The sequence below is a fragment of the Mytilus californianus genome, unplaced genomic scaffold, assembly GCF_021869535.1.
Source record: "Mytilus californianus isolate M0D057914Y unplaced genomic scaffold, xbMytCali1.0.p SCAF_2, whole genome shotgun sequence".
Classification (NCBI taxonomy): Eukaryota; Metazoa; Mollusca; class Bivalvia; order Mytilida; family Mytilidae; genus Mytilus; species Mytilus californianus.
In genome coordinates, this window is record NW_026262668.1 from 68,048,635 (window position 1) to 68,172,477 (window position 123,843).

The 123,843-nt window shown below is 32.5% G+C and overlaps 2 protein-coding genes across 3 annotated transcripts; one reads left to right on the top strand and one right to left on the bottom strand.

Annotated features, from left to right (window-relative positions):
- Nucleotides 1-44,936: 44,936 nt before the first annotated feature.
- LOC127728065 (uncharacterized) lies at nt 44,937-68,091 on the top strand. Of its 2 annotated transcripts, none has more exons than XM_052235257.1 (2): nt 44,937-45,037; nt 66,029-68,091. In XM_052235257.1, the coding sequence occupies exon 2, from the start codon at nt 66,034-66,036 to the stop codon at nt 67,894-67,896; it is 1,863 nt and encodes a 620-aa protein (XP_052091217.1). In that variant the 5' UTR covers nt 44,937-45,037; nt 66,029-66,033; the 3' UTR covers nt 67,897-68,091. The 2 variants fall into 2 exon arrangements, with proteins under 2 accessions (XP_052091217.1, XP_052091216.1); XM_052235256.1 differs by lacking the exon at nt 44,937-45,037 and adding an exon at nt 60,851-60,913.
- Nucleotides 68,092-74,028: 5,937 nt separating this feature from the next.
- LOC127728094 (F-box/LRR-repeat protein 2-like) lies at nt 74,029-121,363 on the bottom strand. Its single transcript, XM_052235318.1, has 15 exons — nt 121,227-121,363; nt 111,267-111,337; nt 100,867-100,921; nt 98,770-98,844; nt 97,016-97,110; nt 95,871-95,939; nt 93,129-93,224; nt 90,290-90,416; nt 89,261-89,335; nt 87,203-87,333; nt 86,590-86,650; nt 83,497-83,541; nt 81,518-81,574; nt 80,484-80,696; nt 74,029-78,628 (listed from the first exon to the last, which is right to left on the bottom strand). Exons 1-15 carry the CDS (start codon nt 121,272-121,274, stop codon nt 78,521-78,523), a joined length of 1,326 nt encoding a protein of 441 aa, XP_052091278.1. The 5' UTR covers nt 121,275-121,363; the 3' UTR covers nt 74,029-78,520.
- Nucleotides 121,364-123,843: the final 2,480 nt, after the last annotated feature.

The window sequence follows — 123,843 nt, forward strand, 5'->3', positions numbered from 1 at the left end:
ACGATTTAAATATTTGACACAATTTCATTTTTTCATAACTGTCTAAATATGTTACCTTAGTGCTTGAAATTTAGTTGTACAATCTATTATATATTTGATACTTACATTTCTGTATAACTATCTATATATGAAAGCTTATTGCAAGAAGTTCAGTTGTACAATCTATTTCACTGCAAAGTCGATTTTCCAATGATTAGCTAGACATTTTGACGTTCTTTTCGAGTGGTCAGCAAAAAAAAATTGTCTGTGTTTGGTCAGCAGACAATTAAGCATTTCCCAACAAGATGATGAAAGGAATCTTCACGTTAAAATCGAAATTCCGATTATCAAGATGCTTCGAACAAGCAAATCACACAGTGACTCGTACTTTAAGATATATATATATAGCCAGTCAAGATAAAACAGACTTGTTATTGTTACATTTTGTAGCTGTTTGAGTTTTTTTAATTGCCTTTTAAGATAAACTGTTCTTTTTTTCCAGTTAAATGAATCTTCTATATAGTTTTTACTTCAGTCTAGGTAGTCAAATTTGCATCACGAAATGAAAAATCTAATATGCATATTTAAATTGAAAACAACATTTAATAAATTTCATGCGTCCGACGCGCTTTTTATAGATCGACCTTCATCAGGAACGCAAAAAGTAGAATATTTGAAAGCAAAGGATGTATAATTACCGGAACACATTTGGAGTTAAATGACCAAAAGGGACTTAAATATTTAAAATGTAACTGTCGAGAGTGGGGAAATGTCTTATTGCATGGTGTCGGAATTTATCTTTGTAATTATTTCTATACAATGCATTTTTCTTTTTCTATTATCTTCAAAAATATGTGTTCCGTCTTTGTGGCATCATCAGATAGGGCAGCCGTTTTAGTGACGTCACAATAACAATGAAAGGTTAAGATTAAATTAAACTTTGAATATAAAAAATATAATCAACCAACTGGTCATGGAAAGTATAAATCGAAAAAATTAGAAAAGAAAAAATAAACTTCCGGTCATGGAAAATGGAAAAAAAATTTGCTAAGAATTTGAGACAAAATATTAACTACCGGTGGGGGAAAGTGTAAATAAACTAAGCACAACAGAGAAAAAATAAACTACCGGTCGTGGAAATAAAAATAATCTAAGAATTAGAGAGGAAAAATCAACAATCTGTCGGGGAAAGTATAAATCGGTTAGAGAAATTAATAAAACTGTTTTGAGTGATTTATGAGATGTTCCTCTGAAGACAGGTAAATATATAAATGTGTAGGTGAGACGAACGATTAAAATGTTTGACACTTACATGTTTTTGTAAATGTTTTAGTATATTAGATACGTGCTGAAATTTCAGTTGTGCAATCTATTAGATATTTGACACTTACATTTATTGTAATTGTCTATGTATGTTAGCTTAAATCAGGAAGGTGGTTTGTACAATCTATTTCTCTATGACGTCGATTTCCCAATGAAAAACAAGACACTTTGACGTTCTTTTCGAGTGATCTGAGAATAGAAAAAATCTATGCTGGGTCATCCGACAACAAAGTCTTTTCCACCAAGATACTAGTAATGACAAGAAATCTTTACGTCATAATTAAAATTCCGACTATAGATGGGTGCAGTCTTAACCTGTAAAAAGTTAATCTCAAAGTTTTTTAGCAGACCTGCAAGTTAATTTTATCATGATCAGACCAGGCCTAGGTCGGCTTTTTATGACTCCTGCAGACCAGACTTGTCCGGAGCATAGGTCATTTTGACCAAATATTTCAACATGACAGCTTTGATTTTCATCAGATCTGACCTGTGAAAAAGTCTGCCGTTTGACAGACTAGTCATGTCATTCATTGAGACAGGTCTGCTTTTTTATTGGTTCTATGAATATATCTTTTTTAACCAAACTTGTTGATACATGTACAAGATTTACTCAATTGATATTAATCAATTAACGCGGCCCTGTTTACTAGTTAATTTTGGATCATGTTAACTTTATCTTAAAGCAGACCAGACCAAAGTTAACTTTTATTAGAACATGTCTGGTTCGAACAGAGTAGACATGGTCACAAGTTAACTTTTGTATAGAACTAGTAGTGGCAAAGTTAGCTTTGTCCAGAGTTAACATCAATATTGGGCCTGTCATAAAGTTTACTTTTCGAGCAATCATAAAAACAGTCCTAGGACCAAGTCTGCTTTTAAGTTAACATAAATTCTGTTCTAGGACCAGTCAGAGCTGTGCAGGTTAGAACTGTACCCATCTGTATCAAGAACCTCAGAACAATAGTCTTTAAGACACATGATGTTTATTTTAAAATCTACAGATGTCCAATAATTTTTTATAAGTATCTACATACCAATTATTAGATATTATCTACAGTGATCTATCTTATTCCTTTTTTTTTTCATTCACAACAGCCGTATAGATTTTCGCTTATTTTGTTTCGTTCAGACGAATCAAGTTGTATTTACATTTCAAACAACTACAACGTTTTTCAGTCATTGCTGTTAGTACTGGTTTTAAAGAATAATAACCGTATAGTGGTCAATTCTTAAAAACTGTATGATCGACAGTTTTTTTGTCTTAACTATTCACAAAGTTAATTACAACGTTACAGTAAGGCCTAAAAATGCAATGGCTATTCATCATGCCTGTTTTAAATCAAACGGTTTTACTCTCGATTTGTTACTTATAAAAACACTGAAAAGCTACTTCTAACAAACAAATTATCTTTTACATCGACATGTGAACATGAAAAAATTGAAATACGATTTTTGTTACCTATCGCACTTCAGCGTTACCTCCAACGCACTTCAACGTAGCTATCAACAAGATTGCGTCACAATGCCACCATCGCACTTTTGCGTGATCAAAAATCAAAAACGCACTCCAGCGTCAAATCATCACATTTCAGCGTGACCATCGCGGTTCACAATCCTACATATATACAGCTAGTCACGACGAAAAAGAGCTATGATAGCTACCTCTTTGTACATGTTTATGTTTTTCTAAACTCCTTTGTCGGATAAACTTTTCTTGTTACAATATTCGAACGAATTAAATAATTTATGCATACTATGATGAAAAATTACATATTGCAATTGTGTTATAAGTGTCTTAAACTAGATGAATGCATTTGAAGTGCGATGTTATTTCAAACTAAATGAACCTTCAGCATGGTTTTTACTTCAATCTTGGTGGCCACATTTACAAGAGACTAAATCATCACGAAAATGAAAAATGAAATATGTAGATATTTACCTTCACCAGAGCCGAATATTTGAACGGCAAGGATATATGAGAACCGAAACAGTTGCAGACTTATATGAACAAAAAGGACCTAAATATAAACCAAATCCGCCTGAGGATGTCAAAACCTTAATTTCTTAATAACTTATAAATTTCAAGAAAATTGTTAATCGTATCCGTACCGAAGTACTGACAACGGAGCTGATGACACCCTCGGGGAACCATAGTCCACCAGCAGCGGTATCGACCCGGTAAAAAATAAAAACAGCACTTTGTAAATTCCTTGAGTCCAAATTTTTTTTAGATATACCTTCATCAGGAACGCTCATAGCTGAATATTTGAAAGCCAAAGATATATATAAACCGAAATTGTTGAACAGCTTTATGAACAAAAAGGACCTAAAATATTTACCAAATCCGCCGAAGGTCAAGTTTGCCTGAGCAAGTCGAAACCTTAGTTTTCTTACTAATTTACAAATTTATAAACGGACAATTTATTTAAAGTAGTACTGACTACTAAGTTGATGATACCCTTGGAGACTAATAGTCCACCAGCTGCGATATCGACCATTTAAAAAATGAAAACAACACGTTATAAATTCCATGCGTCCGAAGTGCTCATCTGGATTTACCTTCATCAGGAACTCTCAAAACCGAATATTTGAAAGCCAAGGATGTATAAGAACCGAAAAAGTTGAAGAGCTAATATGATTAAAAAGGACTTTAAAATTAATAGCTTAATCCACGTCACGTCAATTTTGCCTGAAGGAGTTGACATGTCAGTTTCTTAATAATTTCTACATTAATAAACTGACATTGTTATAAATCATGTCAGTACCGAAGTACTAATTTCTGATCTGATACAGAGATGTCTATAAGGAATAAACACATTCTTATGACCTGAAAATTTGAAACTGAAAAGTTTTAACAAGGGAATGTCACTACCGGTGTTACATTATTGTTATCATTTCCCTTTATTTACTCCTTAAAGTTATTTCATAAACAATATATTACAGTAATTATGTATATCCGTATTATTAAATGTGATACCAGTTTAATGGCAGTAAATGGTTGAATTTATATTATTATAGAATCTACCGTTTGACCTGAAAGCTGATTATCTTTTAATGATCTGTTTCAGGTATTTCAATTTTGTTTACTTCTGATGACTGTCCACAAGGTCCATGGAGAAAACGGATATTGCCTAAAAAGTTAAAAAAGGATACTCTTGTAATTGGAGAAGGTAAATATAAAAAGCATGTTATTTTTAAAGAGTGTAAAATTGAGAATGGAAACGGGAAATGTGTCAAAGAGACAACAACTCGACCAAAGAGCAGAAACAACCCAAGGCCACCAATTGTGTTTACCCCTTGATTATTTATCATCTTGGCAATGGGCCGATGTAATTAATTGCGCCATTGTACAATTGTAATTAAGTAGAAATAGAATGGAAAGATTGACATGGAAGAGAGTAATATAAAACCAGTGGGAAAAAACCTTAAATTCATGGCGTTACTAGTAAATGAATTTTAGTCTTAAACCATCATTTTGATCTAAACATCATCTGAAAAGTCTAAATAAAAAATTATTAAGTCATGATTAGTCTTTTGGTCAATTTTCAGACGAACCTTCAGTAGCATTTCAGACAATTCAGTATGTTTTTTTATGTTTACAGGTTAATATCAATTATGAATTATCGACATGAATTTTCATCGGTATAATCATAATTATAAATTCACTCTTTACAAAACTTTGCATTTTTTCCGAATACTAAGGATTTTCTAACCCAGGAATAGATTACCTTAGCTGTATTAGGCAAAATCTTTCGGAAATGTTCTTCTACGTCGTACCTTTTTAACTATTTTGATTGAAGCATCACCACAGATGAGTCTTGTGTAGACGAAACTCGTCTGGCGTACAAAATTTTAAGCCTGGTATCTATTATGAGTTTATTTACTGAACAGTCTGAACATGGACTGAACAGATCTTAATTAACTGATAGCGATTGTCTGAACAGTATTTAATTTCCTGAAGTGAATTAGTGTGAAAATTAACAGGATGACTGAAAATTACTTAGAAATGTATTTTTCGGTTTAAGAGCTGTTAAGATCAAAATGACCGTTCAGATCAAAATTGGTTTACTAGTGTGTTTGTTTAATAGACAACAAAATGCATGTACATTCGGTGTTCAGGCAAAACTTTACTTTAGAATATAGTAAAGAATACTTGCAGTTACTGAAATCAAGTTCAAAGAAATAAACCAGCAGACATGAAATCCTCCAGCTCTAGATTTTAAATACGGTATTTGTATTTTGCAGTTTTTTGCAAAAATATTAAAAACTTAGCTGTCCTTGATTTGTGAAATTAAACACATAAAGGCAATTGACATACGAGAAAGATACAGGTTTGTCCATTTGAACATTTCTTTCTTTTTACCTGAGTTTGAATAAGTTTGATTCAATGACTAGAAGATGTTTCTTTAACGGCATCTCAACACATGTAAACTATATAAGTCCAGCTATGTTCAGAAAACATGTAACAAGGTGAAAGTCCTGAAAAAAAAATAGATCTTTTTTTTAGAGGAGGGACGACACTCTGCACACGGCACGCATATTTGTCTTATATTATCGATCGGTCGCGGTGGAATTGTGTCATTTATACCAAACTACTCGTGGTGTGGACATCACCGTTAATGACACCTGGACAAGCGAAATTTGTTGAATCAATTAAAAAAAACAAGTAATATACAGAAGGGCTGATCATGCAATATACATACATAATAAACAAATTTGTTAGTTATTTCTTGGCAATAAACATATTTATACCAAGTTGACTGTTTATTACCAAGGGCTAATTTCGACATCGATAATCACTGAATTCTCAATTTATTCAGTCGCGTTTAAGTTTTTAATCGGGACAAAGTTTTGTAATATTGTACTAAATTTTAAATATTGCATTATTTCGTCATTTGTCAGTAAACAAAACAGAGATAACATTAGAGACAAGGCAATTAAGCAATCTACACAATAATGCACGATTCAATTATGAAAAAACAATATTTTTTCATGATGGTTATTCATAAGACAAAATTTTCATTTTGTTTTCAAATAAATTAAAATACATAAGAGTTTATGTGCCTAAAATAACATAATTACTCGCGGATTTGACAAATATTTTTGATATTTTACTTACCGGAAATCATATTTTAGCGACTTATTACGAAGCAACGGCTGGAGACTTAAGGAGACTTAAGAAGATTTAGAATGTTCGAATAGTGTTCTTTGATTGACATAAATTTGAATGATTTTCACGTGCTGACATTTGTAAAATTTACAAAAATCTGTGCCTCGTGATTTCGCAGAGATCGAATAAAATTTCCCGCCATTACAGTGCATTTCTTTATTGATAGAATTTACTTTAAAGATAAAAAAAAACCAGAAAGATAATATTTCATATAAAGTGATCATCTATCATTGATTAATCTTTTTATTTCATAACTTTCTATATTTTCTGCGAGTGCAAGAGAGTATATTTGATATAAAAACATGAACAAATCGACCTTTTCCAGATTCAAAATTGTCGAGGGACGCTAAAATCGTACCACGTGACCTACAAAAATTTGCACACAGCACCTAAGGCTGTCGTCCCTCCTCTGGTGAATAAGGGACAGACACTGCTTTTTACTCAATTCTTGTTAAAGACATTCAAGTGACAAAGAAATACTAATGGCTACAATCTAGAATTTTCAAATCGTACAGATTTATTTTCTTTAAATGCTTAACTTTTTTTAAAATGTATTTTTAAATCAGATCTTATTTTGATAACCTAAAAAAAATGTACATAACAGATAAAAACTTTTAGACTCACGTGTCTGTGTATTTTCCTGTCAATTGTCAATTTGATAATGACGCAACTGTCCCTGTTATAGAGATATATTTGTATGAGTTATTTCCCCTGGAAGGGACATAACATTTTATTGCGAGTGAAGAGCTGACGGAAAGAGTAAATGTATCTGTTTCTTATGTATGTAAGCTTTAAGTTTATTTTCAAATCTTCTAGTTACCTTTATTCATAATCAAAAAATGTTTAATAACTTGATCAAATCGGTATTTGGCAAATAGATCAATCAAACGAAATTCTACTACACTCTCAATGAAGCATCATAATAATAAGGCGAAATGGTATGATTGCCAATGAGACAACAATCCACCAGAGTTCAAATGAAGTGGATATTAGCAATTATAGGTCACACTATGATCTTCAACAATGAATCAAACCCACACCATATAGTCGGTTATAAAAGACCCCGACATGAAAAATGAGAAACATGTTTTAAACCAGAAAATAAACGGCCTAATTTATAACAATACAATTTACTAAAAAACAAAGATGACAAACATGAACCAATGACAACCACTGAATTACAGGCTCCTGACTCGTGCTTATTTATTGTTAGCAAAGAAACTAGCTACATAATAAAAAAAATCATTTCAGATGAAAATTTACAGTCAGATGATCCAAAGACTGTCGATTTCAACTACAGACGACAGAGTACAGGATGGACAGTCTTTACAGTTATAATTTTATGTGTACAGTATGGAATGAGTTTTGGAGTGGAAATTGCAACAAACACAGTTTTAAACTTGTACCTTCTTTACAAGTTTAAAATTGAAGGATGCAATGAAACAAAGACTGAAGTTGAAATCATCAATGGAATCGGCAATACAAGTCATATTAACACATTTGTTAGAAATGACTTCCATTGCAGTGTTTTAAATCAAAATACAGCTAGTCTGATTGCATCATTGTTCGGACTCATGAATCTCTTTGCCCGTGCTTTAGGGGGAAGTTTATCAGATGCATTATTCAAAAAGATTAAACTTCCAGGTCGTCTTATAGCCCACCAATTATGTTTAGCGGGAGAGGGAGTGATGCTGATCATTTTCAGTCAGATGACATCAATTCCGTCGGCCATTGCCACATTAACCATGTGTAGTGTGCTTGTACAAGCTTCCGAAGGAACAACCTATTCTCTTGTTCCCTATGTTAACAGGCAAAGAGTAGGGGTAATTGCTGGACTGGTTGGTGCTGGAGGCAACACTGGTGCCATTATATGGAATACGATATGGGTTCAGTTAGTAGACATCAATCCAAGTATGTGGTTTTGGATACTCGGTGTATGCGTTATTTGTGGAAGTACTCTAACCTTGTGTATACGAATAGAGAACACAACAACATGGCATTTGTTAAGAAATCAAAAAAAGATAACTGACAACCAAGATAAAAGACATTTGGTGAAAAAATAATGGAAAAAATTGCATATAGAACTTGCTTGCTTTAAATTAATACACGGAATACTGTTTAGTTTTGTTTATTATTTCAGACTATTATTTCAAAATATATGTCATGTATATATTCCGACTTATATAAGACTAAGTGTCAAATTGTCCATTTGTTTTATTCTTATAAATACTTTGTCAAATGAAGATAAAAAAATGTTTTCATTCGACAGATACAATTCATATACGTGTATTATTTGCATTGCATTAAATGCAGTCATTAAATGTTTATATAGAAAACAGATCATTGTTATATTGTGTAGTTTTGAAACGATTAGTGTCAGTATTGGAGCAGGAACTGGTGACCTACCTGGGACACCTGAGGTCATCTGCACTTTGACAAAAAAAAACTCGGCACATCAAAACATTCGTCAGAACATTCATCTTAGATGCCTGTACATAAATAATGAAAGATGGAAACTGTTAGCAGTGATAGATTATTAGTCCGCAAATATATCACACGTTAACATTTACCCTTTTCAGAATGGATAGCACTGTTGGTAAATTAAGTACCCAAATTGAAAATATCACGTCATTGGTTTAACTTCCATTGCTTACGACATTTTTAACAAATCACAACGTTTTGGTTTACGCTTTTGAGAATAATTAGTCATGTTGGTTAGAATGCATTATATTCTGAAACGGCAAATAAAGTCTTACACCACTGTTCCAGGTTAGGGGGGGGATTTGGCACCACAAACTTGTATAATCTCGCTACATTATGTATGTGCCTGTCCCAAGTCATGAGCCTGTAATTTAGTGATTGTCGTTTGTTACTATGTATTATTTTTGTTTTTTGTTCATTGTTTTTTACATAAATCAGACCATTAGTTTTCTCGTTAGAATTGTTTTACATTTGTAATTTTGACTCCCTTTATAGCTGACTATGCGGTATGGGTTTTGATCATTGTTGAAGGCCGTATGGTGGCCTATAGATGTTAATTTCTATGTCATTTGGTATCTGGTAGAGAGTTGTCTCATAAGCAATCATACCGCATCTTCTTATTTTTATATTTAGTGTCTACTACAAGCCTTCCTTGATGAATGGTACTCCAGATGCCGCATACATTATCATGAAGGAAAGTGGAGCAAACTGAGTCTGAACTACCAGAAGGTTCTGTAATTTCAGGCATTCTCTTTAATATCATTTGTGTCATAGATCTATTCCATAGAGTAAAAGCATAAGAATGCAAATTTGCCGACATCAGAACATTTCAAACAAATGATTTTTGCTATGTAAATAAAGGCAACAGTAGTATACCGCTGTTCGAAATTCATAAATCAATTGAGAAAAAAACAAATCCGGGTTACAAACAAAAACTGAGGGAAACACATCAAATATAAGAAGAGAACTACGACACAACAGAAACACAACATTAAAATATAACACACACAGAACCGAACTATAATATAACAATGGCCATTTTCCTGACTTGGTACAGGACATTTTGAGAAACAAATGGTGGGTTGAACCTGGTTTTGTGGCTAGCCAAACCTCCCGCTTTTATGGCAATGTTAAATATAACATTAAAATGACAACATTAACATGACAGGACTACAATACAAATAAATGGGAGAACATATAGGACAGAGAAACATACGAATAATAGCTAACAAAAGGTACCAGGTTTAAAATTTAATACGCAAGACGCGCGTTTCGTCCACACAAGACTTACCAGTGACGCTCAGATAAAAAAAGTACGAAAGCCAAAATAAGTACAAAGTTGAAGAGCATTGAGGACCAAAAGTTCCAAAAAGTTGTGCCAAATACGGCTAATGTTTGGGATAAGAAAATCCTTAGTATTTAGAATAATTTATACTTTTGTAAACAGTAAATTTATAAAAATGACTATATAATAGATATACATGATAACACCGAAGTGGTGACTAACTACAGAATAAAAACAGATACATAAAATGAATTAATACTTCAAATACGCAAATTTGGTTCATAATTTTTTTATTCTGATTTTTAAAAGCCAAACCTTCTTTTTGCTTTCAAAACGCAAAGGAGAGATCGAAAAGGTATGCCAATACAGAATTTTCCCGTAAATACATCGTCATAACTTGTAATAATCAGTAATAAACCGTAAATAGTTAGTAGTAACTCGTAACAATTCTTACATTGGTCGAAAAGTGTCCAAATCGTAAGGAGCAGCGAATTTGTCTGATCTGGAAGGACTCGTAAGAAAATCTTGTGAAGTGCATTATGCTTTACATTTATGACTTGATTTCTTATCAAAAAGCCAACTCGCCAAAGAGATTATTTAGTTAATTGGCTGTTGTAAATCTAAGGAGTAGGGCATAGATAATTTTACAAGCCCTTAATCGTCCCAAGTCTATAAATATTGTGAAATATAAAACAGAAATAAAGATCTGCATTGAATACCAAATAAAACAAATAGAACAAAATCACTTTAAGAAGACCGTACTTGACACTTGACATGTGTCTTTTTTTTTTGTCGTTTGATTGCTGTATCATTAACATATATCAAATTTACAGTTCCTGTAATTCATATTTATCTATATATGTAAGCATATAACCAGTTATTCAACTCAACTGAAATTTTATAATATAAAAATAAGAAGTTGAGGTATGATTGTCAATGAGACAACTATACACAAGAGACCAAATGACACAGAAATTAAAAACTATAGGTCACTGAACGGCCTTCAACAATGAGCAACACTCATATCGCATAGTCAGCTATAAAATTTTCTGATTATTTAAGGTAATCTCCAGGATTTTAAGATATCAATACTAGCACAATTGTCACGATATTTTGAATTTTTTTTAAAAGAAATCGATTTTAGACTCGTATTGATTTTTTCATTGCATGATTATACTAAATTACGTCCAACCTTTTCATACATTTTTTGAACGCCATTATTTTATTGCCCTGGATTTTGTCTTGATAAATAATGTGATGCGACCTTGGTTGTAATCATCATAGAGCATGATTTGCAATGTACTCGTTAAAAATGAATTTTGTTTCCTAAGCGTTCGAATAAATAAAATGTACATATCATGGTTGAGGACATTATTTATTTCTACAACTTCTTTCCCTTTGCAAATAACGCTTTCTTTTTTTTTCTTTCAAAATAAAAAACAGAGATCGATTTGTATACCCAAAGACGATCAGGATATCAAAAAAGCTTGTGCAAAAAGAAAAATCTAAAAGTACAAAAAACAAAACTTACAACGAGCATTGTCAATTGGTGCTAAAGAGGACAACCTAATACATGAGAAAAACGGCCGTGAAATAAGTATTGACGCTGCCTGTGTTTAAATCAATTAAATAAAAATCGTCTTGAAGAGTGACGAAATTATGGTATTGGAAGGTGACGTTAATAACAAAATGTTTCTGTGTAATTGTCGTTTGTTCTTTCGTAGTAAATTTTATTCAAAATGCTGAATCAAATTGTGTGAATTGATGGATTTTTTTCAGTCATTGAACTATCATTTACCTGGAAGAATGTATTATGCTATCTTCAGCTGACAATATTTTTTAAGAAAGAGGAGGGTTATTCTTTAAATTCTAACATGACGTTCTTCAAACGCTTTGAGTACACACTGTGTGGTGAAATATGAATATATTGTTTGGGCTGTTCCGATCGTACTCCCGCGTCATATGCTTTTTTATGAATGAGCTACACGACGTCATAGAACGATGACGTAAGAATATAAGCATTTAACGGGAAAATACACGCTTGTGAAACCGAAAATCATCACAAGGAAACGTAAACAAACGATGCTAAAATGTGTTATATAAGCCATTTTTTTGTATACATATAAGACATATAAGTACAATTATCATTTAGATTAATCCAAACCTATCTAAATATGTTATTGTAAATAGTTAAGTACCTGTCTTTGTAAAAATCATGCAATGGGTGATTCATGACATGTCACAGAAGTAATTTTTTTGGCCCTATATCATAAGAACTTTGGTAGATAAGTAAAATTCTGTCTTTATTTTCCCTGTATATTGCCCGTTGCCATGGTTACCATCAAAATAACTTTTTGCCTGAATATGTGAAAAAAGACCCTTTTGAAAATTTAAAATAAGGGAATTTAAAGTCCCATGGAAATTAAGTTAATCAATAAAAACAATTAGGGTTTTTACATTGTTAATAAACAAAACCCCAAACTATTCAAAAACGTTAAAATTTTGAATTTACCAAATAGTTTGTTTCCATAGCAACCATTTAAAAATGTGTTAAAATTCGAAAATGAAAATTTTTAAAAACTCCTAAATTTTAAATCTGTTTATCTCCCAAGACCAAATAATACCGTGACATTTCATTGACAAATTTTGAAAGACAACATTCTATATATTCATAAAATAAAAAGAAAGTCGTGTGTTTTTTTTCTTTAAAAAAATAATTTTAGTCAAAAATTGTCAATTTTCACCAAAATTCAGATTGCCAAACAGATGAATAATCAAACATTTTGAACTTAAAAAGCTAAATCATTCCATTTATATGTGCATTTCTGACACAAATTTAATAATTATAAATGAGCATATATTATTGATAGAGATATGTTGGTAGAGAATGAAACTTTTCTCTCTGGGCATGGTGCCCCCCCCCCCTTTTTTTTGGAAAAAAAATCATTTTCAAAAATTAAAAGAAAGATGGTATTAAATTCAAAACATTTTGAGCATTGAAGCATGAAATTTCTTCAAAGGGTTAGGGCAATGATAGTACCTCCTTCCCGCTTTTTAGATATTAGATTTTTTTTCAGAAATGGGGAATGTGTCAAAGAGACAACAATCCAACCAAACAACAGAAAACAGCCGAAAGGCTGATGACTGAATGAAGGATTGCTGCGTCCCTAAATACATGAAATACACTTGTTTTGTGCAAATTGAAATTTTTAGATGCTATTTCATGGTCTTGAAAATTAGCCTCTGTCCAAGTTTTATTTCAGTCTATGTCAAAAAAACTTAGTCTCAGACTGTCTTTAAATTTTAACTCTAAACAAGAGGCTCTTAAGAGCCTGAATCGATCACCTGTAATTTTTTGGTTAAATCTTTCATCAATCATTATTTATGATTTTCAATATATATCAATGAGTGGCTTAAAAATTCCATTTAAATGTTCTTTGTATCTGTCATATTTTCTTCAAAAGCAAAAAAATGCATTTTACCCCTTTGTTCCATTTTAGCCATAGCGGCTATGTTTCTTGAATTACAAGGAAATAAGCAAACTAGATGAACAAATTGTGAAAAAAATCTTTAAAGGGCAATTACTCCTGAAGGGATCAATTGACAATTTTGGTCATTAAACTTATTTGAAGATCTTACTTTGCTGAACTTTTTTGCTGTTTACAGTTTATCTTTGTCATTAATAATATTCAAGATAATAACCAAAAACTGCAAAATTTCCTTATAATTACCAATTTAGTGGCAGCAACCCAACAATGGGTTGTTAGATTCATCTGAAAATTTTAGAGCTGATAGAACTTGACCTAATGAACATGTTTACCTACATCAGATTTGCTCTAAATACTTTAGTGTTTGAGATATAAGCCAAAAACTGCATTTTACCCCTATGTTCTATTTTTAGCCATGGCGGCCATGTTTTTTGACAAAATACAAAATAAAACACAAACTTTATTCTAGATATCCTAAGGATCATTCAGCTTAAGTTTGGCTGGAATTGGTTCAGTGGATTCAGAGGAGATGTTTGAAATAGTTAACACCGGACGGACGACGACGGACGCCAAGTGATGGAACGGTGAACCTCAAAAACTACGTCCGTTCTATCAGAAATATACTGAAAATGAAAAATAAACAACTTGTACCCTTGAGAGCGCTAACGAGGCCACTTTCCATAAATTTAATATTTTTAAGGGTAATAACTCTAAAAAAAGTCGATTGGCCACCAATATTATATATTGTTTGAGATGTTGCTTATATTAACCTAAAGTATTAGTTTCGTAAAAATCTGACAAGATTTGTACATGTGAGAGCGCTGCAAGGACCGACAGACAGACAGACAGACACACGGACAGCCAGATGGACACAAGGACGGACGGCAATCAAAATTTTCAGCAGACCATGTTTAAGTTTAAAATTTTAAGTTCTAATATTGATTATTATTCAGTTTTTGGCAAAAAAAATTAAAAAACAAAAAATCGGTCTTTTGTCTTAAATCAGTGGTTTTGATAAGAAAATAACACTCTGTAAAAATTAGACCAATGGGACAGTTATTAAGTTTGGTACAGTGTTCCAATTTCATTATATATGGAAAATTTAATACATTGCCTTGTATCGTTTCTTTTGTTGACTAGTATACTATTGCGCAGAATCAGATTATGTACACATAATGGCTGTTACTATTTACCTCCCATGTAATTCGACATGTATCGAAACCTTTATGCAAACACTTATTTGTCACTATGTCGACTTAACTGTGTCAAAATTGAAATTGAAGAAGAACAACAGAACCGTTCTTTCTATTCTAATATATAATGAATCTAACTTATGCAAAAGAGCTTGAAATAAATGCGGAATGTGTCCATTGGACACAGATGATGCTCCCGCTTGCATATCATAAAAGTTATAAACGGACATAACTGAAGAACGGTAAAAGTGACACTAACCAAATGTGTACTTTATGTAAGTTTTGTGGTCATAAGTATTGTGTAAAAGTTTCATAACATTTGGTTGAGGCAAACTAAAGAAAGAAAAAAGAAACAAAAAATTCAGCAACTTTTTCCCTTTGTAAAGAGGCATGGCTCTAGAACAGTAAAAGTGACACCACCAAAATTTGATCTGTTTAGATAACATTTGGTAAAGACAAACTAAAGTTAGAGAACGGAAACGAAAAATACAGCAATACTTCTATTTGTAAAAGGGCATAACTCTAGAACGGTTAAAGTGACACCACCAAAATTCAAACTTGGTCTGTGTTTTGTGGTAATAAGCAATGTGATTAAGTTTCAAATCATTTGGTTGAGGCAAACCAAAGTTAGAGAACAGAAACCAACTTTGGGACGTACAATGGTAAACCTTAATGCCCCCTCCGCAACGGCAGGGGCATACAAATGTGTAAATATAACAATTGATAAAATTGAGCAAAATTCCATTAATGATCGTTGCACATGGTGGTCCTAAGGTTTTGGGAATCAAAACAGTATATACTAGTTAGGACCAGCAAATTTTCCTCAAGGCCCACAAGGAGAATATGTTTTGAGAACTATAAAGATGCGATAACTCTGCCTTATACAAATAATAATTCAGTTAGGTTATTCAAAAAAAAAATTGATAGACAAGCTATCCTTTTCCATCATATACCATACAAACATTGACAAAGTCTTGCACAGTTTAAGATAGATCGTTGGTATATATTTCCTCAGATAGAACACGTAGAATTTGTATTCCCCCACCGTAGAGAAGGGGGCATTAAGTTGTACCCTTGTTCGTAAGTACGTCCGTTCTAGAGTTATACACCTTTACAAATGGAAAAATTGCTGACTTTTTTGTTTCCGTTCTCTAACTTAAGTTAGCCACAACCAAATGCTTTGAAACTTTTACACAATGCTTATTACCGTAAAATACAGATCTAGTTTGAATTTTATTGGTGTCACTTGTACTGTTAATGAGTTATGCCCCTTTAAAAATGGAAAAATTGCTGAATTTTTCGTTTCCGTTGTCTCTCTTTCGTCTGTCTGACATAGTTCATCTTACCCTGACCTCATTTTCTTAGAACATTGATAATGTTAAGTTAATATGATACTTGTATTAAAATCTTTATATAACAGAGTTTTAAAAGTAATTCATTGATAAATAAAACCAACCAGACATTTCAGGGTGTGAATTCTTGTTTAGCAGATCTTAGTCTAGGGCAAATTTTTTTTAAATGGTTCATTAAGATTTGTTTTACAAACAATCATGTTATGCTCATTGTTGAAGGCTGTACGATGACCTGTGGTTGTTCATTTCTATGTCATTTGGTCTCTTGCGGAGAGTTGTCTCATTTGCAATTACAACACATCCTCTTATTTTTATACACAGACTTAAATGTTTTTGGAGTTCAATATTATTCTTTTTCACTAACAGCATCAATCCCAGGCACGACAACGGGTTATGCGTATTACCATTTTTTTCAAACTTCTGAGAAATCGTACATATAACTATAGAAGTAATGGTATGCTTAAATTCTTAAAATGCTTAGTTCACAAGTAAACACAATAAGATTCCACATTTTTTTCAACAAATTTTATAATTTTGAAAAAAATGATTTTTTTTTTCAAAAAAAAGGGGGGTGCACCATACCCAGAGTGATGAGTTTTCGTTTTGTACACGTATATCTTCATTAATCATATATTCTAATTTAAAATTAACAAATGTGTGTCAGAATTGCACATACAAATGGAATATTTTAGCTTTTTAAGTTCAAAATGTTTGATTATTCATCTGTTTGGTAATTTTGGTGAAAATTGACAATTTTTGACTAAAATTATTTTTTTAAAGAAAAAAAAACACACGACTTTTTTTTTATTTTATGAATATATAGAATGTTGTCTTTTAAAATTTGTCACTGACATGTAATTGTATTGTTGGTCTTGGGAGATAAACAGATTTAAAATTTAGGAGTTTTTGAAATTTTTCATTTTCGAATTTTAACACATTTTTAAATGATTGCTATGGAAAACTATTTATTAAATTCAAAATTTTAACGTTTTGGGGTTTTGTTTGTCAATACTGTAAACATACTTATTGTTTGTATTGATTAACTTTATTTCAATGGTTCTTTAAAATCCCTTATATTTCAATTTTCAAATGCTACTTTTGTACGTATTTTGGCAAAATTTTGTAAGGATGATTTCCATGGCAACCAAGGTTCAAAAGAAAAAAAATAATATATGAAACTTATTTTCATACCATACCTTCTTCATAAACAAAATATAAAGACATTTGAAGAGGGGTCATGAATCGCCCATCAACAGGAACCTGCATGATTCTTACAAAGACAGGTACTTAAAAAAGCATGTCATTTATTCAGTTTGCTCCGATATTTCACGTGAATTTAATAGTGCGTTTATTTATGGGAACGGCAAATAATGCCTTCATCTAGAGCGCTTCGATCCAAAACAATTGCCCTATTTGTCCTATTAGAATCGAAATAATTCATGGGGGCTTGAATATATCGTGATTTTACAACGGGTTGTCCCTTTATGCCGATATTTTACCCCTCGCTATCGCTCATGGTAAAATATTTGTCATAAAGGGCCAACCCGTGGTAAAATCACGATATATTCAAGCCCCCATGAATTATTTCTTAAATATTGGACAGTTAAAGTAACATAATGGTTTCGTACAAGTAAATGATAGTCAAATCACTGAAATAAAGAACGGTTACAACAACAGAATAATGTCACAACAATGTTTTGATAAATAGTATGGTGCATTTTTGGTGTATTTACAGGGTAAAATAAGCTCCAAAACATATATAATCATGTTCTTATAGTTCATTGACTGGCTGAAACAAGACTAGCAGGAATCAATTAATATATGACAAAACTTTACACTGTTGTGTTTTTTTCTCCGACTTATAATAATAATTTTTGTTTAAAATTGTTTTTGCTTAGTATTTTCTCTCCTTTTTTTAACAAAGATAATGTCCTTTCTGTTTGAAATAATGTTTAACCAGAGTGGTGATAAAATTATTATTTATTACCTCTATCAGAATATTTGATATACATTTGGTTAAAGGACGTGTACACTTTTTTTAAAACTTTTGTAGTAAATATTCTATTACTTAAAGACTATAAATAGTTTGGGCAAAAAACCTATGCTGTTTTTGACAAGGCATTTAACATATTTAGCCCGGAGTCAACACTTACATATTAAGCATATACCATAGAGAATAAAAGTTGTAAAAATATTTTAACCCAAAGCTGTCCTTGTCACAAGTTAACTTAGTTTTCTTAAATTAAAATATATAAATAGAGGTATTGATTTTATTAACTTATCTAGTATATTCAATGACTCTACCATTCATAGTCAAATACCTCCATATTTTGATAATACAGAACCACCTATTATTTCGTATTCTTATAAAAAAAACCAGTTACAACAGACGTCAATATAGAAAATAATGCTCCTTCCACTTGAGACTGTGAAACATCTAGTTTTAGATATGTTCCCTATGGTCATGTCATTACAGGAGACCTCAACATCGTCGAAGACCGTGAGGTCAAAACTTTTCTTAAGAAAGGACCTAAATATCGTCCTCCATCTATAATAGATTGGAAACAGTGTCGTCAGGTCATTAAAGACGCTTTGTCTGCCTACTGTAAAAATTGGTGTAAACGTGAAAAATCTCTAGACAGTTATTTGAATAAAATTATGAATACTGCTGATATTCGTATATCTCATTTTGAAAACAATTCTGAAATTAACAATAGAGTCCATGATATACCCATTTCTAGAATGAAAAATAAACTCCAAGTACTCGCAAAGAGGTTAGTGTTCGTACCGGCAGACAAAGCAGCCAATAATGTAGTGGTGGTGTGACGCATATGCTACACGGAAGTTCTCCAAAACGAAATTATTAATTCGTCTACATTCAGGTCCGTACGCTCCACGGAGGGTCAAATTGTAAATAAGCATATCACTGCCACTACCCGGCTTAAAGCCTCTTCCGAATATTTGAAAGTCCCGACTATGTTCTGGTTACCTAAATTACACAAACAACCATTTAAATTCCGTTTCATCTCCGCATCTAGTAAGTGTTCTACTACTAATCTGTCAGTGCTTGTAAACTATCTCCCTTACTACTACCAAAGAACTTGTTATCAACTTTTGTAATAAAGCTTATGAAAATAATGGTATTAATTATTTTTGGAGTGTTAAAAGTTCATTAGAGGTTTTAGATAAAATATGTGATTTTGATGGTCCTTTTAATTCTGTTGACAGTTACGATTTTTCTACTCTCTACACTACACTTCCACACAATCTTATCAAAAAAAAGTTTTCATATCTAATTAAATGGTCTTTTGAAAAATCTCATCGCAAATTTATTTGCTGTAACTCGTTTAAAGCTTTTTTCTGTAACGAAAAAGGAAAGTATGCTAGATACACTTACTGAAGATATGATTGAAGCTTTAAATTTTCTCCTGGACAACATATATGTACGTTTCGTCGATAAAATGTATCGACAGGTAGTAGGTATTCCTATGGGCACTAACTGTGCCCCTTTAATAGCAGATATATTCCTGTATTGCCACCAATCTCAGTTTATGACTAAACTCAGTAAAGACACGTCACTGTTACATTTGGTTGATACATTCAACAATACCTACCATTATCTTGATGATAATTTTTCGTTAAATAATCCAGAGTTCTCTAGATATACTACCGAAATTTACCAAAAGGTACTTACTTTGAATAAATCTAACATAAACAGCAGTAGTTGTCCTTTTCTAGATTTAGACATTACAATTTTTAAAGGAAAACTTCATACTAAAATTTACGACAAAAGAGACGATTTTTCATTCCCTATTGTTAATTTTTCCTTTTTAGACGGAGATGTTCCTTTGGCTCCATCATGCGATGTTTATAATTATATCCCAACTTTCGTTATGCCTGTGTGTGTAGTAATGTCATAGGTTTTAATGAAACGTAATCGATGCATCACTGGTAAATTATTAAGTCAGGGAATTCGTTACCATAAATTGCTAAAAACTTTTACTAAATTCTTTCATAGATACAAATATTTGATTGGTAAACTTGGCTGTACCTGTAGAAAACTTATTAAAAACGGTATTTCACATCCTAAATTTTACGATAATATTGTTCTAAAAGCGCGGAAATCACTATGTGATCCGTGTAAACTCATCGAACCTTTAAACAAACTTATTAGTAAAGTTTATCTTACCAATGTTGTAATTAGATCTTTGAATATAGTTTACATTGGCACAAATATCGATTTTGTCATCAGCAAATTAAAACATAACTAAATTTGTATTCTTTTCAAACGTTTTTTTGGGATGTATTAATACACATCCACGTTCATTTTCTATATAGAGATTACTCTATCTATATCTATAACTATCCTACTGCCTGTCGATACTTTTATTTTGGATTTGCACAGTCATGTCTTCTTTGACTGTCCATGACGTTTAAACACTAAATCCCTGGAATGTGTTTTAGTTGATTTTAGTCTCTGATACATGATTTTTTATTATTAATTGTGTTTGGCTTTTAACTAGCTTTCAGTAACTGCGAGTACTCTCAAATCGTACTTTTGTGTTAATTTGACCTGTTGATACAATTTGTAATGTTATTCAATGTTTACTTATTCAGTGTTATATCTAGTTTCACTATTTTTAATATATACCACCTTTGATAAGTGTTTCGTATGACGATAAATTTTCACTTTTGTTCTCGTACTAGGAACAACAAAAATATTTATTTTGTAAAAATTATATCATTTCTCCATGTATACCTTACTACAAAATTATTGTTATTTACCTGTGTACGTTATTTTATTTGGCGGCATTTTGTCCAAAGTTATGGTTGTTTTTCTGATGTTTATATCTAACCCCCTTGTTTTATTAATTTTGTATTACATTGTGTCATAGATCAAATTTATTCGTTCAGTGAATAATCACTTGTTTTTGTTAATATGTCTTTTGATTGAGTTAAGCCATTTCAATTGATATTTTATAGTGTGTCTTTCTGTGTTGTGATGTTACAATATTGTTTCAGGTAGAGTGAAGGTTGGCGCCTATTAAAACGTTCAACTCCGCCGCATTCTATATGTGCATGTCCCAAGTCAGGAGCCTGTAATTCAGTGGTTGTCTTCGTGCTGTTTCTCATATTTGTTTTTCTTTTATTGTTTTGCATAGTTTGTTCTTATGTTTTACCGTTGCATCACTGTCCAAGGTTAGGGGAGGGTTTGGCGCCAAAAAAATAGTTTAAACCCGTTGCATTTGTTTACACCTGTCCTAAGTCAGGAGCCTGATGTTCAGTGGTTGACATTTGTTGATGTGGTTCATAAGTGTTTCTCGTTTCTCTTTTCTTATATAGATTAGACCGTTGGTTTTCCTGTTTGAATGGTTTTACACTAGTCATTTTGGGGGCCCTTTATAGCTTGCTGTTCGGTGTGAGCCAATGCTCCGTGTTGAAGGCCGTACTTTGACCTATTATGGTTTACTTTTACAAATTATGACTTGGTGGAGAGTTGTCTCATTGGCACTCATACCACTGGTATAATAGCAATTAGAGTTGTCCAGTTTGAAGTAATTTTGCGGAGGACTGGTTTCAAGATTAATTTCAGTGTCCAAAGTTCACTTTTTCGGCAGTCATAAAAACGGTCCTGGGACCAAGTCAGCTTAAAAGTTAACTTGATTTTGGTCCAGAAACCTGTCATAGGTTAACACATTAGGTTAACTGGTTATCAAGTTAACTTGCTGTACAGGTTAGGACCGCAATCATCATATAAATGCCGAGGAGATATTTGGCCTTCACACTCATTCCAGGTTCATTGACTGTAAAAGTTTTAAATAGTTTACATTTTGATTTCAGCAATTCATAATACTAGTACATGTAGACGAGAGTAATATATGTGTCAACAGTTTATGATGTAATATGTCTCTTAAAAAAGAAGTAAAGGAAAACAGTCAACCCTGTGTCAAAAAAACAGAAAAAAAAGAAGTCAAGGAAAACTGTTAACCCTGTGTCAAAAAACAGAAAAAAAGAAGTCAAGGAAAACTGTTAACCCTGTGTCAAAAAACAGAAAAAAAGAAGTCAAGGAAAACTGTTAACCCTGTGTCAAAAAACAGAAAAAAAGAAAGACGACGAAAAGACAAACAGGTCCATAAAACAGGGTTGACATTTTTCCTTGACTTAAAAACAAAAGACTGAGCTACAGGAAGCCCACCACAAACTGTCAAAAAAAAATAAATAGATGACATCTCAAAATAACTGGGTTCTTTTTTTAACTAAATAGGATGTAAGTCTTGTGCATTCTTTTATACGGTATGATTTGTTATTTAATTTTTTTTTGTATGTATTATTTGTTTATTTGAAGTGCCTTTCCTGTACTGATTTTAATTGTATATAAATACAAGAGACTATGACAGCTTGTTTTCTTAACAGTAATTTCATCCAATGTGATAACAAGAATAAACAAACAAGTTGTTTGATACAGGTACTAGTTTTTGAAGAAGAAAAAAAAAGGACGTAAAAAATAAGTCTTTTCTTATCCAAAGAAAACATTCTCTCTAAAAAAAAGGCAACAGTAGTATACCGCTGTTCTAAATTCATAAATCGATTGAGAAAAAACAAATCCGGGTTACAAACTAAAATTGAGGGAAACACATCAAATATAAGAGGAGAACAAAGACACAACAGAAACACTAAAATGCAACACACACAGAAACGAACTATAAGATAACAATAGCCATTTTCCTGACTTGGTACAGGACATTTTAAGAAAAAATGGTGGGTTGAACCTGGTTTTGTGGCAAGCCAAACCACCCGCTTTAATGGCAATGTTAATATAAGTAAACACTAAAATGACAACATTACATGACAGGACTACAATACAAATAAATGGAAGAACATACAGGACAGAGAAACACACAAATAAACAATACAATAGAACATTACGACAAGCTAATAGTTATCAAAGGTGCCAGGCCTAAAGATGAAGAGCATTGATGACCCAAAATTCCAAAAAGTTGTGCCAAAACTGAATTCTGACTTTCTGTCCTATGATATTTTGCCCGGCATTTAATTACTATTAGTCATGAAAATATGAACGTGTGTTCAAGTCAATATTAGAAATTTTTTTAATGTTCTGTTTTCGTATATCCATTGAAATGATACATGAACACAGGATGGACAGTGATTATTAGACTATGATATTCAAGAAAAGAGAACAGCATCCAACAGAGTATAGATTCTTCAAATATTCCATCATCTGCATCTAGAAGATTTTCATGATATTGAATAGTCTTCAAAAATATCGTTTATTACTTTTTTCCTGTTATGACATCATTTATTGTGAGGAAATTGTTATAGTAATTAAACTTTTGACACCTGTTAGCAATGTAAAAGGTAATGCTCTAATAGTTTAGTCAGTGTAATTCTATTTACCTGTAAAAATCAAACCTTTTTTGCAAGAACAAACTATCTTGGTTAATACACGTTGAAATAATTGATATAACGATTTAATATCACTAGGAAATACATTTTTACCTGAAACGGTCATTGTGTTCGGAACAGCTCTTTAAATACAGAACAATGAATTAATAAATCATTTTCAGTATTTCAGTCAAGTTTAAGATTTATCCACTGCGATAAATTAAGTATTGTTCATACAATTTACTTGCAGTCGAATAAGATCTGTTCAATAGTTGTTATTTCCCTTTATGTTATGTTCTTTTTCACGGGTTCAACCGAACATTAAGCATTTCTTTTCTATACAAGGCTCAATGACACAAAACAAAAATATTCTATGGGTTGTAGGTTTGCAGCACCCAGTCGAGACAAAAGGCGAAAGAGTGCATATCAGATGCCAAGGTTTTTAGAAACAGAAAGTCTGTTTTGAATACTGTCTTTCACATATCCGTCTTTAGCATTTTCGGATCGCCAACGGCCATGAAGTTTGAAAAGCCAGTTGTTTGCGGCTTGAGTAGCGCCTCGGCTTTGTAAACTATGCAAATCAAATTGCTTTTTGTCTAACCCTATTGCGCTCAAAGCCTCAAGAAGAATTTCTCTGGCTCTAGTATAAGATAAAGTTTTATTTACTTCACTCAATACTAAAGTATCTTTTTTGGACTGTAAAGAACGAAAAATGTACTCCGATGAATTAATCTTAAGACTTGCCAAGTCACAATAATGTTTTAAAAAATTAACAGGACAAGTCGGCATATCCGTAACTATACTACCTTGTCTGTAAATATCGGTCTTGCTATTGTGAACTATAATTTCAACGTGTGTATTATGAAGACTGATAACACTCATATTTATATGCGAGAGTTCTTTGTATCTAAAATATCCAGCATAAGCCAATAATAACATACAAAGTAACCTACAGTTAAACAGGTTAGATTTATCATGATACAGGTTAAATAGTTTAACAATCATATCCGCTGTGATTGGTTCCTTCTTTTGTATGGGTTTTGCCAGAATTCTTTTCCCCCTTCTAAGACAAAGTTTGACAGCGAACTGCAACAAGGGTTTGGATATAAAAACAGTTCATGATACCACTTGATTGCGTAAAAGTTAGAATTAAGTACGGACACTGAACAAGCTGATTGTATTAAATCTGTGAGATACAAGGAAACCGTATGGATACATTCGCTGGCAAAAACTTTAAATTGTACTTTCTGCACCAAAGTTTGAATTCATTAAAATATGAATCGTATTTCTTGTTTGTGGAATCTGATTTACTCTTTTTAGCCATATCCATTACTGCAAAAGCGGTATAATGTAACCCAGGTTTGCGCGAGAGTTTGTAGATATCTTTCCATTCCTTACTCGAAAGGATCTGCAAAAGAAATGGAAAGATATGCAATATTCTTCAAGGACAGAAAAACACGGCCAGGTCCGTGACACAAGCGGCCAGGTCCGCATGTAAAGCACATGTACAGTGTAATCTAGAGTCACAATATCAAAAAACAAAGGAAGGCAAGATCCGCATAACCTAAAGAAATTTTCACTCAAAATTCATTCATTCAATAGTTTCAATACAAGCACATTTGAAATAAACCTGCTTTCGTTGAAAACCGAATTCTCAGCAGATCCCCTGTTGAAAAAATTAGAAGGGGTTTCATACTCAACAAAATCTTGCACTAAACTAACAAACTTGCCGGTGTCAACAGACACCAGTATCGGCCAAAAAACTGCCGATTTCCACTTAGGGATAACCAATGTACCTTTAGCTTTACATAATTGAATATGATTTACAGTATGAGCTATTAAAGATACAGGTGGCACGAGCCAATTATTATCGCTTGACCAATCAAACGTGAAAGCATCGATACCTTTGGTTAAAGGATCAAAGAACTTTGAATTATACCTTGGGAGTTTGCATTGTTACTGTCAGCAAATCGATCTATGCTAAAAGGTCCCCATATTTTATTAAAATGATGGAAAATTCTGTCCGACACCGACTAATCGTCAAAATCAAAGATTTTACTATACTGATCCGCGGAAGTATTCAAAGTTCTTTGTATCCATTCAATTTTCAATCACACCGAGTTTTCTAAACAATTGTGCAAATCCTGTTTCATACTGCCAACTTCAGATATGTGAGCTACGTTTTGGTTTTCAGTGAAAAGTTTTACAAATTTATTTTCAAAATGATCTGGAAAGCTTTCCAAAGTCAAAATCACTGCCTTTAGTTCTCTCCAAGTGGAACTTTTGAGCTTTTCTTCGTTTGTCCACATCTGATGCGCAATTTGATCAGAAAAATGCACAATGTAACCAGCGCCCGCATATGAACTTGCATCAGTATAAGCTAACCTCTCGGGAAGTCTCTGTATTGGTGCTAACACGCAATTAGGTAAAGATTTAAGTGAAGAATGCCAAAATTCTAACTCTTTAATAGACATAAGATCTAACTTAACCCTAGAGTCCCAAGAGGATCGCTCGTTTACTAAGTGATGTAAATGTCTTGTCATAATTCTTCATTTATTACCTAGTGAGGGTGATAATGCAATGATTTTACCAATTAACGCTGCAACTTTCCTTGCAGTCGTATTACAAGGATTTACAAGTACTAAGGCAATAAAGTTCAAAATATTCAACATTTTCTTTTCGGGTACGCTTAAAATACCCCTATGTAAATCCCATACAAAACCAAGCCAATCTAAACTTTTTTGTGGCTTCCACACACTTTTTTCATAATTTGGCAAAAAACCAGCTGACAATAAGTCTGACATTATTTCTTTTGACACTTTTAAATCTTCAAATCCGAGTCCATCATCTAGATATACAATTATTTTGAATCCTTTACTACGCCAATATTTTACTAGAGGGCGTACCATGTTAGAGAAAATGTAACAAGCTGAGCTCAGCCCATAGGGTAAAGCTGTAAACGTGTAATATTTAACTTTACTGTCACTTTTCCATGAAAACCCAAGAAACTTTTGTGATTCAACATGCATATCTATATGATGGTACTACCGTGTCTCAAATCAAACTTAAATGCAAAATATTTTTTTGCTGCATACGTTTTGGCCTCTTTTACACCCTAATAGTTAAATTTAGATAACACTTCGTATTGATTCACATGTCAAAGGTCAATAATCAGCCTTTCCTTGCCAGTCGAGTTGACCGACACCGATAAAGAGTTAACAACAAAAAGGACAGCGCTAACTTCCTTAGCGACTCCCATGCATACCAAATCTGCGATTGCACGTTTAACAAAATCTGTGTGTTCAAAGGCAGATCTATTGTTATTCAAAAATACAGAAGGAGGTGTATCGGTAAATTTTTAAAAATAGCCATATTCAAGTATAGGTAAAACTATTTTTTTTAAACTATCAGCCAATAAAAGTTTTTCTTTCCAAAATTGTAAGCTATTATGTAATCGACCTTTTACATTATAAACGTGTACTCACTCGTTCTCATACTCGTATGTGTCTAAAAATAAATTAAAGTCAATCAAAGATAATACCTCATTTGGAAGTGCTGGTGTTGTTAGACTTGTTGGCTTTTCCTGGACAGTTAGATGACCAGTGTCCTGTGGCACCACAGTAGTAGCAGATGTCTTGGGGAGATGATCCTTTCCTTGCTCTGAAGTTTGCGGGACTAGATCTTGAACCATTATATCTTGGTGTTGTTTGTGAACTATTGGTATAGATTTTTGTTTCAGGTGTTTCGCTAAAGCCACGAAAAAGTTTGTTAGCTGCAAATTTCTTCGATGTGTCTTTGGGTGCGACTGCCTTTCTTTTACGAATTGCCCTGGTTTCGGCCTGTCGTAGACGGCGCTCATCATAAGAGTTATCAGCAAGAGGGTTACCTTCATACTCGCTAACGGTGTACCAACCATGCTTGTCACCAATCTTGATAGTTTTGTTGCGAGCAGCAATATCTTGTTGGACTTTTTCGACAGTTTTTAGGGCAAAGTCACGATTATCTGAAGAAATGGCAGCTTTCAAAATATCAATATCCTTGGAAACTTGATCGTTAAATTCACACTGCTTTTTATTGCTAACAAATTTGAATTTAAAGTCAGGATTACTTGCAGGTTGGTTTAAGGCTGGAATTTTTGCTTCAAAGATTGTGAAGATCTCCTTTTTCTGTTTTTCTAATGCGTTGTCTTAATGCTTGGAAAACAACGAGAAAGCATCAGCTTGCAGGACTATCAACTTTACTCCTATGATGACTTCTTGCAGATGCACGTTCAGGAGAAGTTTGGATTTCCTCGTCAGACATGAAGGAAAAGAAAATCAAACAGACCTTAGCAGCAATTGAATTATAAACGTCTAGACTGGTTGAAATGCAAACCGTCGAATGATTTAAATTCCCGCTTAGTATGCACGGGTGAATCCACCCGTGCAAATTACTACGCATAACGGTATTCGTTATACCTTGTAACGAAAAGAAATTTATTTCTAATTCACTTGTTCAAACGAACATAAAGTATTTATGTGCACAACGCTACTTAATTTTTGAATCCTATTATAAACCCAAACTGTACAATCTATCATTCTTGACATAAAATAAGAAAACGCATTTCTGATTTTATCCGGCACGGTGACCATGTCATTTTATTACATCTGATTCACTGTACGCAAATAACGTCCACTAAATAAAAAAAAATGTTACAGTACACTGGCCTTACAGAATATCTAAAAATAAACAAATTTCATAATTAGTAAACAATAAATTAATCTCTGAATTACAAAACAATTCTGCACTATTGTAAATATGTCTACACTTTTGTTATCTACGTGATCACCGCCCAACTTCGATAACTGAAAAAACGTGATCCTTTTCTTTATATACTACCCGCGAAATTCAAACCGTTCTTACAATAGAAACTACGTAACTGAAAATTACTACGCGTAGAGCACATACATATATATACACATTAAAAAAAAGATTCAACATCAAACTAATAGTTTGAAAAGCTAATAAACAGCAATGAATTGACTTCAAACGAATAGACTGGAAACAGAACATCACTGAATAATTTATTGTTCAGTATTTTAAGAGCTGTAAAGATCAATATTTGTTTGCTAATGTATACACCTAAAGTATATCACATCAATTCCCCTAAGATCTAAATTAGTCATTCTTCATGTTGATAACTAATAAATAGCTCATCATAGATACCAGGATTAAAATTTTGTCTACCATACGCGCGTTTCTTCTACAAAAGACATATGTGAAGCGTTATTTGCATATTTCTTGTACGGCTTTATTATGTTCCACTGTGGTAGTCATACTCATAGAGTATAACAAAAATACAGAACTCCAAGGCAAATTCAAAAAGTAGAAATCCATAAAAACTGACAAAATCAAACGCTATCAATAAACGGAACAAGGGAAAAACAACTGCCATATTTTTGACTTGATATGACAATTGTTTATAGTTCAAGTGCAAGATTGTGTTAAAACTTGTGAGACAGTTTTTTTAGAAGAAGTTTTGGGTATGTTCTTCTCATATATATATAGTTCTATATTAAAATGTGTTCAATGGTGGTGGCTATACTCAATTTGGATTTGCAACAAGAACTCAAACTTGGTTATAGGCTATCTAACCCATCATGGATCATTTTTACAATTTTTTAAATAAATATGCAAAGAAGTTCCTATGAATATCTTTGGAATTACAGGTAATCAAAATATCTTTTTGGCGTTTGCAGCCATTTTAAATTTCCGATCCTCACTAAAAAGTTTAACTTGGTGAAGGACCTTTAAATATGAAAATTCCCGACAATTTTGGTTCTAGTTTACAAGATAGATTTTGATAAGATTAAAATGTGAAAAGTTTACAGACGATGTTTGAAAAGTAATGGTTATACCTCACATAAGCCTTTAGTTCTAGGTGGGCTAGTAGGTACAGTAACTACTTTTATTGTGTGTCTAAAATGTGTTCTGCCTAGAATCACACGGCCTGGTTAAAATTATATAACAGAATTTTTTTCAAATATAAGATTCATTTTGTTAAATAAAATGGTATTAATTAAATTTAATTTATTAATCTTGATTATTGATTTCTAGGAGTAAAAAGGAAATATGAAATATAATAACTTACTACCATGTCTATAGTGTTGGACTTAATTTGAAACAGAAAGTATTGCAGAATTTATTTTCTTCCAAAGATTTTGTTTTGAATGGAAAGATACAAATGATGAATTTTGAACGCAAAAGGAGCATGCAGTTTTTAAATCATGGAATAAAAATAGAGCAGTCATGTTATTGCCACAGATTTTACAAATATTGATAAAAGCTAAACAACGTAATATATTTTTAAAAGTCTGTTTGGTCTTTTGAGTTTCGACCCTTTATATTTTTTTCTTTTTTTTTTCTTTTTGTTTATCATTTTGCTCTTCGTTTAGTTTTTGCTTATTTCTATTTGTCACCAGCAAATTTGTTAGTCTTACGTAGAGCTACCGGCTAATTTCCCAAAACTGTGTGCGTTAATTCCTTTGTGTTTCGCACGACACCCAGAAGGTATATAATTCGGGCCCGGTGACAAAAAAACATGTTAGAAAGTAGTACATATGTACCTACAAAATAGTTCCTACGCATAGCTGTAACTTTGTCCAAAAGTAAAAGAAAATGGATAAAGAATTGATATCAAATGAAAGGCTTTACGTCTTGGGATCACTGTATAACCCTTGATGAAAGTTTTTCATGAATAATAAAATAAATATTTGAAATTATGATAGGCGACATATTTGCCTTGTTGCTCAGATCAGAAGTATCTGTTTTTATACTACCCAACTTTCGGGAACCATGCAGTGCGCTCTTTTATGCAATTAAAGATATGTTGAGTTTTCCAGCACAGTCAGGTCAGAATAAAATAGTTTTGCTATGAAATGACTGCCACTTTATTTGAACTTAAGACAAAATGGCTGTAAATGCTGAATATTGCGTAGTCGTTTTATTCCAGAAAAAGACATTTGAAGCATGTGCGTGTCTGCGGTTCTGCAGAATTCTTTCTTTCTTCACTCCAAAAATACACAAAAAGCAATGGTTTAAGTAGACTAGACACATATGCAATATCTTTACGATTTGATTATCTGACACAATGGCTTTAATATGCATGGAATAGTTGCCACTGGACGTTAAGCAGAAAACAATCAAATCAATCCATTATACATGATACAAAGAAAAACGTACAGTACTTAGCCTATCATATTTATATAATAGTTTTTTTTCAGCCATCAGTGCATTGAATAAAAGGAGATGTGAAGTTAACGTCAATGAGACGGCAACCCAAAAACAGAAATAACCAAAAAGACATCTAGAAGCAGACGTGTAATCTTCAACAACAGACAGATGTTCTAACAATAAGTCACATAAGTGCTTTCAGATTTATATATTTTGGTCAGCCAGCAGTATACACGGAAAATTAATTATGAAATAGAAGGAGAATCATATGTGGTTTATACTTTTATGGAACAGCAGCCTCACGACAGAAATAACCAAAAAATACCATCTTGATGCAGACATATAGTTTTCGACAAATAGACAGATCACCACACATTGTCAATATGTCTCGCTCTTAATTGTCTCGATTCCATTAAAAATATATTTAAATTCAACAGAAACAATCAAAGATCTGCTATTAACACTCAATTCTCTAAATATAGGGGGAATTAACATTACGATCTGACATATATACGACCGTCATGCAACGACAACGTTCCTGACGTGGGACACATACACGTTTAAAAAACTGCATGTCAAGGGATTAATATACTAAATTTTTTTATATATCTACCACCCCCCCCCCCCCCCCCCTTCTATCTTACAACATTACTGGGAGAGATATAGGACTAGTTGCATCTAAGATTTAATCCCGTCGCCTCAACGTACGTACGGGTTTCACTCTGTCCCGACGAGGGCTAAGTTCCCAACAGAACTAGACAGTAATTACTAGACTGCGGTTAGTTTACGAATCTTGCCAAGCAAATTAATATGTAAAATTTATTTCATGAAAAAGGTACAATAATACGGAAATATATCAAATTTTGCAAAATTTGTATTTGTTATCAGGAAAAAAGCCATGATAAAGAATCATTTCATGATTGAGTTGATGTTAAAAAATTTTTGGCACTATTCAATTTTAATCTGTGCAGACCATAACTTCAAAATAGACGAAAAATGGCAAAAACCTTACAAACGTATATAATACGTATATAACGATCCAGATTTTTGCCAATACTTTCTTTGAGGAAATTTTCCAAATTGTGTACTATATAAGGGTTTTCAAACCCTATACATCGTATGCTTACCTCTGAAAGATGTAGCTTTTTTTGTTACGTATTATGGATGGAAAACATTTTTTTTTGGTATTTTTCTTTTACTTTTGCTTTATGCATTGTTTTGTTATTTTATTTTTTTTTTTTAAAAAGGGGGGGTGCCTTGAAACATATTTTTTAAATAATAAACATCAGCTATAAAAATGCGAATTATTTTCAATGTTTAGTAAACAGTTAACAACTTTTTGACACATAAAACATGAATATGAATAAAAGGAGATGCAAGGTATACATCAATTAACAATATGAATAAAAGGAGATGCAAGGTATACATCAATATGAATAAAAGGAGATGCAAGATATACATCAATATGAATAAAAGGAGATGCAAGTTATACATCAATATAAATAAAAGGAGATGCAAGTTATACATCAATATGAATAAAATGAAATGCAAGGTATACATCAATAAAACAGCTAGCCAACAACACAAAACTGAACGGTATGAAATTCGCTGTTTTTACTTTATAAGATTCTCATGTCAACTTTACACGACTTTTCACGTGCAAGGGGTGAAGTTTTAATAATGACAGCATTATATATAGTAAAGTATCTTAGCAAAAAAACTTTATAATTTAAGCCAGGGACTTTCTTCAGCGCAGGCTTTCTTCAAATAGTCGAATTACGGTGTCGTGCAATGCCGTCAATCTGAGTAGATGTACATTTTATATCACAGTATAATATCGGCAACAGACGAAGAAACAGCACAATTTCACCGTAAACGATTAAAACTACTAAAGTCTGTTTTCAGTCGAAGTCAAGAGTCACACTGGCATAATAAATGTCGTAAGTCGAAGTTGATGTCAGTATGGTAGCAGATGTAACGGAACTGTGCAGAAACAAACCACTTAGTTGACCGTGCAAAGAGGAAATCAATTTAGCCAATCGTCGAATGAAAAAAAAAGAAAGAGAGAGGATCTAAGAAATCGATTTACACTGCAGTGAAGAATCAAATGTTAACACTGACGAGGAAACAATTAAAGTGATTACACCAGACAGAATATTGCAGAACAAAGACAATTGCATGTTGAAAACGGCTCTTTTTAGAGTCGCAAAATCATTTCAAAAAGAGTCTGACTATTGTTGATATAAGAACATATAATGACGAAAGAAGGAGAATTTTTTTTTTTTTTTTTTTTGGTTTGGTCATTTTCCTCTTCGTTTAATTTTTGCTGATTCCTATTTGTCTCCAGCAAATTAGTAAGACTTACGTAGAGCTGCCGGCTAATTTCCCAAAATTGTGTGTGCGTTAATTCCTTTGTGTTTTGCCCGACACCCAGAAGGTATATAATTCGGGCCCGGTGACAAAGAACATTAAAGAAAGTAGTACATATGTTAAACAAAATAGTTCCTACGAATAGCTGTAATTTTGTCCAAAAGTAAAAGAAAATAGATAAAGAATTGATATCAAGTGAAAGGCTCTACGTCTTGGGATCACTGTATAACCCTTGATGAAAGTTTCTCATGAATAATAAAATAAATATTTGAAATTATGATAGGGGACATATTTGCCTTGTTGCTCAGATCAGAAGTATCTGTTTTTATACTACCCAACTTTCGGGAACCATGCAGTGCACTCTTTTATGCAATTAAAGATATGTTGAGTTTTCCAGCACAGTCAGGTCAGAATAAAATAGTTTTGCTATGAAATGACTGCCACTTTATTTGAACTTAAGACAAAAAAGCTGTAAATGCTTAAAATTGCGTAGTGGTTTTATTTTAGAAAACACATTTGAAGCACGTGCGTGTCTGCGGTTCTGCAGAATTCTTTCTTTCTTCACTCCGAAAATACGTACACAAAAAGCAATGGTTTAAGTAGACTAGACACATATGCAATATCTTTACGATTTGATTATCTGACACAATGGCTTTAATATGCATGGAATAGTTGCCACTGGACGTTAAGCAGAAAACAATAAAATCAATCCACTATACTTGATACAAAGAAAAACTGACAGTGCTTAGCCTATCAGATTTATATAATAACTTTTTTCAGCCATCAGTGCACACGGAAAATAAAGTGCTGCATTGAATAAAAGGAGATGTGATGTAAACGTCAATGAGACAGCAACCCAAAAACAGAAATAACCAAAAAGACATCTAGAAGCAGACGCGTAATCTTATCAACAGACAGATGTTCTAACAATAAGTCACATAAGTGCTATCAGATTTATATTTTTGTTCAGCCAGCAGTATACACGGAAAATTAAGTGTGAAATAGAAGGAGAGTCATATGTGGGTTATACTTTTATGGAACAGCAGCCCTACGACAGAAATAACCAAAAAATACCATCTTGATGCAGACATATAGTCTTCGACAAATAGACAGACAGATTACCACACATTGTCAATATGTCTCGCTCTTAATTGTCTCGATTCCATGAAAAATATATTTAAATTCAACAGAAACAATCAAAGATCTGCTATTAACACTCAATTCTCTAAATATAAGGGGAATTAACATTACGATCTGACATATATACGACAGTCAATGACAACGTTCCTGACGTGGGACACATACACGTTTAAGAAACTGCATGTCACGGGGTTAATATTCTAATTTTTTTTTACATATCTACCATCCCCCTTTTATCTTACAACATTACTAGGAGAGATATTGGACTAGTTGCATCTAAGATATAATCCCGTCGCCTCAATGTACGTACGGGTTTCACTCAGTCCCGACGAGGGCTAAGTTCCCAACAGAACTAGACAGTAATTACTAGACTGCGGTCATCGTATATATAACAAATCAGTTCATGATTGTTATTTAGGAACATTAAATGATCTCTATCCAAAAACAAATGCTGGGAATAAAACTATTTTCCAAGGCCCATGTCCTTTACCTAGGATATACAATGTATACTGATGCGTCTCTTGAACATTTTCACCCACAGAAACCCTTTCCTTAAATTAGGTAGTGCTGAACTTTGAGAAAGCTCATTAACTAAATTGTGTTCAGTGGTGGTGGCCACCTTGAATTTTGATAGGTAACAAAAAGTCAAAATTGGTTAAAGGCGTTATATGGATCATTTTTACAATATTTTAAATTAGTATGCAAAGAAATTCCATTGGGACTCTTCAGTAGGCAGAACAGAGGGTTTAAAATGTTTGTTAAAAACACCTGGCATCATACATGTATTGCAATAAGCATTTTTTGTGTATTTAATTGTGTTTTTCTTTATTTGGCTGTCTGGCAGACGAAGAATGTTAGGTTCTAATACAAATACTATCTTTAATTTCCCTTAATAGTTAATATTATTCTTCAATTAAGTACCATGTGATGACAGTTGTTAAAGAGTTCATAGATTATACAAAATGTTTCAACCATCTCACCTTACAGTTCATATCATGTGAGATCATGTACATGTAGATATAGGTGGTCTGTTTTCAAATCTGAATTCCATACATAATATATATGCATAGCAATAAACTGAGCTTAATGCAAATGACTTTAAAACAACATTTAGACACAAAGCTCAATTCAGTGATATACTTTGTAATACTGGCTATAATCATAATTACTTGACTAATTTACAACTAATTGTTACCACACTGCATGGAGGTCATGAAAAAAAACCCCAAAAAAAACATTTCTATTAGATGTAGAATACAAAAAAAACCTACAGCAAAGATATTCAGTGCTAATTTAGTTGTTGTCACTACATATATGACTAGTGCGGACCATGCCTCTCATTTTGACACATGAACTAACTTTAACCTTACAATAGAAAACACTGGGTGACAAACATTAGATTTCAAAGTCTATAATTTTTATCTGTTTTGTCTTTGGTTTGTATTTACTCCAGTTCACAAATGGACCAATATATATTCATTGCATTTACATAAACAAATTTGTAGTTAATGTCTTTAAAGGGTCGTCTGACTAATTACATGTATGCTATTGGGTAGAGAAATATTGGGAATTCAACGGTCTAAATGCCCAGTTAGGGAACAACTGTTAAACTCTGAGGAGGTTTTAGGGTTTTTCTTTAATGTCTTTAGGCCTTTTCTCTTTTTTATCTGACAGTCAAAGGCCTATAACTCTTGAATGACATATCTGTATTCTCTTTTATTGCACAAAATATAACGAAGACAGACACCATTTATATCACATTATTTCGGAATCATGTCACAATTTCATTAACTTAAATTCCCAAGAGAAATTGCTATGGCTGTTGTCTTGTGAGAACTTAACTGTATTAAAAGAGTTGTGTATATTCCTGGTTAAACACTGCAAATAGCAGATTTATATGACATGTTTCGCATAATTAGCAATTGTTGTCATTCAAAAAAAAAAAAAAAAAAAAATAATTATTAACACGGATTCATTGTCTCTATTTATTTTGTTCATCTGCTTCTGACACGGGGAGGATTGCTGTTGTTGCCTATCGCTATCAACAGTATATCCTAGAGCACCGTCCATTGGTGTCTCCTGCAGATGACCAAATTCCTTTCTTTACAGATACTAATTCAAGTTTGTTCAAACTTTATTATTAATACCTTTTTTTTTTATTTTTACACTGCTGGACATAAGGAAGGAAGGAAAAAAAAATACTCAAGAGTACTTTTAATGTATTTTTGTTATTAATGCTATTTTCATTGTCTATTATAATATCTGTCACGTTATATTCTGTACAATGTCTCATGTTTGTTGCTTATACTATCATAATTGTTAATTGTAAATGCCCCCTATGGGACCATGATTGGAATAATAAATATTTTATTTGTATTCAGATACTTTTTTAAATCGAATGGTGTATTACAAAATTGTAATAAATTTGGCAATTCAAGTCTTGTAACTCTGAAATGGAAAAACAGAACATTCCAAACCTCGAAAGTTTCCTCTTATCAATCTCAACAATAATTTTCAGTTTTAAAGAAATCAATCCAGGCATATTCGTGATATTGGAATTAATTTTAACGGTTTAAGTCCAGTAACTCTTGAACTGAAAAACAGAAAATTAAAAAATCAAGAGAGAGTTTCCTTTTATCAATCTCAACAATTATGTAAAGTTTTGAGAATATAAATCAAGGCGTACTGTACTTAGTGCGCTATAGGTGAAAAATTGCCTTAATTTAAACGGTTAAAGTCCTGTCAAAGCAAAACATTTTCAATATCGTAAGGAGGCATTCTCCCGTCAATACTAATGTTGTGTTAAAATTATATTTGTTTTTACCAAACATGCGCTAAAAAGCGGATACAGACTATATAATTCAGAAACTATTTTTGGGAATACCATTTAATTTCTGATTATACCAATAAAACCAAATTCCCTAAAAAAAATTTTGGTCTGACTAGTTTTCAGTCGGTCGAAAGAACCATTACCGTTTGTCTGATTAAATGTGTGACAGCCCTTAGCTGAATTTTAGGAAGCCATGTCTTAAATTTCTATTTTTTTCTTCTTTTCAACTTTTGTTTTTCTCTCTATCTTTAAATTTGTTCAATACATCATGTATATCATTCTTTCCTTTCAAGACAACCGTAAGCATTATTTCCTAACATAATTTTTGCAAATAATTTCTAGCGTTCCAACACAGGCACTTGTCTCTGAAAAAAAATACCTATATACTTTAATATAGCACACAGGCACTTGTCTCTGAAAAAGAAATACCTATATACTTAAATGTGTTATATTAAAGTATATAGGTGATTTTTTTTTCAGAGATAAATGCATGTGCGTTCCAAACAAAAAAAGGATGAGGTTATCCAGTTGTTCTTGTCTTTCGCACTATCATGTAATAGCAAAAAAATAGTAATATGGATTGCACATGATTTGAGATGTTCTTCTTATGTCTTGTTACTTTGTTTACAAAAATAATGATCAATAATGTCACATGATCATTTGATGACCTCAGATACTAGGCACCTAGATTTCAATCTTGCAGACTATTACCTGCCTGACAACTTTCTTAAAGCCGACAACAACAAAAAAAAGAATGGTCAAAGACATATGGTCCTAGCCACAGATCAGCAATTGCAATTACTGTCGAAGTCCAAATGTTGGTATATGGACGGCACCTTCAAAGTTGTAAAGGCACCATTCAAGCAGCTATTTACCATCAACTGCTTCCTAACCAGTTGAACAGAAACCAAACAGGTACCTCTCATGTACGTCATCGTGTCACGTCGACGCAAAAAGGAATATGTATCAGTTCTTAGGGCCATTTTGCAACTTCTGCCATGCACTGCCGTTCAAAAGTTTGTTGCAGACTTTAAACGAGGCCTGTGGAATGCTGTGCACAAACTGTTCCTAGGAGTTCCTGTCCACGGTTGTGCCTTTCACTGGAGTCAAGCCACCTTCCGTAAAATCCAAAAGACTGGATTAGTAGTTTCTTATTATACCAAGAAACACTTATAAGTTTTTACCTAAGTTGATGGCCTTACCATTCCTGCCAGTGGAACATATCCACACTGCATTTAACACGCTAACGGACAACGCTCCAGCTGGTCGTCTTCAAACAGTACTACGTTATGTCCAAACACGTTGGATAAACAGTCGCCTGTGGCCAATTGCAAGCTGGTGTGTGTTCATGTAATCCATCCGCACCAATAACGACGTAGAGGGATAGCACAACGACCTTAACACCCAAGCCGTCATTGGTAACCCTCTATTCTACCTTTTATGTAGACTTTTACACAGGGAAACATTGTTTCTTCCCCTGCAGGTCAAGTTAGTGTTCGAGGGTAGATTAAAAAATATCAGCGTTTTGGGACCTGTTACATACAAGGACGCATATTCACATTCTGGGATCAATATACTCAAAACCAGATGTCATCTAGTACATTGTTAAGGAGGTGTGCGTTTGTTTACGGACCTACTGCTCCTGCTCTAGCCAACTAACACTTTGTTTCATGTTTATACCAGGGTTTTTCGGCTGAAAAATTAGGCTTCATAGAAATAAGGAAGATGTGGTATGAGTGTGAATGAGACAACTCTCCATCCAAGTTACAATGTGTAAAAAGTTATACATGTAAACATGCAAACAAAGGACAACGAAATGACGTATCTGAATGCTTAGTAGATATAAACCAGGGAAAATGAACTCTTTTAGCAAAAGAAGGATTGGATCGGGGTTCTGTGTATTCACATGCTTTGTATATCTCTCCCTACTCTTGAATTTTTTGATGGTATTTTCCGACCCAATTGTTTTACCACATTTATTTGTATATATAGTATAGTAATGATAAATAGTCCCAGCTACAAGTCAAGTTGTACCAGAGACATATATACATGTGTATATATGTCTCTGGTTGAACATGGTGTTCTGAACAAGAATAATTTTCAGAAGAAAAAAAAACAGCAAGTAGATATAACCTATTATAGTAACAATTTAATATTATGTCCCAGATATAACAGATATAAAAACTGGCGAAAAACTGATAGACTTCATGTCATTTACAAAGGAGTTCCACAGTCGTGTTGCCTCTTAGCTAAAGTTTTTATAACCAAAATACACAAAGGCGCTTGGGGAATCGATCCCCTTTTTTCTTTATCATTAGTTTTTGTGTTTGATATTTTTAGTAAATATTCTTTGATATTTTGCAAAACAAGATATGAAAAGAACTGTTATTGTAAAATCGTATGAATAACGGCAAGAATTTTTAAATGTGACATCCCAATATATGCAGTGTTTAAATGGTTATCAAATAATGTAAAATAATCCGCGCTGGATTTTTTTTCTCTCTATTTTTGGCAGGATTCTAATGTCATGGTCCTCATCTTTCTAAATAATTTTGACTGCTGGTAGTTTAGTCTATTCAAGTTGGGAAATGGTTATAAAAGCTTTAATAGTCTAAATCTAAGTGCTATAGATTGTATTTTGTGTGGGTTTTTTTGTTCACTGAAAAAAGGGCCATGTAAGTGGACAATAGCTGAGGTTTGACAGGATAAATGCATAATAAGGTTGAGATTAGATAGTCTGGCAAATAACAATGTAGGTAAGTGCCAACTCTAAGTTGTCGTGTTGCTTTTTTTTTTTACAAATGTTGAAATGTGTGTTTTGAAATCACGATTAAAGAATGATATTTGTGTTTTATTTGGTGTCTTCAACCTATGCCAACATTTGGTAAATATATATTCAACCTATGCCTACAAACAAAATACAATAGGTGTTGTTATAACATGCAATTATTAATTAATAACAGATAAAATACAGTCAGTATTTTAAGCATTAAATATTACTCTTTAACGATTAGAAACAAACAAAAAGTATTTGCAAAATTGTGCTGCAGTAAAAATAAATTTGAGGAAAAAAAAATTAAAAACGACAAAAATTGTAAAATCGAAAACTTGATACTTGCAAAATTGTGTTAAAGTAAATACTAAATCAATGATAAAAAAGACAAACATTATAAATTGAACACGTATAATACTTGAGAAGAAAAAAGTAAAAAAGCTATTTTACTTGTGAATTTTTATGACAATTTTTGTTAATTATTTTCTGAAACATGCTATAAACAAGCAACACAATATACAGAAATACCATACTTTATCAAAATAATAAATAATTATAAATCCTAATCATATAAATTCTTGGATTATGAAGTTGCAGTACGTAACGCATCTTCTGAATTATATCCTGGTGTTACTGACAAAGGTTGCTTCTTTCATTATATCCAATGTATATGGAGAAAGGCACATGATACTGGTCTTCAAACCCAATACAAGAACAACACTGACATCATCAGATTGGTTCGACGTGAAGCCTTGCTCCCACTTGTACCTATGTCGCATGTAAAGGATGTTTGGTTGAATGCATTAGAAGAAATAGAAGAAACTAAAACAATCATCAACATCAACACAGTTTTTGCCCGGAATTGTTCTGGTTTTATCTGCTTTTTGGTTAATGAGAACTATGATATTAGGGAGAGTTACAATTTTAATTCCTTTAAGGGCTCTCTCTCTCTCTCTCTCTCTCTCTCTCTCTCTCTCTCTCTCTCTCTCTCTCTCTCTCTCTCTCTCTCTCTCTCTCTCTTGTTCAGACTGTCTTATTATCTACCTTATATACGTACATTAAGAAAAAAATGCTTCCTAAGAAAGATCTATAGATATTATTATGATTTTATATTATGTATTTATAGGCATATGGGCTGTTATATTTATGTATAGAATGCTGTAAATATGAAGTTATAAATAATAAAAAATAATAAAAACATTTATTATTACCCAGTGCTTTTTTCCCCAATTCTTCTAGGAATTATTGATAAAGTTGACTGGTTGCCATAGCCTGCATGATCGAAAATTCAAAGTAGAAATTTAATTTTCTAAGGCTTTATTTCAATTTGTTTGACATAACATGTAGAACACTAAAATGTCTTTTTTTGGGGGGGTGGGGGGGGGGGGGGGGGGGGGGGGGGGGGGGGGGGGAATAGGTACCATGCACTTGGACAATTTTCAATGCTTCTATCCGGAGTTGGACGATTTTCTTAAATATGTATGCTGTTGTCACCAATATTTTTACAAGGGTTTAAGGTTGTTAAAGTCTTTTTCTGTTTCTCTGGACTGTTTTTGTATTCCCCAAATTTCACATTTATTTTGTTTTGATTTTATTTTGTTAATATATAGAGTTATACAGAAGTTGGTCAGTTTCTCCCATACAGATAATTCGATATTCAACTCAGCCCAATGTTTTATCATAAAAACCTATTTATTTCCGGACATAGGTCATTGTAAAATGTCAGAAGCCTAGGATATAAATTTCAAGCCCGAACTGACTTGTAAACAATGCCATTGCCGAGTTTTAAGTTTTATAACAGTGCTTTGTTTTCTTTCAATTGAAAGAAGTTTTAAACTTAGTGCGTTTTATTAACTATATCCTGCTGGAAATCCTACTTCCACCTCCCCGTGGTCAGCAGGGGTAACAGATTATATCTGGCGAAAGGAAGAGGTATTCCTTCATCATTCTTATTTTTTTTTCGCTCAAATGTCCTATACTTATATTTTATTTTCGCTCAAATTTCCAATAATAATTTCGGCGCTCAAACGTCCTTTTTTATCGCTCAAATGCCCATTGCCGTTATTTCCAATACCTATGCAACCTTGAGTGATAATTGGATTAAGCTTTTTGCTACTGATGTTTTCAGTTTGTTCTTATGTTGTGTTGTTATTCCACTGTCCCAGGTCAAGGGGGTGGTTGAGGGGGAGAATGGAGTGGTGGCTTTTCTCATCACTTGGCGTCCGTTGTCCGTCGTCGTTAACTTTTACAAAAATCTTCTTCTCTGAAACTACTGATCCAAAGGAGTAGGGGCAATAAGGCCCTTATTTGGCCCAACTATTACTGCGAATTTAAAAGTTATCCTACATATTCTTAAATTTGTCCTAACTAGTTTAAGGTACCAGGTATTCAGAAAATAAAAACAAATTTGACATTTAATGAGTTACCATGGTAACAAACCATGACGAATTCTTATATTTTGTAAAATTTCTCGATTTTCCTTGTTTTTCATCAAATTATAAGTATATTGTAGATTGGCAAAGTATGTGCACATCCAAGAAACAACTTTATATTTGGTGAGATTATGTCAATAGTTATAATAAAGCTTCTCTTAAATTATATTGTTGTTTCTTGGCTGCGCACAATGTTTCCACAATGGAAGTAACGATGGAAAACTGCTTAAATTCTGTATTTTTCGTCATTTTCATGAAAACGGTACATATTATGACGTAACTGTGACGTCATCAGATAAAAAATCTGATGTTTTTCATTTATATTTCTTGACTCTATGCATTTCCTAACATTATATGCCAATTTGGTATAGTTGTCAAACATTTTATTTTCTTGTGCCAAAACCTGACCTTAATGCCCCTACTCCTTTAATCAAATTTGGCCACAATTATCATTACGGTATCTAGTTTAAAAAAAATGTGTCCCATGACCCACCTGCCAACTAAGATGGCCGACATGGCTGAAAATAGAACATAGGCGTAAAATGCAATTTTTGTCTATTATCTTGAAACCACTATAAATAGAGAAAATCCGACAAGGTAGAAATGTTTGGAATGATGAGATCTACTTATTGTCCATTTAATTCAAAACTGTCAGACGAGTTTTTATAGGAGTTATGCCCTTAAATTACGAATTTTACCAACTTTTTAAATTTTTGCCTATTATCTTGAAAATTGTAACAGATAGATAGAAACTTTGTAAAGCAAAAATGATTAGCAAGATAAGTTCTACAAATGAGTCAACATGGTTGAAATCGTCTGATGACCCTTCATCTGAGTAATTGCCCCTTAATTTTTTACTATTTTTTGCGTTTTTGCCTAATATCTGAAAAAGTTTAATAGATAGATAGAAACTTAAATAGGCTAAAATGATCAGCAAGACCAGATCTGCAAATAAGGCGAATAGTTGAAATCGTTTGACGACCCCTTATTGGAGTTTTTGTCCATTAATGATGCGTGTTTGCCTTATATCTGAAAAACTTTATTAGATAGATAGAAACTTAAATAGGCAAAAATGATCAGGAAGACAAGATCTGCAAATAAGTCGAATAGTTGAAATCGTTTGACAACCCATTATTGGAGTTTTTGTCCATTAATGGTGCGTGTTTGCCTTATATCTGAAAAACTATATTAGATAAATAGAAACTTAAATAGCAAAAAGGATCAGCAAGACAAGATCTACAAATAAGCCAACATGGTTTAAATCGTCTGATGACCCCTTATTGGAGTTGTTCTTTTTAATAACGATTTTTATCATTTTTTTTGCGTTGTTGCCTACTATCTGAAAAACTATAGTAGATAGACAGAAACTTAAATAAGCAAAAATGGTCAGCAAAGATTGAGAGTATCCATTGTTGAAGATGTACATAGACCTAGGTGAGCGACACAGGCTCTTTAGAGCCTCTAGTTTTTTTTAGGTGAAGTTAAATAATATTGCAGGATTATGTGGTCTCTTTTATTTATCTGCAATCAGCATAATCTTCAAACTTTAGGTGAAAGGACATCACCTTATTCTAAGCAGGGGGAGTGAAGTTGCAGGATAATGCCAATTTCTTTTTTATTCTATTTGGAACGTAAGTCCTGTATGAATATGAAAATAAGAAGATGGACAACTCGCCACCAGAGACCAAATGACGTAGAAGTAAGAAACCACAGGTCACCTTCAGAAACGAACAGAAAACCCATACCGCATAGCAAGAAGTCCGCTTCACACAACTTGATAAATGAATAAGTCGTCGAGAAGAGGGGGTACAGTTAGTTCACATAGAAATGTCGACTTTCTGTTAAATATACTGTCAATGCAATTTCAAACTTCTTGATGATGTCAGTTACAGAAAACCGTTTTGAAACTGTCTTCAGCAAAATACTGAAGTCTATATAATATTCAAGTTATTTGTCACCCTAAGTCTAGGACTGTATGGGCGTTTGTTCACCTTTAAAAATGATATGACGAACGTGTTGTTGCATTATATTGTTTGGTGGGTGATGCTTTAAACTTTTTTTCTTAACTCTTATTTGTGATTTTTCATCTGCTGTCTTTTTTGTCTAATTATTCGTTGAAATAAATAATATAGTGCGCTACACAATATATCTTCAGCTTTAACACCTATACAATTTAGTGCTATCTTTACAATAGGAACAAAGATAGTTGAACAAAAATAGTATCGGTTGACCCTGTTGCAAATAGTTTTTATAATGAATAATATCATTCACGCATACGCTTACTTTTTATTACTAATTTTAAAGAAGTCCATTAGGCTGCTTAACACATGGAATGCTGAGATTTTGTAATTTCATATCACATTAAAAACCCAACTCAAACACATTCGAACATTAAAATATTTAAATTACACTTAGATTCATATTACAAAGATACCTTGACTTCTGTGTGACATCCAAGTATTGTGTTTAATGAATGCATGAAAGGACATGCTATATATGTCAAAAACTAACACAAAAAGATACTATCTATTACATTTATCTAGATGTAAAAGGAAGACTGCTGTTAAAATTGTTATTCTACTAAAATATTGCTGGAGCTATTGAAGTAAGTAGAGAATAACTTGTTTCATATACATTTACAATCACACTTAACAAAATATTGTAATTATAAAGTTAATGACGTACACTGCTTACAACTATATATGTATATAAATATATATATGGATAAAATCTGTTGTACAGTCGTCACTGGTTCAGACGTACTTATAATATAATTATTTCAGTGACTGCATCTTACATTAATTTGTAGGATCCTTTACAATAGATAATTCAGCTGATCTGTAACAATTCCATCTTGATGCCTTATATATCATGCACTGTGTAACGACGCTAGATAAAAACTGACGAGAAAAGGTTACACCCGGCCACCGAAAACTTTATCATTATAGAGCCTAGGTGGTCGAGTGGTCTAGCGCGTCGGGCATAGTGCAAGACGATTTGGTGCCACGATATCTCAGTAGCATGAGTTCGAATCCCTGGCCAGGGAAGAACAAAAAATTTGCTTCCGCAAATTTACAGATCTAACATTGTTGGGCTGTTGTTTAGACGAATTATATATATATATATATATATATATATATATATATAAGTCTAAAGATTTGCACAACGGTACTAATATCAAAGTACTGAAGTATGATCGGATGACATCGGATGTCTGCTAGTTCTTGTGGATGGTCACAAGCACTTGTCTAAAAAAAAATTACATCTCTATACCTGAAAGTGAGGTTAATAGATATAAGAATATGTGGTATGAGTGCCAATGAGACAACTCTCCATCCAAGTCAAAAGTTAACCATTATAGGTCACAGTACGGTCATCAACACGTACAGATATAAAAAAAATTTCTTAGACAAGTTCGTGCGTGGATGATAAATAAATGATAGGGAATTCAACCTCACCGTAATAAATATGATATTGAAGTGATACAAATCAGTATACTCTGGTTTGTTGTGAAATATTATATTAATATTTGTATATCACAGTTAAATGTATATATAATTTTCATCCATTTGTATATCATTCTATTCTACTATATTAATAATAGTGCAGTGCAAGTGCATGGTGGACACTCTTCTGTAATAATTCGATTTTTCTATTAGATTGGATTTGAGTAGGCATTCACATTTTCCCGCCAAACTTACAATCTCCCATGCAGAGTTATCGGTCCTTGAGAGAGAGCGAGGACCGATAACTCTGCTTGGGAGATTGCAAACGTTCTTGAGATATTCTTCCGCATGCGTTAACACACATTTTCTGTACGTGTGCATAGATATTAAAGATTTTTTACTTATATATATATATTTCTAACGACAAAACATTTTTATATTATTAATTTATGTTCCAAAAAAATATTTTTAGGAGTATCCATTGAAAAAAATTAATTTATAACAAGCGATAAGGAATGTTATTTTGCACTCCATAATGTCCACGTATTTATCATGTTTATAGATCGGTTACAATCCCAACACAAAAGTTACGTAATGAAAATCTAGGCGACAGCAATACACTGGAATGCCCTCACGGTCATCCGATGTAATAAGATGGTAATATACGAAGATGATGTTATAAAATCGTGTTGACAAATATTTCGGCTTAACAAATAGCCTTCGTCAGTGTCAATAAATTTAACAATACTAATTGTATGTTAAAAATAGCTCAATAATACAGGTAAGTTTTTGTCTATTGATTTAATCCCAAATCTTGAACATCATAATATAAAACATAACTCGATACTCAATAGACGTGACTGTGTATATATACACCCAAAAATGAGTGAAAATAAAACTGCTAGTATTTTTTATTGATGCCGTTTGGATGATGTACATTTGGTTCCTTTATCCAAAAGCTTTCCCGAACCTGTCGCTGGGCATCACTCTAGTGAATGTTCTGTTCAATCACTAGGATTTTCATGCGGTTAAAGTCATCAAGTTTATGACCCGACTGTCTGAAATGCTGACTAGCTGGGATTAGTGGCTTCATAGAGATATCACTCCTATGGCTAGTAATGCGTTTGTGGAAAGGCTGCTTTGACTCACCAACATATTGGAGGCCACAAACCGAACATTCTAGAATGTAAATAATGTTCATACTTTTGCAGTTCACATTGCAAAATATTCTATAGTTATTTCCGGTTTCCTTACTGTGAAAAGTTGATGTGTGATGCATCTGTAGGCAGCATTTGCAGAGTTTTTCATCACACGAACGACATTCTCCGGAAGTACTTCTCGGATCAGACACTTCAGCCCGCACCAGCAGGTTCCGCAGACTATTAGGTTGCCTAAAAGCTAAGATGGGGGGCTCGGGAAAAATCTTGGATAGTTTGGATTTCTTTTCAACTGTTTTCCAATTCTCACGAATGACACCGAAGCTGTTTTTGAGAGATGGGTGGTAAGTAAGAAAACTTGGAGTCCTTTTATTTTTATTTGTATCTTTATATTCTAACAGTTTACTCCTTGGGATAGTTTCCGCATTCTGAAAACTCTTTTTGAATAATTCTGTGTTTATAGCCCTTTTCTTCAAGCGGGATTCGAGTTGACTTAGTCGTTTTTTAGTTGTTTCTGTGTTGGAACATATTCGCTTGACTCTGAGTGCCTGACTGTATGGGATACTCTTAGTACAATGAGCAGGATGGCAACTTTTAGGGGACAGGTATTGGTGAGTATCAGTAGGCTTAGAATATAGGTCTGTGGATATAATGCCATCTGTAAGGGAGCTGGAAGTATCGAGGAAGGTGATTTTGGATTTAGATCTCTCATGAGTAAACTTGATACTTTGATGTATGTTGTTGTCATGAGTGATGAATGTATCTAAATCCTCGTCACTTTTATTCCATTTCATATCCACATCATCTATAAATCTAACCCAGGAAAGCGGTTTTTCGATTGAAGATTCAAGGAGTTGTTTTTCTAGTTTGCCCATAAATAGGTTGGCATATGATGGAGCCATTTTGGTACCCATAGCAGTTCCATTAACTTGTAGATAATGATCTCGATCAAAGGTGAAGTTGTTGTTCTTTAGTACCAGCGTGAGCATTTTGACCAGGCATTCAGTAGGTGGATATTTTACTGGTCGGAAATACCTGACTTCTTTACATGCATCAATTCCATCTCCATGTGGGATATTCGTGTAGAGGGAGGTGACGTCCATAGAGACAAGTGTCGTGTCGGAGGGAAGTGAGATGGTAAGTCTTCAACATGTTGATGAAGATGGAAGTCAACGAATTCCGAGATTTTTTCCGTCGGATGACCGTTCGCTGAAACAGTAGGTCTTCCTGGGTTATTGGCCTTATGAATTTTTGGTAAAAGATAAAATCTGCCCGGTTTTGGATTTTCTGGTTTCAAATATTCAAGAGTTTTTTCATCGATGAAACCATCGTTGTGCATTTCTTCCAAACTATCAGTTATTTCTCTGCTAAAAGATGTTGTAGGATCAGAGTCTAGTTTTCGGTAGAACCTTGCATCGCCAAGCCTCTTGAATATAGGCAGATTTATCCATTACAACCACTACACTGCCTTTGTCTGCAGGTTTAATGACGATATTGTTGTTGGATCGTAAGTTTTTCAGTGCAGTTCGTTCTTCATGGGTAAGATTGTCAAAAGGTTTTGGTTTTCGCTGGTATTTCTAATAATGTCCGACTTAAAATTGTCCATAAATGATTCCAAGGTAGCATTTTTGCTCGGTTAAGGGATCCAAGTACTTTTTTTAATAAATTTATAGTTGTTCTCGTCTTCTGAAATATCTGAGTCACTATCCGAGCTTCTGTTAATATTTTCTTTCGACGCAAACTATTCCTTAATGCAGAGACTTCTGGCAAAATTGTCAAGGTCTTCCTACAATTTAGTTTCATTGATAGAGGCAGGTAGAGGACAGAAATTTAGGCCTCTCGAGAGAAGAGATGTCAACTGGTGTTTGGAAAGATTGACCACAATATTGGAGGGTGAATTAGTCTCTTGTGGCCTACGTTTGAAGCGTCGTACTCTTTTCTTAGTTTATAAATTATTATTATTATGTACATGTTACTGTACTAAAACTAAGAATGCAACACTCTTGTTCAGTTTCAGTCCTCTCTTAATGTTTAATATACTTGTTTCCGCAAACTTTTGGTTTCGAGAGTACCTACTAGTGTTTGGTTTAGAGAATACCTGTTGTCGTTTTGTTTCTTCCAGAAACGATGTGACGAAATCAGCATTTTACGTTTATTGTACATCTTTTTGTAGATTTTTATTTCATTGCATCGTTTCTGTCTAATTAATAGATTTGTCTAAAACAGACTGCATCGGAGAAGTCATAAGGACTTACATGATTTACTTATTGGTTGTAATTAGTTGGCTTTTGAACTAGCTTTCAGTAACTGGAAGTACTCTCAGATCGGCACTTTAATCTCTGTAGTCTCTTTGTTAGTTGTTTTTTTTTTTGGTTTTGTGATTTGTGTCTATCAGATGAGTAAAACCTTTTTAAACTGATTTTTAAAGGGTGCATGTTCTTACGTGTGCTGTTACATCACTGTCCCAAGTAAGGGAAGGATTGAGCGCTATATTCTGCATGTGCCTTTTCCAAACCAGAAGCCTGTATTTCAGTGGTTGTCGTTGATTGCTTTCAATCACATTTGTTTTTCGTTAATTGTTTTGAATAAGCCATTCAAAATGTTTCTTCTTTTGAATTATTTTACATGTTGTCACATCGGGACCTTTTATAGCTAACTATACGGTATAGGTTTTGCTCATTGTTGAATGCCGTACACGGACCTATAGATGTCACATCTATGTCGTTTTGTCTCTGGTGGATATTTGTATATATCTGTATTCTCATAAAGCCAATGCATGACATCAGTACAGAGATAACAACAATAACTATTTACAATAGATACAAAACAAGGAGAGATTTACAAAAGTCACTAGCCAGGAGGACAAATAAAAGTATTAATATTTTCAGAGAATTTAACTGTATTATGTCGTTGTACAAAATAGGAGTATAAATACTCTGTACGTTTTTGATAATAAAAAAAAAGTATATTCAAATATATAGGGATATTCGTCTCCAATTTGTCGGTTATTACATTGATGGCAAACACGGTTTTCTCTTAATACGTTTTGCCACCTTCCTGTTTCAATCGGCAATTTGTTATTAGTCGTTCGAAACCGACAAAGAACAATGGCATCTTTAAAGTCCAAAATATTAAAATATTCCTCAAATTCTCAGTTTTTCTTAAAAATTTTGTTGTTAATACCTTTTGACGAATTTTGGATTAGCGAATTCCAATTCTGAAGAAACTGGTCTAACAATCTTTTCTTTATAACAGTTTTTAACCAATCTTTATTTATGAAATTTTGTGTTTCCCATATATATGAGAAACCACATTCTTGAAATATTTTTTTGACAAATAGAATCCATTTAGTCTGCATTTTATAATGAGCGTTCATATGGCGAGAAAGTTGATATAATATAAAGGAAAATTTGCTTGTTTGCCGGATATCAAATTTGCCCAAAATAGTACTGCTCGAACTTTTATATCTATGTCGACCGGATGGCGACCTAGTTCCCCGTAAACCATATAATTTGGTGTTGAGGATTTTTAGATTTAAAAGTAATTTACAGAATTTTAAATGAATCTTTTCTAATATCTCATTATTACTAAAGGCAAAAGTATGAATACAAGATGTAGGATAAAGAGGTGAATGAGACAGCAACCCAACGATATACATAATTAAATTTTTCTGGGAGGTAACATATACTAGTATATGCTTCAGCAATAGACAGGTATGTTGTAAATACATATTAAACAGAAACTTCACCTTGACCTGTACAACGTCAAAACAATAATTTTAGATACAAAAAATGTCAAAGCATTACAGAAAAAGACCAAAAAGGATGCACAGCAAATAATTTATAATCAAGGTAAGCGAAACACTCACACATATGAAAAAGAAGATGTGGTATGATTGCCAATGAGACAACTCTCCACAAGAGACCAAATGACACAGAAATTAACAACTATAGGTCACCGCACAGCCTTCAACAATGAGCAAAGCCCATACCGCACAGTCAGCTATAAAAGGCCTCGAAATGACAATGTAAAACAATTCAAACGAGAAAACTAATGGCCTATTTTATGTACAAAAAATGAACGAAAAACAAATATGTAACACATAAACAAACGACAACCACTGAATTACAGGCTCATGACTTGGGACAGGCACATACATACAGAATGTGGCGGGGTTAAACAGGTTAGCGGGATCCCAACCCCCCCCCCCCCCCCCCCCCCATAACCTGGGACAGTGGTGTAACAGTACAACATAAGAACGAACTATAAAAATCAGTTGAAAGAGGCTTAACTTATCAGATGGATAAAAATACAAATACTACAAATACAAGTGGACGTGGCCGGGTACTTGTACATCCAAACAACAAAAAGACACTAAGTACAGATCTGAGAGTACTCGCAGTTACTGACAGCTAGTTCTAAGCCACTAACAACTAATAAAAAAAATCATGCATCTAAGACTAAATGTTAATTAACAAACTATCAAAATGCTTAAAAAAAAGAATAGTAACTGTACGGGTGCTTTACAAGGACGTACATCGAAAGAGGCATGCAGAGGATACATCTTGGGTTAACTGCACACCTGTACTTATTAATTAATTAATTGATAAATTAAATTAATCTGATACATAATTTATAACTCACAAGGAAAGCAATTAAATATATGTTAAATATTGTATATTGATGGACATCAATGTATGTGGATGACTAACGGAATATGTGCAATATTTTTTGGGTGAAATCGAAAAAGCTTTGACAATCCTACAATATTGATCCTTCAGATGTAACACAATCGTATAAATGAATTTTTGTCTTGCATATACTATCGTTGGGATTTCAAATTTGTTGATCTGAATAAAGACTGCAAAACTTGTACCAAGTTTGCCTAGTTTTGAGAATTCCCCTTTAAAATTAAGATACGTTTATCTGCAACAGACTTACAGGGAAATATATTTTACCACAAAATGTCGTTCATATTAAACTGAAATATGTTGCCAAGAGTCGTCAACGTATATTTGTTCAGCCTAACAGAATCTCTTCACGAAATATTTTTATAAACAATGCTCTAATATCTGTTCTCGATGAAAGCACACTCGTTCTCGCTCCTTTTGGGGTTCATTTAGTTCCCTCGGTTATTTGTGTTTACCATGATTTATATCTTCTATAATGGGGTTATGATATTCGAAAATCGGTAAACTACTGTTGCCTCATATTTATACCCTTTTTCCTTTAGGAACAACTACTGTAATTTATGGATTATTTATCTTCCATGGGAAATGATAATCCAGAATATGTGTTCCATTCGGAACTTATATTATAATAAAACTTCTATTCCATGACAAAGTCTTCTTCTTTCTGCTACCAAAATTAAATAATAAAAGCCATATTCTGTCAAATATGTCTATTGTTCCATTTTTCTACGTTAAATTGACACTACAAATGACATTTCTGCGATACATACAGAACAGACAAGATCTTCCTGTTACTTATCTTTAAATCTAGATTGAAGATTAAATTTACTTTTACAATTGCAAAAATAATTCCTCTTATTATACCGTCTTCTCCTTTGCGTGATAGAGAGTTTTAGACTTGATTTAAATGAAGGTATACCACGCAAATTAACAGTGTAGTATAAGTTCAAATACAAAACGTTGTTATTTTAAAATTTTAGGGTTCCTAAAATCATATATTGAAATATAGGGTGTTTCCTGGTATTATTTCATGGTTTTTGTCTCATTGATGAACATCATTTAATTCAGACCAACTGTTACAGTAGTATACTATATGAACACTTGAATACTCTATTTCTAGTTCTCTAAATAAGCAAAAATTAATTCCCTGAAATGTTCATAATAAATCTTACAAGTTAGTTGATGCATAAAACATTATTCCTGTCATTTATTCTAATGTTGTATTCATTTTAGTTCAGTAAAATATGAATTCTATAGAGTGTGGCGATTTTTTTTAATTCATGATTCAAGCATGCAGTTTTATTATTTTGTAAACTTATTGTATATTTGTTAGTATTGTGTGTTCTGGTTATATATGTTTCGTTCGTTTGCAATATTTTCATTTATATGCCTGCATTAGTTTGGAATTCGTTACCACTATTTTGACTAAATTACATTAACATGGAATTAATATTATTTTTGTCGAATAAACTTGTATGTTGGAGGGTATTTTTTTAAGCCTTCGTATAGGTTTGAATAATCAAATAATATTGTCAGTTACTGTAATCCAACCTTCTTACGTTGTCCATTCAACATAAAAACCGGAATTCCTTCTTAATTTTATAACAATACTCAAAACAGAATGGACATTTTCCAACAGTTGATTAAACTTTTTCTAAACTGAAATGTTTAAAATACGCAATGATTAACTTTCATTAGCACTTAAACTTTTGCAAATTATACGCAAAATATATAACATAATGCTTCTTTCATAATTAACTGTAAAAAGAAAATCTCTTGAAGAGCTACCATTGAAAATCCTTTAGACAAAATATTTTGATTGCTCTGAAAGACGGAATCGCGACAAACATAAGTGAATAAACTCATCATAGCTACTAGACTTAAAGTTGTGTACGCCAGACGCGCACTTCGTCTACACAAGACTTATCAGTGATGTTCGAATCAAAAGAGTAAAAAGGCCAAATAAAGTTCGAAGTTGAAGAGCATTGAGGAATCCAAAATTCCGAAAGGTTTTTACCAAATACAGCTAAGATAATATATATTCCTTGGGTAGAAAATCTTAGTATTTAAAAATGAATCAAAGTTTTGTAAACATTTAATTCATAATTATGACCATGACAATGCTAATTCGTGTGCTGACTACTGGGTTGTTTTAAGTAGTGAGACTTAGTTACTTGATTCAGTGACCAAGTATAAAAAAAAATGCCTACCCATGTTCAAATGAGAAAATAGAGGGTGGCATGAAAAAATCATTTTATAAACGTAATTTTGTTTAGTCTTCCCAATGTCTCAATTAGTTGTGTATCAGTACAGAAAGTTTGCAGTCGTTTAAATTTACAGTCCACCGATTCACGTGGTGTATACTTTGATATAGAATTAAGTGCTGCTTTACAAATTAGTCTATAAATATCAATCATAAAATGTTCGATCTAGAGCGTATTTAGTACTTATTATGAACTGTGAATGATTGATACACAGTATTAAAAAAGAGAGGCGAAAGATACCAAAGAGACATTCAAAATAATAAAACATGAATTCTGTTTGACCTTTCTATCTTAAAGGAAAATAATTCATTTTAGTACTTAAAATAATTTGAAATGTGACAAGAGAACTGAAGCAAAAAGTAAAACATGTCCTTTGCATTATGATACCTTATTTCTTGAAGTGTAAGCAAGGAAAATATACAAGTTATAAGAATTCATGATCAAGTAATGTTGTCGGTTCAATGATATAGAGTTTGACTCTTTTTGTCGTCTTATTATTGGTAGGATTGATTTCATAGGGTTCTAGCTATGTTTCTCTTTTGCACTATGATTCATTTCTTTGTAAATCCTTTCATTTCGCCAAATTACATCAATAGTAACATCAAAAAGTAAGATGCTAAAAAAACGATGCTCACCAAAACCCAGACGAACAAAGTTAACAGTGAACCATGCAACAACGAACTTACGCTCTTAATTGTCCCGAATGAATAACTGAGATGATTCGAAAATCGTGCAGCAATGAAGGATAAGGAATGCAATTAAAACGATTGGAATGCAGGGCCCCTACTTTTTTTTTTAACTCAAACAAACCTTACACGAAGAAATGCAGGATGTGTATTTATCATTATTGAAAGCCAAAAGGTTCAAAATTTCAACATTACAATTAGTACTTGTTGGAATTTGACCTGTCGGCTTTCCATAATTCTTGGTCATATTCAGAAACATGTGTAGTGAAATCGGTATCATACCACTTTGTGGGTGCTGCTGCTGCTGGTAAAATGTTTCTAGAGGCTACCAAGAAATAAGTTTTGACTGTAAATTTTCATTACACATTTGATCAAACTGTACTTATAAACTAATATTTCAACGCCCTTAGAGAAAGCTTAAGACCTTAAAAGTTTTTTTCTCTGTTTCAGTCTTTTAGTTACGATATTCCTATTTGGTTTCAACAACTTTTGGGTTCCTGCGCACCTAATAATGGTTATCTGAATACATGTCGTTCATGTCAGCTCTTAAATGTTATTTATATGTGGACTATTATGCAACTGGTATTAATATAATTTCGTAAAACATCTTTGTACGTGCCAAATTTCCATAAGTTTTGTTAATATAAAATGTATAACGAATTTAAATGCATGAATTATTTTTTTTATTTGCCTGTGACATAATGCGTTTCTTATTTCTTATGTTCATTTAAAATCTAAAGATCTTATCATCGTGTTATAATGATGTATTCGACATAAAACTTCAAGGACGAAAATTACTTTATACCAGAATTAAGTATTAGATATAACACTTTTAAAATTCAGTTGTTGTTGAATATGGCCTTGTTTATGAGATGAGTATAATGCTTTTGTAAGTTATAATCCAAACCTTTATTTGATTTTATGACAAATTCATGTGACTGTGAACAAAGATAGCATTTCACACACAGCTTTTATTAGTACTATTATTAATTCTGCTAACAAGTTTGAGAGTTGTACTTCAAATCTTTCTTTTTTGGTTTAATAGACTTACTGATAAAGGTTATAATTATACTGGTGTTGTTCAACATGGCGCTTGGTACTTTTTGGGATGAACACCAGTTCGCTTATTAGTAAAGTAGTTTGAAATAAGACGAAACTGTTTTTTTAGGTTTTTATGGACTCAAATTATGTAGTTTGTTCTGCACATTCGCGTCTCTTGGATTGTTTATGACTTTTCTGCATCAAATCTTCTATGAAGTACAGGAACAGATATAAGATGTATGACGACGTGATTTCATATCAGCAGGTTGAATAGTCCGAGTTTGCTTTAGCAAATATGAACATTTTTTTATACAGTGTAATATTGTCTATAATCATTTTATATGTACTCGTGTTTTTGTTATCTACAATACTGTTATTTGAGAGTTATTTTTTCCCTGTATTAGTCGTTATTTTAATTTCTTTTGTGTACCTTGTTAGTCCATTTATCAAGATTAAATGGGAAAGGCTAAGATCTATATATCAGTTTAACCCAACCCCGTGTTAATGTGCCTATCCTAAATCAGGAACCTTGTTAGTCGTTGTCTTTTGCCATATATTACAGTTATTTTTTTGCCATTTCGATGAGTCTGGCTTTGAGGGCAGATCGAGTCTGTTGAACTTATTCGCTATTTTACTAGACTCGGGCCGAGTTAGAGCTTGAATATTCCATAGACACATATAAATTGTTAAGGATCTTCTGTTGAAATCGATATGTCTTTAAGTTTTTTTTTTGCTGTTGGGCTGCTGTCGCATTGACGTACGCCCCACATCTGCTTATATTCACTTTTAAGCTTGTATTTAGAACAGATCTACGATTTTGTCATTACTAAGAATAATACAAAGTTTGATGCTTACACTCGTCTCATTATTACAAGAATCTATTTTTTTTATCGGGCCTTCTTGTTATATTGAAAGAAGCCGATACGATACCAAGGGAACAATCAAAAATCATATGTCGAAGAAAAAACAAAACAACACCATTACCAAAGAAAAACGATTTTAACGATGAAACAACAGTCCACAAAATACCCACTAGATAAAAAGCTAAAGATTAAGCAACACGAGTCTCAGCAAAAATAAGGGGATGTACTATATGATGTTCCGAAAGGGTAAGCAGTTACTCATGGCGCATATAAAACTTTTCTTATAAGTCGCATTCAATCTAATTAAAATATAGATCTCTGGTTTCGTTATCCTCATATACGAGCACGCGAGTTAAGATAGATCTTAATTTTATTCAGATTGAAGTCTCATTCGGTGCTGTCATAATCGAGGACAAGAAGACAGGATTCTGGCTACGACAAGTGGAACATATCAGTCGTCATCTGTGACACTGAAATTTCATAATGGACATTGGTCAAATAAATCATGATAACGTTCGTAAAACTTTCGAATATATGACTTCAACTTTACCTTTAAGAACCCTTGGTAGCTCCTTTGCATGAAAACCCTCCTTCAAAGAAAATCTTTATATGAAATGCAAGCCATGTAATATCGTATCAACTGTGAGATGTATATACGCCATACGCAGGCGCTGCTAGAATGTTGCTACACAGAAATGGAAGTATCACAATGAGAAAATTTAAATCATCTGTTTTGTCGTGAAATTAAGTTCTCAATCGACGCTCATTGTCAGTTTATAAATGTAAGCGAAGATAAAAAGCAGACTCAGTTCTGTATCTGTGGTATCTTTGGCATTTGTGATTTAAATCAAAATATTGTATTTGTGTTATTTGTTCAGCTAGTTATCTTACTGTTTCGTTGCAGACACATTTTGATCGTTATTTTATATATCTTAACATTACTTCTGCACATGTATCTTGAATTTATATTTTATGTACATTACTGTCTTGTAACACATCTATGACTGCACGATCTCTCCAAGACAACTGTACAACAATGCATTGGAAATTGAACGAATGACTTGACCTAACTTTTAATTTCGTGATTATAGCAGACAATTGAATTATAAGAATGCCTCTTTTTGTAATTTTATAGGGTTGTAAAAGAGTTGATCAAGTGCACATATTTAGTATAAAGCGCGAGAATGGGCTTTAGTCTTCGTTTTCACACATTAATACAATTACAAAAAGAAACATTCAATTCGTTAATTATAACAATGAGGGTTAATATCCTTCAAAACTTATATATACAAGAAAAACTGTAAAAAAAATAAGGCACAAATTCTTATTAAAATTAATCTGAGAGAGTTATTAGCGACTACCAAAGATCTGCTGTCAAAACATCTTGAATTAAACATTCTTGAAACAATAAAAGAAGTTCTTATATAAAACTAAATATATCCCATGACATGGTTGATTTATTGATTGTTGTTTGCTGAAGTTCGGTGGCATATACTTGTTGCCCATTCAGGACGGGAACTATTTAACAGTAATTTCATTAATTTTCTAAGTTTTTAAAAATGAGTGAAAAATCTGACTGCCACTGGAAAAAGAGGATACGTTGGATAGGATAGAAATGTTGCCTTGTAACACGCCACACTAGGATCATACAAGAGTTGTGGCAGTGCTTCTTTTATACTTCTACAACATAAAGCATTGGTTTTAATGTCGCCCATTCTAACTGGATGTGTCTGCGTGTGTATTAATCTCGCACAGTATCACTACAAACCAGTAAAAGTCTGAAATGGCCTATATCTGTACTCGACTGTACTGATTTTTACTCGACCAGTCTGAATTGGTCTGAAATTTACTTGATAATACTCGACTGTAGTCTGAACCATACTTAACAGTCTGAACTTGTACTCGACCCTTACTCGACCAGTACTTAACCATTTTATACGCGTCTGAACCATGCTCGACCTAGTCTGAACCATGCTCGACCTAGTCTGAACCATACTCGACCTAGTCTGAACCATACTCGACCAAGTCTTAACCAACCTAGACCTATTTTTTGTATCTATCTATTGTATTTCATCAATTTAGGAACTGTTTTTAACAACAGCTATTTCCCCTGGATAGAAATTTGAACAACAATTTGAAATTAAAAATGTATTCAATATAGCATTGAAACCAAAATTTCACAATAAACATAATATAACTTCATCACCATATTCATCAACACTTATCTTATATACATACATATATATCACCTTTAAAATAAAAATAAAACAAGCTGATCAAATAATCTCAAAACTGAATTGTGACTAATATTTTCAATGTTATTCAAATTTTTTTGAATGTTTCAGATATATTTTATGCTTACTGGACAATTTTCACCATTAACTTAAGCCTCGTATAGATTTATGGTGTCACTTGAGTTTAGTTAATAACGCAGTGAACATTTTTTTTGTTGAAATATATATAAAATAGCATATAAAGCAACTTAATCAATTTAAAAAATGACACCTTTGTTTTGTTAAACCAAGAATTTAATATAATCATGATAATAGAACTTCCGTAGTAATCCTGTGATAAACTTTTAAAAAAGGTAATGTGTTCCAAAGTTACAGTTAAAATTTATTTCAATTAAATTTAAATAATTTTTGTCAAAATTAAAGACATGGCATACAAGAAGCACTTTAATAAGGTTCAATTACCTCAGTACATGTGTGTTTTACAGGTAAAAAGAAAGCCCTATTTTTCTTAAACCCGTGTATTACTTATCTAGTGAATTCAAAAGGCCTTGCGATTTAAGTTTCACAGGATGTTGCAATTTTGAATGAATGTTATTTAGAATTTAATACTCTCTGACCAGGTGTGATCTTTTTCATGAGTTTGCCCCAAGCAGGAGGTATTACTTTATACTTCACCGCTAATCAGAAGAACAATTTTATTAATTTCTTTAATTTTTATCCCTTTTTGATTTATATTGTATATAATATATCCCAAATTATAGTAATAGATATATTTCTAAAATAAGGTTAAACAATTTCGGTGATTTTGTTGGCTGTTGTTACCTCATTAAAAAGATAATTATATAACTATTGTACATTTTTTGTATGTAACCATGAAACCTGTGTAGTTTTTAGTTAGGAATTTAGGAAAATTAATTTTAAAAAAACACATGCCAAACAAGTAGCACCTTAATAAGGTTTAATTACCCTCAGTATAGGTGTGGTTTTTAGGTAAAAGTAAATATTTTTTTAACAAAACTCTAAAACTATAAAATTAATATAATTAAATTATTATATAAGATAATTTGATTTAACTATCTCTATTCGATAAATCTGAGAATCATGTAAGAATGTAAAAATCTGTTTTTATAATATATCTTTATTTTATTGTGGCTGTTGTCATGTCAGTTAAAAAGAAATTTATTTTAAGAGTTAAAATTTAGAAAAAGTAGATGTTATTTGGTATGGTTCAGACTGGTCGAGTATTGTTCAGACCTTTGTTCGAGTATGGTTTAGACTGAAAAAAATAGGTCGGGTACAGGTCGAGAATGGGTTAAGACTGTTTCAGACTGGTCGAGTAATAGTTCAGACTATTTTCAATGGCAAAGATAAGGGTCAAGTACAAATCAGTACAGTCGAGTATGGTTAAGACTGGGGTCGAGTAATGTCGAGTAAAATTCAGACCAATTCAGACTGGTCGAGTAAAAATCAGTACAGTCGAGTACAGATATATGCCATTTCAGACTTTTACTGGTTTGTAGTGTATGGGTTTAAAGGTTCAAACAGGAGAAAACGACCAAGTTAAACTATAGGTCCTCAATTATATGTGATAGGGTGTACATACTTTGTTAGTAACCAACCCCCTTCCCACCATTGCTTTGTGTCGCGACCATTGACATAACAAAGAAACAAGGAAGAATGTACGATTAAAATCAGTTCAAACCTCTATGATCGACAAGCAAATTATAATTGGTACAAAAAAGTTATACAATATATTATGTTCCAGATTATAATAAAGATAATTAAAAAAATATAAACATTTTAGTAGCAATGAGCAATTATAGAAAGAGTCACATAATTTTGTTCGCATGCATATTTGTTATTTTTTATAAGCATGATAAGGTGGGCCTGAAATCAAATGTGTTTTTTTAGTACAAAAATGTAACACAATACTTGAACGATTTTCTTTTAATTCTAAAAATACATCGAACAAATACTTTACATGGAAAAGTTTGTTTTTTTGTTTCTTCATCCATCCATATCTTCATATCGCCAACACATACTGTTGAGAAAGTACTTCCTGTAATATAATACCTAAATATCACTGTGTTCAGATCGACGTAAGTATATGTTTTAAATAGTTTGATAATTAATAATTTAATAATGTCCTTCATAATAAACAAAACCAAAATATTTGAATATATTTACTTCTATTTTAGATAAAATAAATGTCAGTCTATTATACTATTCGATATTTTACATTTAAAATTATTTCCTAATCCATTGTTACTTTTGTACAACACAGCTCACTGCGATTTGCTGTATAGAATAATAAGACATTATTTTTGTAAATGTTCTAGCATGTATTGTATTAAAGAAACTGGTAGTTATACGTTGCATGATGCGAAACATCTTATCCCTTTTTTAGTATCGTAACCATGATCTGAAACATATATATATGCTGAAACGAGTTGACTGGTACATGGCAATGTCCACCTACATAAACAAACTGAATTTTAAGAAAAATACGATTTCAAAAGGATAAAAAAAGACAAAAATCACTTTTTACGCATCTTGTTTTGATATTTTCAAATGAAAAATCGGTCTTTTTATTTGAACTACACAAAGGTTCTATAAAATAACAAGAATATACCATCATGTTTCTCATAACAGGTGACAAATTCACTATAAAGCTTTTTAATCAGTTGCTAACCATGAAAGTGAGGTCAAAGAAAATGGACATACGACTGACGAAAACTCCTTTTCGTAAGGCATCTAGTTACACAAAATGAAGCATCGATGTATTCTACTTTTTGAAATATAAAGCTTTTTGCAAATAGTTAACGCCACCGCCACCGGATAAGCATATATCCATGTCTCGATTTATGCAACTTTCGTGGCAGGCCAGACAAAAATACATATCAAGTTGTGTTTCGCGAGTTTTTTATGCAGGTTATCCATAATCTGTGATTCCTTATAGTAAATGAAGAAATCTGCAATGAAAGGCGCAATCTGTCCCCATTTGAATACCAATCACTTGGCGGTATATATGATATCTAAAACGAACATAAAGGTTTGTGGTGGATAGTTGTCTCGTTGTCTCGTTGTCATCTTTTCTTATTTTTTCACATATATCTGCCAGCAAATTTAAGTTAATTTTAAATTTGTCACTATTACATGTGAGTCCAATTAGTGTTTTATTTGTGTAATTTTTGTTACCGAAATAGGAATTGTAACGACTGCACCAGATATAATTTCCTTCCATTTTATCGAATGACTATTTTATCAAATAGTAAACTTTCTGTTTGATAAGGTTATGTAGGAGTGTAGTATGCAGAATAGAGAAATAATAACTCTGAACGAAGACAAAGGAGCGAAACTCTAGAAATTATTACTAACACCACTATTACCATAAGATTTATCACACTATTTGACAATGTGTTCCTTAACGACTGTAAGTGAACAAGTCAAAACTTCAAAGACATATGTAGTTGAACATTTCCTACATGCATAATCTATAGTGTAATTTCGAAAGTCAACATATAGCAGGAACCGTGTGGCATTCATAATCAACCTTACGTTTATTCGTTGTTCAAGCGTGTTCATCTATGAGATGCATTTTCTTTTAACATGTAAAGCTTTGGTTAATGTTAGAAATCCCTATCTTAGCAAAATATTTAGTAAAAATAAAAATATTTCAAAACTTGATAACAAATCTCTGTTTATTTGGTTAATAGGAAATGAAGGTACAAATATTTTGATAATACTTTGTCAATTATTAGAGGTTTTAAATAAAAACAGGAATACAATACTAAATTAGATTACTTTATATAGAGTTATAGATATATATGATCATATATGCATTTACAGTAGTTTCTATTTACATTTAATTAAGGTCTTTCCACTCCGTTAGGAAAGACCTTATTGTTTTTCTTATGTTTTTTTTTCTTTTTTTTCCTTTTTTTCTTCCAACATTTTTTTGACATGCCCTCCCCACGTTTCTATTGGTGTTATCAAGACCAAATATGGACCATCGATAGACCTTATCATGAAGTATTACTAGATGACCCTGTTAAAGATTTCATCATCCCCTTTAGAAGTTATCTCCCTTTTATTGGTTTTTTTCGACATGGCCCCCTCTCGTTGTTTTGAAAGATATCATGACCTCATTTGTACAAAAGGTAGATCTCATCATGATGTATTACCATATGAGGCTGCGTAGGATTGCATCATACCCTCTGAGAGTTATGTCCCCTTAAAGTAATTTCTTTTATTTGCATTTTTCTTAAAAAGTATTAGAGATAAAATCGAATTGAAAATTACAGCATCTACAAGACCAGATGACAATGTTAATAAACATAAACTATTTGTTTGTTATTAACCCTTATAAGGAGTTATTTCCCTTTAAAAATTGTACTTAATTTTTGAAAAATTCTATTTCGAGAACCGGAAGTTGTAGAGACTTGGGACCTTCACCAATAATCTTTAATTCATGTGACCGTCAATTTGCACCCAAGGTCAAAGGTCACTGAGTGCAAAAATAATTTACGCTGCAATTTCAAGCTTACATATTAAGAAAACGATAAGAGTTTGCTGCATACATACTGTGTAAAAAATGTTCCTCTTGACGAGCTCTACATTTTATACATTAAGCTCAAAACTGTCCTACCGTCTGTTCAAACGTTGCAACGAGATAATTCTTAAAAGTATAGTATTGTGTGTATATCTTTTTAAAGGTAACAGATATCAACCTACTATAAATTGCAAAAATGATCAGTATTTTAAGACCTTCAATTTGAGGTCAATGTTAGGTCATGATGAAATTTTACCTTGACCTTCAAAGTGTACTATGACCTTGACCTTGTGATATTTGAAAGGTCAAGTTGTTTTGAGTTGAATGGTGGTAGTCCCATGTCTCTACGACTTTCGGTTCTGAAGTTTGGTATTGCATCATATATTTGATGATTCATTGTGACCTTGATGAACTTTGGAATAGTCCCAAATTTTTTTCTGCAATGTTGCCCTTTAGCTGCAGCTCATTTATCATTTAACAGTTTTGAGATATCTATTGTCGTTTTAGAGATAATGCAGTTTGAAATTTACCGAGCGGAGGCATGTATTTCTGACACCTTTCGACCTGAAATTTTCAGAGATTGAAGAGTCTAACATAGTTATTTGTTTGACTAATTACCAAAAACTTTCAATAAAAAACTAAAAATAAAAATCAATTTGAAATTTTCATCTTTTACATTGACTTTGTAAGTTTCATAAGTTCTATTTATATAATTGATATTGCATCATTTTTGGCTCTTTGCCAAATGCGGTCATTATGTATATCAAATTGAACGTCTAAATGAGCTCTTCTCAAAATGAAAATTTCAAACCCCTTTTTCATCCTAGTGGGAAGGGTGAGGTCATTTAGTGCAAAAAACTAAAACTTCTCAAATGGTTAGGTTGTCGCATATCAAATGAAAGTCCATAAAGCGTACACTTCAAATATCAAATTGACGTCCCCAAAAAATGAGTTGGGTAAGGTCATTGAGTGCAAAACATAAATGTTCTTTTAAAATAAGGTTGTTGTATATCAAATGAAAGGTCATAACGTGTACATTTCATTAATAATTGGTATGCTGTGAGGTGTACTGTCCAATAAAGGGTCCAGAATAACAAACAATGGGTCATATTATATATTTTTATTATTACAAATTACTTATTTCAGTTACTTTGATATTATATATTAATCAATGAAATCAGAATTAATCACTGATGTTATGTACTTTGTTTAACCTATTTTTAATTTTTACTTTTATATTATGTTTGAAATTATATTGTAGTTATTCTGCTCATTTTGGGCGCCGTGATTGGCACATAAAATATTTGTTGTTGTTGTTTGTTGTTCTATGACCTGTTCTCCGATAAGGGAGTTCGCTCATATCCGATTTGTGAGAATTAAGAATTTTAGTAGTACTTACGTAAAACGACGACAAATGGTAGCTTTGACAGCAGTTACAAACACAAAACACTTTCAGACAGTATATAATTTGCCTTTAAGATAGCGTTTTGTAGAACGGTTTTGTATAAAGGTCCTTGCGGTTTAAAACGATTATCAACGAGATTTATGCATTTTTAAGAAATATTCCAATGATTTTATATTATCAGTTTTCTCTCGTCTGCACCAAGATTTTTTGGCATGAAAGAGAGACGCTGATGCCTATTCGACATTTCAACCAGTTAAAGTTAAAGTTTACGGTATTTCGGTCCCTTCTGGATCAAAGCCTCTCGGTCTTGGAAAATTCTATGGTTTCCTTTAACAAAATGACCAAAAGGATCCAATGTATTAATACATGCCATGTTGTTAACATTTATATCATGGGAATATGCAGTTTAGAATATGGAGTTTATTTATCAGGAAAGTTTCTTAACTTTAAAAATCGTCTTTTTTGTTAGTTCATTTCCCTTGTGTACATTTTCCAATGGTTGAACTTTAATAAATGTTATTTTATGATAAATTAAGACTTTTTATTTGGCCTTTTAACATTTTTTGATTCGAGCGTCACTGATGAGTCTTATGAAGACGAAACGCGCGTCAGGCGCAAATACAAAATTTCAATCCTGGTATCTATGATGAGTTTATTTACCTATTTATGCCTTCAAAAGAGGTTCATTTAAGAGTCGATGTGTCATTATCATCTCATAACCCTGCCTCCAGATTTTTTCATCTTTTTAATAGAGCTTGAACAACTAGCTTGTTCTTCTTAAATTACTGATCTAAAGCGATACGGTAGTATAATTATTTCAGAATAGATAAACACAAAAAGGGCCTGTGACGGTGTATTTAATGATACTTCCTGGATATCTTAATGATGATGTTTTTTATAACCATTAACTGAACGATTTTCAGCACAGAAAGTAGGTGTCTTGTAGCATAACACGGATGTGATTTGGATTTTAAATACATTTGTACTAGTAGTGTGCTTTTGTTCATATTTAGATTTTTATTTTGCTATTTTTAAAAGATTCATTTATTAACAGGGCGTAATCAGATGTATGGTGCTTAACGAGTTTTACTACAATTTTCTTGAATGCCAAAAATTAATAAATATCATTCATGCTGATCAGTGGTATAAAAGTAAAAAACCGGAATATTACTAAATATAAAACAGGAACACTGTATATAATAAAGGTAGTTTTTATTTAATCCTTGTAAAATAGATTATTGAAACTTCTTATTACAGATGCGATGTCTTCTACTGGTGTTACATGTGACATTCATGCGTCCACTGAAGCTCTACAGTGGTGCTCTCAGTGTGAACAGGCCCTTTGTGATGACTGCGTACATTACCACAGTCAGGCTAAAGCGTCAAGGAATCATAAAGCAATCCCTGTGTCTGACTTTCGAAAGCTACCAGCGTTTGTCAGATCTCTCAAAAAGACGTGCAATAAGCATGGCGAAAAAACAGATTTCTTCTGCTTAATCCATGAGAATCTATGCTGTCCTTATTGCATTCAAACAATGCATAAGCAATGTGATGGAATAGAAAATTTACAGACACTTACAAAGAATGTTAAAAGTTCTGCTTTCGTGGAAGATCTCGAGACTAATGTTCAAGATATAAAAACTAGTATCGAGGAAATATTAAAAGATCGTACACAAAATATTTTAAACATAGATAAACAAAAAGACAGTTTGTTAAAACAAATTGCCAGAACAAAAAGTGATATCATAAACTATCTGAACATATTGGAAAAGCAGTTAGTTTGCGATTTAACGAAAGTGATTAACAAGGAAAAGTCTCGCTTAGGCAAACTAGTCACCGATCTACAGGAAAGGAATTCTAAAATACATCAAATATATGAGGACCTTAGAAGCATTAAACAGTTTGCAGCTGATATAGATGTTTTCCTTGCAATCAAGGAATTAAACCAAACAGTTCAAACGGAAGAATCCTTTATGTTTGATTTACAAACAGATACAAGTCTTTTCCAAACTGAAATTTTACTTCAGAAATCTGAAGACATAGAAACTTTAGAAAACAATATTAAGACGTTTGGAAAAATCCTAATCATGTCAAAACCACCAAAGAAAAATCTCATGAAAAAGAAAAAACCGCAAGCACAACTTTTTATTTCAAAAGGACACGATGCTTTAACAGAAATTGGACAGAAAACAGATGATGAGAAAATCGTTCAAGGGATTATAGAAGACAGGAACGTGGAAGCCTCTGATAGCGTTAATGTAAACACAACAGAGCAAGAGAAAGAGGACACATTTGATTCGGGACAAGATTCTAATATTGAAATCAGTGTTCCTCGCGGTGAATCATTAAATAACGAATGTATGCCTCGTATTCATCTGAAATGTAACACTTTTCTTGAAATTCAAGAAAGAGGTAAGCAGTTGAACGCATGTAAAATATTACCCGAAGATAAGTTATTATTTCTTCTTAGCAAAAAATTAATCGTCTATGGAACTAATCCAAAGAAAATTCAATATGTTGATTTGACAAGTAAGACCACTGATTTAACGTACATCGGTGGCAATGTTGTGGCAATTACGCTATACCCTGAAAATCAAATATGTCTTGTAGACATTTCTGAAGGCCGAGAAATAGAAAGAATTAAAACCGCTGGACAATGTTTTGGAATTGACCACGCAGATGGTCAGATATACACAAGTTTGCCACATAATAAATGCATTCAAGTTGTAGACTATAAGAGGAATGTCAGTACAGAATGCACACTTGAGACAGTGCATAGTGCTTTTTACATCGTTTTCTCCGAAGGAAGACTTTTTTGTTCAAATCACATGACAAATGTTGTATTCTGTATGCTAACTTCTGGAAGTACATTATGGGAATATCGTAGTGACATATTGTTTGAACCATTTTGTATGTCTTTGGATTCAAAAGGTGACTTATTCGTTGCCTGTAGAAAGAATAGGTCGGTTATCGTCATCTCAGCTGATGGATCCAAGAGCACAGTTTGCTTAAAGAGTATATCAAGATTAAAAGCTCCGAGAGCACTCAACTGGTGTCCAACAACTGATAAGTTTATTGTATGCGATGAGCGTTCTGGAAGAGCTGTTGTTTACACGTATAAATAAATACATGTTTATCCATATTTCACCCCCAAGAAAAACAAAGATTAAAACTTACTTTGGTGGACAAAGCCATATTCTTATTGATGTGTTTGTTTATCTTGGTTATGCCGCGTACATATAAGTGTTCAGAGAAGTTCTCGAACGTATCTGTTATATATATATACAGTATATATAAATTGATAAACCATGTGGTTCAAACTGCTTGTTTGAATAGGAAATAGCATATTTTTGCTCTTATATTAAACAGTTAAAATCTTTCTAACCAAAGGAATGTTGAATAATTTCAGAGAGCACTGATACTGTGTATCTTTAATGTCTAAATGTGTATCATTTCTATTGGTGATGTTTTTTTTCGGTTTTTAAGTTCTATCAGAGTCCTCTTTTTATTTTATGGATTTGTTGAATCTGTCTTATATCCAGACGATCATCTGCTGGCGTTATGTTACCTTCTGGTTCAAATTTAATGTTTGAGATCAATGCAGCTTTCCTCGTCCTGTTGTATATTATTACCGTTTTGTTACTAATTCATTGGAATAACATTTGATTGGAACCAATCACGTGACGTCTGTCTCCTCTGTCGGAAATTTCCTTTTCATTTCAATCTATTTTTACTTTACTTATTAATCGGCTCAAAAGTTTCTTCTTTTGTCTTTAACATCCGTTCATTTTTTCGGATTCGAGTGGTACTCGGTTGTTTCTGCTGAGCGATGACTGTCAATACAACCAATATAAATAAGAAGATGTGGTATGAGTGCCAATGAGACAACTCTCCATCCAAGTCACAATGTATAAAAAGTTAACAATTATAGGTCAAGGTACGGCCTTCAACACGGAGCCTTGGCTCACACCGAACAGCAAACTATAAAGAGCCCCAAAAATGACTAGTGTAAAACAATTCAAACAGGAAAACCAACGGTTTAATCTATATAAAAAACGAGAAACGAGAAACACCTATGAACCACACCAACAAACGACAACCACTGAAATACAGGCTGATGTTTTCAGATCCATGTATGGTTCTTTTGAAGAAAAAACGAGTTAACATCAATTATTTTCGGCTAACACACACCATTTGAAAATTACTCAAGTTAAATCCTGCGTTTGTAACATACCAGTATTAAAGAAAGCAAAATCTGTTACGACTTTGAAAAGCACTGAAAACCAAAAATTCCAAAAAGGTTGTGCCATGTTTGGCTAATTACATCTATGGTGGGTTTTTCGAATCCTAGTGTCATCTAATGAGCAACAAATTAACCAAAAATGACCGAATCAATGTTATTGCGATGTGCTGACTTCAATGTACTGACACTTCTAATTTAAGGTGGTGACATCCTCGGTAGCGAAACGTGATAACAATGGCATAATCTGGACATTTCATTGAATAAATGTCAGATGTGATGTCAATGAGATCATATTTGCATATTCGACCTAATCTTTATTAAAAAAGAAAAAAATATCTTTTTGGGTAGGGCAGTGGTTCATGTTCATATCATAATGCTAATGATGTGACCATTTTTGTATGTTTTGTATTTAATGAAAGATGTTTGAAGGCTAAGGTTCCTTTACCTCAGGAAAAATTAACCGTAGATGTATTTTACTATTCTTTTAAGTTCCTTGCTTTGAGCGTTCTTGATGATTGTAAATTCGGAAAAGCGCCTCGGATGCAACTAATTTATAAAGCGTTATTTTCAATAAGAAATGAGTGTTATAGGATGCTGTTATGAAGTCTCCAAAACAGTTCCCGTAAGTATAAACCCCCTAGGACTCTTCAAGGTCAAGGCCATAATTGACCATTAACCTTTTAATCTTTAAGTAGGCCATATGTTCCCATGGTCATTACTGATGACCCCATGTGTCTATCACAACAATTTTTACAAGACCTACGTTTTTGTCAGGAATATGGCAGTTGTTATCACATAGTCCGTTTCTATGTATGTTGGCGTTTGTTTTTGTAGCAGTTCAGTGTTTCTGTTGTTCCGTTTTGTTTCCTCTTATAGTTGATGTGTTTCCCTCAGTTTTGGTTTGTGACCCGGATTTGCTTAAGTTAAATCGATTTATGACTATTGAACAGCGGTATACCACTATTGCCTTTATTTATGATTGTACCGGTCTTGTGGGGTTTTCACGTTTCGACGTTCTCTGTAGCAAAATGGTTTAAGCACAGGTACCAAACGAGATTTTTTCAAAATATATGAAATGACTGAATACACTAGTGTTTATACATATATAAAAAAAACTTGTCTGGCACCTGTGTGTTTAAGTGCTGTTTAACACTACTTTATACTATTCCAGATCTGATATAGGCATAGCTCATTTTCGTATACAATTGGGTAAATGAACTTATTCAAAAATGGTGTTGAGTATGAGGAACACATGTTCGAGTTTTCTGAATGTGGTTCCAAAAGAGGATTTTTATAATTTTCATCTCAAATAGTTGCATTTAAAATATAAATATTTCATGTTCCATGTTTTGAGCAGAAAGATCGTAAGGCAAGATGTGTATGTTACATACATGTAAACGTCGTGATAGCAAAATGAGTAATGTGAATCATGATTCAAATCATAAAGCAGAGATGATTCGTATGTATAGGAAGAACGTTTTTATAGATTTTAGTAGTTTAAAATTGAAATGCGCTAATATAACCTAATGAATTGACCAGTTGATTCACTATGTGAATTTTTGATGAATTAATGGCAACTCTTTTATTAGCGAATCATGTGTTTATGTTGCGTTATTTGTTGATACTCGGGAACAATTATTTATTGTCAATGAATAAGAGATAACAGTAGTTTACAGATGTTTAAATCTCATTAATTGATTTAATACATACAAATCAAGATACAAAAAAATTTAGGGAATTGCATGAACCTCAAAAGGAGCGAGAATTATTAGGAAAAGAGGACACAATCGATAACTCAGAGCAGACGATTATTTAGCTGGTATCATAAGATCTAAGACCGCTAAAACATGTCGATAGTGATTTGAGACACACATCGTTTCAGTCAACCAATTCATGATGTTGATCATAAAACTTATGCATTGGCAACTGCAGTCGTTCTTCCACATATCCCTGTGTTGGCAGTGTTTGTGTCAAGAGCACCCTATTAATGAAGCAACATATAGCGTAACTTATAATTTGAATACGACTATCGATGTGAAAAAAAAATTATCAAAGATACCAGGCTTATAATTTGGTACACCAGACGCACATTTCGTCTACATAAGACCCACCAGTGGGGTTCGAATTAAACAGTAAGAAGGTCAAATCAAATACAAAGTTGACGAGCGCTAATAACCAAAAATTCCGAAAAGTCGTTCCAAATACGGCTGAGACGATCTACACATTCCAAAATTTAAACTGTAAAAGGGACAAATGTTGTTTAAATAAAAATGTATGTCTGAAATAAATACAAATTCGTAAAGGAATATAACCTGCGATTGGTACTGTCAGTTTGAGGGTGTAATATTGACTGCCTTAAAAAAGCCTTTGTCAATTAACTTCAGAATAGTCACTAAAACAAGAGTGCACACGCTGAAATGTCTCGCCTGCTTCACTAGCCTTGATTGATTAAATGTTGAAAATTTTACTTCCAAGTCTAACGTAAACTTAACATGATCAATAATCGATGACAGTCGGGTCAATGTTATGTAAAACCCTGGCAGACAGATATGTACATCTTACAATCAATCCATACACCAAATACTGTTGATCTTTTGCTAATTGTCTCAAAAAATCAGACTAAAACATGTAAACTAATTATTGACCAATGAACCATTAATATGGTCAAGGTCAGATGAAACCTGCCAGTCGGACATGTAAATCTTACAGTCGTTCCATACACCAAATATAGTTGACCTATAAGTTAAAGTATTTTAAAAGAGCTCCAAACTACAGAAACTAACGTTGACCAACAAACCATAAACATGAAGTCAAGGACAAATGATACCTGCCAGACAGACATGTACACATTAAAATCATTCCATACACTAAATATAGTTAACCTATTGCTTAAAGTATACGAGAAACGGAGAAAACCACAAAAACTTAACTTTGACCAATGAACCATGAAATTGATGTCAAGGTCAGATGAAACCTGCCAGTTGGACAAGTTCATCTTACAATCATTCCACACACTGAATATAGTTGACTTAGTGCATATAGTATCTTCGAAACAGACCAAAACAACAGAAAATTAACAATGACCGATGGAAATGAAGTTAAGTTCAGATGAAACCTGCAAGTCAGATATGTACATCTTACAATCTTTCTAAACAGCAAATATAGTTGATCTATTTCATATAATTATATGTATATAAGTATATGAGTATATTTAGAAGTGGACTGGACAAGTTTTATATGACTGATGATATATTTAAACCTTTCAACTATGGGATAAGGAAACTTAATATAAGTCATTGTCAACTCAGAAATAATGCTAGCAACCTAAAATCTCATTTGTTTAATCAGTTCTTATCCGAGAACACTTTTTGTGCAAACTGTAATAACCCTGTTGAGGATAACCAACATTTCTTTTTTATTTGCCCTAAGTACAATGATGTAAGACAGATCCTACTTGATTCCATTTACTCCATTGCTGATAATGTTGACATAAATATTGAATTATTACTTTTTGGAAACAGGTTATTTTCATATGATATGAATATTGCTATTTTTAAATCTGTTCAGAAATATATCAGTGACACTCAACGTTTTGTTTGAAATTTACTAAATTTTTGTTTTATTTAGTTTTATTTTTTTTTTTTTTCTCCTCCACTTCAACATTAATTCATTTATTCCACTAAGTAAGCTTAGTGTCTCTTTCAAGCCATACATTTATATTTCTAATGACTTATAAAGGATATTTGCATGTTTCAAGGTACTTGAATAAATGATGAGTAATTGCCTATATACTTAAATATACTTTACATTTAGTAAGTAACACTGTAAACATATATTTGCTCGTGTGTGCTCATAAGTAGCATGCATGTTCCACTATATTACATTATTTTAAATACAGTTGTTATAATTGAATTATACCTTGTACATGTAATATGGAGAGAGCTTTTATAGGCTGTGCCTGTTGCTCAATCCTTTTCATATCTTAATGAATAAAGTATGTTTAAAATAAAAAATATGAGGTACAGACTTGATCACTTATCCATGAAATGAGGTGGTCAGTTGAACCCTGTCTGACGGATATGTAGACCTTCCAAGGATCATATATACCAAATATAGTTATCCTATTGCTCATAATAAATGAGTATTTCACATGACAAAACAACTCCAAAACTTTTACAAGCAGTCGCTGCACCATGAAAATGAGATCAAGGACAACGGACATATGACAGACGGAAGCTTAGTAACATAAGGCATACAAGGTATAAAGCTTCCAGATCTTCTACCTTCTGAAATATAAAGCTTTATACAAATAGTTTACAACCTAGCTGCCAACGGATTGTTATCCCTGTCTTGTATTCTACAACTTTCGTCCCAATCAAGATAAAAATGATGAAAATAATTTCTTAATTCCAAAGATCTTCAAATGCTGTCATGATTGTCTAAGTTTCATATAATTCCATGAAGGATTGACCAACTTATTTTTTTGTAAAAAACGTTACCCTCAGATTATATATAAATTTTATTTGTAAAACTAAACGAAGCGCACTTATCAATAAACAGATAATTGAAAAAAAAATATTCTCAAAATTTGGATCTGGGTGCTATCTCTTGATCATGGAAAAGTTTCTCACCAATCTTCTTCAAATTCAATTCGTTTGACAAAATTTCTGTCTAAAAAAAATAATTGTTGTTTTAACATAAATATTGATGATGCCAACTACAAAATATACGATCGCTGTGTTTTGCCTTCACAACTTTATTTGAAGGGAATACAAAAACCAAAATGTTAGTTTCTTTAATCTTGAACTCAGGTGGAGAAAAAGTGAAAATAATCTGTTTTGTTATTCACAAATCAAGATGAACAATATCCAAGAACTAACTATTTGCATCTCTGATGTTGATGGCTGAGACTTCTATAGCACAGTTGTTTATAGACTAAGTTTGATTAATAAAGAAAACTCAAAGATGATTGCCATTATCTTGACACCAAAAGGCAAAATAAAATCAAGGCTGGTATTATTAATATTTTATATCACAATATGCTTAATATTTATGACACATTTCAGTGATGATACATCATACATACAAAACACTATTCTGGGTAACATTTAGCTACAAACTGTTGAGAGCACAGGTTGATCAGTATACTGGACTGGAAATAGCAAGATTACACTGAACATAAAAGTGTGAAAATAAAAAAAAAATTTACATAAGCATTAGACATCACATTAGCTTGAATATTTGTGGAATAATTATAATTTTTCAAACTTAAATAAATATGCAGGACAAGGGATAATGCTGAAGAAATTTTTTGAGACTTTTTTACACCTTTACAAGGGCCAGCAATTCAGGTCAATTGGTTATCAAAAGAATAATCTCTAATCACAGATGCATCGTTTAAGATACTTAATTCCTTCCCCAAATGAGATTTCATTTGCTGTACAAGATGCAAGATATACAAATTAGAAACCATACATCTTTGCGAAATTTGATGAAAAACAGATCAATAACATTTATGGCAGAGGTGCAAAAAATTAATATTTCAGGGATTGCCAACAGCTTGTTTAAAAAAAAATTTTCTTTTAATTTTTTAAGGTTATCATTAAGGCAGACATTCCTTCTAAACTGAACAAAATTCTGCTATTAGATTCGACTAAAAATATCCAATTTCTAAAAGAGGAGATATTGTCTGCTTCGAAACTTGTAATCTTATGTTTACAAGATGTTTTAATTTCAGTACTAATAAAACACTTTATAGTGCAGCTATAACACTTTCTTTATAAAGTAACAAAGGGATATTTAGCATCACTTTTCTTTCCAATCTGGGGTTCATGTAGGGATGGCAAATAAGTTTTATTTTTGAGTTGACATTTTTCATAAATATAATTGTAGTAATTTTTAGCTGCAATATAAAAACAATTTTAGGTCAATGTCAGAAATATGTCAGCTTTTTAGTACTTTTTGAAGGACTTGGTTAGCCGTCCCTTCCCAAGTTTCTAAGCCTCATACAAACAGGTTATATTTTTCTGACATTGTCCTAATGTATATCTATTGGTTTTTATTTTTTCCTTTATACTGCTTGCATTTGAGATGCAATTGTTTAAAAAAAAGCTGTCAACTATGCTGGTGGAAGATATCACAGGTGAGACAAGATATATGAATCAGGACAGACAGTATCTATTTTTAGAAAAGAGAGAAAAGTGTGAAAAAGCATCTTCAGAAAAATAAGTAAAAGTGAGTTGATTTTTTTGTTGGGAAGTGTAAGGTAAATCATAAAATTAAAACTTATAATTCAGATGTAAATACAATAACATTTATCATGATTATACAAAAACCATTGGTCAGTTTTAACACTAACATTCACAGACTATAAAAAATAAACGCATATTTTGCTTTAAATACTCAAGCTTCACTGTTTACATTCTTACACTGCCAAAATCAAGCATACAACAAACTCATCTGAACATATACACATCCACTCTCGGATCATGTGATAAATAAAACATAAGTTTTGTACAGGTTATGTAAATGCATCAGCAATATTAAGACTACAGCTTACTTACTTTCACATTACACTTTCAAAAACAAATCTTACATACTCATGTTAAGATTGTATAATCTTGTGAATAATAACTAGAACAGGTGTGCAAGAAAATCATTCTGTTCTGAATGTTTGACAATTACTTGCTATCACATCACTAGAAGTGTTATTCATCTACACTAGTAAATCAATTTTGATCTGAACAGGTCTTTAAAGACTGAACAATAAAATAAGTTAGCCATGTACAATCTTTCAGTCAATTTTCAAACCTATCCACTGCAGTTAATTTAGTACTGTTGAGATACTTCGCTTGCAGTCAATTAAAATTAGTTCAGTCTATTTTCAGTTTGTTTAGTAGCTTTTATTCACCTGTTCAAAACAACATCATACTTAATTGTCTGAAAAGCTACTGAACCGTACTTGATTGACTGAAAGTGAAATGTCTGACATGTACTTACTTACAATAAGAAAAGATCTAAATTTACTTAAACTCTTAATAAGATTTAACCACTTAGGTTCAGACTTTTCAGATGCTGTTAAGATCAAAATAGCTGTTTAAGACTAAAATTCATTTACCAGAGCTGATATCCAGGATGTCCACCAGATACAAAACACAAGAAATAATACTATAAAGGACTGTGGGAGAGGAACACTATTTACTTTCTACTTGTCCTACAACATATATGTCAATCCAAAATCAATCTATAATCCCTTAACATATTCATGTCCTAATATATTTTACTCTTATGTATGATATGTACACATTCTACTGGAGCACAATACTTGCTTATCAGACACTGAATATGGGGGAAAGGGGGGTTGCTGACAAGTATCAAAGTAATGTAGCACAAAATACCATTATGCCTTAGGTAACAGGTATCCTTTGCATAACAATTAGATGTGCATTTGAAGAATGTTTTTGTGTTAAATTTTAAACCATATTGGAATAATTTAATTTTGGATGAAACAAGTCTTCTGATTGGCTGAAAGTTTTTTGTCTATCAGCTCATAGACATAATTTTGTTATGTGACTGTGACATCATCAATGTTTTTTTCATGACTTACTCCTTAAAAATGGAATTAAGAACTAAATTATAAGGAATGACTGTAATATTTTTTCTATCTATTGGGTTTTTCAGTGTGCATCACATTTTTGATGTTATTTCTTCATAGACAGTAAAAATGTTACAGTCATTCCTTGAATAATGTAATAATTCTTCCCTGGAAATTTCAGTGTTCTTATTTCCACTCTTAACCAATGATACTAAAATTCTCTTTCACAATTAATATTTTTTGACAGTGAATAGTATTTTACAGAAACGTTTTAAGACAATTTTAATTTGATAAACCATTTCATTCTTTAACATATCTTATTGGTAACCATGCATGATCATAAGAAACAACTGTAACCCTTGTATCAATAATACCTTATCAAACAAGTAATGCTCTAGGAATGTTACTAATGCACAATATTTACAATAGTAAAAGCTTTGCCATGTTTAGTATTCTGATTCTAACTAAAAGCAGGATTTAATATCTAAAGTTAAAGTTAAAAGGGGTTCCATTAAAAGCATATGCCGAACACAAATTGTGCTATGTAGAGACAGACTTAAACTTTGGTTATCTGGAAACTACACTGAATTTTCTGAGCACCATGGTAATTTTTGTTGCTGAAATATGGCATACAGAATAACTATCTATATCAATTATGATTCTCTGTACTAGACACTTAGATCATGTATACTGTAAATGCAAACATATTTATTGCAGTTTTATTTTCACCATTTTCATTTTACTGTTTGTCCACAAAAATTTAAATTTCATGAATTTAAAGTTAATATGTAATAAAAATTTTCTCATATAAATATGAAAACATGAAATTTAAAACTCAAGAAACATGTTAAAACACCCAAAAAATTTAAAAAAAATTGCTTGTATAAATTTCATTGTGGAAATGGTTACGCTGGCCTTTTATGTGAACACATTTCATTGCACATAAGTGAACATTAGATTTTATAGTAAATGTAAAATATCTACATACAATTAAAGCAATGGGTTAGCCAAAATCCAAAAGAAAGATCTAAATATAAAGAAAAGGTTACAGTAACATGTAAGAAGATTTAGAGGATTGAAAAGACCAAATCATAGTCTACGAGGATTTTCAGAACCATGGTTTTCATTTTGTTTTTTCACCCCAAAATAATTTGAACAACGTCATAGGCATTGTCTTAAGTAAGATTGTTTCAAAACTTTTTTATATAATAATTTAAATGATATTTTAAATAATACCCCTACCTGAAAACTTTTTGCAAAAAGATACCATTATACACATACAAAGTACTACATCATTATTTCTGATACCAATGGATGAAAACATTTATTATTTTTTGCATACATGTAGCTGTTTGTTGTCCAATAATTACCAAGAAACTCATTTCAATTCCATAAATAGTGTGTAGATTAATTTTGTAAAAACTGATTTATTCTTAAACAGCCAGAAAATTAAAAAAAAAACGATTTGATAATTTCGTTTAAAAATCCTCTAGTTATCATGTGTTGAGTATCATAATTTTGTGCTGTCAAAAATGTATACATCCAGAAATTGACCTTATCAATGGCCAATAAAATCTGACACTAGCTATAGGTAAACAGTATTGTCCAGATGTCCTGGTCATACCATCTAATTACTCCACAACCAGACAATACCTAAATATGCCAGTTAAACACTTAAAATATGTAAATTCAATTAAATAGGTTTTCTTTTATAAAACGAGGACATGTCAAGAAGCACTTTCAAAACATTTTTTTGAATATCAATAAAAAGAATTCCTGACAATACATATGTATCTGTAATGAACAAAACAGTGTATATCAAAACAGATCTTTCTGTAATGTTAACTATAACATAAGCAACATGAATATGACAATACTTGAAATAGACATATTACAATACATTGTCATAAGATCAAAGAATTGTACAGCACTTGCAATAACGTTGACGTCCATTTCCAACTGATGGTGGTGGTGTCACTGGTGCGAAATATGCATGGACTTTGATATTTGGTAATCTTGTCTGAAAAATAGTGAAATACGTTTTGAGCCATTTGCTATATGTTACAGAGATGTACAATTTCAAAAATATATTATATTTCAGTTAAAGAAATTATGGATTTATACTGTATAAGATATATGATTGTCATTTTTTTTTTTTAAATTTAGTATTGTGGTTTTTTAAATAAAGAAATCAGGTATTTCAAAATCATGTAAGGTGAAGCACTTGTCTGGGAATCTCAATAAGAAAACCGTCTATTTCACACCAGAATATAACAAAAACTGTCCTATACAGTGACCTCTCTGAAAATGGTTCTATATATAATATATTAGATGTTGATACAGAGATATGTCTTGCAATTTTGATAAGAAAATACAAATTTTAAAATAATCAAAATGGGAATACTTTAACATGTAAAATATGCCAAATATTCAGTGTATGAACCATGACTTGAGGTGCAGGGCCAAATAATTTCAGTGGAAATCAGAAATGTCAATGTTAATACAACTGCTTACTGAATATCATTAAGTTATCATGAGCGGTTCCCCTTAAACTGTAAACATGTAAACTATGCAAAAGTTACAAGGTCAATGAACCATGACTGAGGGACAGGGCCAATGCTTATACAACTTATAACAAATATCATTGACTACCATTAGTGGTTCATATCAAACTGATTTAAACACAAACTTTATCATTTAATCTAAGCAAAATTTTCAAAGTCAATAGACCATGAGTCAATTGACCATGACTGAGGATGCAGGGTCAAATAATCTCCATGGAAACCAGAGTAGTTAATGTTAAGATTACTGAATACCAAATCTCATTGACATACCATTAGTGGTTCCCCTTAAATTGACATAATCGCAAACTTTAACAAATTGTTTTATGCCACTGCCTGGAACAACAAGTGTTAGTCTAGGCTTAGTATCTTTATTGAGGCGAGACAATAAATGATATATGCATACATATGGGATGTAAAACTAAATTTTGGTGTTGATGAACACTTTTTATATCTATTGTGTACTATATATTTTTCAAATGTGTTTTGTGTCATTTTTTCATAACGAGTTGATGCAGTCTTAAGTATGAACATTGACTATTATCAAGACACTCTATGTATAGAATAAATTAAAGAACCTTAGTGAGCGTGCTCACATACCCCACGTCCCCACATTGTCATTGGAGAAATAAAATATGTGTAAGAAAAAAAAATTGTATAAGAAAAAAAAATTGAATCGCAATTTCCTGTCGATATGCACAACTACATAGTATGTCCTTATTATCTAAAAAGGTTTCGTGAAATTCTGTTGTGTGGTTTGAGAGGAGTTGCGATGACAAGAAACAGGACTGACAGACAGACGGACTGACGGACGGGTCAAAAACATTATACCCTCCGCAACTCGTTGCGTGGGGTATAAAAAAAATTATCCATATTGTGGTTATATACTGTAATCTGTCAATGATTACTGATTTTATGTCAATTTCATATCACATAGCAATTACTAAATGATGAACTGGTAAATTCCAATTAGTGAAAAGACAATGGTAAATACTGAAAAACTGCAAGAACTCAATCAAGATAAAAGATGTTGTTTTTTATTGCAAATTCTCTTCACCACAATTTTTTTTTCTCCACTATAAGCTAGAATGGTGACCACCAGCGGAAACACTGTAACACTTTTTTTATGTATGTAAGTAAATATCAAGCACAAAAATCATGAAATATCTCCTTCTCATCTAACTGAAGCTCTTGTGTAACACTGCACATTCAAGATTCTCTATTCACCTGCCAATCATATCCCATTATTTTGAAGAAAAATTTACTGTTCTCCCATTCCAAATTTAACAAAATATTACAAACAGTTTTACTTACCCTTAATCTCCTGATACCAGCTCTAGTAATTAACTGACAATCATAAAGTTCTATTCTTTCTAGACTTTGACATCCCATTAAATGTTCCAAAGAAGCATCAGTTATTAGAGGACAATTGTCTAGTTCTAAAATTTTTAAATGTTCAGTAGCACAGGCACTCGCACCTATATGTCTAATACCTTCATCTGTAAGCAACTCACAGTGTGATAAACTCTACAACAGAAGTCAATATTTTTCAAATGTTGACTTTTAGTTTTTGTTATTTGTAAATTGCAAAAATGATCAGCAACATAAAGAGTAACTATATTATGTGTATATAAATGTCCTAATTATTGTTTTTTGTTTGTTGTGCTGTTGTACTTCTGCCCCAGATTAAGGAAGGGTTGGGTGCCCGCAAACATGTTTAACCCTACCACATTCTGTATGTGCCTGTTCCAAGTCAAGAGCCTGTAATTCAGTGGTTGTTGTTTGTTGCTGTATTTCATATTTGTTTTTTGTTTTTTATTTTGTACATAAATCAGGCAGTTAGTTTTCTTGTTAGAAAAGTTTTTTATTTGTCATTTCATTGTCTCTTATAGCTTGCTATGTGGTATTGGTTTGGCTCATTGCTGAAGGCCATACAGTGACATTTAGTTGCTAACTTCTAATTCATTTGGTCTTAGTTTTATATTAACTTTGACAAAAATTTTCTTTTAGATGGATGGACGAACAGACAGAGTCGAGCGCATGAAAAATCAATTTATATTTTCATATACAAAAGCAATACATGAATATTTACTGTAAATATAAGATTTGAATACATCTTTTCTAGATTCTTAGTGATAAATAAGGAAATGTCATAGAACAACTTAAACAAAAGGGGAGCTTTTCCATGCAAGAGGTACAACATAATCTTGTTCCTCCTTATCAGTTCAACTTATAAAATCTCCACTCATTTATAAAATTCTAATAACATATAACTTTAATTTCAGTTCTAGGATGTAAATTAAATTAAATATAGTATATTAATGATTTTAAGTATAAAAATGCCTTACCAATGCACTAAGCTTAGGACAAAACATTGCTAAGTAATTCAGTGTTGTGTCTGTTATCTGGAAGACAAGAGAATACATTTGGTAATAATATAGACAGTCATTTCTAGTTCTTAAAAAAAAATGGGAGCTGGAATATTCTAAAGTACACGAAATTCATTTACACATACAACATGTATAAGGAAATCTACCTTTCTACTATCGTCCTTAATATGCATTAATATTTACCACTAGATACTAAGTAAGCAAAATTAAGTCATATTAATCTTTAAGTTTAAAGATTACACATATTTTGTTTTAATATATATTATAAGGTCACATGATCAGAGAAGTACATATGTATAATACAAACTACATGTTGCTGTTATACAATATTGTAAGCATCGTGTACATAGATTTTGTGATTTACTTAAACCACAAAATTTCTTATCAAATAAAATGTTATGTTTTCACTTCGTCATGTGCAAAGCTCAAATAAAACAATTCAAAAATCCTTCCTCCATAAACATACAAACTGTTACCCAAGGGTAAGTTCTTTCACAAATGAAAGAGCCTTTATTGAGCAAGATCACATACCTAATGCCCCCAACATAAAGGGTGATCTGCTGGCTTAGTTTTTTCTGTTTACATTAGGTATGATTATTTTCTGTTATAATTTCAGATAATTTTTCATACATCAAGTTATGTCATGAGTTATCAAGTGGTAAGTATAATTCCCAACTTAAAGATAAGTACATCTATTTAGGGACCACCATCCTTATTTCAGATTTTTCTGATTATTGACCTCATTTGAGGTTTAGAATAGTGGAAATCTTCATATAAATTTGAAGAGGATTTGATAAAACAAGAGTACACATGCTGAAATTTTTCTCCTGCTTTAAGGATCATGATTGAATTTTATGTTGAAAGTCTTAGAGATCAAAGTCTTACTATAAGTACTGAATAAAATATAACATTACCATTGATCCATGAAAAGGAAGTCAAGGTCAGATGAACCATGACCGACAAACATGTTCACCTTACAATCATTCTATACACCAAATTTAGTAGACCTTCAACTCAAAGTATCTGAGAATCAGACAATCTTAACAACTAACCATTGACCAATGAACCATGAAAATGGGGTCAAGGTCAGCCCAACCAGTCAGACATGTACCTCTTATAATCACTCTATGCACCAAATATACTTGACATATAGTGTAGAGTATCTTAGAATTTACCTAAAACTTTAAGTCGATCACTGACAAAAACGAAATGAAATCAAGGTCAAGTGAACCCTGTCTGACAGACATGAATACCTTGTGCTGATTCCATATGCCAAATATTGTTATCCTATTACATGTACTCATAATAACTGAAAAAATCACCTGATAAAAAAATAGTTTTTAGCAGTCACTGAGCCAGGAAAATGAGAACAAAGACACCCAACATATGCAAGATGGAAACTTCTGAACATAACAGATCTGTATACAAAATGATAATTATCCAGTTAATTACTTTCTGAAATAAAAAGTTCATGCAGTCACTTAGCAACCTTTTGTCTCACATCCGCATATTTCGTCACAGCCAAGACTAAATGAAGGGGAGATCTTAACGACAAGAATTAATATGGGATACTTTTAAAAGTCCCCCTCCAAAAAAATAATCCCCCATTTCAGATTTCAGAGGTAGCATTGGTTTCTCTGATGATTATTAGACAATATGTAAACAGATTGTTGGTGACCTGTGGAAAAGAGTGGTCTTTTCATGTAACATCATCGAGGATGGTCATCTTTTTTCAAATAGTTAATAATCAAATGAGGAACTTAGAACAAATGCATTCTTATCATCAAAAGATAAGCAACCAGTCAACAAAAGTTTGTCTGCTAACTTCAGAAACTTTCATCCATCCAACTGCAGTATTATCCTATTTTTCAAAACAATTATCCATCATTCTTTGTTCATAAAACAACAAATCTGTTAATCATATGCATAAATGTTACCTGTATACATTCCTCCAGATCCATTTTTTCCAAATTGCTGCAATTCTGAAAAAAAGATAAAATAAGAGCATTAAATTGTACAAACAAAGGTAAAAATATATAATTAATCTCCAGAACCAGTCAGCATAAAATAAAATATGTTCTTTTTCAATCTCTGCTTCTATTTTTTTCCTTATTTCAATTGAATACCATTCATATGCAGTGTTCCAGCTTGAATCTCAGGGCAGAAGGGTGCTAGTTGTCTGAAAGGGCACTTAAGCGTTATAACCCAGATTTTAAGGGCAATGTTGGACAATGTATAAATTACCTTGAATATTGCTAGGCTCAGCTGGAGAACATTAGTTGTATTTAAACCATATTCAGAAATTAATGTGTTCTTGATGTTGGTTCCAGTAAGAATTTTTTTTTATCAAATAATCATACAGTTTTACCATGAAGCAAAGCATATCATTTTGATGTTAATCTAAACAAATTGTACATTTGGTAAGGAAATAATCATCAGAAATTTCAATGTTTTATAACTTATACCAAAATAAACAAGTAGTTTTGAAAGATGGAGTTATAATGCAAAATTGAATGTTTAATGTAATTAAATTATCTACATTTAAATTACTTGTTCAAACATATAGTATATGTTATTGAGAGTTATTTATTATCATTTGAATTGTAACAAAAAAGTATTTTTAAGTGCACACCAAAGTGCTCCTTAGTAAGGAGTTTTATAAATATAACAGGTGAGACAGGAGATGGTCATATTATATTGATGCAATTATATATCACAGAAGGTATAAACAGTTACTTTTTTCTCCATCATTGTTAAAAATAAATTTGTTGAGTGCTCCTATGTCAGGAGGATTATAAACTGATAAAATACAAGAAGTAAAACAGGGAGTGAATCTTGTTATGTTCAAAGTACAAATTTCTTTGATTCTTCTTTAAATTTCATACTCATGGTTATGAAACAAAACATTTTTTACCAATTAAGTCAAAACTATGTATGCCTCTAAAATTGTTTAAGATTTTATTTCTTATGTTATGCCTACTGAAATAAATTTTTCATGGTGTACATGCTGTACATAAACATTACAAATGGATAACATGTGGACATTTCATTCTGTATTAAATATCTAGTATTTGTTCAATTATCTTAAATCCCCTAATTAGCAGTAAACAATCATTAACAAAGGTGATACAACTGCCAAAGCATGAGTTATTTAACTTAATCCCATTGTCAGTTAATTAGTGTTACACAATCACTTGAATCAGGTAACAATTTTACCAGAAACGCCGGTAACATGAAATTTGTAAATTTTAATTTTTTGAAAAGGCAGAGGGGGGCATTCTTTTACTTTGGAGGGCAGAAGGGCACCAAGGGCGGGCCGCCCTTCTATTTAGGGCAGGTGGGAACACTGATATGCATATAACAGAAATTTTTAAGCACAAAGTTGTGCAAATAATTCACTACTGCAAATATTTCTAATGCTTTGACCATCAGTATCTATCTTTTTTTTTTTTTAGAGGAAGTGGGGGTGGATTTTTTTTTCAGGTTTCAACACTCAATCAACTTTTGATTAATTGATATAGTCCAAACTAGATAAGGGCACTTTGCACATAAAAGTATTGGTTTAACGAAGGTTTTACTGTATTCTGTGCCTCTCCCTTGCAAAGCAGTTATTATTAGTTCCAAATAAACCATATACAGTTATAAGATATACAATCTTGAACTTGATTTGACCCTCAAAGAATTACTATTCAAGCACTCTCATATAAAATTAAGTATAGGACTTTAAAATAAACTGCTTCGCTGAGCGCAGCTGGATACGCCCGCAGAGGTCCAACCCTGAACAGTTGGGGCAAAAATGGACACAATATTCAAGCTTGATACAGGTCTGAATTTGGATTGTAATTAAATATTTGGCATATTATAGGTTTCTGAATAAATGTAGTCAAAGAACTTGAAATTGGTTATATGAATTGAATTTATATTCAATTAAAGATTTCTTGCTGTTGTGCAATACACTGTGCTGTTGCGCAATACTAAGTAAATCTGTTGTCAGACTATAAACAAATAAAGTTCAATTAATTCTCAATGTCATATTAGAAATTAATGAAAATGTAAAGGGAGCTTACATCAATAGATATAAACAATTCACCAAAGTTTCATGAGAATTGCTGACAGCATTTTTGAGTTATTGTCCGAAAATTGGAAAATCCCCCCTTTTTTAATGAATAAAACCCCATAACTCAGAAATGTAAAATGTAAAATTTATAAAATTCCAAACGGAGCTTACATCAACAGATATAAACAATTCACCAAAGTTTCATAAGAACTGCTGAAAGCATTTTTGATTTTTTGTCTGAAAACTGGAAAATCCCCCTTTTTTTATGAATAAAACCCTGTAACTCGGAAACGTAAAATCTCAAATATATAAAAATCGAAAGGGAGCTCATGACAATAGATATAAAAAATTCACCCCAATTTCTTGCAAGTTGGTGAAAGCATTCATGAGTTATTGTCCGAAAACTGGAAAATCCCCCTTTTTTTAATGAATAAAACCCCATAACTCGGAAACTTAAAATCTAAAATTTATTGAAAACGAAAGGGAGCTCATGTCAATAGATATAAACAACTCATCAAAGTTTTATGCAAATTGGTTAAAGCATTTTTGAGTTAATGTCCGACATGTTGACGATGGACGGACGAACGGACAGACGGACAGAGGTATACCATAATACGTCCCGTAAACGGGCGTATAAACACTAAAATGCCAAGTTGCCAGTCTGAAAACCTGAATTTCATACAGTTAAAATACCAGTATTGCAACATGCAATATATGACTCTAAATGCAGACTACTTGCTTAGATCCTTTTTAATGCAGAAAATGGCATTCTCCTAATAGGTGGCTTATGGTTGTAATATTTGATTGAATTGTGTATAAAGTAAATATAATGAGCATCAAATTCTAAATATTTTAATTTGGATGTTTGCTGTATATACAAGTGAAATGTAGAATTGTTTTAATGTTGTATAATATGAACTACATTTGCAGAAATATTAAGACAACTGCTTATTTAAGAGTTTGAAACTCCTACCCTTGCTAAGGCTTGGAATCCATTATCTGTGAAATGTGAACAGTCAGCAACTTCTAATGTACTGAAATATAAAACTGAATATCATTGTACTGTGCAATGATATACACAATATTCAAACACATATAAGTCTTTCACCTTCATTGCTTTTTGCACTAACTTCAAGTTTCTGAAGTGAATAAACAAATAAAATTCTTTAATTAATTTAGCTTTTGTGAAACATCCCCTTTTCTAAGAAAAAATGTGTTTAATATACATGACCTAGACAGATGAAAAAATTTAGTTTTTCAGAGTTGCCTTCAATAGATATAAGAAGATGTGGTATGAGTGCCAATGAGATAACTCTTCAAACACATTAATTTCGTAAAGATGTCTAGTCTGTTTGATATGCAAAGCTTTTTACTCCAATATTTCAATTTTAAATTGTTATATTTAGCATTTAAAGTCAAATTGTTTATTCCAAAAATTTATCATTTTCATATTCTTAAATGTTCTAATGGGTAAAGACAGATAACAAATGACAAAAATACTGACAATTATCTGATGCATTCTTAGGATTGACCTCTACACCACACCCATCCTACATTCATTCGCCAAAGTTGTTTTAAATACTCACGTGAGATTATGACATCCTTGACCTAAAGAGACTAGTGAAGCATCAGTCAGACGTGTACAATTTGAGAGACATAAGAATAATATCTGATGACAATGGTCTCCAATCTCCTGTACTGCATCATCTGTTATATTCTAAAATTATTTCAAAGTAAATAAACCTTGTTGTCTTCATATGAAACTCATAGCAATGAAGTTTTGTATTGCCTTTTGCTTAATTTTTTGAACTTTTCCAACCCAGATAAAGCCATGTGCTGGCAACTAAAATAATTAACATTTAAACATGTTTGATATTTTTTTAATTATTATTGGCTGTCTTCAACATCCTTGTTTTTTTTTAATATGCAATTGTAAAAAAACAAATAATTACATCTGAAGAACTGAATGCTCTGTATAAAATCTTCAACCTTCTGTGTTTTAATTATCACATACACATAGATTAAATTCACATTTCCAGTTTTGCAAATAAAAAGAGTGCATTTCACAGTTTGAAGAAGCAATAAATGTACGAAAGTATGACAGCCATTACTAATAAAATCAAAATCAAATACAGTCGACTCTCGTTATCTCAAAGTCAACCGGACCAGAGAAATATTTCGAGATACTTGTAGTTTGACTCAAAGAAAACCGGAAGTTTGACAGACCAAGGGACACAACTCTTGCTTAGCTTGGTAAAGCTAAAATAAATCCGGATGAATATGGGAAGGGGAATCGATATTATGGTCTCAGATCTATGTTTTTGTACGTTATGGTCTTTCATTATTATAATATTTTTTTTTCTCACTTATCTATTTCTTTGAATGGTTACAATTTTTCCCTGTGGCTTTTAGCTGAGAGAGTAATTTCCAATCAATCTTATCATTATTCAAGTTATTTAAAGTTGACAAAATTGTTCATTCTCGTATACAAGAGATTTTAGAAAATCTAGATTTTTTTTCATTTTCTTTTGTCTCAATCAGAAAAATACAATAAGATTAAAGACATCGATTGAGTAGTTTTGGGTGATCACCAACGGAAGTCTTAATCCCCAATTTATACACATCCAAGCTCATCAGTGTATGATTACGATTAATTATTTTTAAATCATTGTAAATAATTTTTCATCAACTATAACAATGTATCACTAATCATTTATCATGGTGATAAAAGATAATCTTATGTAAACACTCGTGGAAAAAGCGTCCAGTGGTCAGTGACCGGAAATTTAATTACACGTGTATTGTCAGATTAACTCTTCAATCAATTTAAATCCCGAGGTCATGTTTTGACATTTATGTATTAGTCCGAGATAAATAATGAATTTTGAATGATTTTGTTAACCTTGGAACCGTAAATTTAGTTTGAGTCAACTGAAATTTCGACTCGTCCTATTTCGACTCATCAGGAGTCGAAATACATATATTAATATGAAAAAAAATTGGGGACCTTGAGAAAACTGTGACTCATCCGAAATTTCGAGTCAACCGAGTTTGAGACAAAGAGAGTTAACTGTATGTTTATGCTGTGAAAATCAGTCACTTCATAAAGAGAAATTAGATTACACCATATAGAATAAACAATATAATTTTCAGAATAAAATCTGTTGGTGAAAAATTGGAAACCCGTTGAACAAACAAACACAGAAATATTAATCTACCACAGTGGTGATAGCTGTAAGTTATTTGTACATTTAATAATTTTGGTACCAAATAAAGTATATAGTTGTCTCTGAAATTCAATTCTGGTATACATATCCCATTCTCATTTTTTCTGTATAAAATATTCATTATCATAGTTAAAATAGTTGTGGCTTATTCTAACAATGCTCCACATTCTGTAAAATTTAACAAAGTTGTTTTCATGACCAAAGAAAATTTGTTAATATAGAAATCATATCAAGCTACATATAGAATAAAATTTTCAAAAAAATTTCCTCAACGAAATAAGATATGGATAATATGCAGCTTTTATCTTCTCATTTATATTCTGTGAAAGCATTAGAAATGTTTGCATTTACATATTTTCAATTTATATATATCCTATATATCCTATTCTACAGCCTTCCAATGACATTGATACATACTGTGCAACTATGAAGGTTGATCTTCTTCAGTTTTTCACAATTTTTAGCTATATAACCAACACCTTCATCTGTGACCTGTAAAATATAATTATTGATGCTGAGGACTTGCATGTGTATAAAAAAACTCATCAAAGATACCAGGCTTATCATTTTGTGTGCCAGACATGGGTTTCTTATTCAAGACTTATCAGTGATGCTTGAATCAAAACAGTTAAAATGACAAATAGAGTACGAAGTTGAAGAGTGTTGAGGGCTAAACATTTTCAAAAGATTTTGCGCAAGATATTTAAACCTATTCCTGGGGTCGAAAATCCTTAGTATTTCAAACAATTCAAAGATTTGTAAATAGTTAATATGAAAATATCAATGATATTTCAGGTCAACTGACTACTAGGCTGGTGATACCCTTGGGGAGGAAACCTCCACCATCAATGGTATCAACCCAGTTGTTGTAAAAAAAAATTATCAAAGTAACCAGGCTTATAATTTTGTAAGCCAGACACACCTTTCGTCTACAATAATTGAACAATCAAAATATGAGCATGTAAATATATTCATATTTATATTTCATTCCAACATTAAATTAAATTCCTAACAGTGTTTTAGTAACAAACCATCATCAATATATAAGGCACTGGTGTGATTTATATACAAGGATCTAGTAACCTATACATGTACAAGTATTTTTATTAGCAACAATACTTCTCTCTATTTTTAAGAATCAAATGCTTCTTATTGTTATTTTATTTGTGTTTAAAATCATTGACCAAAATACATTTTGTATATCATACTTAAATGTGTGCACATTCAATACTTTTACCAAAAAAATGCAACCCTCAATTCTTTAATTACTTATGCCACAACAATGAAATCAAGCCTTTCAATTGTTTTTCATATATGACTTGTATGGCTAATATATTTTTTGTGAAAGGAAAAACAAATTATAATTAGCTCTGACAAGTGACTCAAATGTTACCCTTTGCAATTCTATTACACCATGAAACTTTTATAAAGAACTATTGACCTCACCTGTGTTAAACCTTTGCCTATATATGTATGTAAGTTATGACAACCTTTGCTCAAAGCCTCTAACCCATCATTGGATATTCTGGTACACCAAGATATATTTATAAACTGCAGAGTACGGCACCCATCACTAAAAAATATTACATTTTTTTCAGTTTTAACGATGTGATATATGGTTTTAGACAATAAAATAAAGTATTTTAACTATGGAACATTTGAAATATGATCTCAGAAAGTTGAAATTATCACTGAAACACAACTGGTAAACTGAATCTCAGTTAATAAACATTTTTATCATTAACTTTAAAGCATACCCAGCAAGTACTTTTACCAAGAAAATGCTATATTTTCCAATGAAATTTTGAAAAGACAATACAGTAAACTGTTTAAAGGAACACCCCCCATATTTCCCTTCAGGTTTCAAAATAATGTCCCAAACTTTGCTATGCATATTGTTTTTTTTCAGAATAATCAATTTTGTTGTTTTATTTGAATTTCTGACAGGACAAGAAAAGACAGTCATCGTCATCTTTATTTCACTTTAAAAAAAACATGACTAAGTCTAATACGTACAATTTAATTTGTTACTATCACTAGCAACTACCCTTCTATTATCACTTATATATCCCAGTCTTTACCTAATCTTATCACTTATTCTAGCCCTAACTTATCTGTAAATAAACAATGAACTAAATACTTATATTTTCAAAACTCAAAACTAAAACTGAACCATACCCCTTAAATAAAAGAAAATAGGTACCCTACTACTACAAACAACAAAACTACAAACCTTAAGGCTTTCAAGGATTTATCAGTAATCTGTTGACATGAACTGATATCTAACCAACTTAACTTATACTACATACATTAAGGCTTTCAAGAATTTACCAGTAATCTGTTGACAGGAACTGATATCTAACCAACTTAACTTATACTACAAACCTTAAGACTTTCAAGGATTTATCAGTAATCTGTTGACAGGAACTGATATCTAACCAACTTAACTTATACTACAAACCTTAAGGCCTTCAGGGATTTATCAGTAATCTGTTGACAAGAACTTATATCTAACAAACTTAACTTTTACTACAAACCTTAAGGCTTTCAAGGATTTATCAGTAATCTGTTGACAAGAACAGATATCTAACCAACTTAACTTATACTACAAACCTTAAGGTGTTCAAGGATTTATCAGTAATCTGTTGACATGAACTGATATCTAACCAACTTAACTTATACTACAAACCTTAAGGCGTTCAAGGATTTATCAGTAATCTGTTGACATGAACTGATATCTAACCAACTTAACTTATACTACAAACCTTAAGACTTTCAAGGATTTATCAGTAATCTGTTGACATGAACTGATATCTAACCAACTTAACTTATACTACAAACCATAAGGCCTTCAGGGATTTATCAGTAATCTGCTGACAAGAACTTATATCTAATCAACTTAACTTATACTACAAACCTTAAGGCTTTCAAGGATTTATCAGTAATCTGTTGACAAGAACAGATATCTAACCAACTTAACTTATACTACAAACCTTAAGGCGTTCAAGGATTTATCAGTAATCTGTTGACAAGAACTTATATCTAACCAACTTAACTTATACTACAAACCTTAAGGCTTTCAAGGATTTATCAGTAATCTGTTGACAAGAACTTATATCTAACCAACTTAACTTATACTACAAACCTTAAGGCGTTCAAGGATTTATCAGTAATCTGTTGACAAGAACTTATATCTAACCAACTTAACTTATACTACAAACCTTAAGGCTTTCAAGGATTTATCAGTAATCTGTTGACATGAACTGATATCTAACCAACTTAACTTATACTACAAACCTTAAGGCTTTCAAGGATTTATCAGTAATCTGTTGACATGAACTGATATCTAACCAACTTAACTTATACTACAAACCTTAAGGCTTTCAAGGATTTATCAGTAATCTGTTGACATGAACTGATATCTAACCAACTTAACTTATACTACAAACCTTAAGGCTTTCAAGGATTTATCAGTAATCTGTTGACATGAACTGATATCTAACCAACTTAACTTATACTACAAACCTTAAGGCTTTCAGGGATTTATCAGTAATCTGTTGACATGAACTGATATCTAACCAACTTAACTTAAACTACAAACCTTTAGGCTTTCAGGGATTTATCAGTAATCTGTTGACAAGAACTGATATCTAACCAACTTAACTTATACTACAAACCTTAAGGCTTTCAAGGATTTATCAGTAATCTGTTGACATGAACTGATATCTAACCAACTTAACTTATACTACAAACCTTAAGGCTTTCAAGGATTTATCAGTAATCTGTTGACATGAACTGATATCTAACCAACTTAACTTATACTACAAACCTTAAGGCTTTCAAGGATTTATCAGTAATCTGTTGACATGAACTGATATCTAACCAACTTAACTTATACTACAAACCTTAAGGCTTTCAGGGATTTATCAGTAATCTGTTGACAAGAACAGATATCTAACCAACTTAACTTATACAACAAACCTTAAGGCTTTCAAGGATTTATCAGTAATCTGTTGACATGAACTTATATCTAATCAACTTAACTTATACTACAAACCTTAAGGCTTTCAAGGATTTATCAGTAATCTGTTGACATGAACTGATATCTAACCAACTTAACTTATACTACATACATTAAGGCTTTCAAGGATTTATCAGTAATCTGTTGACAAGAACTTATATCTAACCAACTGAACTTATACTACAAACCTTAAGGCTTTCAAGGATTTATCAGTAATCTGTTGACAGGAACTGATATCTAACCAACTTAACTTATACTACAAACCTTAAGGCTTTCAGGGATTTATCAGTAATCTGTTGACATGAACTGATATCTAACCAACTTAACTTATGACTATGCTTCCCTAAGTGTTCACAAGTACTGAAACAAAAAAGTATTTATTGTTATATTAAAATATGTGACTGACAATCTCACAGCTCATAATTTTTTTTCTGTAAGGTTAAGAATTTTTTTGTGTACTGTTGTTTTTTGTGTAATGTTGTTCTATTTTTTTTGTTGGTTGTTTTCGTTTTTTGCCATGACATTGTCTGTTTGTTTTCGACTTATGATGTTGAATATCCTTTTAATATCTTTCGCCTCTCTTTGTCAGTTACAAACCAGCAAATGATTACAGTTGGTCAGTTGTATAAAACAAAATCAAAAACTGTTGCACTGATTTAACTGATTCATTGTATTTCTGTAAATATGAATTATAAGCAAAATGTTAGGAGTAAAACTTTGTCTTTAAGAATATATGTTTTCATACTGTTAAGCAAGGATAATGCACAGAAGAAGGCAAAATATTTATAGAGTGTTTTTGAGTATTTTCTTCATGTGAAAAATTCTTAAATTTCAAACAACCTTATGACATCATATACCAGTAACCTGTATTTCAGCAACATTGTTTAACTGATAACATTAATGGTTCCTATTAAACAACAAAAGATGGACATTGAGACAATTAATGTCTCTTCAGTGAGGTTTAATTGATTTAATTGGCGATTGCTTTACGCTGCATCAGCACAAAAAGGCTATATTGCGGCGACAGTGAGGTTTGAGGCCAAGTTATTAGAAATACCAGTACCTAATACAAATGTTATAAACCTAACCAAACAAATAATCAAAATTATAGCCAAACCTGAACAAGGAATCAGAGCTATGCTAAGGATAACTTTCATTGACATGTCTTGATTCAAACATATTCTAGCTGGAAATCTTCAAACTTAGACCATGACCATAAAAGTGCAGCCGACAAATATGCTGTTTTCAGTTTGTCTGCATAGTTTTTCAGATAAAAGACTTAAATTTGCAAAAATAAAACTAACCTGTGAGTGAACAAACAAAGAGATACCCCGGCCTCTGCCCATCAATACTAATTATATATATATATTGAAATAAGTAAGATCTATTATCTCCACTTTAACATATTGAACAGGATTATATTCCTTTATGCACATCCACAGATGATGTTCTACAACAGTGTAAAGTTTCATAAATATCCATCTTGCTGTTTAGGAGGAGATGTACTTTTAAGGCACATGTACACACAGTCCAACAGACAGGGTGACTTCTATAATCTTCATGAAACTTCTATCTATGCTATTGATGCTTTTAAAAGCTAGACAATAATCCTTGTATGAAGAATTCAGATAAAAAAAATAAGGTCACTTTGACACTAATGATAATGAAATAAAATGCTCCGCTGGGCGCAGCTTGATACGACCGCAGAGGTCAAACCCTGAACAGTTGGGGCAAGTATGGACACAACATTCAAGCTTGATACAGCACTGAATTTAGATTGTGATTAAATATTTGACACAGCACAGGTTTCTGACACAGAATGAATGTGGTCTAAGAACTTAAAAAATTTTTAATTTACCTAATCAAACCATATCATTATTATTTGCTTTTATATATAAATCAGAAATAACCAATTTAAAATGGAAAATTTTAAAGAAAACCCCACCCCCCCCCCCCAATTTTTTTGAACCCCCTTATGATTCATCACCCCCAAACTCAATCCCAGCCTTCCCTTTGTGGTATGGTACCTGCAGTACAATTTCAGAGAGATCAATTCACTTGAACACAAGTTATTGTCTGGAAACTAGAAAAATGCTTGTTTTTTGGCCCCTTTTTGGCCCAAATTCCTAAACGTTTAGGGCAATTACCCCCAAACTCAAACCCAGCTTTCCCTTTGTGATATGGAACCTTGTAGTACAATTTCATAAAGATCCATACACTTACACACAAGTTATTGTCCTGAAACTAGAAAAATGCTTGTTTTTTGCACCTTTTTTGGCCCCTAATTCCTAAAATTTTGAAGCAATTACCCCCAAAATCAATCCCAGCCTTCCCTTTGTGGTATGGTACCTTGCAGTACAATTTCAGAGAGATCCATACACTTGAACACAAGTTATTGTCTGGAAACTAGAAAAATGCTTATTTTTGGCCCCTTTTTCCTAAACGTTTTGGGCAATTACCCCCAAACTCAATTCCAGCTTTCCCTTTGTGATATGGAACCTAGAAGTACAATTTCAGAAAGATCCATACACTTACACACAAGTTATTGTCATGAAACTAGAAAAATGCTTGTTTTTTCCCCTTTTTTGGCCCCTAATTCCTAATATTTTGAGGCAATTACCCCCAAAATCAATCCCATCATTCCCTGTGTGATATGGAACCTTGTGGTACAATGTCAGAGAGATCCATACACTAACAAACAAGTTATGTCTGGAAGTTACAAAAATGCTTATTTTTGGCCACTTTTGGCCCCTAATTCCTTAACTGTCGGTACCAAAACCTCCAAAATCAATCCCAACCTTATTTTTGTGGTATTGAACCTTATGGTAAAATTTCATAGAGATCCATTCACTAAAACTAAAGTTAGAGTGCGAAAACCAATGTCTTCGGACGACGACGAGGATGACGCCAACGTCATACCAATATACGACTGCAAAAATTTTTTGCAGTTGTATAAAAAGGGAGGTAGATGCCTGGTGCTAAGAGTAATCAAAATTAAACACTTACACATCTGTTATTTCTTTACAATTGTTCAAATTTAATTCTTCAATGTTTCTACATTGTTGTGCAAATATTCTGAAACATAAAATTAAAGATATAATAACCATTGCTAATTTTTTCCCTGATTTTAAATATTAAAATTCAATTTAAGAAAATACAAGCACAGTGTGTGAAAATATATACATGTTTTATTTAAGATTTTGATGGTGTTAAACAGAAATATATACTGACCAAGGAGGAGTTAGCATCACCTGGGATTTTATGCATAAATACAGAATACTTCTGTTATCTTGTTTTGTTCTAACCATTTCAGCAGGGAAATGCAGAGTTTTCCATTTTTTTTTAAAAAACATCATAGAAAGATACTCTTAAGTGGACATGACATCATTGATTTATGAAGTCCTCTATTTAAAAGTTGATAACTTTCAAATTTTAACTACGCTCCTCTATCACGCAGTGTAACTAGCTGATTTCAATTAAGATAAAATCATGATAAATAACAGCTATCAAATTTACTGGCAGTTTAAGGATGCATTTGGTTCATATGATATGACTTCAATATTGGAATATCATGCAAAAATGAACACACAAGTAGTTTACTTTCTTGAGAATTTAAATGTAACTTTGGATAATCCTTTATATGTTAAAGAATATTTCCAAAAAAGTGTATGTTAAAAAAATATTTTAAAAATTACAAACACCTGTATTTATGACAGTAAATGGTATTAGACCAGTACAGATATGTTTGGTATATAGCAAATATTTTATAGGTTAAGAGACCTATATGCCATCAGATATATACATACACTGTATAATGATTCTATCAAGAAAATACAAGTAACTTGTAATTTAAAAGTCACTCAGAAACTGACTTTATCATGAAAACATAAAAGGAACCATTCAAATGAAATCCTTTTCAGACTGGCATCTTCTTGAAGTAAATGACACTAATCATTGAATTTTTACTTGTCTTGTCACACAACAGATGCAAATAGTTTACAAAATATACACCAGTACCTACCTCTAATTACAAAATACTATGTTTTCTGTGTAAAAGATATGAAAAATGAAATAATGTTAACCTCACTAGATTTCAGCAAACTTACTACAATAAAAGGAAGACAAAAAAATATCTTAAAATAAAACCTTACTTCAAAGCATTATCTGTTATACTCTGACAGCCACGTAAACTAAGAGATTTTAAAAATCCTCCACACCTCTTGGATATATTTTCTACAACAGGTCCCTGCAAAAGAATTCACAATACAAAAATGAAATTAAAGAAAATTAAGTTCACAAATCAATAAAATAAACAGGAAACTTTAATATAATTGCATAAAATGTTTAATTGGTGCTTAATCTTCAATCAGTACTTGGTATTTATTGGCATTCTGTGATAGAAGCTAAATGTAACCAATATTCATGAAAGTTACATAAATAGAAATGTTAAAGACTTGAATATGCTCAACTGAGAGCATTTAAAAGAAAATTCATACTTAAATTCAAACCTTAAGTTCCCCTTTTGACTCCTTTAACTTGAAATTCTCAAAATATAATAAATCTGTCAGATTACAGGCATTTAATAGCATATGACTGTCAGATTTAAGTCCTAATATATCTGAATTTTATATTGGACCATTAAACTTCTTGCATTTATGGAAAACTGCCAAAATTGTCGCCTTTTGGGATGTTCCAAATAATAAATAAATTCCCCAGCTTGCATATAACGTTATAATGGGATATAACTCAAGAACAGTAAAAGTGACGCTACCCAAATTTGTACTTGATCTGAGTTTTGTGGTAATAAGCATTGTGCATAAGTTTCATAACATTTGGTTCAGGCAAACTAGTTAGGGAACGAAACAAAAAATTCAGCAAATTTTCCATTTGTAAAGGGGCATAACTCTAGAACGGTAAAAGTGATGCCACCAAAATTCAAACTTGATCTGTGTTTTGTGGTAATAAGCATTGTGTATAAGTTTTATAACATTTGGTTGAGGCAAACTAAAGTTAGAGAACGGAAACGAAAAATTCTGCAATTTTTCCATTTGTAAAGGGGCATAACTCTAGAACAGTAAAAGTGACGCCACCAAAATTCAAAGTTGATCTGTGTTTTGTGGTAATAAGCATTGTGTATAAGTTTCATAACATTTGGTTGAGGCAAACTAAAGTTAGAGAATGGAAACCAATTTGGGACGTACGGACAGACGGACAAGGGTAAAACTTAATGCCCCCTCTGCTACGGCGGGGGCATAAAAAACACGAGCTACAGTCTTGACTAAAATATGTTTTTATAAGATATATTTTATCAAAGATGTTGATGCTGAATAAATCCTCATTTAGTGAGGCTGTTGCTCATGAATATTATTTTATCAAGAATTTCTATGTAAGTTGACAATATATGGTTGAGGAAGTGAATTATGTCAAGGAGACATAAATTAAGAAATGACATTTCTATAGGAAAATGACTAGACAATATCCTCAATAAAGTTAACATATTTTTGAAGGATAGAAGAATTTGAATCTTTTCTGTTTTTTATATGGTCAAAATATAATGGCCCTTATAAAATAATCACACTTCTTCCTTTGTTCTATTGGCTACCAGTATATATCAGATTCAATATGCAGACCATACTTATTAAACAAGTCAAGGATACTGAGCTAAACAAAAATGTTAGCAGCAAATATTTTTATAAAATATTTGCAAAAATAAAGTATAATTCTAAGCATAACAATATTAGATTATTGTAACACAGAAAATAAACCCTAAGGGGTAATTTTAACATGCCAAAAAAAATAAAAAAGTTTTGTAATTGAAATATATGTTGTAACTTGTTTTTACTCAGTATATATACCTTATGACACAGCCAGACACTTGATACTTCAAATTCTATGATAAACTTACAACTATATCACGCTGAAATTCAAATAAGTCAACTCTTTGCCAATTACTTCCATCTAATGCTAACAAATTCCAAAACTGCAAAAGTGAAATAAATAAGTCATTATTACATAAACCAGTAATGTAGAAAAAAAAGAGTGCACAAGCTGAAATGTCTCACCTGCTTTACTGACATGATTGATTTTATGTTGATAGTCTTAAAGATGAAAGTTTCACTACAAGTATCACATAAACTTAACATTATCAAAGGAATGATTCATGTAAATGAGGTCGCCCGTTCGAAATTATAAGGCGTACTACGCTTGGAAAGCTGGTGTTAACCAGGCGTAAGTGGTAGTTATGTGTGCAGATCCAGGCGTAATGGGGCAAGAAACGTAAATTTGTAGCACTTACAGGCGTAGAAAAAAGTGGTAAACCTGGTGTAAATTGAAATAAGCAAGGCGTAAATTTTCCTACGGGCTTAAAACTGTTGGAGGGCGTAAATCATAATACCCATAATGCTTTGTTTAAAGGATCATGGGAAACTTTTTCAAAATTTGGCTCTCTGATATTAGCTTGCAAGAATTGGACATATGGCAGCTTGATATATTCAGGGGAAATTTGCTTTTTTTGTGCTTTTGGAAGAATTTGAAATTGGAATTATCGAATCAAACTGATGAATGAAAAATGCAAAATGAAAGGAACAGTAGTATACATGGTAAATAATAATTATGTGAGTAACTAAGTTATTAAGTTTTTATTTTTCAACATAAAATTTAAAATTCAGGAAACCCTCATCCTTGGATAATAACATTTAAATCTTTCACAAGTTATTTTGTAGTATTATTACCGAATTTTTTTAGTTCAAATGACTTAATTTTCAAAACAACTTAGTCAAAATGTTAAGTTTTATTCCAAGAAAAATTGTCATAATTCTTATTTAAACTTAAACTTATTTGAGCCAGCTGTGTCTGTCTAATATGTATTTATTTATATAGCTTCTTCAATGGTTTATATTTCAAGTGTTATGTCAAGCAATCAGAAATTTAGGCAACAGTACAAGTTTGTATCAAATATGCAAAGTACACAGCTAGGGTAATACACTGATTTAAATAAAGTGTAGTAATATGTAAGGATATTACACCTGGTTTATTTATTGACCAGGCGTACTCATTTGCATATTATGCCGGGTTTTCTGTTGACCAGGCGTACTCCTTTAAATATTACGCTTAATTTTACGCCTGGTTTCCGCCTCAGTTACACTTGGTTTCCGTCTGGTTTACACCTAGTTGACGCCTGACATGCATTCCCTAAACACTGCAATGATGCCAGGATAAAGTACGACTTTTACGCCTGGTTTCCGTGTCATTTACAGGCGTCACATTTCGTACAGGCGAGTGAAGGTCAGATGATACATGCCAGACAGACATGAGCACCTTACCATTATTCCATGCACCAAATATAGTTGACCTATTGACAATAGTATCTAAGAAAGAGAGTTAACCAGGATAACTTAACATTGACCAATGAACCATGAAAATAGGGTCAAGGTCAGGTGAATTCTGCAAGACAGACATGTACACCTAACAATCATTCCATACACCACATATAGTTGTTGTCATACTATTAGTATCTGAGCTACAGACGAACATAAAAACTTAACCTTGATCACTGATCCATAAAATGAGGTCAAGGTCATATCAACCCTGTCTGACAGACATGTAGACTTAACAAGGATACCATACACCAAATAAAATCATCCTATTACTCATAATAAGTGAGTCATTGTATATCACATGACAAAAAAATTGTACATTTTTTTAAGCAGTTGCTTAACCATGAAAATGTGATCCAAGACATATGGCAGACCTTCGTAACTTAAGGCATCTGCATACAAGGTATGAAGCACCCAGGTTTTCAACCTTTTGAAATTTTAAGCTTATTACAAAAATGGAATGCCTCTTCAGCCTGATAGTAATCCCGATTTCATATTCTGCGATGAAAGTCACAGGCAAAACAAATATTACCAAGTCTTGTTATTATAAAACTTATTTTTTCTTGCTTTTTTATAAATCAAAGTCTTAGTTTCAGAATGTTATTCGATTTTCACTTAATACTTGCCTTTGATACTTTGGCACATCTGCATAATGAAACAACATCTAAAAATGAAAATATTCTGAAAAAAAAAAAAATTTATTTGTTTATATCGAAACAAAGCAATCTAATAAAACTACAAACCTGCAAACAGAAAATAAAACCTTTAACTGAATGAAATATTTTAACAATTTTTAAATGTTTACTATTTTAATATACATTCAATCAGGTTGTTGTTATTTTTGCTATCTTAAAAACTAAAATTTCCACCCTGGATAAAATTCATTCAACAAGGATATTTTAGCCTTTTATAACAACAATATCATTTTAAAACAAGGATATGTGGTATGATTACCAACGAGACAACTAACCAACAGATTCTAATAGAATCCGATCATTGCTTTTAACAAACCATTTGAGTTGGGGATATTCCCTCATATTGCATGATTGCAAAATAACCACAAATAACCACCAGGTAAAAATTTCCACGTATGAAGTAACTGTTTGCTTAATGTCTAGTGGCAAATATTTCAGGACAAGAACAAATAAACACTAAATCTAAGAGAAATGCTTTACCAATAAGTTGATTGTCCAGAATAAGCGCAAGAAAAGAAAATATGGATAGAGGCAGCAATATTGCTTTACAGCAGGCCATAAAATTCTTGCAAGGCCAACTGGGGAGGAGCAAAATAATCTCCATGATAATGAGATATGCCAACGCTTATACAACTGCATACCAATTAACATTGGCCTACCACTAATGATTCCCCTTGAACTGACTTATCACAAACTAATAGACCATGACTGAGGGGGCAGGGCCAAATAATCTCCATGGAAATGAGATGTGCCAATGCTAATACAACTGCATACCAAATATCATTGACCTACCACTAGTGGTTCACCATAAATTAGATCTAATCACAAACTAATACAATGTTGACCCTGCTGCTGCCGACACCAGAAACAGCATACATACAATGTATGTTTGGCTTTTTGACTCCGTCAAGGCGAGACAAAAACTGGAAAATCTGTAAGCTGAGCTCACATATCTATAACTCACTGTCACATTGTATAGATATGGTATGGGGAAACCCCAAAAATCATTTGGATGAAATAAAATATAAGGATGAGCAAAATGCCTTTAGACACTGAAGATTCTCTAAATGTTCCACATTGGATAGAGGTATAGGGAGAGGGTTGAGATCTCACAAAACATGTGTAACCCCACCACATTTTTGCACCTGTCCAAAGTCAGAAACCTCTAGCCTTTGTAAGACTTGTGTGTTTTTTAGTTTTGGTTCATTTGTATTTTTCAGAGTTAACAGAGGCCTCCATTTCACTGAACTAGTATACATTATTGTTTTGGGGCCAGCTGAAGCCCGTCTCCAGGAATAAGATTTTCTCGCTCCGTTGAAGGTGGCCTTCTGCTGTTTTCTGCTCTTTGGTTGGTTTGTTGTCTCTTTGAAACATTCCCATTTCCATTCTCTATTCTATTCCCTGAAATCCTGTTCTGGTTTAGTTGTGGATACAAGGTAATTAACACTTTTGTAATATGGCAAATACTTATTTGTAATCTGAACAAAAGTCAATGTAGAACCATGAAGTATGGACCACCTTACCTATTCCTGAAGGACAGAGTAGATGCATTTTTTTAAAAAGGAGCTTGGTTTTAACAGTCCTCAAGATAAGACTGTGGATGCAGATATGTACATGGATGCTGAGGTAACAAAGAATAAACAGATGTTCCTAAACTTTATTAAAATAAAAATAAGAAGATGTAGTATGATTGTCAATGAGACAACTCTCCACCAGAGCTCAAATGATGTAGAAGTTAACAACTATAGCTCACTGTACAACCTTTAACAATGAAGAAAACCCATACCACATAGCAAGATATATAAAAGACCACAAAAACGACCAATATAAAACAATTCAAACAAGAAAACTAACGGCCTGATTTATGAACAAAACAGTAAACGAAAAACAAATATGATATATAGCAACAAACGACAACCACTGAATTACAGGCACCTGACTTGGGACAAGTACATACAGAATGTGGCGAAATAAACATGTTCGTGGGCGCCCAATCCTCAACTTTGTTGAAGCAAACTAAATATATTAAAATAGAATCTGATACAGAAATGTCTAGAAGCAAAACAGCTAAAAACTACCAATTATCCTGCATCAACCGTGTACTTGTATATTGCCAAAGGACAAATAATGTATGAAACTTTGAACCAAAGAAGTTTTATCAGAAAATAAGGCATACTAAATGCAGTTTTTATATTGTAAATGATGACACAATGCTTTATATGTTATATAATATAGGCAATAATATGAATTAAATGTATATATCTTTTTTTACAATTTCTAGTAAAGAACCATTTCAGTAGTGTTGACCACGATATTTCCTGACAAGTTGCAAAATTGGGATACATTCACAGATATATGCAGTAAAGTAATGTTGCCTCGTTTCAAACAGCTGTTTTTTTACTATAAAAGGATGTACATGATATAATGACAATCAACTACATTAGGTATAATACTGTGTTTCACATTTCAATATCTCTGATCATGTGTCATGATAACATTTTTGTTCATAAATTTACATTGAACTTTTCACTTTTCATGGTTGTAAAAATCAATTACCTGTCACACTTATATGTCCCTCCAAGCCCAACGAACCCCAGGTTTAACCTTTACTAGTTTACATGCACATTATACATGATGATCAACTTAATTGGCTAATTAATAGAACATTTCTGCTGGTAATTCAGTAATCATTAAATCTTTAAAGGAATCAATAAAAGGCTAAATAAATCGCAGGTAAATTGAACTATAATTAACCTGTCAATGTCTGGGTCTGCTTGTTTACAAAATCAAATAATGGTGTTACACACTTACGTAGAAGGATCTTTTTTTTACAAATTATGGACTTACTTTTGAACCTCCCTGATGAGGGTTCATCCTCCAAAATAAGTCCATTATATTACAACTGCAATTCAAGCTATCAAAATGGATCCTTATACTCAAAGCCATTTCATTGTATTATGTATGAGTTTGTTAAAAAAGTTGGTTTTTTTTTACTGGAGTTTTTATCATGTCATATTTTTCTCAGTATTTCTTGAAATGATCTCTTAATACTGTATACAAATAACAAACCCACTGTCACTATCAAGGTAACATTTAAAACCATGCCATAAACTGAGTCTTTTGTTAAAGGAAAATGACACATTAAACACTGACTAAACAGTGATGCCCATATATGGAATCCTATTTCTAAAACTTCTATACAATGTTGTTGTCAATAGAGCTTGTGGGTAACATCAAAGATGGTAATAACTACAGCTAAAAATATCCATTTAATGATAAATCTTATAGTCTTAATCTATTACATGTCATTTAAATCACAAATCTAATACAATGTATGCTGTGCAACAGCTATTTATTAGATTCACCCCCACAATTGGAAATTATTCTTTCAGGATACTTCATGGGACATAAATACAATAAACCTGGAAATTGGATTATTATGAAAATGCTTTTAGGGATATTAATTGTATTATTATATGACTATGAAATTCCTGTGTTCTCATTGGCTAAAAACATTGAGAATCTTCTTTTGTAAAACGTTATATTCACTGCTTGAAAACATGAGAGGTTAATATAAGATTAAGAACAACTAACATGTACCTAAATATAGATATCCCAAGGCAACATCAATGACGTAGGTATATGACTTCATGCAAGTTCTAGTTTTTTTTTATCATTTATCATATCTTTGTTTAGGTTAGGAGGGGGGGATCAGAGTGAAACAACCATGATAAATGTCAAATGTTGTCATGAAACCGTTTTTTGATTTTGGTGTACTCTTCAAACTGATATAAAATTTGAATAACAGCTGCATGGTTTTTTTTTAAATAGGCATTTAATTATTTAGTGCATTTGGGGACTAGTATGAAAAACTGAATACTATGACCCCTTCAATAAAAGTCATCATTCAAAAGTATATGAACAGAATGATTTTTAAGGCAAAATATTAGTGTTGGCATATCAATTTAAATATGTTAAACAATAATAACTTAATTTAAAAATGAAAAGTATAAGATGTTGACAGAGTAGCATGTATTGATTAATAAGCATTGATGACAAAAGATGTCAAGTGAATGACTTCAAATGAACTTTCAATAAGTGATCTGTTCAGCCGTAAGCCTGTCCCTGTTGAGCCACAAGTGAACTAGATGTACAATGAACCCATAATTATCTGACATAACAATAAACAGCTTAGAAATAAGCTTATAAAGGCATGTTTTACCTCAATATTGATTAAACATAAGTCATCAATAAAACCATGCCAAGAAATCATATAGCTTGGAATAACTTTGCTAAAGAATTACAAATGTTTCTAATACAGAGAGGACAATACGACATAAAAATAGAAAACCGTTATGTAATATAACAGCTCTTACCACCTGCAACAAATTATAAAGAGAGACATGGTGTATAATATGAATTGTAATTACAATCTGAACAACTTTTGGGCTTATAATTAGTCATTTTTAACTAATACATACTAATGTATTATGCTCAGTATCTTTATTTTTTTAATTTTTAACAATTTAATTTTGATTAATAACCAATAGGCATAAATGAATAATTCACAATTAAGAAATAAAATGCTCCACTGGGGCGCAGCTTAATACGACCGCAGAGGTCGAACCCTGAACAGTTGGGGCAAGTATGGACACAACATTCAAGCTTGATACAGCACTGAATTTGGATTGTAATTAAATATTTGACACAGCATAGGTTTCTGACACAGAATGAAAGTGGTCTAAGAACTTAAAAAATTTTAATTTACCTCTTCAAACCATATCATTATTATTTGCTTTTATATATAAATCAGAAATAACCAATTTAAAATGGAAAATTTTAAAGAAAAAAAATTAAAAAAAATCCCCCCCAAATTTTTTGAACCCCCTTATGATTCATCACCCCCAAACTCAATCCCAGCCTTCCCTTTGTGGTATGGTACCTTGCAGTACAATTTCAGAGAGATCCATACACTTGTACACAAGTTATTGTCTGGAAACTAGAAAAATGCTTGTTTTTTGGCCCCTTTTTGGCCCCAAATTCCTAAACGTTTAGGGCAATTACCCCCAAACTCAAACCCAGCTTTCCCTTTGTGATATGGAACCTTGTAGTACAATTTCATAAAGATCCATACACTTACACACAAGTTATTGTCCTGAAACTAGAAAAAAGCTTGTTTTTTTTGCCCTTTTATGGCCCCTAATTACTAAAATTTTGAGGGAATTACCCCCAAAATCAATCCCATCCTTCCCTTTGTGGTATGGTACCTTGCAGTACAATTTCAGAGAGGTCCATACACTTGAACACCAGTTATTGTCTGGAAACTAGAAAAATGCTTTTTTTTGGCCCCTTTTTGGCCCCTTATACCTAAACTTTTTGGGCAATTACCCCCAAACTCAATTCCAGCTTTCCCTTTGTGATATGGAACCTTGTAGTACAATTTCAGAGAGATCCATACACTTACACACAAGTTATTGTCATGAAACTAGAAAAATGCTTGTTTTTTGCCCCTTTTTTGGCCCCTAATTCCTAAAACTTTGAGGCAATTACCTCCAAAATCAATCCTAGCATTTCCTTTGTGATATGAAACCTTGTGATACAATGTCAGAGAGATCCATAGATTTACACACAAGTTATTGTCATGAAACTAGAAAAATGCTTGTTTTTTGCCCCTTTTTGGCCCCTTTATTCCTAAAATTTGGAGGGAATTACCCCCAAAATCAATCCCAGCATTCCCTTTGTGATATGGAACCTTGTGGTACAATGTCAGAGAGATCCATACACTTACACACAAGTTATGTCTGGAAGTTACAAAAATGCTTATTTTTGGCCCCTTTTTGGCCCCTAATTCCTTAACTGTTGGTACCATAACCCCCAAAATCAATCACCACCTTCCTTTTGTGGTATTGAACCTTATGGTAAAATTTCATTGAGATCCATTCACTTAAACTAAAGTTAGAGTGCAAAAACTAATGTGTCTTCGGACGAAGACGAAGAACGACGACGACGCCAACATCATACCAATATACGACCACAAAAATTTGTTGCGGTCATATAAAAACATGTACCGCAAATACAGAACATGCAGAATTCCAAATCCATATATATCATTCTATGTTTTCATGGTATTTATTGTGCTTATTCCAGATGTACATGATAGAAAAAACAAAGAATATGGGGTATCCATCCATGACACAAAATCAGTGCATGCACAGCAAAAAAACACACAAAAAGCAAAGGAACGGTGCTTTTATTGCTGTTATTATGTATATAATATAACACAGTGGCGTAGCTACCATTGACGCAACGACGCTCTTGCGTGCACAAAGGAAATGGCCCCCAAAAAAATCATAATTAAAACATCATGGCAGTCAAAAAAAGAAAGAGTGCGATTGACTGTCACTTTATATATATAGGTGTTTCAACTTGTCAAAGGTTTCCGTGTTTTCTATCAGTTCATTTTTATTGTGCGTACATAGGTATATACAATTTTAAGACCATCTACTAAACGAACTACGAGATCGTCTTTTCAATTCGGAAGAACGTTTTCTTGCCCAGATGCTTTTTCCAAACAATCTGAAAAGTTTGAATCAGGACCATCAAATTCGCATATTTCGCGCCTACGAGTCCGATCTTCAATCAGAGATCAGTTTCTTCTCAAAATTAAAAGGTGGGTTGCGCGATGGGATATTTATCCATCTAAAAAACCAGACCATCTCTGTGCAACATTGAAGATGACACCGAAAGAACTTTGCCCAAATATATTCTGTATTCTGCAAATACTTGTCACCATGCCACCCTCAACCTCTACTGCTGAACGCTCTTTCAGCGCTCTGAAACGCGTAAAAACGTATCTGAGATCGACCATGGACAAGAAAGACTTTCTTCACTTGCACTGCTGCACGTTCATTCTGATTTTGACATGGACACTAAAGAAGTTATTGACACGTTTAACAATGCTAGGCAAATGGAAATGTTACTCTCCTAAAGGACCTCGGTTGATAAATTCAGTCTTATATACGGTCTTACATACGAACGTCACATTCATATATCACCAAATTAAAAATTGATTGTTTGAATTGCTTTGTTTTCATATGTTAACATATATGTCATGAGATGATCCAATTCTCTAGCCCTTTCTTTGTTTGAAGCATAATAAATTGGCGAGCATTGCAAAGTTTTTAGAATTTTTTAGTCAGTTTTAGGTCTTTGATTTGATATACAAGTATAGCAAAACACTCAACTGTGCATACTTCACTTCAAAATTAACCATCTTAGATTGAAAAAAGATTCATTTTCTGTAAAAAAGGGTCCAAAATTTTTTTTCGCCTCAATCCGCTCGGCGAAATTTTTTTGCTTCGCTACGCTCGGCAACTTCTGCGTGAAGATCAGTATAAGTCTAGCTATGCCACTGTAACATGTATTGTTATCTGTTTTTTTTAACAAAAAAGCAAATAAAAAAGAAAGTTAATCATCTGTCAGTTCAACAACTGAATTGATTTGAAGTTACAACTACCTTGGACAGTTAATTAAAGGACCAGAACTGCAATCCTCTGAAATTCAACTATTCCGATCAGATTCAAGATATATGATGTTGATAGGAACGTTTCAAAAATGTTTAGGTATTTTTCTAGGAAAAGAGAAGGTTTTATAAGGTCATTTTTGCCCTACTGAGTTTAAAATCAATTGTAAATCTGTCAAATAACATACTTTTGGTGCTCACAAGTCAGATATCAGCGATATCCATATGATGAAAAGGAGAAGTGGGATATATGTCCATGAGACAAAAACCCAACTACAAATCAACCAAAACACAGTCAAATTTACATGCTTGCTTTAGGACAAACTTCTTGCATCTAAGGAAGACTGCAAAAACTTCCAAAGTTGTTTCATTCTGAGATCATCCTACCAATATTTGGATACATGTATGAACAATAGACGAAAAAAGACATTTTGTCTCATGTGTAAAAAAGTTGAGGGAAATTGAGGCTTACGAATATTGATGCTAGTTGAATATCTTTTTTGGTAAGGCTGCTTCCCATACATGTATTTAATATAAATTTCAACAAAATTATACTGTGGAGTTTGGAAGCATTATTGTTCAGTTTGGTGTATTCCCTGGGTATAGGTAAACCACAGAGTAACAAGAAATCAGCAGTCAAATTCACTGCAAACCATGTTTTTATTTTTGTATTTTGAGGGTTACCATATTCGAACTTAAAGAGGGCAGATAGTATGAATGAAAGTGATGTACTCTAATGTATGAAGGTTTCAGGCTTGTTTGACCTGCCACATTCTGTGCCTATTGTCCAATCTATCAATTGCAAGGATCACATGTCCTGAACTGTAAAAGTGAAAATATTCAATATCGAAATAGACATCATTTTGTCATTAGTAACAACATATTAAATTTTGAAAAGCATCGGTTGAACAGTTCATAAGTTATTGCAAGTAACTTATTGGCAGCCCAACAATGGATATTTGAGCGATAAAAAAGGATGTTTGAGCGCTAAAGTATAGATCATTTGAGCGAAAAAGAATTAAGAATGATGAAGGAGTACCTCTTCCGTTCACCACATATAATCTGTTACCCCTGATCACCACGGGGAGGTGAAAGTAGAATTTTCGAGCAGGATATAGTAAATAAAATATGGAGTTTATAATGCACAAAGTTTGAAACATCTTTTAATTGTAAAAAAAAAACAAAGCACTGTCATAAAACTTAAAACTCGGCAATAGCATTATTTACAAGTCGGTTCGGGCTTGAAATTTAATATAGGCTTTCGACATAAAAATATATTTATTTTACTCTTTTTTCTTACTTTTTAAAAATATTTCCTTAATTCCTATTAAAGTATCACAGAAAATTTCACTCAAACGTCCCATTTGAAAATCCAGGCATGGTTAATATTTTAGCGCTAAAATGTCCTATGATGTCGTCGCTCAAATGTCCCTATGTGCATTTTTTATTTTCGCTCAAATGTCCTATGCCCCTGCAGCCCAATGCCAACAATACTTTTAGTAACCAGATTTTTCCTTCAGAAAACAGGATAAAATGTTCAACAACCAAACAATTTTCTATAGGCTTATTGCAGACTTTGTCAAATCTCCAAAATAATTTTTTTCATCAATCCATGAAAATTGGTACCAAACAAAATAAATGAATCCACAGAATGTAAAATGGTCATTTTAGGTCAAAGAAGAAAGAATGATAAGGGCCAATAGATAAACCCCCAGAATTAGAAAATATAAAATAATCCTAAATCTATCAAATAACAGCCTTTAGATGTTCACAAGACATTAGTCAGTAAGACGTAATGGGTTTTAATCAGTGTTGAAGGCAGTATTGGTGACTTGTACTTGTTCACATCTGTGTCCATTGGATTTTTCTGGATTATAGTTTATTGGCCATCATACAACGTTTCCTTACTTTTATATTGTAAAATATTTTATTTCGCTTGATCCAAGAATCTTTGTTTTTAACTTTGCAATGAACAAAACAATTCAAAATATGAATTTCAATTGGTATTCAATTTTTATTGGTATTGGTCAAGAAGTCCATAAAAAAATTACCAACTCACATATTTTTAAAATGAGATATGAATCATGATCTCACTGTTTGTCATGCAGTGTACATATTCCAAGAGAGATCAATACCACCTAGACAGTTTAAACAATTGCAAATGCAAATATAGATTTTTTTCAAAGATTTAAAAACTTTAATAATAAAATGTAATTCATGAGAACCCCGGTATAAGTTTCATCAAATAAAATGAATCATATAACATAACAACATTGAAACAAAAAGTTTCAAGGAAGACAAAAAAAATATTTTCAATTTGGAATACATTTTTATGTTCATTTGATTAACAGGGGGAAGCACTCCATGTGATAAATGCATTAGGAGAAAGAAAACATGAATGGTGACCTTCATTTTCACTCTTATTTCCTCAAAGAACATACAGAAAACTACATGTATCTTCAAATTTATTTTTGAATTTCTTTCTCTTCACATAACCAGTATTATGTATTTTTTCTAGATATATCTTGAACATCTATACATAAATCTGTATAGGATAAGAATGCAGCCAGTTAACCTTTCTAATATTTTTAAAATGCATATCTTTACATAGTATGTCGGGTAGAAAATGACAAATATTCTTTAGGTACATATAATCTAAAGAATATTTGTCATTTTCTACCCGACAGTAATTTTGTTGTTCTTGCTGAAAATACTTGCTTCTGGCTCATAACTTGTAAATAATGTAAACAGAACATTCAAGTCCTATTAATTTTAATAAACAGATGTGTGACATACAATATTAACATACCTTAATAACAGTTCTTTTGGGAGTTTCTTATTTATTGGAGCATCATCATCACTAATGGATATATTGGAAACCTAAAATAAATAATTTCTCTCATCAATGCAAATCATACAACAAATGTATAGACATGAGAGCACTTAAAATGCTATTTTCCACATAATCTACATTTCCTAGGGGAATTAAACTCTAGTAAAAATACTTGATTGGTTCCAAATTTGCCAAAGACATAGCTGACATAACCTTATGATATAAATTTCATATAAAAATCTGACAAGAATTGTAGGAATGAGAGTGCTTACAAAGATTGGACAGATCAACAGATAGACTCAGTTATTTCTATGTTCAAGCTCTTTGTTGAGTTGGGGACAAAACAAAATCACAGGTTTTATAATTAATCAATTGGTACATTGGTAGTAAAAGTTGATACAAGTAAAGCTTAACATCATGACTGGTAGGTACTCAATATAATACATTGTACTTTATAAATTTAGTGCATCGTAAGGAAATTTCTGGATAAAATTTCATCAGGAACCCTCAAATCCAAAATTTGACCGCTGAGACTGTAGGCGAGAAGCTAAATTACCAAAAGGGAAATCGAAAAAATAGCCAAATCCATCTATGAACAACTTTGCATGAGAGAGTAAGAACCTTAGTTTCTTAATGATTTCTAAATTTATCAGCAGAGAATTTAAGATTTTTTTTTTTTTAAATTAAAACAACACTACTAAGCAGACTGAGCTGTTGTTACTCTGAGTCAAAGACAAGCAGTCTACCTGCAGTAGAATCAACCCAGTAAGATGATAAATGAAATCAACAGGTTACAAATTTGGTGCATCAGTGCATCCTAAGTCCTTTTCTGGATTTACTTTCACCAGGAATGCTCAAAACCAGAAATTTACAAGCCAAGGATGTACCGGTATAAGTTATTGATTACATAATGAGCTGTATGATCAAAAGGACCTAAAAGAATAGCAAAATAAATTTAATATCAACTTTGCCTGAGTGCAGTTGGAACCTTAGTTTCTTAATTTATGAAAAAAAATTCAAGGTATGTTATAAATCTTGTCAGTACAAAATCACTGACCACTGAGCTGATGATACATACCATTGGGACAAGCAGTCCATCTGCATATATCTACCCAGTGCTAGTAAATGATAATAACACTTTATAAATTTGGTGTGTCAGAAGCCCTTTTTTAAAAAGGAGTGCACATGCTGAAATGTCTCGCCTGCTTTACTGACCATTGATTTTAAGATGAAAGTCTTAAAGATAAAGGTTTTGCTTAAAGCATAACAGAAACTTAACATTTTTAATAAAATGCTCCACTGGACGCAGCTTCATACGACCGAGAGGTCGAACCCTGAACAGTTGGGGGCTTGGGGCAAGTATGGACACAACATTCAAGCTTGATGCAGCTCTGAATTTGGATTGTGATTAAATATTTGACACAGCATAGGTTTCTGACACAGAATGAATGTGGTCTAAGAACTTAAAAAAATTAAATTCACCTATTCAAACCATATCATTATTATTTGCTTTTATATATAAATCAGAAATAACCAATTTAAAATGGAAAATTTTAAAGAAAAAAAAAGGAAATAAAATGCTCCGCTGGGCGCAGCTTGATACAACCGCAGAGGTTGAACCCTGAACAGTTGGGGCAAGTATGGACACAACATTCAAGCTTGATACAGCACTGAATTTGGATTGTGATTAAATATTTGACACAGCATAGGTTTCTGACACAGAATGAATGTGGTCTAAGAACTTAAAAATTTTTAATTTACCTATCCAAACCATATCATTATTATTTGCTTTTAAATATAAATCTGAAATTACCAATTTAAAATGGAAATTTTAAAGAAAAACAATATACGACCACAAAAAATTTTTTGCGGTCGTATAAAAAAGGAACAAAGGAAAAAAAAATCCCTCCCCCAAATTTTTTAAACCCCCTTATGATTCATCACCCCCAAACTCAATCCCAGCCTTCCCTTTGTGGTATGGTACTTTGCAGTACAATTTCAGAGAGATCCATACACTTGAACACAAGTTATTGTCTGGAAACTAGAAAAATGCTTGTTTTTTGCCCCTTTTTTGCCCCGAATTCCTTAACGTTTAGGGCAATTACCCCAAACTCAAACCGTGCTTTCCCTTTGTGATATGGAACCTTTTACAAGTAGTACAATTTCATAAAGATCCATACACTTACAAACAAGTTATTGTCCTGAAACTAGAAAAAAACTTGTTTTTTGCCCCTTTTTGGCCCTTCATTCCTAAAATTTTGAGGAAATTCCCCCCACAATCAATCCCAGCCTTCCATTTGTGGTATGGTACCTTGCAGTACAATTTCAGAGAGATCCATACACTAACACACAAGTTACTGTATAGCGGGTTATTTTCGCTTATTTTGGCGGATAAACGAAAAAATCGCGAAAATAAATTCCGCGAAAAATTTATGCATACGTTTGGTAGTTTCGAAGTTAACATGGTTAAAGGATTTTGTAAACGATCTAGCTTTTTCCTGTCGACAGGTCAATAACGGTATATGTTAGTTTTAAGAAGATAAATGCCAAAGGGCATTGTACATAAATGTATTTTATAAAATGACTGTCAGGTGTGTATACCCTTATTAATAAGTGTCAATTAGAATAAGAGTGTAAGGTACTCTTATCAGGTAATTACCCTTATTAATTAGTGTCAAACTATATAAGAGTTTCAAACACTCATGATAATTTTGTAACCTGATTAGTAAGTACATCAAAGGTCCGGTTAATTTCGTAACTAATCAATCGTAAAATTTACAAGACGTTTGAATAACTGAAGTAAATATCTAAGTTAGTGGTATTCTAAAGATTAACTGTATCAGAATCTAATCAATAAATAAGAGGTCATTCCGGTAAAATAAAAAAAACAATTAACCATACCAATAGACACTTGTCAAGTTTTACAATTTTTTAACTGCAACAATTTCAGTATCCACCAAAATATTTAATTGGGACTTAAGATTCCACCAAAATTTTTCATATACTTTGTTGCCCCCAAATCACGAAATTTTACACCTGCGAAAATAACCCGCTATACGGTATGTCTGGAAGTTACAAAAATGCTTATTTTTGGCCCCTAATTTCTCAACTGTTGGTACCATAACCATCAAAATCAATCCCAACCTTCCTTTTGTGGTATTGAACCGTATGGTAAAACTTCATAGAGATCCATTCACTTAAACTAAAGTAAGAGTGCGAAAACCAATGTGTCTTCGGACGACGACGACACCAACGTCATACCAATATACGATCACAAATATTTTTTGCGGTCGTATAAAAAAGGAAAAAAAAATCCCCCTCCAAAATTTTTTGAACCCCCTTATGATTCATCAACCCCAAACTCAATCCCAGCCTTTTAGTATGATACCTTGCAGTACAATTTCAGAGAGATCCATACACTTAAACACAAGTTATTGTCTGGAAACTAGAAAAATGCTTTTTGGCCCCAAATTCCTACACGTTTAAGGTAATTACCCCCAAACTCAAACCCAGCTTCCCCTTTGTGATATGGAACCTTGTAGTACAATTTCATAAAGATCCATACACTTACACACAAGTTATTGTCCTGAAACTAGAAAACTGCTTGTTTTTTGCCCCTAATCCCTAAAATTTTGAGGCAATTACCCCCGAAATCAATCCCAGCCTTCCCTTTGTGGTATGGTACCTTGCAGTACAATTTCAGAGAGATCCATATACTTGAACACAAGCTATTGTCTGGAAACTAGAAAAATGCTTATTTTTGGCCCCTTATTCCTAAACGCTTTGAGCAATTACGCCCAAACTCAATTCCAGCTTTCCCTTTGTGATATGGAACCTTGTAGTACAATTTCAGAAAGATCCATACACTTACACACAAGTTATTGTCATGAAACTAGAAAAATGCTTGTTTTTTGCCCCTTTTTTGGCTCCTAATTCCTAAAACTTTGAGGCAATTACCCCAAAATCAATCCCAACATTCCCTTTGTGATATGGAACCTTGTGGTACAATGTCAGAGAGATCCATACACTTACAAACTTGTCTGGTAACTAGAAAAATGCTTGTTTTTGGCCCTTAATTCCTCAACTGTTGGCCCCCATATCCCCTAAAATGAATCCCAACCTTCTACTTGAGGTATTAAACATTGTGGTACAATTTAGGAGAAATCGAAATACTTATATGCAAGTTATTATCCTGAAACTAGAAAAATGCTTGTTTTGGGCCCCTTTTTGGGCCCTTAATTCCTAAACAGTTGGGACCATCATCCCCAAAATCAATCCCAACCTTCCTTTTGTGGTATTGAACCTTCTTAAAAAGTTTCATAAAGATCCATTCACTTAAACTAAAGTTATTGTCCGGAAACCAATGTGTCTTCAGACGACGACGCAGACAACGACATCATAACATTATACAATCCAAAAAAAATTTTTGCGGTCGTATAAAAACTCCCAAAATTTCCTTAAAATTACCAATTTAGTGACAGCAAACCAACAATGGGTTGTTCAGTTCATCTGAAAATTTTAGAGCTGATAGATCTTGACCTATTGAACATTTTTATCCCGTCAGATTTGCTCTAAATGCTTTAGTTTTTTAGATAAAAGCCAAAAACTGCATTTGACCCCTATGTTCTATTTTTAGCCACAGCAGCCATGTTTGTTGATGGATCATAACTTCGGATACAATTTATAAACTAGATACCCTTAGGAACATTCGGTTAAAGTTGGAGGTATTTGGTCCAGTAGTTTCAGAGGAGAAGATTCTTGAAATAGTTTATGACGACGACAGACAACCACGACGGACGCCAAGTGATGGTATAAGCTCAAAACAGAACAAAACACAAAATCTTAACATTGACCATTGAACCATAAAAATGAGGTCAAGGTCAGATGATACCTTCCAGACAGACATTTACACCTTACAATCTTTCCTTACTTCAAATATAGTTGACCTATTGCATATAGTACTTGAAAAACAGACAAAAACACAAAAACTAAAAAACTAACATTGACCAATGAACCATGAAAATGAGACCAAGGTCAGATGATACCTGCAAGACAGACTTGTACACCTTACAGTCATTCCATACACAAAATATAGTTAACCTATTGCTCATAGTACTTGAAAAAGAGACCAAAACACAAAAACTTAACATTGACCAATGAACCATGAAAATGAGGTCAAGGTAAGATGAAACCTGCCAGACTGACATGTACCCATTACAATCATTCCATATACCAAATATAGTTAACCTACTGCTTATAGTATTTGCGAAACAGACCTTATCATGTAACTTTAACCTGATCCCTTAAATGAGGTTGAGGTCAAGTAAACTCGTCTGACGGACATGTAGACGATGCAAGGAACCTATATACCAAATATAGTTATCCTATTACTCATACATGTAAGTGAGAAACTCAAATGACAAAAAAACTCAAATTTCTTTTCAAGCAGTCGCTGAACCATGAAAATGAGGTCAAGAATGGACATATGATTGATGGAAACCTTGTAACATAAGGTATCTGCATACAAGATATGAAGCAGGTCTTCTACCGTCTGAAATATAAAGCTTTATACAAATAATTTATGCCATCTCCGGCGGATAGTAATACCTATGTCTTGCATACTGCGATGCAGGTGAGACAAAAATTTGGAAGCCAAGGATGTAAATGTGCTAGAATGCATGCATGTATTGCTACTGATTTTTATTGTTTGTTCTTATGTTGTACTGTTAAACCACTGATCTAGGCAAGGGTAGGGTTGAGCGCTCAAAAACATGTTAACCCCTCCACATTCTTTATGTGATTTCCCCGAGTCAGGAGCCTGCAGTTCAGTGGTTGTTGTTGGTTTTTGTCTGTTAAATTGTTTTGTTATAAATAAGGCTGTTATTTTTCTCCGACTTGTTTTGTTTCACCTTTTTCAATTTTCATGTCTGGGTTTTTTTTAGCTCACAATATGGTATAGGTTTTTCTCATTGTTGACGGCTGTACATTTGCCCATAATTGCTTACATCCACTTCATTTGATGATGATGGATGGCTGCTTAACGTCCAGCGGCAAATTAATATACATATTCAGGACGAGAACATGTTAATGTAATATGAATATTTACCCTGCTTTGTACTAGACCGACACGCTGAGCCAGATTTTTAACGTGCTAGTTCACAAGGTAACAGTCCACAGGAAGACATGTCACCATAACCTGACACATTATTCTAACTCATACATAATGTAGCTGACCAGTCTTTGTTCTTCCTCCTTTATCATGTTTATGCCATGTGGATGATGTGCTTAGTGGAGAAGCAGCAAATACCAACTTTAAAGTCTTTGGTTTGACCCAACTCGTACTCGAGGCAAACATGCTACCACAAGTCCACCTGACGGGATCCCGCTTCATTTGAACTCTGGTGGATAGTTGTCTCATTGGCATTCATACCACATCTCCTTATTTTTATAATGAAGAACTTCATCATATATTGACAATTGTTGAAGTGTTTCCATTGAATTTTCATTATTTTTACAGGATATGTGACTTCTCTTTTTGAAACTGATAGGGAGATGTGGTGATACTTAAAGAGAAGTGCTTTTTTGATCACAACGCTTTTATCAATGTTTGTTTTTTACCAGGATATACATGTATCTGTATCCTTAGCACATTTATATTTACATGTATTTAATTCTTTAGTTTTATTGTACAAATCCAATACTATTTCATGCCTGAATATAACATTACTGTTGTCTCAGTTTATGTCTTAAATTGTCATTTATAGTTACACAATTATATTTTTCCCCTTGTCTGGCAAAATAAACTAAATATCTAGCTAGCACTGTCATGACTTGCAGATCTAAACAAAATAATTTAGAAAAAAAAAAAAATATTTTTTACAAATATTATAAGTTCAAAGGGGATAATTTATACTCAAATCAATAAATTGAAACAGTGCATTTGCATTAAAAATTTATAGACTTGTGACTATAGGAATCTAACAAAATGTCTATCAATGTGTGTTGAAAGTGTATTTTTCACTTTTGGACACATTATCCTCCTGTCAGCTGAGCCAAATGTGTGTCTGTAGTTATGATCATAATAAGAATGCAGATTTCAGTCACTGTTGGTACAAAAATAAACAGTCTTTGACAAGCGATTTGGAAAGGAATACTAGTATGACATTTTAATGCAATAAATGGATCATCAACCATTGACTGAAGTTATTTTCATCAAGTTTCAATGAAGTAACAAATTCATTTTGCTGAAAATCAGAACCTTGATGTTCACCAGTGTAATGTATAAGGGCTGAAAGTGAAAAAAAATAGTTTGATTTGTTTGCATAAAAAGTCATTTCTTTGAAATAACATCTAATGATCTAATTCGTCTTCAGCCAGGTCTCCCAGTAGTGTGAACCCTTTTGCACTGAAACCAATACTGATTTAGAATCTGTATGTTAACTTCTGACAGTGAATTTGCAGAAGCATTGTAGCCTCCATTCCTTGAAGAAGTTATGCAACTACATCTGGCCTGGTGACCTCATTGAGTTGTCTGCCACACACAGATATAAGGATAATTTTAAGTATATTTATTTAGTTTACCACAAAATACTATAATATGTCCAAAAGGGACCTAAAAGAATGTGTCATCTAGATCTACATGTAACTTTAAACAGGTAAACATGCTTGAATAACAGATTCTTTTAGCTTTAGCTGTTATAAAGTATTAATGCTCCTCATAAATGTTTAATCACAAATCCATTTCCAATTTTGAAGAATGACAAAACATGAAAAATCATAACTTTGATCAAGTCATGCATGTACCATCATAGATATAAAACCTGAAGAATCAAACTTCATGCATTATTATATCAAGACAATGAAATGGACTCAACTTAGGTTGCAATCCAGTAAATTTCAAAAGCCTATTTTCAGGTGCATGTTTGTTAAATTATCTTTACTTTCAACTAGCAATAAACTTCTCCCTTTAAACATGTACATTTATATAAATATATACAGGGATATCCATAGATGAAAGATAATAATGGTGGAACTTTCACCAGGACAAACCCAGCATGTTGATTTCATTTCTCTATTTTGTTGTCAGAACTGGTGGACAGACAGATTTTATTGTTTATCATATTTATTTCATTATAGAATGTCCAAAATTATCATTATCACCTGTGACAACCTGTTCCTGGCATTTATAGTACTTACTCTATTGACAGTACACATAGTGCTCCTGAAACTTCAAATGCATTATGAACCAATGTTCAAGAGATTTTTTCCTTGCTATTTTAGTCTTTTTGTTAGGGCTTTAAAAAATTACGATAGTTTTAAAATAACCTGAATATTTATTCAAATCAAGTCATCTTATAAATGAACTTGTATCAACAGTTTGACACATCAACAACAAGAAATATGTTTGTACCCATTTTTGTAGACATGCAGGGCAATAGTTTAAATGATCAAAAGATTTTGATAAAGTAAATTACTAATGCCTTCTCAAGAGGTACTAGTGTTACATGTATATGGCATGAAATAATGTTGCGTTTTACGATTAAGTCTCGAATCTTCTAATCTTCTAAAACAGGTGTGCAGATTTCACGTAAAAAAACATGCCCTAATGTTCTAGTTGTAAAAATGTTTTTTCCTTATTGAGTTTTAAGTTAAATTTTTAATATTTAATGCCATAACAGTTCCTGAAACAAAGTAATTAAATTATGCAGTTAACAGTCTGAACTTGATCAGTGTAGTGTCCTGTAAGGTGATTATACATGTACCTATACAAGTGATTAGTGGGTGTCATTGGGGTCTAAGCATGACTCATGAAAATCAAATTATTGTGCATGAAAACGAGAAACAAAGTTGGGCGGCACACGCGAAATTACAAGTGTTTTCATTACAATGATAAGTGGGATACGGGAATCTGACAGAGCAACTTAATAAGTTGGGTCCTGGATCAGACCACCTGATTTGTTAATAGCCTGATATCCCCCAGGAGACATTTAAACTGTAAGTAGGACCTTTCGATTATAATACACAAGATGAGTTATGAAATTACAAGCAATGGAAGTTAAATAGCAAACAAAAATGGTGGCGCTTAGGGAATCAAAACTGAGTTTTTATTTCATGTCAACCTTGGCACCATTATTTTAACGATGGCAGGTTTAATAGGGGAGATTATTGAAGGTGGCAGCAGATAAATTAACAATGACAGTGCACCATCATACAACAGTTCATGTAGATCTCCGATATTTGTAATGATTATGCATACAAACTTTGAAAACACTAACCATGTTGTTTAGTTTAACTGTGACTTCCCTAAAGTTGTATCTATATAAATATTTCATGTTGCACACTTTATAATGGTCAAGTTCTAGGACCAGGAAAAATGTTTCTTTCTTTAATAAGAGCAATTTAAAGAATATTCATAACAAGAGTTCTTGTCTTTGTTGCATGTACCTCTATAAAGTTTATACATTTGTAAATCATATGATAAAACATTTCTTCTTTTTTTTATATACATGTATATATATTTGCATATTTTCTTGAAAAGGACACATCAATGACTTCAAAATCAATGAAATTGTAATCATATATATTTTTTCTTGTGAGCTGTCTGGTTGACCTTTTGGTGGACCAGGAAACACGTGTTTCTTTGTTTGGAAATAAGCACTTGACAGCTCAATGCCTTGTGACAATTTTCAATCTCTTCACTCAACCGGAAGATATACATAAGCGAAGAATTATTGACATCAAGAGTTCTTGTTGTCAGTAACCTTAAATCTTAATCGTCACTGAAGTTGTTGGAAAATATGCAACTGATCGTATCCCGATTATTTCATGGCAACGTTTTTTCATTTGTTGGTTGTCACAAATCAGCTGATTTCGACAACATCCAGTCTTCTAATTCGGTTTTATCTCGCAAATGCTAACTAATTATTCCATACCCACCTCTGATCGACTTTTTACATGATGATTGAAGCTGTTGTGGTTATTCATCACGCCAAACCATTAATAATGGTTTTTGCTGTATATATTTTCATCAGGAGAAGAACGATCGAACAAAAGAGAAATAATAACAAATCATCTTCCGACGGCTGATAAAAGGGGCTTTCTGATTGGATCATTGTAATGACGTAATTGATGTCAACATAACAGGTGCTCGATGCAGACGAAATTTTCTTACATTTGCTTTAATTCGCGGACTGTTTAGTGTTCCAACAGTAGTATCTAGATTTTGATTTTCGAGGAAAAACTGATTTTCATGTATTTTGAAAATTATAAATTATGTGTTTGTTGACAGTCATATAACCAATCAAAAAAGCTAATACACTTTGCGTCTTCAGAATGATATTATATAAAGTTTATGAATATGGTAGTTCAGAGACATATATACACATATATGTATATATGTCTCTGATATACTGTATTAAATAATATAACGTTATCTTATGGACCAGAGGCGGATTTACGGGGAGCCGGCCCGTCCCCTTATGGAGCTTTATTCAGTATGGCAAATCCAGACCGTTAAAAAATTGCCAGTTCCCCTGCAAATTTTGTCTAGTCCCCCCCCCCCCTTTTCAAAATCCTGGATCCGCATCTGTGGACCATCATCTGGACCAATAGATATTAAAATATAATAGATATACCATACAGAAGTGTTCTTGTAAAAAAATGAAAACAACACTTTATAAATTGCATGCGTCCGAAACGCTTTTCTCGAAAACTTCCATATAATCAAAACGGCCAAGGATGTGTATACAAGAACCGAAACAGTTGATGAGCTATATGACCAAAAAGGACCTATATAAAAACTAAAATCCATCTAAGGTCAACTTTGCCTGAGGGCGATGAAACCATAGTTTCTTAATTTCAAATTTATAAACGGACTTGAGAAGGTTTCATTTATACAAATCATGTCAGATAGAACCGACTGACAACTGAGCTGATGCAGCGGTATCGACCCAGTGCTGTAAAATCATGAAAATAACACTTAATTTAATGCCGCGTCAGAAGCGCTTTTCTGGATTTACCTTCATTAGGAACGCTCAAAGCCGAATATATGAAAGCAATTAAGGATATTTAAGACACACAGTTTATATTTAAAATATTGCTTGCCCATCTTTATTGAAAACTGAAGATGTTTCAAATTCTGGCAACACAACAGTTTGGATAGGCGAAAATACCAATTCGATCAAGTGTTAGTCTGTTTATACGCGATTTTTTTTCTCGATTAAAATATTTGTGTTTTGAAGAGAAGTAAACTATTTAAAGGTTTAAATACGAGTATCATATCATGATTTCCGCCATGACGAGTTGGTTGACAGTTACTTTATGGATGTTCCGATTGTTTTAACCAAAATCACGTCCTCTTTTCTTCGAATGTGACCTACCGAATTAGACTTATCAACGGGTTTGTACTTACATGAGCAACACGACGGGTGCCACGTGTAGAGCAGGATTTGCTTACCCGTCCGGAGCACCTGAGATCACACGGTTTTTGGTGGGGTTCGTGTTGCTCATGCAGTCTTTAGTTTTCTATGTTGTGTTTTGTAGACTGTTGTTTGTAATTGTTCTTTTTATTTTTTTGCCATGAAATTGTTACTGTTCGTTTTCGACTCACGAGTTTGACTATCCCTTTGGTATCTTCGGCCTCTCTTAATTTTTTAATTATTTTTGAACCGTGGGGGAGCGAATTGTAAATTCTTCGAGATGACCAGCATCTCGAAACAATTAACTAGCCATCTTACAGATTTTATAATTCGCTTACACATTGAAAAGTACGATATACTGCTATCAGAACCTTTAAGAACACACATGAATCTATGATCCAGCGAATTTTAAAAGAAAACATTGAAAGGCTTTTTGAAAATGGCCCTGATGTGCAATAAATCTACCAGGAGACATTTGTCAAATCTCTTTCAGTTGACGGAATCCAGGATTTTGAAAAGAGGGTCAAACTAGTCAACGATTGGGGGTGGCACGTGGAAAAAAATCTATGCATATGTATCTCCATAAGGGGGCCCTGGGCCACTGGTCTCCTCTAAATCCACCTAAACTTGATTTTCATTTGCTGAGGGTCAATTTGCTTCCTCTAAGAATAAAAAAGAGGATGTGGTATGATTGCCTATCAGACATCTTTCAAACAGAGAGCAAACTACGTAAAAATTAGCAACCATAGGGCACCGTAAGATCTTCGCAATGAGAAAAAACACATACTCTAAAGCGAGCTATTAAAGGCTTCGACCTGATAAATGATGTAAAATAATTCAAACGAGAAAACTAACGGCCTGATTTATGTACAAAACAATAAACTAAATACAAATATGATATATAGCAACAAACTACAACCACTGAATTACAGGTTCCTGAGTTCTGATAGGCACACACTCAATGTGGCGGGGTTAAACATGTTTGCGGCGTCCAACCCATCCCTAACCTAGGACAGTGGTATAACAGCGCAACATAAGAACAAACTACAAAAATCAGTTGAAAAAGGCTTGCTTTATCAGATCGAAACAAAGCACTCACACAACAAAAAAAAACCAACTAACAAAAAGACTTTAGT

Coding starts and splice junctions, on each gene's coding strand:
- LOC127728065 (XM_052235257.1), top strand. CDS start 66,034: ATGTCTTCTACTGGTGTTACATGTGACATTCATGCGTCCACTGAAGCT.
- LOC127728094 (XM_052235318.1), bottom strand. CDS start 121,274: ATGAATAACCACAACAGCTTCAATCATCATGTAAAAAGTCGATCAGAG. Junction 100,922..111,266: donor CCAAAAGAACTGTTATTAAG/GTATGTTAATAT, acceptor TTTTTTTTTCAG/AATATTTTCATTTTTAGATG. Junction 78,629..80,483: donor CTGGTATCAGGAGATTAAGG/GTAAGTAAAACT, acceptor ACTATTTTTCAG/ACAAGATTACCAAATATCAA.